Source organism: Fundulus heteroclitus, unplaced genomic scaffold (genome assembly GCF_011125445.2).
Source record: "Fundulus heteroclitus isolate FHET01 unplaced genomic scaffold, MU-UCD_Fhet_4.1 scaffold_44, whole genome shotgun sequence".
In the NCBI taxonomy this organism is placed as follows: Eukaryota; Metazoa; Chordata; class Actinopteri; order Cyprinodontiformes; family Fundulidae; genus Fundulus; species Fundulus heteroclitus.
Window position 1 is genome coordinate 1,626,649 of NW_023396857.1, and position 121,889 is coordinate 1,748,537.

The window sequence follows — 121,889 nt, forward strand, 5'->3', positions numbered from 1 at the left end:
TAAGGCAGCCTGGAGTACGTGCTAGCAATAATAAACCTAGTAAGTTAATTTAATATAAGTTTATTTTGGCCTTATGTTAGAAACAGGGCAGAGTAGTCCAGCTACTCTGACTGAGACGATAGAGAGCTGTGGACGTGGAGGAGAGATATTACACAGCTGGGAAGAATATTTAGAGCGCTTTATAATCTGGTGCTCATTATAAAGTTAAAGTGACACTGATTCTGATTGTACTGCATGTTTTAGGTGCTGCTGTTCCTCCCCGGTCACTCGAACAGCAGAACCTTAACAGCTACACTGTCAGAAAACAGCGGATGAGGAATCTTTGCCGGTTTTCTGAAGTAGGAGTGTCAGTTCCTTGTTTAAGATACAAAGTGAGGACCGTGCCTCGTCCATTTATTGTCAAGCCTTGCTACGGCCTAACCCCAGGGCCGGATTACCCATAAGGCTCAGTGGGCCAGTGCCCAGGGGCACCAACCATGGGGGGTTGGGGGGGGGGCACCACATGACACATGCTTTAAAAATATATTTTTCATAAATTGTTATATTATTTACTTGAAATTGTTGAAAGACCATGCATTATTCGTTTTGTGAACACTGATGTCACAATAATAGTAAATGATAAATAAATCAAGATTTTTTTCATTTCAACATTTTAAAATGAGATATTTAAATATTGCTCACTGCTCATATGCCTACATGTAGTTGTGTAAGTTAGTAAATAGTAAATTACATTACAGAAATGCCCTTGATTATGTCTGATGTTTTTGACCGGAGGACAGCACGGGTAAGGGGGGGAAGGGGGGGGTGCTTTGAGGTATAGTGTCTTAATACGGGCCTGCTAACCCTTACCGGTATAAACCTGACTCCAACCAAAACCTAACAGACACCTTAGTCCTGAACCCCAGCCTGGAAGAAAAGTCCTTACTTTACATCATAATCCTTACTTTACTAGTTTTTGCATCGTGTTCTTTGGTGGCTGAATGTATTCACAGCCTCCCCCCCCCCCCCACCACTTTAGAGGTCTGAGTGTTTGCAGATCTTCAGGTGTTTGCACTGAGCTCTCTCTCTCAGTGTTTGCTCTTCCTCTCTGTTCTTCATTAAATGTTAATAAGACGTCTTTCTATTCAAACAGGACAACCTGCTGCTGTTTCCACACAAACACTCCCAGCATGCCCAGCGCTGCTGCCGGTGCCGCTGCCACCAGTGCTGCTGCTGCTGCTCCTGCCGCTGCTGCCGGTGCTGCCGGTGCTGCCGGTGCTGCCGGTGCTGCTGGAGCTGCAGCAGCCGTCTCTGTTTAACCCTGATCTGTTTTTTTCAGATCTACAGTCAGTAATCTGAGTCAGTTTTTGTTCAGATCAAAGGAAGCGGAGCCACCAGACTGATTCATTTCTTTCTTTATTGGACAATTACAACAATTACTGGGGTAAGACGGCTGATTGGTCCATTCAGTCGCCCCTGCAGGTGATTGGTAGTTTGGTGCCAGGGAGATGAGGCCTCAGCTGGAACAGAAACGGGTTAGAAATATGCACCGTCAGGATGTTGGCGGGGATTTAACAGGAAGTCAGCTACCTGGTTCCTCCTCTAACAGGAAGTGAGGCCTTTCCAGTAGAAGTTCTTGCAGCCTTCTTTGCGTTCGCGGGCGGTGTTGTCGACGGACCGTTCCAGGTTCAGTCTCGAGCCTGTTACTCTGGAAACCCCTTCCGGCTGATCCTGCTGGGCATCGACATCCGCCCTCGACATCTGAGCCAGCATGTCCTCCACGGCCCGTTTGGACCACTCCTAAAGAACCAGAACCAAAAGAATTACAGCACAGAACCTTTATGGCAGAGATTAGAACCCGTCTGAGCAGACTGTTGTTTAAACGGTGCAGAAGATGGAAACCAGACCGGCACAGATTTAGTAACGAAGACGTTATGTCAGCTACAGTCACTCTTCCTTTCCTCCTCCATCACAGCATCTTTAGCATCTCGTTTCCATAAGAAACTAGATTAATGTTGGTTTCAAGGTCAGTGGGAGTCCAACCAACTGGACCAGAACATTACAGACATACATTTGATATGTTGCACCAAACGTTTTACTGATTGTATTACTGATGCTCATTTTATTTGAAGTTTTACTGAGCAGACATTGGGGAGGAGAACATCTGGATCCTGGAGATCATGCACCAGAAACAGAAATATTTGAAACATTAAAAAACATGCATCGGAAAAACAGCTAAAACCTAAATATATCAACTTATATAGATGACATGAGCATTTATGCATGTTGGATTGAAGAAGTATATCCTTAAAATGTAAAGAAATTTTATAATTTTCTACTTTATAATGTTTTATTATCTAATCTTAATAATATAGAGCAAATCTGTCTGCTTTGAGTAGGTTCAAATACCAGAAACGTAATTAAAGGAGTTCCTCAGGGTTCAGGTCTCGGTTCTGTAAAGTTTTCCTACTCATCAAAACAACGAACAAAGTCTAAATCTGAGTTAAACATTTCAAAATGAAGCGTTCTGACACAAATGCGTCCCTAGAGAATTCGCTGTGAGATGTCAGGACTAAAAGACAGGAAGCTCAGCTCAAACACAAACAGCCAATCAGGAGCTCCACAGGTCTCAGCGTTATCTGGTTTGTTTAATCTGATTGGTGGGAGGGCTGATGGTACAAACTGTCAGGCTTAAAGCAGCTGAAACCAGATACCAGACACCTTTCTCCAGTTTACAAATGGACTCTTTTTGTCCCACTTAACTCATAAAGTCGCCCCCTCTGGTCCTGCTCCCCGTCAGATTCCTTTAAAAACCGGAAGTTAAATGTGATGTCAGCAGTTTTACCTGTGAAAGGAGTCCGGCACTGCGGGCTCGCTGCAACAGCCGGTTGTGACGCAGCTCAAGGTCCAGGTCCTGGTTCTGGTACAGGTCCTGGTCTCTGTCAGCCTGAGAGGAAACCCCCAGACTGAACATGGCCAGCGTGGCGAGGACCAGGATAACGGGACAGCGTGCGTGATGCATACCTGCAGAGACGGGAGAATGAGCGGAGCAGCGACGGGACACGGAGGTAAGGCGGAGAAGCTCCTACCTGGTTCTGGTTCTGGTTCTGGTTCTGGCGTCTCCTGCTGGTCCTGGTGCTGGCTCTGGTTCTGAACTGCTGGTCCTGCGACTGCTGCTCTTATGAGGCCTAACTCTCCCCCTCCTGCGGGTCACATGACTGAACGGTTGATTGGCAGCTGGTGGGCTGCATGGTGATGAAGGAACTCTGAGCTCCAAGTTAAACAGAAGTCCATTAGTCCTCATTGACTTTAAATGGAGTCAGAACAATAAAACAATAAAGCTATCAGCGGCGGCAGCGCTCATCTCCGACAAAGACAACGGCACAATGTCGGCTGAAGAGGGGGGGAATTAACGGAGCGTTCAGAGGATTAGCAGACTTCATTAGCACTCACTGATATCTCCATTAAACAAAGCGGCAGCAGCAGAGAGGCGCCCACTCCACAGTTAGTCAGAACAAACACTTCAATAACATCCAAAATGACTTTATGCTGCTTTAAAACGTTCTGCTGCAGGGAAGCGCTGTGGATGTGACATCAGGGAATCCCGCCGACGCACCAGTGGAGCCACCATCCATCAGCCCAACCTGGGTGATTACTGCACAGCACATCCGCCCAGCCTAAAGAACATTTACTGAGCTTCTGATGGATGGATCAGGAAATACCCGTCTGCTTCGTTCCAAACGCATCACCAACCTGACAGATTCATCGTGGTTTTAGCAGAAAAGAAAATCAGCTGAAACCCATAAAACCTCCAGTCGACAGAATAAAAGCGTAAAGTTGTGAATTTTGGAGTCGGAGGACGTAAGATGGACTGCAGGCGGCGTAATGAAGGCCTCTTAGATCCAGAAAGGTCCTAAAGTTCAAAACCTGCAGACACTGAGTTTGTCTCGCTTTCTATTGAAGATGCAGTAACATTAGAGCTTCAAACTGGGTCTTCAGAATAAAAGCTGCTGGTGTTCAGAAAGGTTTTTCTACAGTTTGGTGTTCTCAGGATCTCCAGCAGAACATCAGAGTGGAACATGGATTCCAGTCCATGGCGTCCAGACTTCATCAGGCCTTCTGAAGGTCCACCAGAGTTCAGGCTTTCAGGCTCAGGAAACACATTTCTTCATTTTTCATCTCATCCCCAAAGGTTCATCATTCACCATTGAGACTCCAGTGATTCTGTCATGGAGACCACAGAGATGAGCTGGAAGGGAGAAAACTTTCATCACTATCAGCTTTGAGACGCTGTTGGCTGCCTTCAGTCCAACTTATTCCACTGTAATGTACTTTCCTCTGAGGGTTTTCTTTCCCCGTGTTGTGTTCATGTGCGGCTCAGACAAAGCTGCCTTGCCTTCAGAGGTGGACGGACAGATGGGATGGGTCAGAGGACGAGGAGCAGAGAGCAGCAGGAACTTGCCTTCAGGCAGGAGAACATCTCTGTGAAGACAGATGAGCAGGAGAAGCATGACTCAGGACGAGGCCATGAAGCAGCCAATTATCAATCTGTTGCCAGGAAACATCCATTACTCGGCACAGATCATCTCTAAAATAATGAGAAGCAGGACATAAGCAGAGGATTATAGGAAGAAATCCGTCATCAAACATTTTTATTGTGATTTCTATTTCCTGTCAGGTAAACCTGAGCGGCTGAGAGGAAACATGAACTCAGCTGGTGTTGATGTTAGCGACACGTACGAAAAGAGAAGTCTGGGTTTTCCTTCTGATCTCACATAAGCAGCTGAAGACAGATATTATAAGAGTTAGAACAGCTATAAATATACAGTCATCACACCAAGCAGCAGGCTTAGAGCCTCACCTTCACCTCTCCATCTGACCAGCAGACTCTTCTCCTGAAGGTGTCTGATGTCCGGCCTCATACCGATCGTTTCTGCCGCAGCTGGACCATGAAGGCTTCTGCTTCCGCTCCCCAGAATCCTGTGGAGCTCCTGATCCGGGTGCAGGAGGAGACCATGCTTACGCACACCTGGAGGTAATAAACACCTGGAATCCCCCTTCTGAGCAGATCCTGAGGAGATTCACAGAGTCTGGATCAGCCTGTGGTGACTGAACCCAGTCCTCAGTTCCTCCGTCCATTCGTTCTCAGGAAACCGGACCAAGACACCGTTTAAGACGTCCAGCTGGAGGATTTTGCTCCAGGAGACCTGGGATGTGATTTAGGCTTCAAAGCTGCGTCCATGACTCTAAACTTACCAGCCGGTTGGGTCTGAAGGAAACCAGAACGCAGGCAGAACATCACGCTTTCCAACAGCGCTGGTGTCTGAAGTGAGAGAACATCACTGGTTCCTCATGTTCCTCGTTTGTTCCCTTATCTCCTTCCTGAACCAGTTTAACACCATCCTCCGCCTACATCCTGCTGGCCTTTGGGTCTCCTTCCACTCACGACATTTAGCTGAACGCATCTATTAATTGGAGCTGGTTTTGTTTAACAATGATCTAAAATCTAATTAAATGTATATCTTGTAAGTTTAATGATTTCTGCCTGAAATGAGGCGTTTTAAATGAATCATTTTATTCACACAATTGTTGGAAACTGTTGTATTTCATATGTGCCAGCCCCAACTTTAGCCTTTATGGAAATTTACCAAGAAAAAAACCCAACAACTACTGAAGGAAAGCATTAAGATGCTTGTCTGCAGTTTGTGACAGGGTGGTCATGGAAGCATGTCACACGTTTTATTAAAAATGTTGACCCCAGAGAAAACAACGATGACCTATCTAGCGTCTTCCTGTGGTACCCGGCCTCATGCTAACCCACGTCTCACCCACCCAACACCATCAGTCCTGCTGACCTTCTCTGCTCTCATCGACTGTCAGGCGCTCTGGTTTCTGCCCGATTACAACAGCCCTCCACCACTGGTGCCCCCTGCTGGCTGGCATGAGCACAACCAGCACATTTTAGACTTAGACACACTGTCGTCATTTTGTATGCAGAGACTGCATACAAAATGACGACAGTGTAATGAGATTGCCACTGAAATAAAATAACATTACAATATAGAGTGCCGCAGTTAGTAATCTTTGGTTCTAGATGAAAGCGACATGTCATGTTTTAGCTTTTCTCCTGCAAAGTTCTGCCTTAGAAAAACACAGAACAAAGCTGGTGTTTGCGTTAATACACATAATTATACCTGAAGGTTTTAAATATATACCTGGATAAATTGGATTGACCCAGAGGGATATTTCAGCTGAGATTTATTCCATATTAAAAGGATTTATTACATTTATAAATTATTTTAAAAATTAGATAAACTTTCTGGTTCTGCAGGTTTTAGATTAACCTGGTCTCCAGATCCTGAAGGAGCTCCTTTAAAACAAAACCTGTTTTATTTAGTAAATGTCAGCGTTTTCTTTCTGGGTTCCTATGCAGAGAAAAACGGACGACTGCAGGATGTTTTTATTTTAAAACATGACAGATCTGATCCTTTATTGTATCGTCAGGGATGAAAAGCTCCTCCACATCCATGGTCGACGGGTTTGATGGCTTTCCTCAGCGGCTTTATGATCTCTGGCAGGAATCGGTTCAAACATTTCCATCTTCAGCGTCTTCATCATCAGCGCCACTAATAAACAGCACATTAACAGCAGGTGGTTGCTGTGGAGACACATTAGCAGCGAGCGCCGTCACTAAGGACACACACACACACACACACACACACACAGGGACTTGATGGGGGAGCGATGACATCACTCCTCCTCGCTGTGATGCATACAGTTGTTTTCTTGGCTCTGAGTCACTCGGTCTACTCTCCAACATGCAGATTATTATTATAAAAAAAAAACCCTCCTAAGTTTAATTTGCTTTAAATCGCCCACGTCAAGAAAGGAGAAGAACGACTCGTTGACATCCAGACGGTCACGAAGCTGTTTCTGTGCAGAGCAGAAACTTTGTTCTTTCTCTGAGGAGGATCAGAGAAATAGTCTGTCAGGTTTCTAAATGCTCTTTATTCCTACATCTATTCACCCTGAGACATCTTCCAAAACTACCAAAAAAGACCCTCAGTGTCACATTTGAGAAGGGAATATCGGCATAATTAGAAACATTCTGTCCAGGAGTGATGCTGAAAAACTAGTCCATGCATTTATTACTTCCAGACTAACCTTAATAATCAAGCTCCATCATATATCAGAGCTCTGATTACCCCGTATGTTCCTAACAGAGCACTTCGCTCTCAGACTGCAGGTCTGCTGGTGGTTCCTAGAGTCTCTAAAAGTAGAATGGGAGGCAGATCCTTTAGCTCTCAGGCTCCTCTCCTGTAGAACCAACTCCCAGTTTTGGTCCGTGAGGCAGACACCCCGTCTACTTTTAAGACTAATCTTAAAACTTTCCTTTGTGACAAAGCTTATAGTCAGAGTGGCTCATGTTACCCTGAGCTACCTCTATAGTTATGCTGCTATAGGCTTAGGCTGCTGGAGGACATTTGCTATCTTTACATGCAAATATTTTCACGATCGGATTAAAAATGAGAAAAGAGAACGTTTTTTTTTTTGCTGAAAGTCCAGAAAAACTGAAGAGCGACGACATTAACATTAAAGACCACCATGGGTCAAACTGAAATATAATTCTAGTATTTTACAAACTGCGAACCTGAAGGTAAAAAAGAGAACAGACACACCAGCTTTCTATATGCAGAAGTGCTGCTGATCTGGTTATTTATCAAGTCCTTTCATTTACACTGAAAACTGATAAGTTTTGCCTCTGAAGAGTGTCCATGTGTCCATCCATTCATCCATCCATCCATCCATCCATCCATCCATCATCCATCCATCATCCATCCATCCATCACCCATCATCCATCCATCCATCCATCATCCATCCATCCATCCATCCATCCATCCATCCATCCATCACCCATCATCCATCCATCCATCCATCATCCATCCATCCATCCATCCATCCATCCATCACCCATCATCCATCCATCCATCCATCCATCATCCATCCATCCATCATCCATCACCCATCATCCATCCATCATCCATCCATCATCCATCCATCCATCCATCCATCCATCATCCATCCATCATCCATCCATCCATCCATCCATCACCCATCATCCATCCATCCATCCATCATCCATCCATCCATCCATCACCCATCATCCATCCATCCATCCATCATCCATCCATCCATCATCCATCCATCCATCATCCATCCATCCATCCATCCATCCGTCCATCCATCCTCCATCCATCCATCCATCCGTCCATCCATCCATCCATCATCCATCCATCCATCCATCATCATCCATCCATCAATCCATCCATCATCCGTCCATCCATCCATCATCCATCCATCATCATCCATCCACCCATCCGTCCATCCATCCATCCATCATCCATCCATCATCAATCCATCCATCCATCCATCCATCCATCCATCCATCCATCCATCCATCCATCCATCCGTCCATCATGCATGCACAAGCTGGAACCCAGAACCTTCCTACTTCAAGGCAATAATGTAGTTTTCTCTCTGGGTTTGAGCTGTTTTTGTGTGGATGTATGAACGGTGATTAACTCAGACTTGTACATCGCTTTATCAAGTCTGACACCAAAGCGCTTTACTCCCACACAGTCACACCCTGACGGTGGTGAGCTACGTCAGTAGCCACAGCTGCCCTGGGCCAGACTGACAGAGGCGAGGCTGCCAGACATGGGACCCTCTGACCACCGCCAGCAGGTGAAGTGGATGAAGTGTCTTGCCCAAGGACACAACAACAGAGACGATCAGAGCGGGGGATTGAACCGCCAACTTGCCAGGACGACCTCTCTGACTCTTGCGCCACGGTCACCCAAAGCACACTGGGACTTCATGATTGTTTACGGGTGTTTGATGATGATGATGATGATGGTTTATGTGTTTCTGGAGGAAACTACTCCTACATCAGCGTACAGCGCCTCCATGGATCCATGCAGACCTGAGCAACACCTCAACCTGTGAGTATAACTAGGCTTTGACCCTCGCACACGCCGCTGGGTAGCTACGGCCTGACATGATGCTCATTCAGTCTTTCCCGCGTGTCTCTGTACGTCCAGCTTTTAGTTGTTTGGTGCTATATAAATATGTGGGGGGGGGGGGGGGGGGTGCGTCCGTCTCACCTAGGGTGTCAAAATGGAACCAAACGGCCCTGGAAACTAAGAAGGCTGGACGATCAAACACGTTCAGCAGAGGATGGACCGACATGGAGAACAAAACGCAGAGAAAATGTAAGAAAAGTAGAGGGACATAAACAGCACTGCAGCAAATTAGAGACAAAGAACAGGATTCATGACTCCTGAACGGGATCAGGAGGATAAGAGAGTAAAAAAAACAAGAACCAAACTAAAGAGAACTTTAGCAGAGACCTAAAGCAGAAGCTGAGCCGTCCATCCAGGCTTGTGGAGCATTCTGGACCTGCAGAGAACCATATGGTCAGGTCGCCAATGTTTAAAGAAGTTCTCACCTTCCTGTAGGGATTAGTGCTTTTAAAACATCGCAAGACAGATTTACAAAAAGGTCAACTTCGACTGGAAAAAAACAAAATGTCACATCTACTGTTTTTATGCTTAGGTAAGTTTATAAATATTTAAATGTGTGGTCTCCACGGGTCTGTTTCTGCTTAAAACACAAAATATGCAAATACAAAGAACAAAACAACCCTTTTGGTCTGAAAAGTTCTGGTTGAGATACATTTATGGGTATAATTTAGCATCAACAGTTTTGTTTTTTTGTTTCTTACAGTCACTATGACTGTTGTTATGATAGCGGCAAAATAATAAAGCAATAAAAAGTAAGCAAAGCTGATGAGTCCACGTGTCCCACAGCACAGTCCATGTTGTCCAACTGCAGACCACGTTTTTCAGGCTTCCTGTCCTCTCAGCCAATCAGATGTGAGCGTGACTACAGCACTTTGGTGAAACGGGTTTGCCAGTGAAAACTGTTGGTCATATCAGATGTTTTTCCAGCAAAAAGGGAAGTATTCACTGAATTATGTTGATGAATGTAATACTTCTCCATTTTATATGTGAGCAGATTTAGTCATGGCAGCCCATGACCTCAGCTAAGAGTTAGAGTGTTATCAGAATAAATCAGATGCTCTCCTCCTGTTAAATGCTCTATATCACACTTTTAAGCCTTCCAAAATCAACTATAGTCATAAAAATCTATCTATCGTAAAGGAGTATTATTTCTTATGACATATTAGATGTATTCTGGAACAATTTTTCCAGTTTTTACTGCTGTACCGCCTCTGCCCATGTGGGGGCGCCACAGAGCCACTGCAGCATGGTATTAAAACAGAGCAGCTGCTGTCGCTGTGCAGATCAGGAGCTAAAAGAGCCATTTGGTCTCAGATCTGAGCAGAAATGATGACATAGAGGACATAAGAGACTCGCTGGTGCTGTTTACTGGACAGGAGCTCTAGACCCGGTCATGGCCGCTCGTTCTCCAGGACTGGGAATGGCTGCTGCTCAGGATTACTCAGACATGCATGCAAAGCACCACTTTGGGTCTGATTTTGGTGAAAGAATACAGTCACAACAGTCAAACGCTCAAAAATTGATTTGATTTTGCGTGACATAGGCCCTTTAACGAGGATTTACCTCAGAATGAGACATACTTTAATAATCCCAGAGGGAAATTACTTTTGTTACCTGTGACTAAAACAGATTTCCAATAAGCTTCTAATAAGCTGAGTTCAGCTCTTTGTCCAGGCCTGATTAATCTCACACTCAGGAAGTCACTTAAATAGAACCTGTCAGACAACATGAAGTAGGCTAAAAGATCTCAAATACGCCACATTTGATCTAAAGAAGCTCAAGAACAGACGAGAAGCAAAGTCTCTGACATCCATCAGCCTGGAAAGGCTTACAAAGCTGTTTCTAAGGCTTTGAGGTTCTAGAGAACCATTATTTACAGCTGGAGAACAGGAGTTCATCAATGAAGAACCCAGAACAACATCTAAAGCTCAGTTATAGTCAGAGGTCATGATCCAATAATAAGGAGGAGAGGTGGACCATAAAGGCCGTCATGCTGGGATTAAAAGAGCTCAGCAAAGCAGAATGAGATGCTGAAGACTCCTGCTGCCCTCAGATGTTTCTGCTGGAACAACCAGGGCAGCTTCCTCTGATGGCGCCATGACGGCTGGGACGGCACCTCCCCCAAATAAATACAAGGATTCCATCAGAGCTTTTCTTTCATATTTGCTCAGGTTAATTTTGAGATTAGAATTTATTTCATAATGTGAAACATGGAAATGTGACAAAAACAAAAGGGGACAAACGCTTTAGCACGACGCCAGAGGCTTCTCCACAATACCTGCTGAATTTTTCACATAAAAACCAATAAGAAGGCGGCAGCCTGGAAGTGGCTGCAGGTCAGAACCAGCGGTCCAGATTCTGCTCTGTTCATTCCTGATTGTGTCAGAAGACTGAGGTCTGCAGGACTGAGGTCTGCTGTTAGATCTTCTAAGATTGTACGGCGCTTCCTCAGAGCCGATGTGAGCGCACCAAAGCAGAGTTAGCAGCTGCGGTTAGATCTCATCTACTCAGCGCCTTCATGCAGACCCGACAGCGACTGATCCTGTGCTGTGAGCTGTTCCCCGGCAGGTTCCAGCTTCTTGGTTTTCTGCAGAACAACAAAGACAGAGAGAGATTTCATCAGAACCAGGGCTGCTGCAGCAGAGAACGCTGCCATCTGCTGGTCACAGAGTGTCACTGCTGGTACATATTCATTTGGTCAACGATTCATTTTAAATTGACATAAACAAGGTTATTTAAAACTTCCCCAGAGTAACTAGAGTTTCTGCAACTTTCTGGGTCACATTTGCTTTGTTGTGTTTGAGCACGAAGCAGCTCAAAGGCTTTTAGCTGATCTACAGTCTTTATTATTTGTTTATTCCTAATTTCTCATTGTTTCAGGCTTTATATTGATTTAAAATAATTTGTATTACCTCCATTTATTTATAGGGTTTTATTGGTGTGATGACTGGATATTTATAGCTGTTCTAACTCCTATAATATCTGTCTTCAGCTGCTTATGCGAGATCAGAAGAAAAACCCAGACTTCTCTTTTCGTAGCGACTCTCTGCGGATCATCCTGGGAGACATGAACACATTCCCAGGTCAGACAGGATCTAAAATCCCTCTGTGGCCAATACTTTGTTTTCTTCAATCAACAATGGCTGCAATGCATTTTTTGTGTGGAAATTACAATTAAGTTTTATTATTAGGTGTAGAATATTAAAGAATAAAGAAAAATACATGAAAAACAGTCATAATAATGCTGCTTGTTGGGACTTTAATGCCATCAACTGGTTTCTTTACATAGGAAATCTTGACAAATCTGTATAATCTGATTGAATTTGACTTTGTAAAGTGACTTAAGATGACATGCTTAATGAATAGGTGCTATATAAATAAAATTTACTTGAATTAATAATATGAGAATAAGGAGTTAAGTCACAGATTGTTGCACAATTTCAAAGTCCTGATACCGATACTAAACTGATACTGATTTGCAAAAAAGATTTAGTATTCCCTTATTCATGAAACTGATACTAAAGTATAACTTTACAAGATGCTCAACATTCTTAATTTAAAACAGGAGAAGACCCCCTCCCCATCAAAAGGCTGAACAGTTTAGGAACCCCTGGTTTAACCTTTACAGCAAGTTTAGGGTGTTATGTAACCAAAGGTGGCACCAAGTTTCTGTTTTGTAAGTCGAAGTAAGTCTCAAGTCTTTATCCTCAAGTCCGAGTCAAGTCTCAAGTCTGAAGCTTATAATTTTAAGTTGTTTTGAGTCTTTAGCAATGTTGAAATTCATGTTAAATGTAAATAATAGAGCGTGTGTTCTTTTTAAATCAGTATTTATCTCAGAACGTGATTAAACTGACCTTACAAAACAGTAAAATGAAACCTGGCTTCTAGAACAGTCCTTTGAACTATATTCTTCCAGAATATTCAGTGAAAAATGCAGCAGCAGAACTTCATATTCAGACCCAATCAAAATTACTCATTTTATCCCTTAGCTTTGTTCTTTTCCTTTCTTTTAAAAATCTGGTTAATTTGACTGACTGTGCTGCAGCTCGTGCACACATACCCACAGAGCGAGGAAAGAGAGAGACTGAGTGAAATTAATTATTGGTGCGCACTTTTTAAATGACAGATGTCTGAAGCTTTAGATTTCGGCTAAAATATCAAACCTTTTCAAGCAAACAGGTTCAAGTCCAATTCAAGTCTCGAGTCATTGGTGTTAAGGTCCAAGTCACAAGTTTCTGAAAACTTTTTCAAGTCTAAAGTCACAAAATCAATGACCGAGTCCAAGTCATGTGACCCGAGTCCCCGTCTCTGTGTGTAACTCAAGCGATGCTAACCCTGACACCAGCGTGTGGATGATAAATATGATGACGATAACACGGTCTCACTACCTGAGAACACTGAGGACATGGTCTGCGGTGCACATCTGTACTGCACATCTGTACTGAACAGTGAGTGATGCAGAAGCTTGCAGGTTTTCTGCAGACTAATGAAGGTGTGTTCTTTACCCAAACATGTTGATCTTGTTGAGAGCAGCCAGCCAGTAGCTGTAGTGGCCGCTGTCATACTTGCAGGTTCCTGGGTTTCCGTTACACTCGATGAAGGGCATACTGTGGAAGTTTTCCAGACAGGATCCGGGTGAAACCAGAGGCTGACCCGAGCCCTCGGCCCCTAAACCCGTTTCCTGAGGACAGAAAGCATCCAGAGCAGAAGTCACATAAGGGCCTTCATGTCTGAGCAGGGGGCCTAACGCCAGTCCTTCACAGCTAATTTCCTACTTTCCTACAACTCCAGTCCTTAAAGGGCCGGCGTCCTGCCACTTTTAGACGCCTCTCTGCTTCAACACACCTGACTCCAACATGGGCTCATCAGCAGAGCTCTGTAGCGCCTGCCTGCATGTTAGGGAGCAGTTTAGCCATTTGATTCAGGCGTGTGGGGGAGGGGAGACATCTAAGAGTTGCAGGACACCGTCTGTCGAGGACTGGACCTCTGCTTTAGATGCATCGTGCTCCAGCGTTGATGCATCAGGTGTTCTGCAGAGCTGAACGACTTCTGATGAGGGAATTCAACCTTTTGATTCAGGTTGTTTGGTGAATGAATGCATCTAGTATCAGGATAGTAGCGCTTGAGGACTAGCCGTGGCAACCTCTGCTATAAACTGTTGTTCTGGCATAGAAAATAAAAAAACAGACCATAACGAAGGAATATCCTTTCCAGAGAGACTGCCAGCTGGCGGGGCAGGTAGGGATCTCCATGGTCTGACTGTGGACAGCGATCACGTTGGCTTGGGCCTCACACACAGAACACCTGAAACCCATAAACCACGTGGTAGATCTGGGTAGGTCCCAATATTTTTAGGCTGAATGACGATATACAATATTTATCTTAATGTGTTTTTCTTTCCTTAAAGTAATTATAAAAATTCATCTCTGAATCAAAGCTTTATACCAAATGCCTCACAGGCGCATAGTTTTACAAACAGCTGTGGATAAATATGATAAACATGAAAAAAAAAACTACTGGAATATGGAAAACAATACAGTCTCATCTTATATCTCTTGTTAAAAGAAAATCGCGATATTTTTAAAATCTCAATATATTGCCCAGCCCTAGATCTTGGCTTAAATCAGGAAATAATCATCATTTGGTGTTTACTTCATGACAGAGCTTGGTAAATGAAAAGATTTTCTGAAAAGGATAATTAGCTTAGATCTGAAGGCAGGTTGTGTGATGGAAACATCGAGCTCCTATATGATGAAGCTGTTATTTATGTGAAGAGGAAACAACTAGCGCTCTATTATAAGAACAAAGTCAATCACTAGGTTCCTGCTAAAGGCTGAAAGTGACTCTGAAAACTGATCCAGAACGGCACCGTGACAAAAACAACCGGACAGAAGCTCAGGTCCATGGATTACGTCTAACTGGCATTTTTGTAAATATTTTACGCCTTTTTTCTGTCTAAAACTGTTCAATGTTCCCTTTGGGTCATCTTGAAAATGTTTCTTATTTTATTTTTCTTCCATGATTCCTTTTTGCACAACCTTGTTATGGTGTCTGTGGGGTTTTTGCACATTTGCTTAATGAAGTTTTTAATAATTAGTCCTGAATAACTGAAGAAGTTGTTAAATGTTCAGCGTTTGTGTTTGTTACCTGCTGATTTTAGACCTGAGCGCCTCCTCATCTGCGATTGGCTGAGGGTCCATGACGCTGGAAAGCCAGTAGGAATAGTCGTTTCGTTCAGCGTACCTACATTCTTCCCCGGTCTCACAGATCAGGAAGGGTAAGGTGCTGAAACGTGGGAGACAGCTTCCTACGGTACCTGCAGGAAGACCGAGGAGACAATCTGGGCCTGAGAAATGTACCTGCCTTGATTAGAAATCTGTAACACTGGGATTTAGAGACAAATGAAGTGTCAGACTGGTTGGTAACTCAGTTTGCAGCAAACAGCTCTCAGTGTTGAACGTCTCGTTAAATGGAGCTAAAATAATCTTTCATTCCATAGTGAGTCTGATCCTGAGGCTGTTAAAATGAACTTTATTTAGATGATTGCATGAAGAATAATGCGTTACAGTAATCAGTCTGTGCTTTTTGTGATGCTAGTTAGACCCTGAAAACAGTGATCTCGTCGGCTCTCAGCTTTTCTGGTTCTCTTTCAGCCTCGGTGAGGAGGATTTCCCCCCATCACGTGTGTTCCTGCCTCTGATAACAAAGATAACGAAGGTAACGGCTGTGTGCTGGTCGGTGCTGAACCAGTGAGGTGTGATCAGAGATGGCGAGGGGGACTGATGGTAACTAATTTATTCATACTTTCTAGCTGTCATGCACAGACTAGTGAAGTTTATATGTTAGCTCAGGTTTGGAAGCAGAGCCAGACCTCTTCATACCCAGCAGTCTAGTTTTACTCAGTTCACCCAGGCTTCACAGTCTCGTTCTGTCATCTCCACCCTATCTCACCTCATCCCGACTTTCTATTCTCATGCATTCTCATTTTATACATCTCAATGTGATGTATAAAAAGGCCATTCATTATTTCCACCCTTGTTGCAATGAAGTACGGTTAAATGCATTGTGTAATATCTACTATAATACCTCCTTCACTGTGCAGCTATTTCTCCTCCTGTTCTAAATGAACTCACTGACTAACTGGGATCAGGCTAACCGCCGTTAGCTAACCAGGAAATCCTCTGTTTACGCTAAAATGTCGCCATTCCTGTTTGGGAAACCTCTGTTGACACTGTTAATTGTTTTTACCACCGACTGCTGCTCTACTTTAGAGTTCATATCTGCTGCGTTTTACCAACCAGGCATCTCATTTATGAAACGTTGCATAGGATCTATACTTAAAGTTTGCGTACGCCAAAATAATTCCAATTTTTAAAGCCATGCGCAAAAACACCTGCAAGCAATTTCCCTTCAAAAATCACTGCTGCCCCTGAACTTTTCTAGGAGTGTGAGGGAAGTATGAAAAGATGGAGTCCAAACAAACTTTCATCTTTTTCTTCCCCCCTAAGTGCAAGAACTGATTTCTCAGCTCTCGTGGAGTATTTAGCAACCTTTAGGCTCCATTTTCTGCATTTCCTAGGTTTTTAAATGAGAACCTGGGACTTGTTGAACATGACACAGTTGGATCGATACCAACTCTCCGTTGTCAAACCACAGACAAAGGTCATAAATATTTCACATAGCTAGCCGATCAGTTTGTTGTATGCTAGACGGAGATTTCCAGCTAGCTACTCTCTGCGCGCCCCAACAGAGTCAACCTGTAATAGATATTTGATTATGCAATAAGGAATGTTTTTTTCTTGGCATATATGATTTAATACCGCATAGTTGGGTGGTTCAACTCCAGAAAAGACGGATCACTAAGCAGAAAAAATGCTAACATGCTACATGTTGAGTAATTCAGTAAGTGGTGATGAGCTTCAAGTGGATCTCAGTTGTACCTGAAGCTGGTAGGAGTAACTGAATGCTTCTTATTCAATAAATACTGTGAACCATTAACTCAAAAAAGCAGAAAAGACCCCAATGATGTTTGGTTAAATGCTCCAACTTGTTTTCATTATTAGACAGTGAACCGTCTGTGATAAGGAAGGATAAAGCAGCGGCGCTGGCCTACCCAGGTCCTGCCCGTGAGCCCGGCTGTAGCCGTTGATGAAGAGCAGAGAGTATCCGTCAGAAATGAAGGAGGATCCGTCAGGACATGGAGGGATAAAGCGATTCTGGCTGTGCCTAGTAAACAGGAAGCCATTCATCCCAGATGACGGGTTGTACGCTCCTGGAGGACCAGGACGACCTTTAGCTCCTCTGTTGCCACGGTCTCCATCCTCACCTGAAAGCACAGAGATAGTTTCACGTCATCTTTTCCCCAAAATGCAGGAAACTCTGTTGAGCATCCAGAACCTTTTTAAATTCAATAACCCATCTATTAACTCTTTATTGGTGTCTCTAGGTAGACTTATAAATGACTTTATATTTTAGTGACATGCCAGAGTCCTGGAGTCAGATATTAGACCTAACCTGGTTTATGGTCCTACCTCTCTGGCCGATCGCTCCTTTGTCTCCATCTTCTCCTCTCAGTCCAGGATTACCAGGTTGTCCCATCTGACCTCTTTCTCCACGCCTGCCTTTCAAACCTGGAACCAGTGAAACACCAAACAGCATGAAACCTGTTCTTCAAGACACGATAACAGCCTCAGACATTTCCTGCAGTGACGCTGACGAACCCTCAGGTCCTCTTCTCCCGGTGGAACCTGGGGCTGCGGTTCTCCCCCTGTACCCCGGCTCTCCCATTCCACCTTGTTCTCCAGGAAAGAACACCACAGAAGGACGTCTGTCCATCCCCCGTTCTCCTGCAGGAACCAATGTTAAGTAAAACAGTAACAATCCAAAAACCCTCCATTCTCAAGCGTGGCTGATAAATCTGACCTTCCCTCCCAGGAAGTCCTCGACGTCCGATTGGTCCAGGGTAACCTGTCTGTCCTCTCTCCCCTTTCATACCTGAAACACACACAGGAACTCTGTTAAGGCCAACAATGTCTCACATTCAACCCGCGAGATTAGACGATGAAAACGGTTTAACTCAATGTCCTGCAAACATCTCGTTCTCCTGTCTCAGCAGAAGGTCTATCAGAGGAATCTAAAGACTGGGATGTGAGGACCAACAGCGGAGCTTAAGTGACTGGAGATCACATTTACAGTGGATTTGGTGATAAATACGTAGATGAACTGAATTTATTTGATTTGGAGTCTTTGCCACTTCTTTAAGGTTTTGTTGAACAGAAATCACAATGTCAACCCTCGTCCTACCAACTGGTCCTTTTTCTCCAATCGGTCCGTGGCAGCCTTTATCTCCAGGAGGTCCAGGCCTTCCACACGGACCCTGGAAGCACAAATTTATCAATAAATATCCAAATACCCAACATATCAATAAATTCACTGTGTGTGTTTCACTCACAACGTTCCCAGGAGGACCAGGGTGACCAAGTGGACCAGGTGGTCCTGGGGGACCGGGGACTCCTTTATGTCCTTTATGACCTTTGCAAGCAGGACCTGGAGGACCAGGAGGACCTTTACATCCAGGTGGGCCTACAGAACGAAAGATTAAACTGTTTTATTTTATTTTCTTCATCTGAGGTCTGCTAATGCTTGCTCTGTGGTTGAATTCAGTATAAATGAGGAGCTGGATTCTTATTTAAATTCATATTTAAGTCATAATTTAGTCAAACCTTCTTCAACCTTAACTCTGAGAAATCTGAATTTTTCCTTGCTTTTTTGCTCAAAGCTCTTGATATCTTCACACATCCGTACCTGACAGATCTATCTCACCCCCCCCACCAAAAAAATAAAAATACAAATAAAACTCTTTTTTTCACTTCATCCATCCTGGAGTGCAGAGCTTTATCTTACATGGTCCCCTATCTCATTAACTTTCTCTGTGATTCTGACTCTTTGTCCTCATTTAAAACCCATCTTTTTAAAATAATTTATTCTGTGAAAAACATCTCTGAGTTGCTGTCATCGTGCCAATTATTGTTTTACTTTTGTTGTTGTTTGCTCATATATTCTTTTATTGTTTATATCTAAACCGTGTTTTTGTTGTTGCGGCTTCCTTTCCAAACCAATAGCCACTGAGAATAAAGGTAAGGTCCAATGTTTTACAGATTTATGACACGCAGAGGATATGATGACAGATCCAAAAATGAGTTTTGGTGAATTTATTGCGACAACACACAGCTAATAAAACACAAAGGTTATAAAATGATGATACCAAACAGGTAAAACAGAGATCAAATTAATCATAAATATTTGGATAAACTGCGGGCAACAAAAATTCTGGTTACCTAACTCTACCTAATGCCAGTTCCACCACCGGTTCAACATTAACAACCTTCTTGAATCATTTCAACGAAGCTGCTGAACTTAATAGAAAGAAGTTATGCTAAACTGATCTTAAACTTAATTGCCTTTTTTTGTAAAGTTTGCAAACTTTGTCCAACTCTGCTTCACGTGCTTTTTGACTACATAACCTGTAAGATGTGGTTTAAGTTTCACTCCTTAGGGTTAAACTTCAGACTAAACTCCACTGATGTGTCTGGTCACCTTTGGGTCCCTTTGGTCCTGGACATCCATTTTCTCCCTTCAGTCCATCGATGCAGACTCCCTTTGGTCCAGGACAGCCAGGAGGACCAGAGGGGCCAGCAGGACCCGGGACGCCTGGGTTTCCTGCAGGGCCACATGGACCAGGAGGGCCACAGGGACCAGTTGGACCCGGCTCCCCTGGACATCCTAGAGGATGAAGAACGTGGATTTACAGCAACTTTCTGAAATCAAGGTGAACGACAAATCAAATTTAAAGCAACGCCTTACCAGGTGGACCTTGGCTTCCATGTGGTCCCTTGGATCCAGATGTGCATGCTGCAGATAAAGACGCAGGTGAGAACATAAACCAGGAACAGACCACCATGAGGTTCCCTGCTCCATGAAGACCTGCATGGTTCCTGTCTGACCCTACAGTAAACTAAAAGCTCACAGATCATCATACAGCATCAGTGAAAGCTCGTTATGACGGACCTGCTGCCGCGTTCTGGTTCTGTCTGTAAGCCTGACTGACCCAAGCCTCTCAGTCAGCACAATACTTTACTCAGATTTTATGTATTCCCGTCGGTTATTCATCCTCTTACATCCCATGGCTCCTTTTTCTCCATCAGGTCCAGGAATCCCATCCCTCCCCTGGTTTCCTTTGGGTCCGGGTGGACCAGGATTTCCAGGAGGACCCATGAATCCTGAAGAAGAGGAGAGACTGAAGAGTACAGCGACTCAAACCAAAGGCAGCAGTCTGTCAATAATCAGGTTATTAGTTTACACACCTGGGGTTCCAGGAGGCCCTGGAGGTCCACATCTCCCAGGAGGGCCATTATAGCCCTTCTCACCTGGATCCCCAGGAGGACCTGGGGTCAAAAGTAAAGTTTTTATTTAGACTGATGTTAAACTTTACATGGAAACTATGATGATATCTATCAGACCTTTGCATCCAGGTGGTCCTGGAGGTCCTGGAGGTCCACAGCAGCCTGTTGTACCTGGAAGACCAACATTTCCATATTCTCCTGGTGGTCCTTTTAGACCTGGATAACCTGGAGGCCCAGAATCCCCCTTCAGGAAAAACAAGAACGATAATTGGATCCAACGCTCAAAGATGAATATTAAACTGAATCCAGAGCTTAGAAGTTCTCCGTCACTATTTAATGACAAAGCTGGAACTGTGAATCCTCCATTATCCAGGATGTTGGCAGTAAATGTCATCCATCCCACTAAAGACCATGTTCTGCAAGAACAAAGAAATGGGGCTGCAGGAACACAATGGCGTCATTCTGTCAATTATAAATAACCTGGACAGGACATTTTTCATGCATGCTCTCCAACAAATATAAAGGTTTCAGGCTGCAGTAGAAGATGAAGCTATGAAGACTTCCTGAAATGTTCTGCGCTTTAGTTCTTCTGAAGTCTGAAAGTTTTTTTTTTTTTAGGAGGAACTGTGTTCGTGTTCACCATCATGTAAAAGAAGTGATTTCTCTGTTCTTGCAGACTATAAAGAGGCCTCAACTCTTACCAATAAAGATTTGATAACATCCTTTATAAAATATATATTTCTGTTCAGACAAACTAATCTGCTTCATTCCAAAGTGGGACCATTTCAAAAGGAACTCAGGAACTTCATCTGTCAGACAGCTTTTGTGCTGTTCAGCTTTGAGTTTTTAAAAAGGACATTTTATCTAAACCAGCTGAATGGTTTAAGGACGTTTTGTTATTTTGGGTTGTTTCAGATTTTAGAGATCATAGAAAATACTTGGAAGAACATTTCAAGAGTAAATTTCCTGTTCTGAGAAGATAGAAACGGTAGAAGGACCCAAAGTGCCAGGCTGGTTCAGTTGCTGGTTCTGGAGCAGACATGTTCTGCCAGTACAATGTGAGATCCATAAATATCTGTTAGATTAATTGGTCACTTTTAATTTCCTCCAGACGTGTGTGTGTGTGTGTGTGTGTGTGTGTGTGTGTGTGTGTGTGTGTGTGTGTGTGTGTGTGTGTGTGTGTGTGTGTGTGTGTGTGTGTGTGTGTGCCTGTCCTGTGTCTTTGTGCTGCCCTAACCCGGTCCATGGTTCACCCCACTTCATACCCAAAAATGTAAAAACATAACATGGATGGCAGGAATGAAAATCATAATTAACGAGCAGAAACATGATCCATTATTATAATGTATTGATGTCCTGGAAGCCATTCCTTGATGTCTCCAGGTGTAATCCATCAGAAACCTGGACACCCGCCATGTTTGCTACGGATGGAAGGAGGACTGAGCAGTATGTGTGTGCAGTACCATCTCTCCAGGAAAACCTTTAACTTCTGGTCCAGCTGGACTTGGTTCCCCCTTAATGCCTTTAGGTCCGCTATGTCCTGGTGCACCATCTGGACCAGGGTCACCACAAGCTCCTTTGGCACCTTTCTCACCCTGACAACCTGTGGAAAACATCAGGAGAGCTTACAGAGCTGAAACTGCAGGTTTAAAGGAGGAGGGTAATGTTGCTGCAGGATTTAGATGCAACAGTCATTCTGTCTAAATGTTGAATTAACAGATTAGCAGGATTGATGGTGGTGTAAAGGTTGCATTACCTGGTGGGCCAGTCAGTCCCTTGTCACCTGGGGGTCCAGTGCTACCAGGACAACCTTTCTGTCCATCTCTACCTGGATCTCCAGGAAGTCCTGATGCAAAGACACGCTTCATTTGATTGACTTAAATAAAAGCAGTGGCACCATCTATTGTTTTATGCCAGGGTTGGTAGTTAGCATAGTGCAGTCAATGGTTTACCTTGTGGCCCTTGGAATCCAGGTTCTCCATTAAAGCCGTCTGGCCCTTGAGGCCCTGGGAGGCCCCTTTCTCCTTTCTGACCAGCAGGACCTATGGGCCCTGATCAAAGGTTGGGAAACAAATGGAAAATTAAGAGTAATGAGCCCATGGAGATTAGTGAATGCACTGACCCAGACACCATGAATCCTTTAGTGCCTCAGATTTCTGATTCTTTGGGTACAACAAAGAACCGAACCCTAACCCACCCCCAAAGTTTTGCTGAGGACAGGATGGCTTTAGCAGTTTTCAGTCAGACATTCATGCAACATGTTGAGATCATTATTTATGGGCCGACACCACAAGTAATGAAGCCCTGAAAAAGACTCAGTGTTTGGGACCTTTTCTGGGCTCTTTAGAGATTATAGGTGATATTTCTGCAGATTCTCAAGTTTCTAGTGTGTTTATATGAAGGACAAGGTTAGTTAAAATCTCACTTCTGTTAGGGGAGTGGTTCTTAAGAGTAGGACCCAAATGGAAACAGTCTAACAGGAGTAACTTGGTCAGTAAAATAAATTATTAAAAAGTAAAAAGCAAAAACTTACTGATTACAGACGTGAAACAAAAAAACAGCTTTCACAGACACTGGAGGTATTTCTATGTTAAGCAAATTACTTTAATACATGCAGTCATGGTAAGCAACAAAAAGCAACACTAGAGACCCCAAAGTTGACCTCCGAGGAACTCCAAGGATTTCTGCAAAGATAATTAAAAACTCCTACTGATGCGAGACAGAACACGATACCTGGGACTCCAGGATCCCCCGGTTCTCCTGATCTCATGATGTTTGTTGAGACTCCTTTTGGTCCAGTCTCCCCTCTGTCCCCTGGGTCTCCTGAAGGCCCCTGAGAACCCGCTGGTCCATCTATACCCTTCTGACCTAAGAGACAGATCATGGCAGAGAAGGCTCAGAGAGAATCAATTACAAGATGCCATAAAAACAACGTCGACCCACTGTTAAATAAAACCTGTTGGTCCTGGACTCCCGGACTCTCCTGGTCTTCCATCTGCTCCTGGACTCCCAAAGGGTCCTGGGAGCCCGCTGTCCCCCCTTCTCCCTAAAACACAAACATCACCATTTCTCCTGAAGTAGTCATATTTTCCTGACCATCCACATCTGTTCTTCACATTTATTTGATCTTTCATAACTTTTGTTTTGCCACATCATCTTTATTTTAAGTCGTGGTTTACAATAAAAACCGGCACCCAGTTACGTTCTTAATAAAACAAACCCAGCAAAGACAAGAACGCCTGAGCAGAAGTCAAAATGTCGATGCTTGATACTTTGATCAAAGTATGTGACCATTGTTTTACCTGGACCTCCGGGCATCCCTGTGCTCCCTCTCTGGCCTTTCTGTCCCACCACTCCAACCATCCCTGCAGCACCATCAGCTCCTTGTTGCCCTTTGGGCCCCTTCAGTGCGCGGGCTCCTGAGGCTGGGATCCCACGGTCTCCCTTTGGACCGGCTGGTCCAGCGATCCCTTACAGAACGACAATGTAAACATGGTTTGTTCTTGTAGAGTCAGAATTTAGCTGACAGCTCTGTTTTTATCATATTTTTATACCTCGGAATCCAATGAAACCTGGTGGACCTTGCACTCCTCTGGGTCCTGGAGCTCCAGGGTGGCAGCATCCAGTCTGACCAACAGGACCAGGAACTCCATCCAGACCACGTTCACCTGGAATAGATTTCAGCTCAGGTAGGTTGTTCCTTCCTCAGACAAGCAGAATCCGGCTGGACTTCAGGTCTAAAGCGTTCTGGTTCTAGAACTTGTTCTGTTCTCCAAGTGTCTACACAGACGCCGACCATCACATGTAGGTCAGGAGCAAGGAACATAACATGGGTGTTAGCTAGCTACTGTTTCACTGACTGCAGAGCCTTTAAAACTTTATTTAGTAATTGGAGGTGGAACGTAAAGAGTTGCAGACCTGAGAACCTCCGTCCTCTGTGATGATAAACTGCTGACTGAAAGATTTGTGCTGCCGCTATAAGAGGCGCAGTAAAACCTTGGATTCCAGGTCTCAGTCACTACAAACTGGGAAGATGAGCCAAAGATTCAAAGTGGAGTCCTGCTACCTTTTGGTCCTGGACGACCATCTTGTCCTGAAGGTCCCTGAAATCCTTCTGGTCCCGGAGGTCCAGGGACTCCTGGTGGTCCCAGGGAGCCCTCCTCTCCCTGAGCGCCTTGTTGGCCCCTCTCACCAGGCGCAGACACGCCTCGGTCCCCCTTTGACCACAGAGACCACGAGAAGGGAAGTTAAGCCGTAGCAACAAAGATTAAACTCAAAGGTTTGTTACTCAAACTTTTCTCTCTAGTTCAATCTGTCTCAGTTTGGTTCAAAAGGGAAAAGTTCAGGCATCAGATCAGGTTTTGCTCATTTATGGGCTGATGGCCGGTTCTGTTCAGCCAGAGACGGTGGAAGGAGACACAAGCTCATCTCAGCTATGACGGTTTATGTCTCAGGATCCATCAGGTGTTACGCTACCTTTTGACCAGGGGTCCCTAGGGGGCCCTGGTGGCCCCTCTCGTCCCTTGAAGCCATAACTGGGAAGACCTGCCTCTCCTTTGGAACCCTTGTTTCCTGATGAAAGAACATTGTATTTAAGATTTCCATCTGGTTTCTGTAAAAACTGTCAGAATGTAGAAAGCCAAATCTGACCCTTCGGCCCTTTGCTGCCTGGCATCCCTTGGCGAGAAGAACCTGCTCTCCCCTCTTCGCCTTTCTGACCTCTAACTCCTGGAGGACCTGCAGGTCCTCTCACACCTGAGACCAAAGGAGGAAAGCAACAAGGCAGAACCACAAAGATCAAGATTTCTTTCCAGGACTGCCAATCATACGGTCAATCTTTACCGTACAATTAAGATATACAGGTGTGACAAAATACTGTTTTATGATGGCTTAATAATTCATTAGTGCAAAACATCCTTCAACCTCTGAAGAAAATATCTGCCTACTACAGAAAACCGACGCTTTAAAAGTTGTCATCCAGCCTCCTCAGTGTTTTAATAAAGCAGACAAATATTCTTGAGGTTGTCCTCTCAGTGAAGGTGAAGCTATGATTTTATTATCAGCTGCAGCAAGAGTTCTGATGAAAATCAACCAGAGGGATCATATTACTCCTGTTTTAGCTTCCCTTCATTGGCTTCCTGTTAAATCAAGAATAGAATTTAAAATTCTCCTTCTAACGTATAAAGCCCTTAATAATCAAGCTCCATCATATATCAGAGCTCTGATTACCCCGTATGTTCCTAACAGAGCACTTCGCTCTCAGACTGCAGGTCTGCTGGTGGTTCCTAGAGTCTCTAAAAGTAGAATGGGAGGCAGATCCTTTAGCTATCAGGCTCCTCTCCTGTGGAACCAACTCCCAGTTTTGGTCCGTGAGGCAGACACCCCGTCTACTTTTAAGACTAATCTTAAAACTTTCCTTTGTGACAAAGCTTCTAGTCAGAGTGGCTCATGTTACCCTGAGCTATCTCTATAGTTATGCTGCTATAGGCTTAGGCTGCTGGAGGACATCAGGATCTATTTCTCTCACTCTGCTGAGTTCTACTGTTCTTCAATTATGCATTATGTGTTGTCATTTCTGCTTTAACTTTCTGTTCTCTCTCTTTTATCTTCATAGAAGGTACACCTGGTCTGGTGTTCTGTTAGCTGTGACATCATCAGGGGAGGCAGATCATCCTCTATTACCATCTAACATAGAAAGTACTCCTGGGTCAATGTGAGCTTCTGTGCTTTCTGTGTCTCTGCTCTGTCTTCTCTAACATAGAAAGTACTCCTGGGTCAATGTGAGCTTCTGTGCTTTCTGTGTCTCTGCTCTGTCTTCTCTAACATAGAAAGTACTCCTGGGTCAATGTGAGCTTCTATGCTTTCTGTGTCTCTGCTCTGTCTTCTCTAACATAGAAAGTACTCCTGGGTCAATGTGAGCTTCTGAGCTTTCTGTGTCTCTGCTCTGTCTTCTCTAAGCCCCAGTGGGTGGAGGCAGATGAGCGTTCACACTGAGCCTGGTTCTGGTTCTGCTGGAGGTTCTCCTCCCTGTTAAAGGGGAGTTTTCCTCTCCACTGTCGCTTCATGCATGCTCAGTATGAGGGATTGCTGCAAAGCCATCAACAATGATGACGACTGTCCACTGTGGCTCTACGCTCTTTCAGGAGGAGTGAATGCTGCTTGGAGAGACTTGATGCAACCTGCTGGGTTTCCTTATATAGGAAATTTTTGACCAATCTGTATAATATGATTGAAATTGACTTTGTAAAGTGCCTTGAGATGACATGTTTCATGATTTGGTGCTATATAAATAAAATTGAATTGAATTGAAAGTCTATATCTCCATGATTTTATCCGTTTTTCACTGTGTCGCTGTGGAGAAGCAGCTTGATGCAGAGCATGGTGAGTTGGATGAAGGACGGATGAGCCACGGTTGGATGAAGGATGGATGAGCCGCGGTTGGATGAGCTGGATAAGCTCCAGCCTTCTGCACCGGGACACATTCAGGTGATTTCTTCCCACCACCGGCTGTTCTGGGAGTAAAAGCGGTAAATTAGGACTCTACGGAAGCAGAGTCCACAGCTCCTACCTTTGGCCCCGGCGCTCCCACATCGACCCGTCTTGCCTCTGGGGCCTGGATCTCCTGGAAAGGCGTTGGCTTCCCTTGGATCGCCTTTCTCCCCTGAAACAAACGGACCAGTCATTCTGTGCTGTGGGAACAGCTTCTGGTCGGCCCACATCTCCTTAAACCCACCTTGAGGTCCGGGTCTTCCGGGCTCTCCTGGTAATCCGTCAGCTCCTTTGGGCCCCGGAGGCCCCGGAGCCCCGACACCAAGTTGTCCTTTAGGCCCCATCTGCCCTGCCTGTCCTCTGAGACCCATGATGCCCGGAGGGCCCTGGTCCCCTTTCAGTCCTGGAGGACCCTGAAAGCAGCAAATAAACCTTACAGGAAGCAGGACTGTTACCCCAGAGGGTGAAACTGAAGGGTTTCTGACAACCATCAACTGGTTCTGCTGGTAATTGTGATGAAAACATTACAAAAAGTTTAAATATAGCAAACACTTGGTTGTAAAGGAAGACGTTAAGTATAAATATTGGGTTTCCTGCCTCTACATATTAAATAAACAGAACTCACCGGGTCTCCTTTCTGTCCTGGATCACCTTTAGCACCTGGTCTTCCTGGAGATCCATCCCTCCCTGCCCGTCCCAGGGGCCCAGGATCCCCCCTGTTCCCTTCATCCCCCTTCAGCCCGATCCTAGTAATAACACCCGGCTCACCTGGAGGTCCTGGGCGCCCCGGGACGCCGGGAAAGCCAAAGGAACCCTGGTCAACATAGTACAGTCAGTCATTGCTAAATTTTCTAAATCAATGCTGTTTTCTTTGACTGTGAGATACCTAAGCTATAAAAGCAGAACTCACCTGTGGTCCAGGTGGGCCTACAGCCCCTTTGGCACCTTTATCACCTGCAGGTCCTGAGAAACCAGGTGCACCTGGGACCAAGGTGAGAGAAAGTCAGGAGGTTCTGAGCAGCCCAGTCTCACAGAATAACAGCTCATAATGAGGCGTCTAGCATATTTCTCTACGGGAAGGAAGGAGTGTGTGAAGGTGGAGAGGTGGACGGATGTTTTGGTTTTACTCACGGTGTCTGTAGCGTGCCAGCAATAGCGGGTCTCTTTATAACTCGTTTATCATCATTTATTACAGACCCCAAATAAGTGACTTCACTTTTGGAAACAAGCCCAAAAAAAACCCTGCAACCCGTGACTTTAGAAAGAAGGAAGCCCAAAGTCGTTTATAATAAGCGGACTTAGTAACAGTTGCTGTAAATCTGTTCGTCTCACCGTGAGAACGAGAACAGAGCCACAAACCGCCTACATGTCTCATAAACACTTAGATTACCTTCACAGGGACTTAGCAGAGGATGTATTAAGGTAGAAATGTCACTTAGTGGGACTTTATGGGTGAGCAAGAGACAAAATGACCGGTTTGTGTTTACAAGGTAGTAACTTACTCTGAAATATAGAGTTGAACAGATTAGTCTCACTATTTGGCAAGAAACCGGCTAGTTTTCTCTTGCCTGTCCTTAATTAATGCATAATAAACTGTTATAAATGAGTTATGTGTTCACTTAGATACTTGCCAGATGATGCTGCACATGTTTACTTTTTCAGAACCTCAGATTGATATGCAACAGGGTGTATAATTGCACAATAAAGAAAATGCATTTCCTTCAAAGATCCTCTATAAAAACTGAGTTATGTACCTCCTGACACTTCGTGTTATGATGGTGTGTTGATTAATGTTCTTCATGACTTGTGGACAGACTGTTCTGTGTTTCATATAAAGTTCACTAAAAGTTTTGAAGGAAAAAAAATGCTTCCATTGAAACAGCTTTTTAAAAAAGGGTTGAAAAACTACCAAATAAAATGTCTACACGCCCAGAACAAGGAATTTTATGCAGACTTCTCGCTAGAAATGTCATCAAAATGCATCTTTGTGCAGATACTTTCTATAAATGTTGAGTTCATCCACACAGAACGAGGAACGGCAGCCATGTTCTTGATAGTCATGTGACCTAGTTTCAAGCCAACCTAAATAAACAAGCCAAACAACGTAGGATTGAAATGTATCACGGAGACATTACTACGTTTCCCCCTGTGGACCAACGAGGATATTACACGTTTTCAGTGAGACTGGGTTGTTCTAAGCTATCTGTACTTGGCTGAGCCTTCATGGTTAGACTTGTCCTGGAGAGAAGACTGGGGAGACATGCTACTTACCTGGCAACCCACATTGACCAGGCTCCCCTGGTGGTCCCTGTGGTCCTGGAGGGCCATAATCAACATTGCAGACTCTACAAATCTCCCCTTTTAGGCCTGAAGAAACAGAAAAATGACAAACATTTTAAACTTGAAACTAAAATGAGTGCAGGTTTTTGCCAGACGTGAAGTTCTGGGCCGGGTAAGACTAAAAGATCCTTACTCACCCTTCTGCCCACCCTCCCCTCTCAGTCCAGTAGAACCAGTCGGGCCCTTTGAGCCTTTATCTCCTGGAGGACCAGCTCCTCTCAACACATAATCTGAGGGCAAAGTGACACCAGGTTTAAGCTGCTGGGAGTTTTCTAAATAGAGCTGAGCCGTTACAGAGGTGTGCATCACTATCTGTTTTATCTGCTGTTAGGGTGATACATCTCTGATCAGACCAGCAGAAATATAGCCTTAAAGAACAAAGAGGAACATCAGTCTACTTGGTATTCCTGGATCTCCCTGCTCTCCTTCAGCTCCAGGAGCTCCGGGCAGTCCGTCATATCCTGGAGGTCCTTGAAAGACAGGCCCTGGTACTCCTGGTTCTCCTCGGGGACCAGATGAGCCCGGTGGTCCCCGGGAGCCTGGTGGTCCATTGGTGGCCACACCTGGAAGGAGACAATACATGCAGGCACAGGGATGTCAGGACACATAAAGGAGGGAGTGAGTTACGTTAATATGAGGGAAGTCAAATTTCTACATTTAGTCCACGTCAAAACCAGATTCAAGTCTTTAAATTGGTTCCATATAAAACTTTGGCCAGTTTATAAAATGTCAGTTCTGAATCTTGAATCGGTTCAATCAACACAAAACCAGACGTTGGCAGAACAGGAACACTGAATAATTGTTTACCTGATTCGCCCTTCAGTCCAGGAAAACCAATCAGTCCTGCAACAGATCACAGAAGTTTTCTGACGTCATCTATTCTGTGGCACATCAGTTCATATCATCCATTAGATAATAAAACACGGCACAGCAAACTGATGCAGTTCTATTTCATCCCTCCTGACCACCAGAGGGCAGCGCTGAGAGCACTGAATGTTAAATGTAAAAATACAAACAGAGTCACACCTGTGACCAACCAACACCTTAATTAGACGTTATTGTCCCGCCTTAGACAACATGTGCTAAAAAAGATTAGATAAAACTGCTACTATGAAAAGACAATAAACATCAAATACACATATTGAACTTTACACCAAAAGTAAATGCAGAAACAAAAACACGTATTGCTCAATACAAATCTCCAAACATAAATATACCGGAGCACACAGATTCCAATAACAACCAACAGAGCAAACCAAGTGATCAAAATCGCCTCCATACATCCACGTACCATATGCATACCTTATTTATTAATCTGACGGAGGTAGGGATGAATAAATATTTATATCTATTAAGTTTTTCTTCCAGAAGGTAGAAAAATCAGATTGTGAATATGGAATATTCACAATACCATTTTAAGTTTAGCCTTCATCTCGTCTCACTAAACAGCACAAAAATGTCTAGAAATAAGCTAAACCGTGCCTCTGTAATCTCAGCAGCTAAAGCTAAAATCTCTGCTAATGCTAACACAGTAGCTACCATAATTCCTGCGGTTTATAAGATAAGATAAGATAAGATAAGATAGTCTTTATTGATCTCACAATGGAGAAATTCACTCGTCACATCGGCTCATACAAGAAGGTGCAGAGTAGGGAAGGTGCATTCAGTTATATACAGTGAATCTTCATATATACAATGGATCAAAAAGAATACCAAAAAATACAAAAAAGGAAATAGGAATGGGCATATGATGTCTCATTTACATTCTTAGTGGTCTATATATATATATATATATATATATATAATATATATATATATATATATATATATATATATATATATATATAAACATATCTATATACTCAAATATATACATATATCTATGCGCCTACTTACATACGCACCTACGCGTATGTATGTGCATATACATTGTATACATTTGTACATACATACATACATGTGGGCTTATGACGGCGCTCGCTCTGTTTGTGGCATGCTGCCAGCGCTCAAACACACATTAATATTTATTGTTACTAAAATCTACATGCAGGACTTAGAGGGGTTGCTAAATAGAGCTAATTTCTTATTTGTTGTTATCAGAGTCGCTATATCTGGATGTGACGTCTCCACGCCTGCCACTGGCTAAATTGTGAGCGTATATCCGATTTAAGCCGCCATCATGGTAGTCTGTTACTTCCTGGGATGAAGAGTGGAAGGTTTGTTAATAACCTGAATCTGTCTGTAGGAATCTGACTTTATTTTAGTTTATTGTAAAGTGCCTTGAGAGAATGTGTTGTGAATTAATGGTTTATAAATAAACTGAATTCAGATAACTGAATTACAGATATAACTAACATTTATTCCCCTCCCACCCACCTAAAAACACAAAAACAAAAAGTAAAACAGATTTTCTATAAATCTAATAGTTAAATACCTGGAATCCCTGGGAATCCTGGGGGTCCAAAGGGTCCGGGGACACCCCGCTGTCCTTTTATATTTATGTGGTTATAGAAAACCTAATAAAACAAAATTAGATGTTTTTGGTCCAACAACAAACTAGCTGTTCAGTACAGCAGCAGCACTTCAGTCAGACAAAGGCTGCATCTTTATCCGTTAGTCCCAAAGACCAACAATCCTGTGTGTTAGTGTTCTCTTCTGTTAAACATAATGAAATGCTAAAATCTAAATATATTTTATCTCGTATTTGGCACACAGCTAAAGACTCACTTCTCCTGGGAGACCTGGAGGACCTCGATCGCCTTTTTCCCCCTAGAGAATAAAAGCAGCAGAAACACATGATTACAGCACGTTTCCAGCTCTTCCACGGCCTTCATGGTTCTGGTACCTAGAACTCACCGGCCAGCCATCAATGCCAGGAGGACCGACGGCGCCAGAATCTCCCGGTTCTCCCTGCACAGAAACAAATACGTCCTGACATTTTCTGCGCTTCAAATGTTTAAAAAGCTCTTTGGAACTGTTTCAGTTTAGAGATCTCCTACAGGAATGTTACACTTTTTTCTTTTTAAGAGGTTCTCCATCATTTCTGTTTTAATATAAGAACCAAACCTAGATGGACAGCTGTGGTTTATCTCAAATGTTGTTGAGTTTTTGTTAATTTTTACATAAAGTCAGTCAGAAAAGGCGACTCTGGCGTTTACCTGCTGTCCGCTCTCTCCTGATAATCCCTGCTTCCCCAGTTTACCCTGCAGCACAAACACAAACGGTCACATTTGCTGCTGGTGGTTAAAAGCGCTGAACTCGTCTGTTATTTCATGTTTTTAGTTCTCACCTCAGAGCCGGGTTCACCTCGATCGCCCTTTCCTCCTTTAATCCCGAGGTTCCCTGGTACACCCTGCAGGAAGTCAGCAGGTGAGTAAAAGGAATCAACGTCTGAATGTCAGGCTGGTTTTCTGATGGACGGTTTGACTCACAGGAAGTCCTCGGACACCTTTCTGTCCAATTTCACCCGGTTCTCCCTTAAAGACAAAAAAAACAGAACTTAGAAAACAACTGAGACATAAAAAGCACCGACATGTAAAAGGTGGAGTCAGGCGTACCTTCAGCTGTTTGGGTCCCTCAGCGTACAGCTTGATTCCTTGCTTTCCAGGGATTCCTGGAGGTCCTCGTTTACCCTGAAAACCCAACAGGTGGATCATTTAGGTGGAGGAAACAAAGATGGAGGACAACACGGTGGTCTCCAGGTGGACCCGCTGGTTCACCTTTAGTCCTTGTGGACCGGGGCTCGTTGGACTGGACCCTTCTTGACCCTGCAATGAAAACCAGGCGGTTTCAGGCTGATCATAGAGAAGATCCGTCTTTCAACAGCATCAGGTACGTTATCTACAAAATTCCCTTTATCTGCAATAAAGAACCCAGAAAATCTGGAAGCCAATTCCAATTTAATTACTCAGCATCATTCTTGAAAAACAACCGTTAATTAACAGTGTGGGCGTTTCTGCTGCAACAACCTGCTTGGTAAATTTCAGTCTGAGTTCATCACAGAACAGAAACGGGCAAATCTACCAGTAATAAACTAAATAAAAGTAAAAAAACAGCATCAGTAACAAACATATTTATATTTGTCCTGTTGGGTCTCAGTGCCGCAAACAAGATTACTAAATCTAATCAACATCAACTCATTCTAAACTGTAAGCACACAAACCTTTTCTCCTTCAATTCCTGGCAGTCCTGGTCTTCCCTGGAAAAAATAAAAATTAAAAATAAATATCTGATCACTATAAATTATCTACAATTAATAGTTCAGAAACAAAATAAATAAAGCGTACGGGACGTCCAAAGGGTCCCGGTGGTCCTGGTGAGCCCATTTCTCCTCTATCGCCACCATCGCCCTGAAACAAAAAGAAATCACCACCCAACCAGAGTATTATAATAATAATAATAATAATAATAATAATAATAATAATAATAATAATAATAATAATAATAATAATATAACAACAAGAACAATAATAATAATAATATAATGATAATAATAAAAATAATAAAAATAACAATATAATACTACTACTACTACTAATAATAAAAAAACAACAACAATACTATTAATAACAATAACGATAATGATAATAATAATAATAATAAAAAAAAAAATAATAACAATATACTACTACTACTACTAATAATAATAATAATAATGATATTAATAACAACAATAACGATGATAATAATAATAATAATAATAATAATAATAATAATATAATGATAATAATAAAAATAATAAAAATAACAATATAATACTACTACTTATAATAATATAACAACAACAGTAATAAAAATAACAATAATAATAAAAATAACAATAATAATAATAATAATAATAATAATATAACAACAACAACAACAATAATAATAACAATAATAATAATAATAATAATAATAATAATAATAATAATAATAATAATAATAATAATAATAATAATAATAATAATGGCTTTACTTTTCTGCCCTTTGGTCCTTGTGGTCCTCTCGCTCCCTTTATGACCGGCTGAGGGGTTGGGACTATCGTGTCTCCCTGAAATCGAACAGAGAGTCTGAAGCCGTGATTACCCAGCACACTGGTACAGATCAGACTTTACATCTTCAGGTTGTGACTGAGACTAACCTTCATCCCTCGTGGCCCCTGGGGTCCCTGAAACAAAATGCTCATTTTTAGCTTTATTCCCTTTTCTTTGAGTCTGACTCCAACTAAAAGGGACTCACCTGTGGTCCAGGAGGTCCTGCCCTCCCTGGATATCCTGGCCCGCCAGCCCTTCCCTGGTAGACAATAGCAGGAACATTTGATTGTTTTAGAGGACATATGCATGGGAACAGGAAGAAAACAGGATTGTTTGTCATTAAAAACTCTCAGGTGTATTTCACCAGCCTTGATTATGGTAAAAATGTGGTCTGAAAACACAAACATGACAGTAAAATAGAATGTGGTTCGGTTCTAAAGTGTAATAATTTCTATAGTGTGTGCGTCAGAAAAGCCACTTCATCAGGAAACCGTACCAGGTGTCCTTTCTCTATGCTGATGATATACTTACATGGCTTTATCTTTATAATATAATCAACTCCGCCCTTTCAGAAGCATCAACAGAACTTTGTGACAACTTTCTCCATTTCTTCTTGGACATATTGTTAATACTAGGACTTGTATTTCTCTTCCTTCCTGGTCCCCTGTCCTGCTGTATTTAATCATTTGGAGCCTATTTCCTAGATAAACTGGTTATCAGGATCAAATAATCAGGTTCCCCGCTTGATGTTGTTCCTCCACGCTTTCTTTAGGACGTATTTCCTGCTGTCTGTCGGGTCTTTAACAGCAGTTTGATGTCTAGTGTGGTACCTAACAATTTTAGACATTGCTGTGGCGCAACTATTGTTAAAAAAATCTGCCGTTGATCCATTTTCTTTGTCAAACTTTAGACCGATCTCCAAGCTACCTTTTATTTAAAGAAAAAATTTAAAAAATTGTTAATATCCAGTTCAAGGCCTTTGTGGATGAATTGGAAATTTTGGTCTTCCATTCTGGATTCAAAACCTACGGCAGCACTAAATCTGCTCTTTTAAGGGTTTTAATGATATATTTTTAGCACTGGATTCTGGAAACTTTTGTTTTATTTGTTCTTTTGGATTTTATAGCTGCTTTCAACACAATGAACTGAGACATTCTGAGCTCCAGATCAGAGCAGAGGATGGGCATCACTGGTTCAGCTCTGCAGTGGTTTAGGTCCTACATTTCTGTTTTAGTGTGATGATAGATGGTTTATCTTTTGCCATTAGGTTCTATTTTTCAGAAAGCATGGTGTGCAGGTTCATTTATATGCGGATGACTGTCAGGTCTACTTCCCTGTGGAACATAATGGTCTCTGTTGGACTGTCTCGACGGCATCAGGGGATGGATGGCACTTAATTTCCTCCATTTTAAGAAAAAAGACTCAGGTTGTTATTTTTAAACATGGTGGTTCTGGTAATATCCACAGATTTGATTGTACTTCTTTGGCCCCATACGAAAAGTCCACTATCACAAATTTAGGGGTGAAAATGCTGAGGCGCATGTCATAATCAAACCTTTCCTTTCTGGGCCTCACTAAGAGACAGAGATCCACGCTTTAATTAATTCATGTCTGCATTACTGCAACTCAGACCTCCCTCTGACGATTAAAGCTGGTGCAAAATTCTGCTGCACCATTTTTTACTGGTACAGGTAGACCAGAGCACATGATTCTGATTTTGGCGTCCCTTCATTGGCTTCCTATTCAGTTTCGAAACCATTTTAAAATTCATCGGTTTGTTTTTTTAAGTCTTTGAATGGTCTTAGCCCTTCTTATTTACCTGAACTGTTGCACCTTTAAAACTCGTTTAAAAACACATTATTTCTCATTGGCTTTCAACCCAGAGTGAGGTAATATCTGTGTCTTAATATTAAACTATTCTCCTTGTATTTGTTGTTTTTGATTTCTTTTGCAAATTTGTTTTACTGTTTTTATGTTTGTACAGCTGCTATGTTGTATTTTAAGTTCTTTAGAAATAAAAAAGGTATATCTTTGTGTCAAAGCGTCTACGTTCCGACCTTCACCTTCGGTCACGTAGATGAAGGTCGCTCCATCTCTCAGCCTGATGGAGCGAGGAGCTTTGTGGTGTCTGGCAGAGAGCTGATGATGAAGAAGGTTTCATTTTGAGGCCAAGCTTTTATTTTCTTTATGAAGGAACTAAATCTGTGGGATTGCTTGAAGAAGACTTTGGACAAGAGATATAAGATATCTGGGGAACTTATGGAAGCAGACTGAAAAGCACGAAAAGCCTTGAAAGCACGACTGACGACTGAAGCTGAAGGAAAAAGTTCATCGTCGTGGTATTAGTGCAAAGGTGTGCACACTTTTATTTTTAGGCTTCTCATGGGGATTTTATGTAATAAATGTGGAGTTGTGTTTTCATGTAAAGTTGTCTGTATCTGGAATCAGTATTTGTGGGGATTTGGTGTAAATTAGCTGCATTGAGTCGAAATGAGCAGCAATGAGAAATAATTTCCCCAAACAATTATTGTTACTTTTGTCCCGTTGCATCCTGGGAGTCCCGGTCTGCCGATTGCTCCTTCATTTCCAGGGATGCCCTGAAAAACAAACGTGAATTCTCATCCACAGATCATAAAACAGACCAGCTGCTTCTCTTCTGAAGTTTTTAATGTTAAAACATTTAAGACGAGCATCTGTGCTGATGAGTGGGAGTGGTGGCCTGGTGGAAAGGGGAGCTGGAAATTTGCATCTTGGAGAGGTTCCAAAGGTTGCCGGTTTGAAACTCAGTCATTCTGGGTCCATGAATTCAACACTTTAGATTTTTACAAGACAAGTTTAGTGTTTGAACGTTTTTTTTAGCACTTACTGGGATTCCTGGAGACCCCGGAAAGCCTGGTCTGCCTGGGAGACCCTGGAAACAAAGCACTGAAGCGTTAACAGGATCAGAAACATAGAAATTAGTTTCAGTTAGACCTAACTAAGAGTTTAATCAGGATGTGAACCTCCTGATTCATCATCAGTATCACCATCACACACATGATCACCACAATTATCAGCTCAATAAGATCATATTCGTCATCATTATTGTCAAACATTCCCACTTATATCAAACGCTCACCAGCCACTTTATTAGGTACAGCTAGATGGTACCGGGTTGGACCCCCACACCGCCTTAATCCTCCGTAACATAGATTCAACAAGGTTCTAGAAACGTTCCTCAGAGAGTTTGGTCCAGATTAACATGATAGCGTCACGCAGACGCTGCAGACGCTCTGTAGGACAGATCTGTGGATCAGTGAACTCATTGTTCAAGAACCCAGTCTGAGGTGATTCCTGCTTCATGACATGATGTGTTCCCCCCATCAGAAGATGTCAGCAATAATACTCAGGTAGGCTGTGTTCAGTTGGTACCAACGGGCCCAAAGTGTGCCAGGAAAATCCCCCCCCCCCCACCAGGCAGGATGGATCCTTGCTTTCATGTTGACGTCAGATTCTGACCCTACCATCCGTATCTTGCAGCAGAAATGGAGACTCATCAGACCAGAGAACGTTTTTCAATCTTCTACTGTCCAGTTCTGGTGATCCTGGGTGAATTATAGCCTCAGTTTCCTGTTCTTAGCTGACAGCAGTGGCAGCCGGTGTTATCTTCTTCTGCTGAAGCCCATCCACCTCAAGGTTTGATGTGTTGTACCTTCAGAGATGTTCTCCTGCAGACCTTGGTTGTAACGAGTGGTTAATTGAGTTACTGCTGCCTTCCTATCAGCTCTAACCAGTCTGACCGTTCTCCTCTGGCATCAACAAGGCGTTTAGCCGCTCTCTGGATATTCTCTCTGTCTCTGACCGTTCTCTGTAAACCCTGGAGATGGTTGTGGGGGAAAATCCCCGTAGATCAGCAGTTTCTGAGATACTCAGAGATACCAGCCCGCCTGGACCCAACAACCATGCCATCATCATCATCATCATCATCATCATCATCATCATCGTCATCATCATCATCATCATCATCGTCATCATCATCATCATCGTCATCATCCTCATCATCATCATCGTCATCATCATCATCATCATCATCATCATCATCATCATCATCATCGTCATCATCATCGTCATCATCGCCAGTCTTACCTGAGAGCCCTTCGTTCCTGGTAGGCCTGCTTTTCCCCGATCACCCTTCACAAAAGAAAGAGTAGATTAAAATTTATGGTAGGAGCTTCATTCATCCATCCATCATCCATCCATCATTTATCCATCCATCCATCCATCCATCCATCCATTCATCCATCCATCATCCATCCATCATTTATCCATCCATCCATCCATCCATCCATCCCTCTGTCCATCCATCCATCCATCCATCCATCCATCCATCCATCCATCCATCCATCCATCCATCCATCCATCCGTCCATCCCTCCGTCCATCCATCCATCCATCCATCCATCATCCATCCATCTATTCATCGTTTCACATCCATCAAATCAAAGCTTTCATGGTTTACAGACATTAATATGTCGTATTACGTTTGATGCGATGTGAAGGAACACATTTCAATTGTTCTACTTAGCTTTTTTAATTTTATGATTTTATTTTTTTTGTTGTTTTTTTTTTTGCCTTTTTCTGATCATAGGTTAGAACAATTTGACTTTTCTTCTTGGTTTTTATTTGTTATTTTGAATCACATTTTATTTGGAGACTGACTGATTGTCGGATTGCCCATTTGATTTTGATTTTATATACAATGTTGTGTGTGATGCAGTTTTATTACTATTAATGATCACACCTTACGTGAGAGGAGCTGCTAATTCCATTGTACTGTTTTACCTTACAGACGGTCATTGATTTATTCATACATTATATTGGGGCTGCACAGTAGAACAGTAGGAGGCACTCCCACAGCCAAACATCATGACTGTTTGGTAAGTAGTTCTCTCTAAAATTGCTCTTAGTTATAGAAATCTTTCTTATATGAACATGAAGGAGAAATAAATGTGATGAGTTAAAGCCACTTAGACACACGGTTTAGTTAGCAGCCCTGGAGCCACAAATAAAGATAAATTAAGTGTGCACAGTCTCCACTTTTTCACTACATGTGGTCCAAGTACAACCCAGGTAATAATAAAATTAAGAATGTACCTTTTCCCCAAGTGAGCCCTGATGACCTTCCTCTCCAGGAAATCCCATTACTCCTGGTAATCCGGTTTTTCCCGCGTACCCAGGTTCCCCCTGTGCGTGACACAAAAACGGACGTGAAGTTTAGATTCTGTCCACTGAGGGGCAGCAGAGCCCCTAAACCCAGTTAAAGCCAGTCATTTATCACATCTGGTGCATTCTTTCCCTGACACAACACAAGGACGTGTTTCATGTTCAGCCAAGAGGAACCAGACTTTTCTCTCTTTCTTTGGCCATAGAAATCATCAGAATTTACACCTGGGTGGTCCCAGGTGCCCTACCAGCGACCAATCAGGCCGCAGCATCAACAAACCTCTGCACAGGTCCCTGCAGATGAACTCAGACTTTTATTCTGTTGACATTTTACAGGAGAGTTGACAAAAGAAGTGGAACTTTGATAAGATGAAGCTCAGAGGGTAGAAAATGACTGAATGTCCGTCACACATTCATTAATAATCAGGACAAAAAATATAAATATTCAGCCCAATTTCCATGACATTTTTGCCCCAGTTAGACCTGACTGAACCTGGATGTTGTGTTAGGGTAAGATACAGGATGCATTATGAGATTATCGTGAAGACAAGTGGAGTTGGGCCCACAGAGACTCAACAAAGTCGGATTACAATCATGAACTCAACCAGACAGGTCAGGTCACATCAGATCAGATCAAAACGTTAAACCAGCACAGAGTAAAACATTATCTTATACTAAGAGATGTCTGATCTGTGCAGCAAAGCAATCAAGCACAATTTGTTCTCAGAGGTTGGGTTATATCAGCCAGGTTCCTCCCTGTAATGTTCTAGCACATCCCGGCTGTACGTCTACATCACAGCGTCTGTTTTACAGCGTCTAGACGCCAATGGACTGTTGGCGGTTATATTCTACGTTTTATGACCTCACACTAACTGACAGCACTTTTATATTTGGCCTGCAATTCATGTTCCTCTCAATAAATTGCAGTGAATAAATTCATGTATTTCAGTATTAATTCAACTGAAGGAAGGGAAAACTCACACTTTATATAGATTCATTACACCCAGAGCCATAAACTTCAAGCCTTTATCTAAGTTTAGGTTTTAGGATTAAGACTCACTGCTAACAAAGACCAAAAACTATAATTATAACATAATTTCATGATCACTTTACTACATAGACCAATAAGACTAAATTGAAATTTACGTCATTTCCTACACAATCACAACTCCCTCAACATGAAGGATAAGTATGGGGAATTATTTCTACAGTTTCAAAATCTTACTTTCACCATTTCATTCCTAAATGTCACAGTTCCAAACTAAATATTTAATTAGCAAACTAAAAAAATTTAGTTAGCAAGCTAATACTATGATTCAATTTAAATATTTATTTCTAAACTTCACATTTTATTTCCAAACAAAATATTTAATTTTCAAACTAAATATTTAGCTAGCAAGCTAAATATTTAGCTTCAAATTAAATATTTGTTTCCAAACTTAACATTTAATTTAAATATTAAGTTTGGAGCTAAATATTTAGCTTTCTAACTAAATATTTAGCAATTTCACATGCTGAAAAGCAGAAGTGGACTACCAAAATAAAAGCTGGCTATTGCTAACTGGTTTATATAGAGGATGGCTTTTGATTTGGTCCACTTCCACTTATCGGCAAGCGGCTTTGCATATTAGCTAAACATTTTGCTTGCCATCATCATCATCATCATCATCATCAGGTTTAATATTTAGTTAGCAAACTAAATACTTAATTTAAAGCTAAATATTTAGCTTCCAATTAAATATATAGTTTGGAACTGTGTCATTTTTCTCTTATATAACACCAAGAATAGTGCAGCTTATTAACTGCGTAACTGTAGCAGGACAGAACCGTGTGTGTGACTGAGACCCAAGTGGAGCCCAAAGTTTACAGGAAGCGGAGGTAAAGACGGCCGAGATGCGTCTGGCTGGGATGATGGCGAACAAGAGTTAGAAACCGAGATGAGAAGAAGGAGGAAAATTAGGTTTTACGACAGAAAACATCACTGCACGGTTTTCTACAGTGGCGATGGCCAAATGTCTGCTTCACCAGACCTGAGGTAACATGAATGCTTCAGGGTATGGGGACGTCTTTCCCTGACAGGAAAATGTAAATCAGAAAGTCTGTGAGGAGATCTGCTCACCTTTTGGCCTTTGACTCCATCACAGTGGCAGAGGGACTTCCCGGTGCAGTGGCAGGCCTGCAGGCAAGAACAACAACAGACACAATGCGTTACAACAAAGACACAATGCGTTAAACGGGATTTAAGGCCAACCATCACAAGTCCAGGATTCAGGTTCAGGTTCAGGATTTTACATTTTTGCATTAACAGCTCAGCAGCTGGAAACATCGTTTCACCCATAATCCTCTATGAGCTGGGCTAAAAAGGCTTTACATATAAAGCCTTACAGTTAAAACCAACATTAAATGACCTAAAGCAGCACTTTTAAACTGACTCAACGACACAGAATTAAAACATGAAACTGTTTCTGCTGTTAGGGCTTTAGTAGCAGCAGTCCGGTCCCAAAACCAGAACCTGAACCAGAACCAAGGTCGAGTTCCATACCTGCCGCCACCCCCATTATTGTTCTCTGTAAGTTTGTTGCACTGAGCCTCAGGATTTCCCTGAAGAGACATATTTCAGTCATCAGCGTTTGGTTCATAATGCGATCAACACTCTTGCTGCCCAGAAGTCTCACTAGATACATCCACATAATTTCCAGATCGGATTGAAATGTATTCAGATTAAAAAAAAGAATTGTATTGTACCGTCTATATGGCCACATTATCAATTATTCTGATCATAATACACGTGTATATGCACCTGGCTTTATTCAGAATTCAACCACTCTGACATGTGCAATTATCAAATTCCCCCACCAAAATAAAACCATAGAAGAAGAGCTTCAGTCTTTGCTGAACAGAAAAATAGTAAACAATGCCGTTTTATACGAGTTTGTTTGTCCTCTGAGCGCCCAGGCTGGACTTGCTCCAGTTTCTAATTACAGTTGACTTTACTAAATAAATATTAATTTTGAGCTCTTTTACTGTCGCAAACAGAAAGGTTGTATCACATGCACAGTCGGGCCAGTTTGCCGAATTTGGAGTAACTTGATCCTGACAAGAATGTAGAAGCACGTTGATCGGATTATCAATCGGCATAAACCAGTCCTCTAATTCGGATTACTATTTAATTATGATTGGTCTTAATTCAATCACAATATCACGATTGGCTTGTTTACATGATGCATTTTTATTCCGATTGGCCCTTTATTATGATTACATGTAAAGGTAGCCATTTATAAAATATTGCATAGAATCCACAGTAAAAGCGTATGTACGCCAAAACAAATTCAGATTTATAAATCCATGCGCATGCGCATAGATCACAGCTTATGTACGTGGTTCCTCCTCAGGTTCTGCCAAGATTCAACCATAAATGGTCGACGCAAAATGGGTCAGCTGATGATTTTCTTCATAGTGTAATAACAACCACAGAGAAAAAGCAAAGAAACTGAGAAAACATCCAGAGAAAATAGTTTATTAAATGTAAAATCAGAGGTAAATGCACACATGTTGTCTGCAAAGAACTTGTCAAAAAAGTGATGTTTTAAGTCGCAGGAAAGCCTCATGAAGCTGCTCTTGTTAAAAAGGAAACTTGATTGTTTGATTGCTGCTTTAGATATCGGATGGAGGAAAGCCTCATGGTTAGAAAGAAAAGCATTTTAGGAAGCCAACGGGACGCCGATGCGACGCTGCATGTGCAGCCGACCGCGATTAAAGCACCTGCTCTGCTCTCTGGAGTTTGGAGAGCTGGTTTGGACCTGGCTGGTTCTAGCCACTGTTCCCTGTAGGTCATAGCAGAACGCGATGCTCCGAGTCTAACGCGGCATTTTGGCCAAACACCACTTTGCCATCTGTAGCTGCGTTTTCATTACAAATGTGTGTAAAACATCGTTGATGTTCTGCTAATTTAGAGGAAACACATTTTCACAATTGCGGTGTTTCCATTAAATAAGAAATGCAATTAAAATCATACATTTATACACGCAAATTTTATGTTTTCCACCGCCGCCCCTCTTGCCGCGCTCTCTCTTCTCCGCCAGGTATTTCTGTTTCAGAGTTTTCCATTTTGAACATAATATTTGCCACGGCTTGTGGAACTCCCCTTTATTCAGGTTGTTGGTAAATGCTTGAATTTCTTTGCTGTTTTGACTCTACTATGTTGGTAAACCCCCCGTCACGAACTAAATGTAAAACCCGCCGTCTCCTGGTGAATCCACGCATGCTGCGCCATCATCCTGCTACTACTTCCTGTCGTCTTCTTTGTCTGTTTCACCAGTAATAACGTCCGGCTGTTGATCATGTGACTCATGTGATGCTAACAAAACTGCTTCCACTGCAGTTTTGCCAAATATACCAATTTCAATATGGCTGACAAACACCTCATCCTAGCACAAAAACCTTTTTATAAAAAAATAGGAGTATTTTTCAAAATTGCAGTGTTTCCACTAAACAAAGAAATTTTCATAATTACAATTTACGCCATTTTTTGGTCAGTGGAAACGCGATTATTGTCTCTTGGTCAGAGATGCTGTGAGGACCCCCTCGTTCCCCCTCATGTTTCTTTTTATAGATCCTGACTTCTGAGTGGAAAGTGACGCACGTTTCAGGTCCGTTTTGTGGGTTAGTTATAAAGGATCCAGATGTCCATGAATGTTTCACCAAGATGATGGGAAACCCCATATTTCACTCATCCTAACAACACCACATCATGTTTGTCAGCTGATGCTTTAATGTCTTTATTGGGTCTCAGTTTCCAGCAGCTGTAATACTGCTAACAGCAGCAAATTGCTCTTTGACATGTCTGGTTTACACCTTAGCGTGCTTTCTCATGGTGGCAGCTCTGCAGAGGTAGCGCTCTGGGGGCCAAACCCAAACACCTTGTGTATCCTGCAGGTGAACCTGTCTTCTTCCTGCGATAGCCATGGAGACAGACTGCTTATCTTCTGGTCGCCTGCAGCGTTGCCCCAACATGTCCCGCAACTTCCATGAAAACTATTGACTGCGCATTTTTCCCCTCAGCCTTCAGTCATCTCTGTGACTTGGAAGAGAATTTGTGATTTTTTAAAAGATGCTAATTTAGACGGAATTTAAACAAAGTTTTAAATAACATAATGAAAATGCTAGCATTTAGGAAAGTGAAACTTTAAATCATGCCTTTCTCTCTTATTCAAACTTTAACAAATTTATTGATATTTGAAAGGATTTTACAATGTCTTTTTATTTTTTAATCACAGGAGCACAATTCACAGAGGTGGTTTGCTGCAGGAGCGTGGGGGCCGTTGGGTTCGCTGCGTTTTGCCCGTTTTCGGACCGGTCTCTGGTCTCTTACCCCGTTTCAGGGTCTGAAGCTGTGGTTGTGGAGAGAAGGTGTCTGGTTTGAAGAGTTCAGGGTCTTATCTTTGTGGGGCTTTTTGAAGATGATGTGGTTCTGGTAGTTTATTCTGCATGACCTCCAGAGTGAATTGGATTGCTGAGATGCGACTCAGCCCCATTCATACCTCACATAAAAGTCGGATACGGATACGTGTGGAGTGTTTCATACGTTCTAACCGTCGATTTCGTCAGTACTTTGACACGAAAATTGGGAGCTTACGATTACGGACGAAATGGATCAATACGGAGCAATACTACCGGAAACGGTGGGGGCGCTATTGAGTTTGTAGTACAAAATGTCAACAAAATCACGAAGAAGGTTATAATTCTGGGCTTTAAACAATGGTGAGATTCGAGGAATGACTTGCGGAGCTTGTCCGCAACTACCCACACATATGATGTGTCGTGTCCGGGGCACAGGGACAAACAAAAAGTTTACTTATGGAGCAAATACAACAAAATCACGTCTTGGACCGTCGCCATGTTTGATCAGTGACGAATCATTGGCGCTCAGCACTGCCACCTAGAGGAAATATTGGTTATTGCGCACCTCAACGGACGGAGGTATGAAGGAGTCAACGGATAGAACGTACGGACAGAAATACGGACGTGTAGGCCAAATGTAGGGTATGAATGGGCCTTAAGGCTACGGTCCTCAGTCAGGACAAGGTGAAATACTCCCTCCAGGATCAAGGACTCTCCATCCGATGCAGAGGACTTCCAGTATTCTGGGGTCTTGTTCCTAAGTGAAGACGGGACAGGAGGACCAGAGCTTCACCTGCAGTGATGAAGACATTCCTCCATTCAGTGATGGTGAAGAGGGAGCCGAGCTAAAAGATGAAGCTCTGGATTCAGTGCTTCATCGTCGCCTGCCTCATCAGGTGCAACGTGAGGTGGAGTCCTGCAGACACCTGGCCGTCAGCTGTGGTTGCTCTAAGTACTTACCCTGTGTCTGCTGCCTCCAAGGCCTGCCTACATGGAGCCTACCTTGAGTTTCCCTCAGAGGATCTCTAAGCTGAAACCCAAACAGTAACAACCAGGACAGTCACTTCTCTGCCGGTTCTTATCACTCACCTGCTGGCAGGTTTGAGAAAGGGTGAAGGAAGCCATTTACGTAAAGCGAGAAAAAACAACTTTTAACAGAGGAGGAGGGCTCAGCTTTCAACTTTCAGAAACTTACAACACAGTGATTGATTCCTGCCAAGTTTCACCACCACTCACACCTCCATGCACGTGAGCACAACATTTCTGCTGGGAGCCTAACGACTCTCCATTGTTGGAGCGACCAGTTCCAGGTGAATGTAAGTTCAATCCTGCAGGTCCTTAAAGCTGGAGCTCCTCACCACTGCAGACATTTTAAACTGAGAAAGCTTCCTGGATGGAAGAGAAACGTCTTCAGCTTCAGAATAGAAGTCCAGCTGTTTTATTTTTAACCTTTTTTTGATTATTCACCATATCCAAACTTTTGGAGATGTACCTGTATATCATCTAAAAACAGCTACTGGTTGCCGGAGCACAAACATAACTTTGATATCAACATTATCTCTCATCCAGGTTTTTTTTTATTACAGCAGCACTCCTACTGTACATCAACATTTACCATAATTGTTTATTTCCATCTCATCTCGGAAACATGTTTTATTCTTTAAACGCCAACTCTTTAATTCAATCCACAAAATGTTTTTTTACACCCACTAACGTGATAAAAACAGAGGAAAACTGACTTAAAATGAGGCCGTTCTGTCAAACAGGACCACATGTTTAAATCAGATGGTAAATAAAATAAAGGGCTGCATCTGTCCCAATACAAACATTTACTGAGGTCATAAAACAGGATTGTAGTTTAATCTCTGTAAACTATCAGATGTGATGCTGCATACTGTGAAAAAACTGAGCGGCTCCGCTAACGAGCTACAGAGTACTGATGGTTTTCAGGGTTTTGAAGATGTGGCACAGAATAAAAATATTTATTGTTCACTTAATGATCAAGCAAACTGGCCAGAGAACCACTGCAGAGGCTGAAATCAGCATGAAACACACTGATCTGTAGGTACGTGTCTTCAGGGACTTGCAGCAGAGCAAGAACACTTTTTGCTCAGTTTATAAGTAAAGTGAGGACCAGAAGAAGGTCCTGGCTTTATTTCTGGGCTAAGGGTTATGTTTAGGACTAAAGGTGTCAGTTAGGTTTAGGCTGGGCCGTAGAACGGTTTGAACATGAATGGCAGTCCACACTTTGTTCTTAAACAAGCGTGTGTGTGTGTGTGTGTGTGTGTGTGTGTGTGTGGGGGGGGGGGGGGGGGGGGTCTGCCACAGAAAGCAGACGAGCTAAACCAAACAGAAAAGCTGTCTGGGTGAGAGGAGCTGAGAACCAGACGGACTTAAAGTTGGATTTTCTGGCTGCAGCTCAGATGGATTTTTAAACCTTTCTGTGAAGTGGAAGGAAAATGATGCATCGTTTGCAACATTTTCTTACAACAAAAAAATGTAAAACTGAGTCGACAGTTTTTAGCACCAGGTCTGCCTGAAGCAGCGGATCTTCTGAGGTTTCACTTCAGCGGCTTTGAACTTCTACAGAATGACACTTTTTTCTCAGTTCAACCTCAGTCAGATTTGATGGAGAGCGTCAATTTTTTATTCCTGCCACAGATACTTTGACTAGGCCTTTGATCCAAGCCAGCCCACGGTTTATATAACGTGTTGGTTTATATTTCACAGAACAGCCACCAGACATCTGAAGTTTATTTGTGGCTCAGGGTTTTATTTATCAGAATCAGATTTATTGGCCACCATTGGCAACACGAGCAACAACTTTGACTTAGGTTGAATACTCTTCTGATTTGATCCTGTTAATTTACGGTTCACTGCTATGCTTCATGGGGCCGTCCATCAGTTGTCTCACATTTGGCCAATATTGGGTCATGGAGGTAACAGAGTGACCCACAGGTGTTCCCAGAGAAACTGGATCTGAAGGTAGATGTGATGTGGAGGCCCCCCAGACCCTTCTGGGCCAGTCCTAGGCTCTCCTCCAGACATGTGATGATACTTTGGGCTTTAGTTCAGTTAGTCACTTTTTTTTTCTGCTAGTTCAGTATTTTTAGTGGAGTAACTCACCTATTCTCACTACCGACATCTCCATATAGAAAAGTCTGCACACGCTCTGTGGCACATTCCCATTGGTTCCCGCCATGGTTCCATGATCCAGTTCCATCCCGTCTTCTATCTTTTACATTATTGTCTGCAATGCTTTGCTCCAGGACTGATCTGTGGTTGGGGGGGTGGGGCACTGCTCCACAACCATCCAGCCAAAAGCCGGGCCAATGCAGCGGCCAAATAAACGCTGAGCATCAGAAGGGAATTAGTTCCAACCTTTTGCATTCCAGCTCCACACAGAGAAGCATCTGAAAATTTCTTTCGATAACGACTCTTTAGCCAAAGCAGAAGTGCATCAGCGGTCGCCTTATCAGTGCTGAATAAAGCAATCAGTGAAGAAGGAGGAAAAGGAGCCTGTATGCTTCCTCTCATAGTTCCTTCAGCACTGGAACACCACAACGCCCCTTACTGGCGCTAAGGACCCTCTGACTCCATCCTCCATGTTTCTGACTCCATCCTCCATGTTTCTGACTCCATCCTCCATGTCTCTGACTCCATCCTCCGTGTCTCTGACTCCATCCTCCGTGTCTCTGACTCCGTCCTCCGTGTCTCTGACTCCATCCTCCGTGTCTCTGACTCCATCCTCCATGTCTCTGACTCCGTCCTCCGTGTCTCTGACTCCATCCTCCATGTCTCTGACTCCATCCTCCGTGTCTCTGACTCCATCCTCCGTGTCTCTGACTCCATCCTCCGTGTCTCTGACTCCATCCTCCGTGTCTCTGACTCCATCCTCCACGTCTCTGACTCCATCCTCCATGTTTCTGACTCCATCCTCCATGTCTCTGACTCCATCCTCCATGTTTCTGACTCCATCCTCCATGTCTCTGACTCCATCCTCCACGTTTCTGACTCCATCCTCCGTGTCTCTGACTCCATCCTCCATGTCTCTGACTCCATCCTCCACGTTTCTGACTCCATCCTCCGTGTCTCTGACTCCATCCTCCGTGTCTCTGACTCCATCCTCCGTGTCTCTGACTCCATCCTCCGTGTCTCTGACTCCATCCTCCATGTCTCTGACTCCATCCTCCATGTCTCTGACTCCATCCTCCACGTCTCTGACTCCATCCTCCACGTCTCTGACTCCATCCTCCACGTTTCTGACTCCATCCTCCACGTTTCTGACTCCATCCTCCATGTCTCTGACTCCATCCTCCATGTTTCTGAGCAGGAGCTAGGAGCTGTTATTAAGGGTATTCTGATGGAGCCTGGAAGTAAAATCCCCTGGTTAAGTGAACAGGATGAAGGAAAATAAAAACCCTGCCTGGTTTTCCTTCTCCTGAAGCTGGATCCCTCGCCTCTTCAGAAAAACAATTCAGAAGTGCAGAAAAGTCTATAGTGTTGTTTGCAGAGCTGGACTGGGAGTTTGTTTTCAGGGTAGAAGAGTGGCTCCTGCCTCCAAAGGGAGTGAGTCCTGATGACTGAGCTCATTTCCACGGTTAAGTGCTACTCTACAGTCCTCACGCAAATCTCTTTGCCTTCTCTACATCCATCCTAGTGAACACAGCTGGTACTGTCAGCGCCGTCTCACCTGTGGTCCACACTCACCTGCGTGAGCTCCCAGAGCCTTCAAGCATCCAACCAGTTCTCCACATTCTACCGTTAAAGGTCAGGCTAACACCCTGCCTTGTCTCAATAAAGGTCAGGCAGAAGAGTTCTGGTTAGTGTCACATCCAGACTCTACAGCACCAAGATCCTGGTTTCAGCAGCAGCAACAGCTTCGATTGGCTGCGTCTCCTAATTAGGAGCATCAAGTATGGAGTAAATACAGGTTCAATTAAGAATCAAGAGTCTTTAATGTTAATATGTCGCCATAATGGCTTTTTGGTCAGACACACAATCAAAGATGGAAAAACAAAGAATGAGCATTCATAGAGGTGAAAATGGCTAAATTTGGGAGCTTCATTGGGTGATTTTATTGTAGGAATCACGCCTGTTTTAAGAAATATTCTCCATACTATCTAAAAGTTCACCTGCGACAGACTGGCGACCTGTCCAGGTGAACCCCGCCTCTCGCCCATTGACAGCTGGATTTAGGCTCCAGCACCCCTCATGACCCCAGCAAGGATAAGTGTGTTAGAAGATGGATCAAAGAGAGCAGATGCTGTCGCTGTGCAGATTAGGAGCTAAAAGAGACATTTCATCTCATCTTTGAGCAGAAATGATGGAGCTCTGCCTCACATCACCACTCGGTGTTTACTGGAATGGGGCGCGCCGTCCAGGTAGGAACCTCCTGGAGAGGGCAGGTAATGACCGCTCCACATGGACCTGGTCATGGCTGCTGCTTTTCCAGGACAGGGAGGGGACGCTGCTGGATTCAGATGATGGAATATATTCATTGATTTGAAGACAGATGCTTTTCTCTCCTCTCCCTTGTTTCCCTTCCTGCTTCTATCAATCTGTTTGGAGCCTCTTTTTACACATCCTGCAAACTACAAATCATGGATCTGGTCAGCTGGACTCTAAACACAATTGATCACATTTCCTCAAGGAGAAGAGAAGAAGAGCCTCTGTGCCTAATTATTATTATTATAATAATTATTATTATTATTACTATTACTGATGGGACACATGACGGGATGAGGATCGTGTGTCTGTCCAGGATGTTGAAAATCTGTTCAAACTTGGATTTATGTTAACAGGATTTCTGCTTTTTGGAGCTAACGGTTACCTGGAGCATCGAGAAAAACTGATAAAGGAAAGATTATAAATGTGTTATGCATACTTTTTTGCTGGAGATGTAATCAAAAATGCATAGAAACACAGTTGTGCTTAAATGTTTACGTTTCCAAGGCAACGGCAGCCATGTTGTTGTTTTTTTCATGTCATGTGACCTGGTTGCAAGCCAGTAAAAAGACCAAAAAAAACAAAAAACCGAACTGAAACTATTGAGGAGCTGCCTTTGCCCCTGTGGAGTCTGGGTTCTCCATCCATACATCCACCCACTGCTCCATCTGGGCATCGCTCAGGTTCTCCAAACCAGACATAAACTTCTCTGATGGAGGCAAACCAGCCCAGAGAAAGTGGTTCCTCTGTTCTCTGGCTGTTAGATGGTAGGAAGTTCTACATAATGTTCCTTTAAAGCTGCAACAGTTCGTGTGAATGGAAAATACTGAGAAACAACTATTTCAGGAATTACTGTTAGTTTCACAATAATCTTTCATACTACTACTGCTTTTATTATTATTATTATTAATTATTATTATTATTAAAATATGATCAAGGCACATAATTCTTTCTGTTTATCTTGAACAGGCATGTTCATTATTCAGCATTAAGTAAATAAAATGATGTTTTTAGGGAAATCTGACTCACACACTGATAAACAAGCAACATGAGAAATAAAGAAATAATCTACAAGTAATTAACATTAAAGTTCAATCCAAGAAACCAGCTGCTTCTGCTCATGCGTCTGAATTATGAAGCCAATAAAATGTTGGAGAAAAGGAGGAAACTGCTGATCCGCTCATTAAACATTGGACCCACTTCCCAGCACCGAGGTTCTGCAGAACCAGAGGTCCACTCACCAGTTCGGCGTGGCCCAGAGGCAGGAGGCAGAGAACCAGGAGGGGGGCGATGCTCCTCCTCAGCGCGTCTGGAGACTCCATCCTGGCGGCCACGGAGCGGCAGAGCTCCGCTGCTGAGAGCGCTGACTCGGTTCGGTTCGGCTCAGTCCACGGATGATCGTGGCGGGACGCGGACTCCGTCGGGAACTGAGAGCTTGGAGGGAAGCCCGACCTCCTACACACCCACCCATACGGCTCTGCAGCGCAGTTCAGCCAGTTTGACAAAAACTCCCAAAGGAAAAGTTAGACGGTAAAATTTAGAGACTTTGTTTTTAATCGAAGCCTTTTTACTGTGATCATTTGCGTTTTGGGTTAAAAAAAGTTAGTTCAAGACTTCAATAAAGTTGGCAATATATTCACAAATTCGGCTTTTCCGGATCAATAACTCATCAGCGGATGATTTATTCTACAAATCAGATTCCTCTCTGCAACCACAGCAAGGCAGACAGTCAGCTACAACCGCAGTTTCCTCAAAACGAGTCTCCCACCGCGCTGGGAGAATTACATTAGACCCAATGCAGAGCTCGCTGCTCCGCAGATGCTTAGGGACCGTCTGCAAGTTGCTACACCAGAAAATAATCAGAGAGAAATATTTATAGGCGTCACCAAGGAGAGGTGGATTAACATCAAATTAATTTCATATTTATCTGATCTCATGTATATTATACCACATTTATTGGATTGGAAAATGATAATTTTTTTGAGGAATTTCCCAAAGCCTAAATGGCAAATGGCACCTGTATTTTATTATTAGAATAATTATAATTATTATTTTTTTTTTTTTTTAGATTTTTTCATTGTTATTAGAAGCATATAATCACCAATAAGTACACTATAGATATTTGTAGTGCCACCAAATTTACGGCACACATATAACTTGAACATGTTGAATAACATGTAGCCTTTAAAACTATCCTAGATTCAATTGGTTTTGCTCAAAATGTGCATAAACCGACGCACTCTTGGCTCCATACTTTAGACCTTGTGCTGACATATGGCATTGATTGTGAAGAATTAACAGTATTTCCTCACAACCCTGTCCTATCTGATCATTTTTTAATAACATTTGAGTTTAATCTAACTGAGTTCTCCACCCCCAAAAGAGGGTTCCATTATAGTAGATCTTTATCGGATAATGCTGTATCAAAACTTAAAGAGTCTGTCCCCTTTTTAATATCCTCCGTATTGCAGAAATGCCCTGTAGATGGCAGCAATGTTGTTTCTTCCAATTCACAAATAGATGTCTTTGTAAACGGTATGACTTCCTCATTGCGTTCTGCATTAGACAATGTAGCTCCCTTGAAAAAGAAGGTGATTATTCACAGGAAGCTGGCTCCTTGGTTTAATTCAGAGCTGCGTTCCTTGAAGCACAATGTTAGGAAATTGGAGAGAAAATGGCGCTCTACACACCAAGAGGAATCCTACCTAATCTGGAGGGACTGTCTATTGTTGTATAACAAGACCCTTCGCAGAGTTAGAGCAGCATATTTTTCATCATTAATTGAGGAGAATAAGAATAATCCTAGATTTCTCTTCAGTACAGTTGCCAAACTTACCCAGAGCCACAGCTCTGTTGATCCATCCATTCCCTTAGCTCTTAGCAGTAATGATTTTATGGGATTCTTCATAAATAAAATGTATTCCATTAAAAATAAAATAATTGGCATCCTCCCAAACATGATTACCTCGTCCTCAGTAAGTGAGGCAGCATTGGAGGAATCCTTAGAACCTGCGCAGTGTTTGAACTGTTTAAAAGCAGTAGAGCTTTCTGAGCTATCTAAAATTTTAGCTTCATCTAAACCTTCTACCTGTATGTTAGAACCAATCCCAACCAAGTTGTTTAAGGACATATTCCCTTTGATCAGTGGTCCTATTTTAGACATGATTAATCTATCCTTGGTAAATGGATATGTACCACAGGCTTTTAAAGTAGCTGTTATTAAACCTTTACTTAAGAAACCATCTCTTGATCAAGATGAGTTAGTAAATTACAGACCTATATCTAATCTTCTTTTCTTATCTAAAATTCTTGAGAAAGTAGTTGCTAATCAACTATGTGAACATTTACAAAGTAATGACCTACTTGAGGAGTTTCAGTCAGGCTTTAGAGCTCATCATAGCACTGAAACAGCTCTGGTGAAGGTCACTAATGATATTCTCATGGCCTCAGATAATGGACTTGTGTCTGTACTTGTCCTGTTAGATCTTAGTGCTGCATTTGATACAGTTGATCACAATATTCTCCTACAAAGACTTGAACATACTGTAGGGATTAAGGGAAAAGCATTAGGCTGGTTTAAATCTTATCTGTCGGACAGATTCCAGTTTGTTCATGTTAATAATAAATCTTCCTCAAACTCTAGGGTCACTTGTGGAGTACCACAGGGTTCAGTCCTTGGACCAATTCTATTTACTATATATATGCTTCCGATTGGCAAAATTATCAGACAGCATGGGATTAATTTCCACTGTTATGCTGATGACACTCAGCTATATTTATCCATAAATCCTGATGAATCCAATCAATTACTTCGACTGCAGTCATGTAGACAGAAGTTGTAATCTTTGGGCCAGAGTCTTCAAAAAATAAAGTTCTTAATCAATCCCTTAATCTGGATGGCATTAACTTGGCCTCTGGTAATAAATTTAAAAATCTTGGTGTTGTTTTCGACCAAGACATGTCATTTAAATCCCATATTAAACAGGTTTCCAGAGTTTCCTTTTTTCACCTCCGGAATATCGCCAAAATTAGAAACATTCTGTCCAGGAGTGATGCTGAAAAACTAGTCCATGCATTTGTTACTTCAAGGCTGGACTATTGTAATTCTTTACTATCAGGAAGTCCACAAAATGCAGTTCGAAGTCTTCAGCTGATTCAAAATGCTGCAGCAAGAGTTCTGATGAAAATCAACAAGAGGGATCATATTTCTCCTATTTTAGCTTTCCTTCATTGGCTTCCTGTTAAATCAAGAATATTTAAAATTCTTCTTCTAACGTATAAAGCCCTTAATAATCAAGCTCCATCATATATCAGAGCTCTGATTACCCCGTATGTTCCTAACAGAGCACTTCTAATCTGGCATGTAAACATTTATCATTCATTACAATTATCAAAATGACAAGGAAAAGACAAATGGTTTGACTTACCGTGGAAATTCTGTTCATATTTCAACTTCCTCATAATCTCTTTTTCTGTTAAGATCTAAAAGATTATTGCTCTACTGACCTTAATTGATGGCTGATCATGATTGGCTGGGACTTCATTACACTAATCATCTGATTGGTCTGATTGTGTCTGGTGGTGTGGTTGCACGGAAGTGGCCATAAGGTAAAAACTCAATACCAGCACATTTAATCAGATAAATTTAATAACTAACCAAAGCTCAAACATCTTTGAAATAAAGGAAAAATCAATGACAACACATGAAAATGTCATGTTTTGAGACTCCATGTTGACTTTTAATTAATGTTTTACCTGTAAAGAAAAAAAATAAATGGTTGGCTTAGAGATCCCTGCAGTTCAAACTGAGTACTGCTAATAAAAACGATGGAGAAAGATTTGTATGATTTTTTATGTGAAATTATTCCTCAGAATTGAGAGTCAAAATTGACAAGCAAATTGTTGCTGTGTAAATAAATCTGATAAGGCGTAGATGTGATTTTTGTCACCCTACAACTTAGAAAAGTTACTTTGTGGATGATGGTAATACTTTATGCCCCTAATGTTACATGGAGAATATTAGAAATATCTGTGGCCCATCTTCCCAAAGTATGAGTTGTAGTATAAACCAGATGAAGTTATCTATGAGTATTATGAGTTTGGTGGCACTACAATGATCTACAGTGTAGTTATTGATAATCTTATACTTATTCTGATAATAATACTGTGAACGTGTAGGTATTTCTTATCTAAATGATTAAATCTGATTAAAATGAAAGCCCTCTACCCAAAGCTACTTGATTTATAGAGCAAACAGTTTTGTTTAATGGATTTCTTTACACCTAGCAAAAGGGACTTTTGCCATTTAGGCTTTGGGAAATTCCTTCCAAAAAAAATTATGTATCATTTTCCAATCCAATAAATGTAGTATGATATACATGAGATCAGATACATATTAAATGAATTTGATGTTAATCCACCTCTCCTTGGTGACGCTGTTGAATATTTCTCTCTGATCATTTTCTGGTGTAGCAACTTGCAGACGGTCCCTAAGCATCTGCGGAGCCGCGAGCTCTGCATTGGGTCTAATGTAATTCTCCCTGCGCGGTGGGAGACTCGTTTTGAGGAAACTACAGTTGTAGCTCACTGTCTGCCTTGCTGTGGTTGCAGAGAGGAGTCTGATTTGTAGAATAAATCATCCGCAGATGAGTTATTGATCCGGAAAATCTGCGAATATCTTTCTAACTTTAGCGAAGTTTCATCAAGATGAACTAGCGGGGGAGTAACCCTGGACGGGTTTTGTTGTGGGGAATGAACGGAAGTGCAGTCAGAGATCACCATCAGCAGCTGGAGGCCGGACAGCTTTCGCTTTCTCCGTCTGAGGAATGAAAAGTGCGTAAAGCTGCGGACCGAGCGCGCCTCGTCTCCCCTGCAGGTAAGAAAACTCACCTGAGCGGCGTGCTGCCGTCCGTGCGCGCCGGCACGCCTGGGACTAATTAGTGGCTGATTAAAGTCTAGTCAGGCGGTGACGTCAGAAGCTTAATTAGCGCGCTGCTGATGAAGAGGAGGAGATTTACTCAGCTGATGTGGGACAGCGACGGATGAGTTAAAGAGACAAAAGAATCCTCCTGAGCGGCAGAAAGTTTCAGACAAATTCATTAAAGTCTAGTGGTCTGGGTGTGAGAATGTGAGCGTAAAGGTTCTGAGTTTGGGACCAAAGCTGGACGCTTTGATCATTTCCCCTGATAACCACATGTTGACTCAGGGTTAAAGGAATCAGCTGACCGTGACACCTGCAAAGAGTCAGAGGAGCAGCAGGTTCATGTCCCACCATGAGGACGGACCGCCTGGTGTTTCCTCCTGTGGTCCAGACTCTTCAGGCTGTCTGAAGGTCTGCCACCGAGTTCTCTTTGGACTTTTTACTCCAGACATTTTCAGTCCAGTACAGGAACATTTTCAGATGCAGGTTTATCTGGCTGTTTGTAGGAGATCCTTGAAGAGATGTTCTTGGAAAACTTGACATAAAGAGATGTATCATCCTTTTAGAATGCTGGTAATCTTTTAGGTCGGACATGTCTCCTTCTGTCTGCTTGTCTCTACATTTCTAAGACCACTGCAAACTATGCTGACATACACCGAGAAGTCAGGAGACACCTCAGACAGGTAAAACAGCCAAAAATGGATATAAAGCACAAATTCTTTGCTTTTCTAGGATGGAGAGCACTTTAATTGGAGGTCAGGGGCATGGTTGTCTTACCTGTCAGGTTGCACACCTGCTGATGCCAAGGAGCTCAGGGCTGTAAATACCCACTGAAGCTAAGGTCCAAGTATCTATTACATTCACGTTTAAGGCAATTAAACCATAAATTAATTAATAAAGTGATTAATAGAAGGTTTCTCCCATGTGGTCTGATTTAGTACCTGCTGCATGTCTGCAGGTTTTCTTCAAGACCTTGTTGATGAGTTGATGAGATTAAAACGAGTCTATGTGGCTGGTTTGTGGATTCTGGTGACGGATGCTAGCTTGTTGTCGCGCTGTGTCGTCATGGTTTGTGTCGACAAATACACTCACTGCCTGAGAAAGTTCAGCAGTCACAGAAAGATTAGGATGATTTAGTTTTCAAGGAGCTGCCAGGTCTAGGTGAGCCACCGGAGCAGGGAGAGCGCCTTCAGGCAGTCACTGGAGCATCTGACAGTGGGAGCTGACACAGAGGGTGACCAATCAGGGAGCTTTAAACTCTGGCAGGTTGGTCCAGTGAAGCGCAGCTGAGCTCACAACGAGGAGATCAGTGTCTGAAAGCTGTGTGCTGATAAAAAACGGGTTAAAAACATCCAACAGAAGTAGTTCTGGTTCAGGAAATATACAGATTCTGTGGAAGGAGGCGGAGCCACAGGCCTGCACCACAATCCAAGAATCTCCCAGAATGGATAATGTATAGATGGATGGATAAATGATGGATGGATGGATGGTGATGTTGTCGGCTTAGAACTAAACCCCCTCCTCCATCCTTCTCTATTTTGGGTTAAAGCTCAGACCAGCTGGGGTTCTAAAGACCTCTGGATCTAACGGGTATTACCCTGCTTAGAGTTCCTGTCAGACCTTCTCAGCTAGATGAGTAGAACGCGACCGATCTACTAACCCCCTCCCTCCTAAGGGTGTTTAAGGGTGTTTCACCTGTCCACTGAAACACCCTGTTTCAGTGGACAGGTGAGACAACCTAGCCTGAGGCCACCTATTTCCTGACCACCGCCGTAGTTAACGGTGGCTCTTACTTTTATACAACGGCACTTGTTACTGGATCAGTAAATTTTTTAGAAACTCAAAAGTCCCTAAAGGTGTTGTTTAAAGTTTGGGCTACAGGCAACCTTTCAAGAACTCCTAAATAATTTTAGAAACATGCACCATGTCTGTTTTACAACCATTGAAGAACTCAATAACTGTTGACTCAATAATTCTATGTCCACAACTTCTAATAAAATGTTATATGCTTCTTTAATTAGTACGCTTTAGCAGGGAATTAGCAACAGCATTAAGCAATTTAACAAATTACAAATTAAATTCTAATCTACTTCCTATCTCTTATCTAAGGCTGCTTACTAATGCGTTCAGGAGAGGCTTTTAAATTTAGAGGAGCAAACTGACCCGGACCACAGATGTGGTTTGATTTCTGGATGAAGGAGTTGTTCAGCCAAAAAACGTCCCTCCTGTTGATGGAGACCCTGATGTCCCATTAATGTCCCGTTCACATGTCCGTCTCTGAGGTCCGTCTCTGAGGTCCGTCTCTTCAGCGTCAGAACTGACATCCCATGGGTGTGACTCTTATCTTTGGAAGATTCAGGTTCTTCTCATCAGCCAGGTCAAAACCAGAGAAGTTCTTTTTTACAGGATGTGCAGATTGTTGGCTCTGAATTGTGGAAAAACATGAAAAAGTGGATAACGGCTCAGTCTCAGTGGTTCTCAGAGACAGGTGTTCTTCCCCTCCGCTCGTTGATCTTCTTTCTTCTGCTCTGTGTTGTGTGTCTTCTTGAGACGACGTCTGAGCACTGAGCACCAAATGACCCTTCTTTTATGTGTTCAGAGAGCCGTTGGGCGGTTGCAAAATCTTTGAAACATCCCCTATGACCAAACAACAGGAAATAGTCCCTAATCACCTGATCACCTTCACCCCGGGCAGCAGGTCACTGAACCAAAGAATCTGGTTCCACTTCCTGTTTCTTCCTGACAGATTTCCTGTAGACAACATCTGCTGTTCTCTGGACAACTATGACTCCATATCCTCTCAACTGACCGTGTTCAAATCTATTTTCTCCTCAGACTGTCTGACACATCTACTGCACTACAATAATCATTATTTCACTCATTTAATACATGAATGCTTGATCCTTTTAAGAAAGAAAAACAATCAGTCAAAACGTACAATTCAATAAAGAGATCACAATAAATTTAAACACACAGTTACAGAATTCTATGTTATCTTTTTACGTTATACATTTAACGTCAAATTATCTCTTAATTTGTGAATAACAGGGAATATGATCGAGCACCACACCACCGATTCTAGAGGTATTTTGACAACGGATATGGATGGATGGATGAATGGATGGATGGATGGATGGATGGATGATGGATGGATGGATGATGGATGGATGATGGATGGATGGATGGATGGATGGATGATGGATGGATGGATGATGGATGGATGATGGATGGATGGATGATGGATGATGAATAGATGGATGGATGGATGAATTTATGATAAATGATGGATGGATGATGGATGGATGATGGATGATGGATGGATGATGGATGGATGGGTGATGGATGGATGGATGGATGCATTGATGGATGGATGGATGGATGGATGGATGATGGATGGATGATGTATCGATGAATTGATGATGAATGATGGATGGATGATGGATGGATGATGGATAGATGGAGGGATGATGGATGGATGGATGATGGATGGATGAATTTATGATGAATGATGGATGGATGATGGATGGATGGATGGATGGATGGATGATGATGGATGGATGGATGGATGGATGGATGGATTTATGATGGATGGATGGATGGATGGATGGATGGATGATGAATGGTGGATGGATGATGGATGGATGATGAACGATGGATGGATGATGGATGGATGATGGATGGATGGATGAATGAATGAATGAATGGATGGATGGATGAATGGATGAGTGGATGGATGAGTGAATGGATGGATGGATGGATGAGTGAATGGATGGATGGATGGATGGATGAATGAATGAATGAATGCATGAATGGATGGATGGATGAATGGATGAGTGGATGGATGAGTGAATGGATGGATGGATTTATGATGAATGATGGATGGATGGATGGATTTATGATGAATGATGGATGGATGGATGATGAATGGTAGATGGATGATGGATGGATGATGATGAATGGATGGATGGATGATGATGAATGGTAGATGGATGATGGATGGATGATGATGAATGGATGGATGGATGATGATGAATGGTAGATGGATGGATGGATGATGGATGGATGGATGATGGATGGATGATGAATGATGGATGGATGGATGATGGATGGATGATGAATGATGGATGGATGGATGATGGATGGATGGATGGATGATTTTATTTCTTCAGCGGTTCTTCGCCAAAGGAATGTGAATCTGAGTCAGAATCATAAACTGAATCAGAGTCACATTCTGGCAGCTGACTTGAGTCATTGAATTGTTTGTTTCTAACTACAGGAATTAAACTTTGAGCCTGACTTTGTCTAAGGTTTAAATTATATTTATTATTGTTTTATTCTCTCCTTTAGATAAGTTGTGCTCCAGTTGTGTGAAGAAACTAGAAACAGAATCGGTTTTGCTCGTCACTGGCTGTTCTGAAGCTTTGGCAGCTCCTAGATATCCAAACCGCTGCTTTAAAAGCTAAAGATCATAATCTGGTGGATTTAGAGTTTTATGGATCATTTTGGTTTCTGTTGTCACTCCTCCAGCTCAGCGCCTCAGTCTCCTGGTCGTTACCAGCAGTTCACGCTGCAGCCTCCAGTAGAAGCTCTCACTGTTACGCCGCTCTGTTGTCCACTGCCTGCTATGGCTGCTCCGTTCCAGGCTGCCAGGTTCTGCTAATTTAAATCATTCATCCTCAGATCCCCAGCAGCACCAGAACCCAACAGTGGATCCTGGAGCTGTTGGAGCTGCTCAACATCAGCAGAACCTTCAGGCAGAACTCCATGTGGACGCAGCTCTGGAGACCAGCTCTGGCTCATAGTAGGGCTGGACGATATAGAAAAAAAAGCATATTGATAAAATAAAAATCATATTGATCGATATCGATAATTATCAATAAATTCATTTTATGCTATTGCTTAATGACCTATTTTTAGATACAGAACACAAACACTGAATTCAACCCGTTATTAAACCAACTTTTTACCAAAACTGCAAGTTTTTAAAAAAGAATGCGTGCTCTCTGATCTCTCTGAAGGAGGCGGAGCTTGGCTCCTGGGTCTGCGTTGTGATTGGCTGGGAGGATGTAATGATGTAATATTAGCCTGAATGCTAGAATGCAAAAGGAAAGAAAACTGTTATTCTATCAAACTTTTTATTGACCCTTCGACATCGATATACGTCTATCAATCGATAAATATTGTTATTGAATTTCCGTCCAGCTTTAGTTCATAGAAAGGTTCTGGTCTGTTTTGCCGGGTCTGAACCCTCCATTAGGAGGATCAGCCACTTTTCCCGGAAACCTAAATTATGAATCTGACTGCATCGTTATCTTATAACTTAACTTTATTAAACATCGTCTGTTAAAAGCTTTAAAATGAGGACAAACTGGAGCGGAGGAGTGAGCCATCCCTTTATTTCCTGGTCTGCTGATGCTGAGCCTCTCTGTCGTTGCTTCTGTTTTCACTCGGTTGAATCTCGTCTTGTTCCCTTCTGACCTAATTTACAATGCAAACAGGAGCGGCTTGGCGCTGGGGACCCTGATCCGTTTGGGCCCGGGGCCGCTGCCCAGTGGGCTCACTCAGTAATCCCCCCCCCCCCCCCCCCCCCCCACAGCAAAGAGCATCACTCTCTGTTCACGGGACGCTGGACTCACTCCAGGAAACCAGTTTTTAGCAACGACTTTGTCTCCGGGGGTGGAATGGTGGCCCTGCAATCGGACGGTTGACAGTTCAATTTCACCTTCCCCCTGTCACATGCCTGAGCAAGGCACCCATCCCCACACTGATCTGTGTGATGATGAGTGTGATTGGGTGAGTGTGACTACGGTAAAAAGTGCGTTTTCTGGTCAGGATGACTGGAAAAGCTGCATAAATTCAGTCTATTCACCGTTTTATTGCTCCTGTCTCTGTGGAGCAGGCTGTTTGTAGGAACACAATGGTTCTCCATGATCAAGCTTTTTTACTAATTTTTTAACCAAAACCATATTGATGCCATCCTAGTCAGTAGAAAACCTGTTGCTACAATTTTTAAAAATTGATTTCACCTCCAATTTTACTGCAGAGAGAAGAATTGTGTGAGAATTATTCTTTATGTCTTTCACTAATGGCATCTCCTCCTCGGTCTGTAATCTTTGCTGCTTACTCTGCTCCCACAATCACAAAAAAATTTAATTAAATCATTAATACTATTAAGTACCTTATTACTTTAATAATTATCCACATAGTTATCAATAAAATATTCTGGATATATTTTTTTTAATCCCGCTTTTCCTTAGTTTGTTTAATATGTCCAGAACACATCTCATATCATTCTTATCTTCATATAACATTTTCCTATAGTATATATTTTTTGCTTGCTCTTATAATTTCTGTTCATTTTTTAATATGTTTTATATCTATTTTCTGATTCTTTGGTTCTTCATTTAATACATTTTTCTATTAAGATTATTTTTCTTTTTACAAGCATTTTGTAATCTCTTGGATAGCCATGGACTATTCTTATATTTATAACTTTAATTAATTATTTTAACTGGACAATTTGTATTATATAACAGTTTGAATATATCAGTGAATTTACAGCATGCCATATCCACATCCTCCGCTCTATAAATAGTAATTATTTAGTGCAGTAACTGTATTCTCTGTTCTTAATCTCTTATGAATAACTATAACAGCTTGTCTATGATTCTTGTTCTTAGTCATCTCTAATAACATTTATTATTATACCACTTACCATATTGTCCTCAATATTATTAGTAAATTTATTGTCTATTAGGGTTGCACAGTGTGTTTTTATTCTGGTGGGTTTTGGGTTTTTTGGGAACAGGGTCCTACTAGACCTCATATCTGTAAATTCTTCAGTTGGTTTATGATGATCGATAGTAAAGTCTCCACAGATAAAAATATCTTTTTGAACAGTTTTGATGTACATATTTTCTAAGTATTTCTTTAAACCTCTAAATCTGATCCACGTGCTCCATATAAACAACTTACTAATGCATTGCTTCTATCTTCCATTGTAATCTCAATAGTTAAACTTTGCATCACCTTTTCTGATGTTTTTGTCATACTTAATATCAGTTTGCTTCCTACGTCTTTACTCACAAAAAGTCTACCCGTCCTTCAATTTTATATTTTCTGTTTTGAATGCACATTTCATCTCCATATAAGTCAAATACTTTTTCTTTTCCATCACCAATCCATGTCTCTGATATGGCTATAACACTAAATGGGGACTTAAAATGATTCAAATTTTTTTAATACACTCAAAATTAGAAGAGAAACTCCTGCTGTTCATATGAATTATCAATAATGTCTGATCTGTATTCATAATTTCATTAAAATAGATATCAGGCACATTCATTGGTGACATGATTGAAGTAATTATTGTCTGGATCTATATCATCTAATATGTCTTGTTCAGTGTTTGGCGTAACGTGTTATCATTCTTGTCTTCAATAGTAGATAAAATATACTTATCTTAGATGTTAGTCATGAGGTGTTTTAAAAATTTTATGGCAAAATGAGAAAAGAAAAATAACAAAACCGGAGAAAACAAATCTCCTCAATAAGCTTATTGTTAAATCAGGACTATCGTTTTAATTTGTCCAACTCTTCACTATCTTTTATTTCTGTTGTACCAAGCATTATATTCATTTATATACACAGCTTCTGGTTTTGCTTTATTATCTTTTCTTGGCAACATGTGACACAACAATGTTTTTAGGAGTCCAAACAATGTAAGGCTTGTTGCTCAATAATTGCTGCCTCAGCAGCTTCTGCTGTCGCTCCGGCATGCAGTTCTTATGCTGGTCCTACTTTGGCTGGTTTTCTCAAGAAGCTTTATAATTAACTTTTTCTAAGGTAATAATCCCCAGAGTGAAAAACTGGCAGAGAATCAGGAACATAGCGTGTTCCTTTAACCTCTGAAGTTGGACCTTGGATCTCAGAATGACATCAAACTCATGTGAGTCCCTGCTCCAAATGGTAAAACCTGCCAGATATTATCAGGTTAGAGAGTTTTGTCCCGGAGGTTCTGGGTTCAATTCCCACACACTGCTCCTCCAGGTCTCCGAATGAGACCCTTATCTCCAGAATGAGTTAAGTGCAGAGGGCAAAAGCCATTGGGATGAATGTTGCAATGACAAATAAAGATTATTATGAAAAGGTTGATCTAAACCATCCCATAATATCTCTGGTTGTGTGTTTAGAGCGGTGAACCTCCACCCCAGCCTCAGGTCCTCTCATGGGGTTTCTTCCTTTCTTCAGCTCCATTCATCTTCCCATCAGCTTTCCTGTCCCACAGCATGATGCTGCCACCACCGTGTTTCACTGTGAGGACGGTGATGTTTTAGTTTTTGGATCTCATCTGAACTCACCTTCACGTTTAGGAAGCTCCTACATGGGACTTCTCAGGGCTTTCATCAAATGATTCCAAGATCTGGCTGTCTTCCATAAAGGTCAGGTTTATGGAGTGAGTGACTAATAATTGTCCTGTGGACAATGGACCTGAGCTGTGGGTCTCTGCAGCTCCTCCAGAGCCACCATGGTCCTCCTGCTTCTCTGATCAATGCTCTCCTGGTCCAGCCTGTCAGTTCAGGTGGACGTCCATGTCCTGGTAGGTCTGCAGGTGGTCCATCCTCTCTCCAGGTCCAGATGATGATCAGAACTCTGGGAGGTTCTGTAGAACCTGATCCTGCTGTAAACGACCAGAACCTTCTCTACAGGGACATAGCTGAACATTTTAAAAAGTACATAAGAAATGTATTCCATCCGTCCGTCCATCCAACAAACATTAGAGCTGAAATGAGCAGAAAAAGCAGAATAAAAGCTGAATGCACCAAGTATGCAAACATGGTTAAAGGCAATAATAATAATAATAATGATGATAAATAGGAACACGACGGTGTGAATGCTGAATTTGATGAATGCTTGTCTTTGCTTTACCTGCAGTTCCATTTTATTTTATTTTATTTTGATGAACCCTGATGTCTGTAACCTGATTTCTGCTCAGACGCTTGGTTCCTGCTGACGGTGGCGCCGCCACATCTTTTCTTGTCTTCCTGCAGGGCGACCACCTGGTGATTACCTGCTGGAGGCGGAGTTACACTGACAGGGTCATGTGGTAATCAGCGCTCTGAGGACAAGATGACGCTCACTTCCTGCTCCACCGCCCAACACCATATATGGATGTGGTGAGTAAAATGGCATTTCTGATACCTTCATAAGAGCCGATGTTTCTCTCTAATCTGTATGTAATGATTAATATTGGGAAGTTGAGACACTTTAATGGCGGCCAGGCTGCCTGATGGTTTTGCTTTACAGAAACCAGGTCCAGGATTATACTTTGTATTTCAAAAATGAAGCATATTTGTCCAATAATAAAAAAAAACAAACAAACAAAAATAAGTCTTTGTGGATGATACATTGTCCTATTTAGAACAGCTGGTTACTTTAATTTATTGTGCATAGAGGAGAAAACGTTGACCTATGTAAGTATTTATATGTGTACCCAGAGTAACACTCTTTTAAAAAAATATATATGTTGTTTTTTTTTAAATTGCCAGTGTCTGGCAATGTGGTAATAAGAATTGTTGTCTTAACGCCAAAAAGAGGCCAACAGATTTTACTTTCACAAGTGGAGTCGTACCGCTTTCACCATAGAGCTCCGCTTGATTTATCCATGTAAATAGCTTTATTATAATTTATGCAGGGAATATTTCATGTTATATGGACACTAAAACAAGAATATAGAAGAGAGAAAAAAAGGAGAAAAGGTGAAAAATAGAGTAGATAAAAGCGAAAGAATGATATAACATCCTCTGAGTCTGCTTCTCCACCTGCAGAGAGAGATATAAAGAACAGCAGAACCAGCAGATAAAGTATTACAGGAACAAACAACCAACACCTTGATACCATCACTGAAGAATATACAGGATTAATTAATACGACATGTAGAAAGTGACAGCTGGAGGTAATAACAGGGTTTTCTGTATAGAAGTGAGTCTGTAGCACCTGGATCCACCTGTAGGTGTTGGTGAGAGTGAACTTGTGTCTGTGAGGTTTATCCATGAGAGAAATGTTCAGTAGTGGCCGTGAGGAACACTGAGGCAGACGCCCTAAAATCATGAGCAAAGTAGAAACGCATAAAGAAATCTAAGAGTTTTGGTTCATTTTCTCTGACATCGTGCCAAAACCAGATGCTTGTGTTTACCTGTCCTTCATCTCGTCTCACCTGTCTCCTCCCCCCACAGGTATGTTCTGGTTCTGCTCACAGCTCCTCCAGCAGCTCCAGGGGTGAGTCCACCTTTCTGACACAAGGGTTCCATCTGTCCTTCCATCCTTCCATCCATCCATCCATCCATCCATCCATCCATCCATCCATCCATCCATCCATCCATCCATCCATCCCTCCTTCCATCATCTATCCCTCATTCTTCCATCCATCCATCCATCCATCCATCCATCCCTCCGTCCATCCATCCATCTATTTATCCCTCCATCCATCCATCCATCCATCCATCCATCCATCCATCCATCCATCCATCCATCCATCCATCTATTTATCCCTCTGTCCATCCATCCATCTGTCCATCCATCCATCCATCCATCCATTATTCATCATCCATCCATCCATCCATCATCCATCCATCATTCATCATCCATCCATCCATCCATCCATCCATCCATCCATCCATCCATCCATCCATCATCCATCCATCCATCCATCCATCCATCCCTCCGTCCATCCATCCATCCATCCATCCATCCATCCATCCATCCATCTATCCATCCATCCATCCATCCATCCATCCCTCCGTCCATCCATCCCTCCATCTATTTATCCATCCATCCATCCATCCATAAACATCTGTACAGCTGCTCAAGTCTACCAACTGCTCTGCAGACATTGTCCCTTCCAGGTAATGCACTCTCACAATCTGGAGACCCGCTAATTCAACTATCATAATGAGTAAATGTCTTAAAGAGTTTATTTGCAATAGGAGGAGAATAAGGTTAGTGGGCAGGAATAACTCACTGAGGGTGAAAATACACTGAATAAAAGCCACTAACGATCTCAGGTGCAGGGAGGTTGCACTGCATCATGCAGTTCTCATTTCTCCAACACTGTGTTGGCGTACGTGGCCCAATGCTTAAATGCTTTCCTCATATCTGAACTGTAAGTTTTAGGTTGGTCAGTGATAATCAGTGACTTCCCCTCTACAACAGCCCCCATTAGGCAAGGCAGGGCAAGGCAAGTTTATTTTTATAGCACATTTCAGTACAGAGACAATGCAAAGTGCTTTACATTATAGAAACTAAAAGCAAACATTAAAGACAGTTGGACTACAAAGTTGAACTAATGATGTTTCAGTAAAACAGTTTAACTAGAACAGTTAAAATTCTGAACAAATGTGTTTTTAATCTTGATATAAAGGAACTCAGGCTTTCAGCACTTTTACAGTTTTCTGGGAGTTTGTTCCAGATCAGTGGAGCATAGGAACTAAATGCTGCTTCTCCATGTCTGGTTCTGGTTCTGGTTCTGGTTAACAAGTCTTTAAGTGGGAAATCTTTACCGGTCAGAGATGTTACTCACTGAGCGCTGGAAAAGGCCTCAGTGCCTGCGAACACTAACAGTTAAGCAAGAACAGGATGTATATGGTTCATGGATGGGTGGGTGGATCTGCCATACCAGAGGCCCAATCAACCTGACTTATCGCCCCCTTTTGTATAGATTAGATTATTGTGGTGCTATCTCATCACCTTCTCCACCACAGACCGGCAGAATAACTCAGACACAATGTCTGCAGGAACACTCCTGCCACTCTGCAGTTCTGCAGCAAATGAGGCAGATGCAGAAAATGAAGGAGGTTTCGTGGCATGGTGAAGGAACAGTCCCATGAACTCTGCACATGTGGAAAACAACATGATAATGGGTTTCACGCATGCCCAGATGTTCTACATCAATCATGTATTGGTCCTCCATCTTTTAACAAGATTAACCCTAGAACTGGTGAGAAAATGTAAACAGTTTAATTGTGATGGCATTAGATTCAGTTTTCATGCAGCCAATTAGATGCATTGATTTCTGGTCAGCCAATCGCTGATAGGATGCCTCAGATGAAGGGAAGCTAGATGGTGGCTATTAGAGGTCTCTGGGCCATGGTTGGGGTGCAGTCAGGACATCGGAGCAGTGACGGAGGACAACTGGAGCTCAGTGGAGGGAGGATGGTGTTGGAGAATCTGAACAAAGTCATGACAGCAGATAAAGCGACAGTATTCCTGCCTGATAACCTCGTTTAGACAACTCTGCAGGAATGTGGCTGCTACCAAAACACTGCTGCATGTCTGCGTCTGGGGCCCACAGAGCCGAAAGAAAACACAGCCGGGACATCAACAGAGACACTGAGTGTGGGATATATGAGCAGGGACAGCCCAGATTAGCTCCTATCTGTCTGATGTTGTTTTATTATGGGCACGAGAAAGTCCTGTTTCAGGCGGCGTTTTAAAGGCCAAAAGTCAGGGACAATCTGATGTTCGGCTGGGGTAACAATTATCATGGGTTTATCATGTTTATAATGTTTATAATGTCTAAACATGTTGAAATGATGCATTCCTCAGGTTATACTACCCGCTGCATGGTGGTGCAGCTGGTAGCTCTGAGTTCGGTCCTAGACTCGGGTCTGCAGAGAGTTCTGCAGACCCAGAACCAGAACCAAACATGGAGGAGCAGCATTTAGTTCCTCTGCTCCATTTATCTGGAACAAACTGTTGTTGCGTTCATGTACAGCACTTTGAATCCACTTATTACTGAAAAGTGTTTAATAAATAAACTTGCCTTGCCTAGAGTTTGCATGTTCTCCCTTTGCACACACGGGTTCTCTCTGGGTACTCCTGCCTCCTCCAAAAGTACAAAAACACGACTGTTTAGTTAATTGCTTCCTCTTAATTGGCCTGAGTTATGTGTGTGTGTGTGTTTTTTTTTTTTTTTGTCTTGTGTGTCCATTTCTAACAATCAATAATCTCCACCTGTTTCTGGACATCCTTGGTTTAGAGGGGGTTGGTTTCATTGCTGTTGAGCATAGAATCTACAGGTTTAGTTCTGGTTCTGCGAACATCGTGTACACACGTTCCTTGATGGTTCCTATCCCCCCTGGATTTCCTCCATGCTCTGTCGTTTTAGACCCGTTGGTTTTTGTCAGGTCATTTCATTGGAGTTATATACATATTTATATACATATTTTTTTCAATTAAATTTTATTTCTATAGCTCCAATTCACAACACATGTCATCATCAAGGTTCTTTCCAAAGTCAGACTCCATCAGATCCTCCAGGTTGGTGAGAAAGTTTCCTCTCTAAGGAAACCCAGCAGGTTGCATCAAGTCTCTCCAAGCAGCATTCACTCCTCCTGAAAGAGCGTAGAGCCACAGTGGACAGTCGTCTGCATTGTTGATGGCTTTGCAGCAATCCCTCATAATTATTTGCTAAATAATTTTTGACATAGTGAACAATTACCTCACATGACGGACAGCTGTTCCTGGGGTCGATGTCTTCCCAGATATTCCCATAACACGCACATGTCATGATTTGTCTTAGGATGAACCCAGACACAGCACGCACACACAGAGCAAGTTCTTTAAAGTGAGTTTATTGAACATTGTGAATGATGATGATGAGAGGAACCAGAGTCTTTTAACTGACGGAGATGTAGGGTGCAGAAGCTGGCCAGCAGGAGTAGTGCGAAGAGACTGACCAGTGAGGAACACCGGAGCCGAGGACTTGAGATCAGGACGGAACAGTGTCTTGGGTTGAGGCTGGGCTGCCTACAAGCTGCATGCTGACAGCACAGAATTGCTTTTTTTCCCAACGTCTCCAGACAGCAAGAAACATCGGCAAAACTTGTTGACATGACAGAATAATTACAACTTGCCTGATAGCGACACATTCCTGAAAACCTCTCCTTTTTCAGATGCTATTTTGCAGCCTCTACTTCCTGTTTACTATAACCATGAGTAGCCTGGTTAATCCGCTCCTTTCTTTTTTGACGGCATGTCAAAAGTTTGCTCAAAATTCTCATAACAGTTTGATGGGAACATGGCTGCTGAGTCCATGACTCTAGTGGACAGCGGTCCTGTGGAGACAGAGACACAAACCTGGCTGTCTTCAGTTTATATGCAGGAACGTGAGCTAAGAGGAGGATTTAGACGATGAACAAAAGTGGCTCAAAGATGGAGCCTTGAGGATCTCCCCATTGATCTTTGCTCAGCATCAAATGATGCAAAATAGTTTGTTTCCATCAAATAAGAATTGAACAAATTTAGTGCCGTGTCAGAAAGTCCCAGACATGTTTATGGTGAATACATTTGAACTCACTTTCATTATCTCGTTATCGTCTTTTTTTACTGTTAACACAGACCTGATTGTAATAAATGATTACAGCTGCTAATTACTCAGTTCAGTTCATTTGTTTTTACATCGGTTTTAAACCACAGTAAAAACAATAATGAAGGTTATGAGAGAGGGACAAATTATGGGGAATACTTTTATTTCCAAATGTTTTTACTTCAGAGAGTTGGATAAACAGTTGATATTCACATAAAGTTCATTAAACTCATAAAGTGTATGATTCACAGTAACCTGTATGGTTTTTGCAACTAATGTGAAACTTTACATTTCATGAAGATGAAAAACAGAAAATGTTCAGTGAGATGCGTTCACTGTTTCACTCGTCTTGAATTTTTAGTTTAGTTTTAGTTTTAACGCTTGCTTTGATTCTCTTTGCTGTCATTTTGCTTTTCCAATCGATGCTTTATCATTTTTTATTTTAAGCTTTTGATTTATTTTATGTTAGTTTTTGTTTTGTCCTCGTCTTATCAAACCCAGTTCACCATCCAGAAGCAAACAGTCGTTACTGTTTTGTCTGTGAAAAGGCGCACGTGAGCTGCTGTTCTGTCTCAGACGGGTTGATTAGTATCAGAACATCGGTCGTCATTCACCATTTATAAAAGAGTTTGAAAAAACTGAGAGCGATCGTCAGATTAAAGTCAGTCTAACACACCATCAGCGGTCTGCTTCCTAACAAACTGAGAAATCTTTCTGCTGTTTACATTCTTTCACAACCGGAGCTTTAGGGAACAAGGCGACAAACACCCTTTGCTGAAATCTGGGCCTTAAGTTCTAATCTAGTCTCCCATCAGTTAAAAAAAAAAAAACCTGCAGCGTTACACAAAACACGAGCACAAACTCCTACATGCCCTGTTCTCCCTGAGCTCAACAGTCTGCATGTTCAGTCTGATTCAACCTCTTTAAAGTGTTTCACAAGAGAACAAACAAAACGCTGGAATTGCACAAAGTTGGTAGAAAGAGTTTTGGGGTTTTGTCCAATCTGGGGTTCCATTCACAGACTTTACCGTGCAGAACGGAGACCTTATGTTAACTTTGTCCAGAGACGCCACCTTCTGCACAACTGTGCATGGCAGAAAGAAGAAGATATGGTTGCTAAGCTGAAGGAAGTCCTGACATGTTCCCAAAGGAGACTCTTAAAGACGAGCCCATACTCTGAGATGTCTTATGACGTGTTGGCAAGAAGGATGGGACACAAATAATTATGATCATGGTGGTAATAATAATAATAATAATAATAATAATAATAATAATAATAATAATAATAATAATAATAATAATAAAAAGCGCTGTACAAGTACAAGCCATTTACCATAATTCAATTAAATTTTATTTATATAGCGCCAATTCATGAAACATGTCATCTCAAGTCTCTTTCCAAAGTCAGACTCCATCAGATCCTCCAGGTTGGTGAGAAAGTTTCCTCTCTAAGGAAACCCAGCAGGTTGCATCAAGTCTCTCCAAGCAGCATTCACTCCTCCTGAAAGAGCGTAGAGCCACAGTGGACAGTCGTCTGCATTGTTGATGGCTTTGCAGCAATCCCTCATACTGAGCATGCATGAAGCCACAGTGGACAGTCGTCTGCATTGTTGATGGCTTTGCAGCAATCCCTCATACTGAGCATGCATGAAGCGACAGTGGAGAGGAAAACTCCCCTTTAACAGGGAGGAGAACCTCCAGCAGAACCAGAACCAGGCTCAGTGTGAACGCTCATCTGCCTCCACCCACTGGGGCTTAGAGAAGACAGAGCAGAGACACAGAAAGCTCAGAAGCTCACATTGACCCAGGAGTACTTTCTATGTTAGAGAAGACAGAGCAGAGACACAGAAAGCTCAGAAGCTCACATTGACCCAGGAGTACTTTCTATGGTAGAGAAGACAGAGCAGAGACACAGAAAGCACAGAAGCTCACATTGACCCAGGAGTACTTTCTATGGTAGAGAAGACAGAGCAGAGACACAGAAAGCTCAGAAGCTCACATTGACCCAGGAGTACTTTCTATGTTAGAGAAGACAGAGCAGAGACACAGAAAGCTCAGAAGCTCACATTGACCCAGGAGTACTTTCTATGCTAGATGGTAATAGAGGATGATCTGCCTCCCCTGATGATGTCACAGTTAACAGAACATCAGACCAGGTGTACCTTCTATGAAGAGAAAAATGACAGAGAAGAAAAAGTTAAAAGCTGGAATAACAACAAACAATGCAGATTGGAGAGCAGTAGGAAAACTCAGCAGAGTGATGGTAAAGTTGGTAAATGAGGAGCAGGGTTCCTGGGACAGAGCCCTGAGGAACACCAGATCTGGCAGGAGAGGGGCAGGAACTGAAGGACTCAAACTGTTAATGACTTGGTTTTCTGAATGGGTTTGAAATGTTCTGTGAATGGACCGAGACCCGGAATAAAAACAGATTAAAAATTAAGCTTAACAAGATGGAGGACTTTGATGTTAAAGTGACAGACAGGAAGTAGACGGTGTGCTAGACTCATCAGTAGGCCAGCTGTGATTAGCATCAACATCCATGAGAGGATATTTGTTTTGAGCCAACATCGCATGAATAAATGATATTAAATTACTTTAAAGTCAGACCTGTTGATCAAGGGGGACCAAAGGACCAAATCTTAATTTCTAAATGAAATCCTGAAGCTGGACGAGCATCATAGCGACCTCACATTTTGTCCTGATTTCCAGGGTTACCCAGCGGAGCCGTGTGATGGGCGGGACTGCAGCACCTGCCAGTGTTTCCCAGCGAAAGGAGCGAGGGTGAGTCCTAAAACAGCAGTTCCTGTTCTGGTTATCAGAGCAGGGAGACATTTTTACCGGCAGCTTGTAAACCACAAACACAGACGGGCTCCACGGTCAGGAGCTGCGGACAGGGGAGTACCGGACAGGAATGTGATGGTTTTAAATTAGAGGATGTTTGCTTCGAGCTGAGTCAGCAGATTCCTCACATGCTCAGGTTCTCAACACATCAGAGGAATTTAAAAGATTAATTTACTTTAAAAACATGGAACCACAGGTTAGACCAGAAATGTTATCCAGATTGGGTGAGTCTCAGGGGCTGCATGGCGGCTCCATTAGAAGCCCTGTTGCCCTGCAGCAAGGCAGTCCTGGGTTCAAATCCCAGTTGAAGGGCTTTCTAGATGGAGTCTGGATGTCCTCCATGTGCAATCATGAATTATTTCTGGGTACTCCAGCTTCCTCCCGCTGTTCTGAATGGATCTTTTCCTGTTTCTGCTTTGGTCTCTCTCGCCCAATCACCGCTGAACATCCAAGTTAGAATATCTTAAAAGTGTTTACTATATTTTGTTACTCATATAGAGTGAAACTTCAAGTCTTCAAGATCCAAATTATTCCAAGCCGTCATTTTGTTGTTATTTGAATGATTATGCCTTAATAGTAATGACAATGAAAACCTAAAATGTAATGTCTCAGAGAATTAGAATATGCTGAAAACTTACTGTAAATCCATAGAAAGTTGAGTGGAAGGAAAAAGTGCACCAACGACAGGCTGCAGAGGATTGTCAGAAAAAAACTTATTCAAGCTTCATCAGGAGAAAAATAAGGTAGGATCAGCCTTATTCCACCAGTCAGTGATGATTCGGGGCGCCATGTCATCTGCTGGTTCTGGTTCTCTGGGTTTTTTGAGTCCAAAGTCGATGCAGCCATGTACCAGGACATTTTAAAGCCCTTCATGCCTCCTTCTGCTGACTAGCTTTAAGGAGATGCTGATCTCGTTCCTCAGCAGGACTTGGTAGCGACCCACACTGCCAAAGGTATCAAAAATGGTCCGATGACCATGGTGGTACTGTGCTTGACTGGCCATGATGCGGGTCTGACCAGAACCCTGTAGAGAATCTATGGAGTATTATGAGAGACACTAGAACCAACAAAGAAGACGGCCTGAAGGACGCTATCAAAGCAACCTGGGCTTCCCGAGCCCCTGAGCAGAACCTCAGGCTGATTTCCTGCACGCCACGCCGCATCGATGCAGTAATTCAGGCAAAAGGAGCCCAGACCCGGTACTGAACGGTGTCCCCCATGTGCTGCATGCAGATCTGCTTCACCTTCTCCTTGGTGCTTCAAACAACATGGTGGAGGAACAGCGGCTCTTAGTGAAATACAGTAAAATCAACTTATATCCAAGGACTCCGGCCATCGTCTAAAAACGTTTGGTCGTGTGTTTTCCCTAAATGTTCACTTTTCCACGGGCAGCCATGTTCTTTTTTTGCTGGTGGGGGGCTGATAGTCCTGTTGCTGGACTGCAAGCCGACGTAAATAAATCGTAGGACTGAGACGCGTTGAGGAGCTAAATTGTGACAAAACTACATTTCCCCCTGTGGACACTAAACGCTCTGGGTTTCCATTTGAGGTTTGAATCCGTATTGCTATTGGCTCAAAAGATTTTGTGACGCTGTAGCTCTGCCGCTGTGGGGTATTAAAGCGACTCTGTCTCCTAGGCCTCCGTAGCGAGTTGGAGTTGGAATCGTCATTTTCACGTTAGCGATTCATTAGCTTAGCATTCAGCTAGTTTATCCAGTGTTTATTGACGTTGTTCCAGGCCACGCCCAGAACCTCAACTCCACCGTTACCTGGTCACCGCCTTCAAATATTAGATATGGGTGGAGTCAGGCTCTGGTACGAGAGCGACTTACGCTTTAATAGTTTACCCTGGAGCCAATTAAAGAACAGACGGAGCGTCACATGACTCTCACACAGTCAGCTGACTGAGTAAACAACAACAACAACAACAACAGCAGCAGTGGCGCGTCTCTGTGCGGCGTAGACTGACCTGCCGTGTGTGTTGGTGCAGCTGGGGGCAGCAGACAGGCGGGGGCAGGGTGTGGGGGGGGGGGGGGGGGGGGCATCTGTCTCGGTGATTTCACAGGCCAACAGCTGCAGAGAAAAGAAAGGCGGACGGAGGACTAAACCAGATCAGAGCTGTCACATCCCATCACACACGCGCTCTGCTCAAAGCTCGTTCACACACACCTCCTGCCTGCAGGCCGCCCGGCCACAGCGAGCCGCCCGGGCCACAACCAGCCGCCCAGGCCACAACCAGCCGCTGGGCCACAACCAGCCGCTGGGCCACAACCAGCCGCCAGGCCACAACCAGCCGCTGGGCCACAACCAGCCGCCCAGGCCACAACCAGCCGCTGGGCCACAACCAGCCGCTGGGCCACAACCAGCCGCTGGGCCACAACCAGCCGCCAGGCCACAACCAGCCGCTGGGCCACAACCAGCCGCCCAGGCCACAACCAGCCGCCCAGGCCACAACCAGCCGCTGGGCCACAACCAGCAGCCTGGGCCACAACCAGCCGCTGGGCCACAACCAGCAGCCTGGGCCACAACCAGCCGCCCAGGCCACAACCAGCCGCTGGGCCACAACCAGCCGCCCAGGCCACAACCAGCAGCCTGGGCCACAACCAGCAGCCTGGGCCACAACCAGCCGCTGGGCCACAACCAGCCGCCTGGGCCACAACCAGCCGCCTGGGCCACAACCAGCCGCCCAGGCCACAACCAGCCGCTGGGCCACAACCAGCCGCTGGGCCACAACCAGCCGCCTGGGCCACAACCAGCCGCCCAGGCCACAACCAGCAGCCTGGGCCACAACCAGCCGCCCAGGCCACAACCAGCAGCCTGGGCCACAACCAGCCGCCCAGGCCACAACCAGCCGCTGGGCCACAACCAGCAGCCTGGGCCACAACCAGCCGCTGGGCCACAACCAGCCGCCCAGGCCACAACCAGCAGCCTGGGCCACAACCAGCCGCTGGGCCACAACCAGCCGCCGGGCCACAACCAGCCGCCGGGCCACAACCAGCAGCCTGGGCCACAACCACGACGGATGAAGGGGAGCCTTTCAAACCCAGCTGGTAAGCATGGTGGAGGCTCCAGTCCTCCCCGAGCCGTCCATCTGATCCTGGAGAGCTGCAGCTGGGTGGTAGCACCTTCTGGGAACTAGGGGTGTGCAAAATAATCGTCATGACGATGCATCGCGATTCTAATATTCGCGATCCAATGCATCCATTCTTGACGGCAAGAATCGATTATTAATTTAAAAAATGAATAAATAAAATTGCATGAATGGTTGGCGAACATCAGCCAAAAACAAGTGGAATACAACTTCCAGTCCAGTAGATGTCGCTGCAGATGTGTTGACGCCCGCTGGCTTGTGTCACCAGCATTTCCGGCCGTGGGATACTGTGACGAATCGTTCATAAACAAAACATGGAGGAGACTGAGAACATTCGCCCGGCTCCATCACATGTCAAGTCAGATGTTTGGACGCATTTTGCCTTAAAAAACAAAGAAGGTGAAGACAAAATTGATATGACGCAAGCAATTTGCAAACACTTACATCGTGATGAAATACTGTGGGAACACAACAAACTTAAAAGGCACACATGCAGAATCCAGAAAAACAAGAGCCGCGAGTGCCGCAAGCACTGATTAAACAAACACTCGATTGCCAGCTAGCCCCAATTTCTACACGCGCAAACATTTGAATGTTTTCATTTCATTGGTTTAAAGGACCACTGAGGCCATGTAAACGGCACTGATTATCCTTATTTTGTTATTTTAAGTTTTATAAATCCTAAGCACTTTTTGTCAGTGTCCACTCCAGTAATAGTAATATTTGTGTCCAGTTACAGTAATGTTTATTTTCACGGCAATACCTACAAAAATCATTTCCATAAATACAGCTATGTATGAATTCAGTTGCTTTCAGTTACAGTATGAATCAATTGAAGACACTATCCAGATCATACACAGCCAGTCAGCCACTGGTGTACAGTGTTCAGTGAAAATATCACAATGCACTGCGATGCATCGCAATAATTCAAGTATCGTGATAGAATCGCATTGTGGCATGTGAATCGTGATTCGAATCGAATCGTGACTTCTTTGGCAATACCCACCACTACTGGGAACCCACTGGGGGTCTCCTCCACACTGATTATGCCCACGCCACACTAGTTCCTCCTGATAACAGTGAGCAGGCTTCTGGAGCAGGAGGGGCAGGAAAATAAACTCCAGGTCCTGCTTTACTGAGTCGTCTGCTTTAGTGGCAGTCTGTGTGATAAAAGCGGACTTATCTGTCTAACACTGAGTCACATTAGAGATGTAAACCCGCCAGCGGCAGCTCAGGTCAACCATCACCTCCTGGCGCTCACCTGCTCAGGTGTCTGAACACGCTTATGGTGGTAGTTTTTGTTTTCTGCTAAAGGCCTCATTAGCTAGCAGCTATTCCTGAGCTTTATGCTCCTGAACTGCAGAGCTGCAGCCACAGAAAGTTCAGCTGAAGCTGCAGGGACCATGCTTCTACACGACTGTTATGTAACCTGTTTACATGCTCAGGATCTTTGGCCCTGCTTTCAGAAAGTGAAACTCTTCTCCAGGTTCATCACACATGGAGAGAAATAGTTCACGTCAATCAACAACATTTTTATTTAGTGTAATTATTTCTCTAGAAATAATTAAGATTTGAACTGGCAACTTAAGAATGTAGAGTGAGCGGATGATGAGCAGAAGTAATGCTGGGAGCAGGTGGCCGTTAAATCGACATTAATGAGAAAACCTTAAGTTATATTTGGTGTAATGATCAGAGACAGTTCACTGATGGTTCTGGATACAGAGAATAAAAACCCTGAAAATGAGTCTCAGGAAATGAGAATATCACGTCAGACCAATAAAAAGGATGTTTTACACAGAAATCTCAGGCTTGTGAGCAGTTCTATACCCGTGGTATAGAACTTCTGGAGAAAGAAATGAGCCTCTCCATGAAGCTTGTTCATGTTCTGGTAGATTGCCTGTGGACGTCAGAGAACCCAGTGGACCAGAACCAGCTGATGACACGGCGCCTGAGATCATCACTGTGGAAATTCCACTCTGGACCTCAAGCAACGTGGATTCTGGACCTCTCCACTCTTCCTCCAGACTCTGGACCTTGATCTCCAAATGAAATTCAGAATTTACTGTCATCTGGAACGAGGACTCTGGACCTCTGAGCAGCAGTCTGGTTCTGTTTGTCGTCAGCCCAGACGATGTGTAGCATCTGTACTCGGCGGCTCTAGAGGCGCAGATCCACCTGCTGCTCCTGTCTCCACCACACTTTCTCCTTCCACTCAATTTTCCAGGACAACAACTTCACTTTTTCACAATATTCTACTTTTCTGGGATCGGTGCTTCATTATCTGTGAGCAATAATTATCCAAATTACAAGAAATGAATGGTAGATTTCACACGGTGTGTCATGAATCTATCTAACAGATGAATTACTTTGCTGTTTCCTATTCTAATTTGTTTATTGCTGTAACATTATATGGTTCATGGTTTGATATTAAGGTGCAAAGAGCAGCAGAAGGTGGTAAAACTGAAGGCCAGGGAGCGTTTCAGCTTAGGACGGATCATACCTGCCATCTGCCCTGAAACGTTTGGTCCAGCTTGGTGGGAAGGAGGGTCTGACTGTCGACTCTCACGTTTTGGAACAGCACCAGGAATTTTGCTCTGGTTTTAGAGCAGAGGAGCAGATCTCTGTCCTCACAGACTTGCTGAGTCATGAGATCCTGTAGATCTGTAGATCAGTGGAAGCCTGATGAGTATGAGGCACTGGAGGCGGATTATGGGCTGTTAGTTTTATAATCAGAGGCAGGATCTGGATCTGCAATCCCCTGAGGGAAGACTGGACTCCTCTGGGGCTGTGACCCAACTCTGATCTTGTTTGTGGTCTTCAAGAAAAGAGGAAATGTGCCACCAGGTCTGGGCTTGGACTCTGGCTTAGACGAGCAGAGCGGTTCAGGTATCGTGTCTTGTTCCAGAGAGACGGCTCAGTCTGCAGCAGGCCATGATCATGAGATATGGATCATGACCGAAGGAAGCAGACTAAAGTTAGATTTCACCTCTGCTCCTCAACATGGAAATAAACCAACCCAGAGGGTCTGGGCTTCATGTCTTTCAGGAGGTTTTCTGGATCCTCAGGGAGAGAGACTCAGAAATCTGGTCCTGATGCAAGAGAATCTCGTTAGAAGGATGAGAGATCGATGCTCTGAAGATCTGAACTGTCCAAATGATGCTTAAATATCCTCCTGATCACAAACAGCCATCTTTTCCCCAGACAGGATGCACAGGCTGATAATGATGATGTTTTCAGTTATATTCATCAACCCAAAAGGAAGAGCTGTCGTGGCAAAACCTGAATGAACAACAAGGGAGAACTGGAGAACGTGACAACGTGGTTTTGTCTCCGTTTGTCTCTTCGGTGTGATTTTAAAAGCTTACGTCTCTTTAGGAAAATGGGGAATGCACAAAATATTTGGAAATAAAGATAAAAAAAGCTTTTAGATTGCATGTTTATGTGTTATCTGGTTGATCTTTTTTAAAATAACAAAATAAATATACTTTATATTATCTATGTGTCTTGTTAAAAGAACAAAAACATCAAAACTGTCTTAATTTATCTTTTTTATAATTTACCTAATGGAATACACCCTCAGGTCTGATTGTTCTTTTTAGTTTAATTTAGTTTCTGTTCAGCCAACAATAAGTTTTACGGGATAATAATAATGAACACCTTACGATCTAACTTGCTGAATTTTAACTTTAAAACTCAAAAACCTTTTATGGTTTCCTCTTTTTTACGTGTAGTACTTTGAGATCTTTTGATGGAAAGTGCAGTATAAATTAAATGTATTCATAATAATAATAATCTTATTAACATTAGAATATATTTAATTATATCTATGTTTTTTTCTTGTCATATTCTACTCTGATCTTAGAGCTGCTGGTTTAAATTAAGATTTTATCTGATTTATCATCTGAGCTGCAGTTTGCTGTTTGTGTCACACTGCCATCCTGTGGTCAGATGCTGTAATTACAGGTTCTGATTTATAATATTTTAAAATTTTATTTAATTAATTTTTTTTATTGAACTCACATTGGTGCGTTTTATGTCTCGGATGTTTGCAGTGCCCTTCATTACTGAGATGTTTCAGTGAACTCCGCCATCATGGACTCACTTCTGATGGTACTTGTTTGGTTCTGCTGGTTCTGTCTGTGCTGACAGAACCTGGTGGTCACATTACCAGATATAACTCTGGGCATAGTTGTGTGTTTAATGATCTAAAAGGTTTTTTTTCTCTTTCTACCAGTCTCTGTTGGGTTACTTTCACTCAATAACCCATTTACTGGCACCAGATTGAAATAGTTTCATTTTGGTTCTGTTACAGGTTCTGTGAGTGATTCTATGGTTAGATTAGATTTCCTCTTAGTGGAGTCCTTCATTGAATAATTTAAATTCAGGTCCTAACTGGACCTGGATGCGTTAAATTCTTTAAGAACATTTTTATTGTTTTTTTATAAACTGAAACCTTTTTTTAATTCAGTTTCTTCTCGCCGATTGGTGATTTATATAAAGTTAAACACTTGTTTCTTTCCAAGACTTCTGCTTTTCCTCACAATTGTTCTTACTAAACAAAAAGAGCACAGTCCTGGCATGTACATGGCATGTACTGGAAGATAGGACAACATTAGGACCGTAAAAATGGATCTGCTGGTGATTAAATACTGCCTCTCAGCTGAGGGAGGGAAAACTCAGGTTTTCAATCCTGAGAGGATGAATTCATTTATCTCCTGAATTATCCTGGGTTTGTCAGAGTTAATCTTCCTCAAGGAGGAATGTTTTAATTTCAATAGAAGAATGATGCCCAGGAACCTCAGAGTTTCCTCTCATCCTGTAGTTCTGTTCCACCATTGGGTCGGTTCTCTGCCTGAAGCGGACGGGTTTCAGTAACTCGGTGCCTTACTCACCAGTAGTGGTTACATCCTTTAGTCATTGGCTGTAATTCCTGTAAATGACCTCCAGGTGGAGCTATTATGACAGAAACAAATGTGCGCTGGTGTTTTTCTGTATAACTGTTAAGATGTTGCCAGATCTTTCCTCCCAGCAGCTAAACTTTACAACCATCACTGCTGTCCAAAAACTAAAGAAGTGTTTTCATCCCTGCTGCTTCTGCGATTTTTTCATCTCTCGTAAAAAAGTTTTATACATAAATGAATGGGCCTGTGCACAAATTGTAAATTTTTTAAATTCACACTACTTAGTTTCACACTTTTTCAGTCTGAATATGTTATTTTTAATAATTGCACAGGATTTTTTATTACTGTACGATCTCTTATTCTTAATTTTTAGACGTTTTGCTTCATTTTCATTCACTTTGCTGCTCAGAAACCTGAGTTTTCCCGCCGTGGGACAATAAAGGCTATTTCTGTTCATTTCTATTCCAAACATTGGGGTTAGTGTGATATTTAACCAGCACAAAGCTCTAATGTGTTGAACTTGCTGTTGGTTCTCGTCGTATTTCTCCAGGTTCTGTTCTCAGGGTTTGGTTCTGTGAGGTCCGTTTAAGTTACGGTGTGCAGTTTAGCCAGCATGCTTGGTTTTATCAGGGTTTAAGCTTCTAACGTTGTTTCATGTTCTGTAGGGTTCTCCAGGTCCTCTGGGTCCGCAGGGCCCTCAGGGGCCCCGGGGCTTCCCAGGCCTCCAGGGACTTCCAGGACAGAAGGGCCACAGAGGAGATGAGGGGCCGATGGGACCTGCCGGTGCAAACGGAGACAATGTGAGTAAACAGCCGTAAAGACGGGTTCTGTGCAGCGTTCCTGTGGTTCTACGTGGTTCCACGTGGTTCCACATGGTTCTATGTGGTTCCACATGGTTCTACGTGGTTCCACATGGTTCTACGTGGTTCCACGTGGTCTAAACCCATCAGGCTGATGTCTAAGATCCTCCAGGGCAGAGCAGCTTTCTACACGTCTGACCTCCACCGTCAGTGGAGCAAACAAGCATTACCAGCGGGTCCGTTAATCAAGAACACAAAAAGAACATCGTCACAGTCAAGAGATCGTTCTGTTTTTATCGGTTGGGTCATTTAAAGAACGAATATCTAGGGGAGTGTTGGACTAGTGTTTAGAGCAGCGTGCTTGCACTCAGAGAAGGATGCAAGTACCCGGTTCAATCCCCACTGCCTGCACTCTGGGTCCCTGAGCAAGACCCTTAACCCCAGAACACTCCCCGGACGCCGCACATGGCGGCCCACTGCTCCCCAAGGGGATGGGTTAAAAGCAGAGAACACATTTAGTTGTAATGTATGTTTAAAGATGATATTACTATTACTATTATTACATTTTATAGAAATCTTTGTTTTTCAGTTAGATTCCTGAAGGGAAGCTGAACACATCCCACTGGTTGATCAATAACCCACAGAGGGGTACGCACCTAAAAGTGTGTGTGTGTGTGTGTGTGTGTGTGGGGGGGGGGGGCAGATGACTCACATGTGAATGCACCGGGTGACTCCTGGACAGTAGGTGGCACCGCATAACACAAAGGGATGCAGTCCACCCAACTAGAGGAAGAACTTTACTGAACATAAAAGTAAGGCTCCTTCAGAATACCCTTAATTACAGCTCCTAGCTCCTGTTCCTCGCTCCTACCTCCTAACTCCTATCCCCTGCTCCTAGCTCCTAGTTCCAGCTCCTAGCTGCTAACTCAGAATCAGAATCAAATATATTTTATTAATACCAGAGGGAAATTGCTGTTTCAGTACAATCGCCATAACATAACTAACATCACAAAATTTACAGGGGGAGATGATTTACTGAGGCCTTGTTGCCAAGGACAACTGCCTTACACTGTACCCACAGGGTGCTGCCATTACTCACATCTGCCATTACTTGTGGCCTCTACCCAATAGAGGCCACAAAAAAAGGAAGGTGAGAGGGAAAAAAACCATAACTCATATTTTATCCTATAACAGGATACAGGTTGAGATATCAAAAACCTCTGGCACAAAAAGCACAAATAAGACGAGACACATAAAGCAGAAGGTAAACATTTAAGACTAGTCACGTGTAAGTTCATCAGTTTTATGAGCACCAGTTATGTGTGTCTGTTTGGTTGGAAGTGTTTATATTTCCATAAACGCACTCCCGAGGCCATTGTCCTTGATGTTATCAGCCGGCCAACAGTTAAGAAAGCATCCGCAGATGTCAGCGGGGGAGGAGGGAGCGGGGGAGAGTTCTGAGCTCTACGCCATAACAATCCAGGAGTGACTAGACTAGCTCCTGTTCCTAGCTCCTAGCTCCTATGTCCTGCTCCCTGACCTTTCCTGGGTCAACAGAACTCTACCAGGGAGGAAAGGAGCTTCAGCTGCTGAGCTGATTCCTGACTTTAACTCTGACGTCATTAGTGACGGAAACATGGAGGATGGAGTCAGAAACACGGAGGATGGAGTCAGAGACATGGAGGATGGAGTCAGAAACACGGAGGATGGAGTCAGAAACTTGGAGGACGGTGTCAGATCCTACAGCCTTCTGGACATGAGCTACAGAGAGACGCTCTCTGCTCTATGGAGGTTTTAGTTGGTTTCTGTGAGGTGGGCTGATACGTCATGTCATGATAAGGATTGTGGGATAGCTAAAGGGTTCCTAGCGCTGGTGAGAGACATTGCAGTTCCTAGGCTAAACTAGCCATGCGAGGAAGCATCCAGGCTCCTTTCCTGCCTCCTTCCTCACTGACTGCTCAGACAGAACTGATTATGGCCGCTGACCCTCTTCTGCTTCGGCTGAAGAGTCCTGATCCAGTAAGGGTGTTCAGATGGAGCCAAAGTCAGTGAGAAAGATCACTGATCAAAAACTGAAGAAAACGTGGCAGCAAGCTAAATTTATTAAGAGAATTTAAATATTTAGTAGGCTGTATACACACACTTAAAATACTAAACCATCACAAACCACACCCCAGACCAGATGGTGGCAGTAATTCTGTGGATCCCCCCTCAGAACGGTCTAGCTCCACCTCTAAAAGACGACTGAGGGACGTTCCTGTCCATCGTCCTCGTGAGGAACATTCTGTTTTTACTGTCCTACTGTCTCACACCGAAGGACAGGAACAGCTGCTGAGGTTCCAGGTAGCATCTAAAAACTGCTGCGTCAGCATTTCTCTCCAGCGCTCAGCTGATGTCGGACCAGACTTCTGTCAGTTTCTGTCTGACTCTCCTGTTTGTTCTCCTGGTTTCAGGGAGTCACCGGCATGCCTGGATTTCCCGGCCTAGAAGGAGTCCCGGTAAGACGCCTCTCCCCCGCCGCAGCCCCCTGACTCCGCCCACTGCTGGAGTGGAGAAGATCAAGTGCTGCTCTCTCAGCGTCTCTTTGCCTTTGGTTTCTCCAGGGACACCCAGGCCCAGCCGGAGGTCGCGGGCCTCCAGGTTTGGATGGATGTAACGGAACCAGAGGAAACCCCGGGTCCCCTGGGTTCCAAGGAGAACGGGGAATGGACGGAGAACAGGTAGAAACCTGCAGCTGATCACATCACAGTGTTCTCGTGGTGACCGATGAGGATCAGGATGTTCCTTCAGACGTTACATCAGGTTCTGCTCTGCAGGGCGTTCCAGGTCCGAAGGGATTTCCAGGAGAGACAGTGAACTACCTGATCCAGTTCCCCGGCGTTCCTGTAAGTACTCCTGCTCAGCAGCGCCAGCGTTCTGCTGCGTTCTGGACCTGATCTCTGTGTTTGGGTCTAACAGGGAGAGGCGGGGCCCGGTGGACAACCTGGCCTGCAGGTGAGTTAGCCGTCCAGAAACGGAGGAGATAACCAGGAGCAACGCCTGAAACTGTGAGGCGGCAGCTTCAGACGTCCTGCTTCAGTTTTCTGTCTCTGCCTGCAGGGCGAAGAGGGCATGCCCGGACCGGCCGGACCCGCTGGCCCCGCCGGGTCCGACGGAGACGACGTGAGTCCGGCCTGGTGCCGCTTCAGTTTAGTTCAATTACCGCTAAATTCAGCTAATTACCTTCTGTTAAAATGTAATTCAGTTTAGTTCAGTTTATTAAACCTTTTTGGTTCAGTTCAACCCACTTTAAACCAGTTTCATTCAGCTCAGGTAAATTTAATTGAGTTCAATTACATTCAGCTGAGATCACTTCAGTTAAAATAAATTTATTTAAAATCAGTATATTTTACTTTGCTTCACTTCAGTTTGATTCAGTTCAGTTCAGATCAATGCGTTTTAAACGACACTTCTTTGGTGAGGAAATTAAAGGTTTAAAGGTCCGATTTGACAAAATTTAACTAAAGCTTTTAGAAATTATTGTACATTTTTCTACATTTACACGATTATCTGCTGAGATGCTGACAATGAAAAGTTGTTCAAATAGAGTTTGGATCAAGTCAGTTGCTGAAACAAAAGTCTTCACTATTTTCTTAGTTAAAAGCATATTTCATTTTTCTATTCATCATAATAAAACTAGTAAACAATAATTACATTATTTCTACTTTCTGTGAAGAACTATTATTTTTACCATTATTGTTCATCTAAATCTTTTGTAGTTCTTTATTTTACAAATCAATTTCTGGTGTTAACTTATTATTATTCATGTTACAAACCGATTCTGTGAACATTTGGATAATCTTGTTTGTAGTTTCACTTCTTTACGTTTCTGTCTTTTCAGGGAATACCTGGTCCACCTGGTTTCAGGGGTCCACCTGTAAGTCACGGTCACAGCCGGATGGATTTTAATTAATCAATTATTGTAATTAATCATCCAGGGAGCAGTTTTACTTCTTTATTCATGTTATGGTTCTGAGTTTTCATTTTGGTGTTATTTAAAGCAGCAAAGCCATTAGTTATTGAGTTTGGATCGGTAAAGTTCTCGCGTCTTCAACAACAGTCTGATCTCTGCTGACGTTTTGTGTGTTTCAGGGAGAGAGAGGCCGATTAGTGCCGGGGCCGGAAGGAGACCAGGTAGAAATACAGTTTCTTTATTCCCAGCTCACTAACAGACCACCTGACAGCCCCCCCCCCCCCCCCCCCCCCCACACACACACACACAGCCAGTAAACGTTGGATCACTTTGACCACATCCCCACCAGTTTTACACTCTGACCCCACACACATAATTATTACAGAAATATTACATTCCTCTGATCTGATTATAGCATATTCCTCTGAGCACGCCCCAGAAATACTATATCCCTATAAGGTTCATAGTTATAGAAATACACCAGTAAATAAAATGTGGTGATGACACATACCATTATAATCTATCTGAACAAAGTTCCAATCTCTTTACAACATTTATTTTGAAACTGAAAAGAAACAATTTCAAACTGAAAAAACATGTCAAAACAGCTTTTCAGATTCATGTTTTTTATTTTTTATTTTTAAACCTTTGACGTGGGGGCCTCAGATAACGGCTGTGGACATATGACCGACAGCTCAACACGGGTCTGGACTAAACTAAACTATGTTGCATTCAGGGGGAAAAACAAGGCCAAAAGTTTGAAACTGGAATAAAAGAAATCTGAAAGTTTCACAAAAATGAATCTGAAAATTGTTTTGAATTCTTTTTCAGTTTCAGAAATGTTTTATTTTTTCAAACAAACATTATGACCCTGACTTAGCTCCATAAAAGACATTTGTTAGCGACATGACGGAGCCTTCGACTTGGAACAGCCTTAAAAAGCGTCATTCCAAGGATGCAGCCACTGTTGTTTTAGTCTGTCCCAGAGCTGCAGAGATGTCTTTATGTTCAGGTTGCAGTGCCTCCTTTAGATTTAAAGAGACGGCACCAAAACAAGTTTCTCTGGGACGTTCCTCAGAACGGCTAACAGAGGAGCTGTGCCCTTTAGCCCTTTAGACAGTCCACTATGTGAAAAGGAAGAACTGAAAAGCTGATATAATATTGCTTACCTCTGGCCGGATTTGAATAAATACCCCCCCCCCCCCCCCCCCCCCCCACCAGAAAAACAGCTGCATAACATGGAAATGGCCGATGACGTTTTGCTATATTCTGCTGGACTGAAATGCCACCTGTAGATCCACTGCTGAATAAAATCACTGAGAACTGTGTTGGTGCCGGTTCTGATCACAGGACCAGAACCCATCAGCTGAATCTTAAGAACTTTGTCTGACCCACAGGGAGAGCAGGGCGATCAGGGGCCTCCAGGGCCCTTTGAGTACGTGGAGCCTCCAGACGACCTCTACGTCAAAGGGGAGAAGGTTAGATGACCTTTCTTTCTTTCTTTCTTTCTTTCTTTCTTTCTTTCTTTCTTTCTTTCTTTCTTTCTTTCTTTCTTTCTTTCTTTCTTTCTTTCTTTCTTTGCTGGGTTCTGAGGTTCTGTTGGTTATAATAACTGCTAATGTTTTAAAGATGTTTTCTTATTGTTCTATGGATGGGTTCTGTAAGGTTCTCAGTTAAACTGGCATATGGTTCTAGAGTTCCTCCTCGCTAATGCTTGGAGTTTATTGGTTTCTTTGTTATGTCAGGTCCAATGGTGAAGTTCTTGGAAGTGGTGCTATTGTTGCTTTCTAATGCCTTATTTGTTATTTCTCTTTATCGTTGGGTCTGAGGGAAACTAAAGGTTGTAGCTATTCCTTATTCAGAGGCTGAAATGTTCTAGTTGGGTTTACCTGCTATTACTGGTGGGTGGTTTTGATTCTTTAACAGCCTCAGAATTACTATAAAAACAATACATGTTTGGCTTAAATTGTTTAACTTGAAATTAGTGAAATTATTTGTTGTGTGTATTTGGGCAGGAAATGTGAAATAAACACATCTTGTCCTAATTCACTAAAACAAATGTGTTTAGTCCAGTTTATGTCCAAATGTCGCCCAAAGACGCTGCAGACCTCCCAGCCACATGTGGACATCAACATTAAGACGTTTCCTTTACTTTGAAAAAAAGTCGCCTTTCAGCTTTCACTTGTCAACCACTTGTCAATGTTGCCTGCAGGAGGCTGAAGTTTTAAAACCAATTTATAAGATCTGGACGTGTTTTGCTAAATTCAGGGTTCTAATATGGGGTTTGGGTTGTTCTAAATCTCAGCTTCCATTTAAAATTTGGTTGTTTCTTTCAGGGATCTCCAGGGGAAAATGGCGAGGATGGCATTGAAGGGCTCCCGGTAAGTTGAAATACCTGATTAAACATGAGGACAGTGGGTTCTCCACCAGGTTCTCCACCGGGTTCTCCTGTGGGTTTGGTTCTCCTCTGAGTCGTGGTGCTTCTTTGTTTCATTTATTCATTTCATGTTAGAAGAGAAAGTCCCTCTTGCTAAAGTTTAATTAGGCTTAATAATACAAAAGAACTACATTTAAAGAATCCTTTAGATCACATGTGTCAAACTGAAGGCCCGCGGGCCGAATTCGGCCCATCAAGACAATTTATCCGGCCCTCAAGAGCCAAAAAAGGCACGTCATGTCATAAAGTAGAGGCATAAATCCTTTTAAAGTGTATAAAGTGACTAAAACTGAGCCTCCTGTAGTGAATGTTGATTTTTTAACTGTGTAGTAACAGCATCCTGCCACTAGGAGTCAGTTTTTCCACAACACATAAAAACAACCCAGAAATGTCCAGAAAGAGAAGAAGTGGTGCAGAATGATGAGTTTAAAGAGTAACTCACCATAATATCAACTTTTTTATGGAGATTAACTTTAGAAACTGGGCCTAAGGTGCTACTTTGATGTTACTGTGCATTTTTTATATTTCTATGTGAACTGAAATGAAAATATCAAATCAAAAGTATCATCTATACAGGAGCAAACGGCCCTTTTAATGACTCCATGACGTTAAAGTGGCCCCAGTATAGAAATGACTTTGACGCCCCTGCTCTAGATCAATGGCTGATGAGGATGATGATGAGGATAATGAGGAAGATGTGTTCTGATTTCAGGGTCTGGATGGACTGCCTGGCATCAAAGGAGAGAAGGGGATTGTTGGGTTTCCAGGATTCAGAGTACATTTTCTTTTATCTTCACATCATTTATCAGTTCTACAGAAGTTTATCCGACTACACAACATGAATGTCGTTGGTAAGTTTCCTTTTTATTTATTTATTAAGGGGTATACTGGTCGACCCGGTCCTTCTGGAGCAAAGGGCATTAAGGTGAGTAATGAGAGAAAGGTTCTGTTGGTTAATGTTGATCCAGTCTGTTGTAGTTTTTAGGATTCTGGGTTCTACCAGGTTCTTTAATTAAATCTTTTTCCCGGGTTTCTAGGGGATGATGGGAAGCCTGGGTCTTCCAGGACTGATCGGTCGAGAAGGTCTTAAGGTCAGTCTGGATTTGTCTGGTAGACTAAATAATCGGGTTGATGGTAACCCAGACCCGGATTCAAACGGTAATTCCAGAACCTTCTCGGTGGACTAGGAAGCAGAACTCTGGGTTTTTATTCCAGAGGAAACAACCCAGACATTTTTTCATCTGGGGTCTTTGTTTCCAGGGCGATGCTGGTGATCCGGGCCCTAAAGGCCGCAGTCAGTACAGTGACATCACTCACAGAGGTACAGATCCATGCGCCGATCAATGATCACTTTGTCTGGTTTGGGGAATTTTACCCCTACTGAGTTCATTCTCTGCGGGTTTCCTGTCTTCCAGGTGACGCCGGGGAGCCTGGGATACCCGGAGAGAGGGGTCTTCCTGGCGACATGGGCCCCACAGGATGGCGAGGCCCTCCAGGACTCCCAGGAAGATCAGAACCAGGTGAGCTCTCGCTGCCCCTGAGCAAGGCATCTCTCCCTGCCACTAATTAGCTAGTGGTTGGTCCAGTATGATGGGGTTCTGGTACGATCCGGGTCATTCTGAGCACAGTGGATAATTTAAGATGGCAGGACGGTGTTAGGAGTCAGAGTATCAGTTAGTATTTGTTCACATTTAAGATGTAATTAAGGCAGATAACAGCTTTAAGGTGGCATGGACTGTATATTTTTAGGTGTCAGGACATTCTTTGTGTTTTTTTCTTCAGGAGTCGTAGGTATCGATGGCCAGAAGGGCGAACCTGGATCCAAAGGGGACAGAGGAGAGCCAGGTCCGATTATAGAAGAATTTTCTCCTGGAGAACCTGGAAAACCAGGACCGCAGGGACAGCGGGGGCTTAAGGGACCGAGGGGCAGTCCAGGTACCACGTCAAATTCTCTTCACCTCAGGTGTCCCCGTCCTGACGTTAAATAGTTTCTAATGATCAGTCGTTCACATTTAGATTATTTTCTGACGTTAAATAGTTTCTAATGATCAGTCGTTCACATTTAGATTATTTTCTGACGTTAGATAGTTTCTAATGATCAGTCGTTCACATTTAGATCATTTTCTGACGTTAAATAGTTTCTAATGATCAGTCGTTCACATTTAGATTATTTTCTGACGTTAAATAGTTTCTAATGATCAGTCGTTCACATTTAGATTATTTTCTGACGTTAGATAGTTTCTAATGATCAGTCGTTCACATTTAGATTATTTTCTGACGTTAAATAGTTTCTAATGATCAGTCGTTCACATTTAGATTATTTTCTGACGTTTCACCAATGGGATCTTGTTCTGTGCAGGAAGTTATTGTGTTCCGGGGGTCCCAGGAATTAATGGAGACCCAGGTGACCAGGGCTTTCCAGGACCACCGGGTTTTACCGGGCCCAAAGGTCAGTGAGTGGACTTTTTAACACATAACAACCTCTGAAGATCCTAAAAACACACTGATGGTTGCCTCTGGTTTATTTAATGTTGTTGAATGCATCAAACAGAATAAACAACAGAATCTGGTTTCAGCTCTTTAACTTTTAAATCAGGCATAACCAAAAATGGTGTCCATTGAGGAGCTCCACCATCTAATGATTTGTTTCAGCAGCTCATCTAAAAAACACATAAATTAAATAGTGACCTAAGTGTATTTTTAATTCATTATATCTTTGTGCAGGGAGCTTTTATTTTTTTTAGATGATTTAAAAAAGATTAGACTTTTGTGATCTGGTTAAAATGTATCCTGATACACCAAATATCAAGGGAGTACAGGTCATAGAGCTTTTACTAAATAGTTTATTCATTAAATAGTCATTATAAAAGTTTATGAAAGCATAATATTTCATAACATTAGAGAAATAAGCGAGCCCAAAGTTAAAGCCCTAACATAATTCCTTGAGGAACCCCTAATTGGGACCTTACATTGATATCTCTTGTGTTTCAGGTGATCCTGGCTCGTGTTTGTGTGGCCCTCCAGTTGAACTGTGGGGGGCCCCTGGTCCTGTAGGGGAAGCAGGGAAACCAGGGCCACCAGGACCAGGAGGAGCCCCCAGCCCCAGAGGAGAGACAGGTCCACCTGGAGACAGAGGAGCGACGGGTGCAGCGGTGAGTTTCCAAACAGCCCAGAGGAGAAAATGCTCAGACTGAGTGAGAGCTCTGATGGTTTCTGCTGCAGGGCGTGGTCGGATTTCAAGGTGTGAAAGGCATTAAAGGACAGAAAGGAGTCTCCAGAGTGGTGGATGTTATAGGTGAGTTTTTGCCAGATGACAAATTCATTTTGATGTTTTATGGACTTTCTTTGGCTAAAGCTTATTTTAACAGCCTTTCGACCTTAAATCCTAAACACAATGTTGTTAATTTTGTACTGAGAGGACGGACATCACTGATGTCAGAAATACAACAGCAACACGTCCGGCTGCTGGGTTCTGACTTCATTATCCAGTATGGCCCATTAATTCAATTCAATTCAGTTCAATTCAGATCAGTTAAATTTAATTCAATTCAGATCAATTAAATTTAAATCAATTCAGTTTAGTTCAGTTCAGTTGAATTCAGTTGAATACATTTTTAATTCAATTCAACTTAGTTCACTTCAATTAATTTTAATTTAATTCAGTTCAATTTCATTAATTCAATTTAATTTAATTCAACTCAATTCAAATTAATTCAATTCAGTTCAGTTCAATTCAGATCAATTTAATTTCATTCAATTCAGATCAATTAAATTTAAATCAATTCAGTTTAGTTCAGTTCAGTTAATTTTAATTTAATTCAGTTCTATTTGATTAATTCAATTTAATTTAATTCAACTCAATTCAAATTAATTTAATTCAACTCAATTCAGCTCAGTTCACTTTAAGTTCAATTCAATTCATTTAATTAAACTTAATTCAGTTCAATTCAATCAATTTAATTTCATTCAACTCAATTCAGTTCAGTTTAATTCAGTTCAATTCAATTCACTTCAACTCAGTTCAGTTCAAGTCAATTGAATTAAATTAAATTCAGTTAATTTAATTCAGTTCAATTCAATTAATTTAATCTAGTTTAATTTAATTACATAGCACTGATTCATGACACGTCATTTCAAGGCACTTTACAAAGTCAGTTTGTATTATATATTGCCAGCCGTATCGGGTCATCTACTGAAATCATTGAATTCAGGTGTTCGTGTCACTTCCAGGGTCACAGGGGTATATATATATATATATATATATATATATATATATATATATATATATATATATATATATGGACAATTTCATGCTCCAAACCTTTTGTGAACTGTTTGGAGATGGCGTCTCCAATGGTGTGCATTAAAAAGTGTTATAGGACACCTATAAAAAGATTTAAATAGCCTGATTGTTCTAAATTATTACGCTGGCTGGTAACAACAGGACAGTTGACGCTGGTTACCTTGGCAAAAGCGTCACAACAAGAGATATCATATAGAGCTCTCATCCACTTCCTGTGAAAAACTTAAGATTTTAACAGTGAAAAAACATTGAAGTATTAATAATTGACTTAATATTTAATTTTGTCATGATTGACCATGGTATAAGCGGGATAATTCCCTTCGAGGCGCATTTTCAAAAATGAATGGACTTCATGGAAGCAACTGTCCTCTGCAAAGTGCATTACTTTCTCATAATGGACACCTGGAAGGGCATTATCCCTTAATTATAATTCAGGGATGACTTTATTTTAACTTGTCAAGCCTAACATGCTCATCCAGGTGGAGGGCTCTATCTTCAGCCGATGTTAAAACCAAATCTAAATTTTTAGTGGCTAACCACAGGAAATGGTGCGATCATTAAAACAATGGAGAGAAACAAAATAAAAGTCACATCATAATTGCAACAATGAGCAATTTCATGTTTTGCTCTGATTGCTGAACTTTGATTCTATCTTTCAGTTTCATCTTTGTCTGCTGATGTGAGAAAGACACCCAGTGAGTGAATGAGTCCTGTCGTTTTGGTCTTTTAAAGGTTCTGGTTTAAATTTTGTCTCCAGGTGAAAAGGGACAAAGGGGCGGATGGGGCCCCGAAGGCAAACCAGGATCCCCTGGCAGAGATGGACACTGTGGGGCTCCAGGAGCTCCTGGAAACCCCGGACCGGAGGTCAGTCATAGACGGGCCGAGTCCAGTCCGCTCAGCCGAGGAATATCTTCCATAACTCCACCTTCTTCTTCTCAGGGGGAAAGTTTCAGTGGTTGTACCGGAGAGAGAGGCCTTAGAGGATTCCAAGGACCAAAGGGACTTTTAGGTCCACCGGGTCCCCAGGGGAACAGCGTGGTTGGGGCCTATGGAGAGCCTGGGCTGCCAGGAAATCCAGGACTTCCAGGATTCCCTGGACCAAGAGGACAACCGGGGATTCCAGGTAAAGTTGTTGGTGAAGTCAGGAGCAGAATAAGTTCTGTGAACCCAGATCCAGCTGGGCAAATGGCTTTTCCTCCCAAATATTAAAGCAATGAGCCTGTAGTGAAATTAGTGGAATGTATTTTAGAATTTAGTTATTGGTGCATTTTGTGACTAAATGAAAAATTCTTTCTGACTTTCTGGAAGATGAGTTCAATTTGCTCCTCATTAGCTTCAGGTGCCAGGTAACCTCTCTCCAAACCGTTAGGCTCATGTAGGCGTATAACGGGATTTATTTCATCTTTGCTCTGTTGTTGTGGGTGCTGTTTGGGACAGAGAGGCTACACAGTAATTTGATATAGTTGACGGTATTATGATCTTAAAAATGATGGACAACCCCTGATGGATGGAAGATTATTACTGCAAACCTGCTTATAATCCTAATTTGGTAAGAAATTAAATGAGGCTCCAAGATGGCACCAAGATATTCTACCAGTGAGACTTTGATAATTTACCTATTTATCCTAGAAAGTTAGTCTTGGGGCCCTAGAGGAAATAACTTTTCACACAGTTTTATGTACACATAACTGGAAATATGATTTTCCTAAACTTTCCTGTAAAGGACTCCAGAAATAGACAGTGTTGTGTTGAAATAAAAGTAATATTCTCACCAGAAATAAAACAGCATCATCAGCAAACATTTCATCACGTCACCAAGTACGGAGGACCAATCCTGCCATAATTCAGAATACATACAGAAATAAATAAATGACTTAAAAAATAAATACAGTGCCAGAAAGTAGCTACAATATAAAACCGTGTGCCATTGAAGGCAACAAAATAATAAAATAATAATTAACCCCGCCTTCTTTTATCTGGCCCCTCCCCTTCTTGTAGGTGACCATCTTCGCTGTTTGACTACAACACCAGGTCCCCCTGGGGAGAAGGGAGACCCTGGAGCACCAGGTAAGCCTAGTCTTAAACACCTGTTCCTTCCCTTGTTTATTGCAACGTCCTGCTCACCTGTCTCGCTCTCCAGGTGTGCCAGGTCCTCCAGGTGCTGCTGGTTATCAAGGGAACCAAGGGCCGGATGGGCTAAAAGGAGACATGGGACCGAGAGGTCTACAGGGACCGCCTGGGAACGAAGGTGCCTCGGCATTCATGGTGAATGTGCGACACACCTGTCCTGTCCCTGAGCTTACAGTTTCATGTTTCTTCTTCTCCTCCTGCAGGGCCTCAAGGTCATGTTGGAGACCCCGGAGAGGACGGAAATGAGGGTTTTAGTTATGACGCAACTCCAGGTAAAAACCAACATCAGCTATGAAAAGACATGAGTTAAAAAAACAGTTATAGTTGAACCTTTTCTGGCATAAAGGAAGCACTCGTATCTACCAAAAGATGAACAGTTTCAAAATCATGGAGGAGATTTCAGGAGACATGCAGTTACTCTAGATCAGGGTCACCAACATGGGGCCCATGGGCACCATTGTAGCCCCCAGAACCACACGTGGGGCCCTCAATCCTGTTCAAAAAATAACACAACTCTCCAGTGAGCTGCATATAAAGTGTTATTTTATTCTCTTCCTTTTTAATCATACTTGTATTTACATAGATTAAAAAACAAAAGCATTAAAACCATGTTTATATTACATAAATTTAAGGTAATCTATAATTCTTCTAGTTTAAAGGACAGTACTTATAGCCCTTTGTATGACAGAGTACCAATAAAGTAGCTCAAAAAGGTTGGTGATTCCTGATCTAGAGAGTTGGACCAGGCCGTCAGAGGTCCTGAACCGATCAGCAGTACTGGTACCTGGTGCTTCCTCCAAGGAAGGGGAGTTCTGCCAGAACTCTACAAATGGACCTCCAGCGGGTCTCTGGCATGACTAGACCATTAGAAACGAACTTCATGAGGAGGTCTGAGGGCCCGTGGTTCTCTACCGGACCCTGTGCTCTCTGCCTTGTACCGTAGAACTGGACTGGCTTTAACCAGGGAACACCAGGACTGGCAGGCTCGGTACTGCCAGATGAGATCCTTAGACCCGTTGTTGGACCCTTCACTGGTCCTGGTTCCTCCTGGTGGATGATACTTGGCCTCATGTGGCAAGAAGCAGGGGGTTCCTGGAGGAGGGAGGAACTGATACCGTTGAGTGGCCTCCATGCTCTCCTGACCAAAACCCTACAGAACATCTCTGGGACGTCATGTTCAGGTCACTGTGACGCCACCAGGTTGCTCCTCAGTAATGTTCTGGTCAGGTTCTGGTAGGAGACGCCGCAGGACACCATCAGTCATGAGGAACCCAGATGTTGTCAGAATTGAACATTAGCACCTGGGGTCCAGACTACCTAGAGGACCATGAGGATGAGCAAAGTGGACCGGTCTGCAGCTTCAGTTCTTCAGTTCTCGGAGACTTCAGAGGAAGTCCTCTGTGGGTCCATCGTTTCATCAGATTTCCTGATCCGCAGCAGGATGGAGATCCAGCAGGATTTATCTTCCTATTGAGATCTGCTGGGTTTCCTGAGTGGTTCTTTATTTTGTGCTGCAGTGTAATAAAGGGGCAGTTTGACTCTATTACCCCAAAGATGGCCAAAACTCCACATGTCGGCCATTTTGGGTTTAGAAGTTGAATGGGAGAACCTGAATGACCAGCTGGGTCAGAGTAGCTCCATGGCTGCAGTTCAGTGGGAGGCTGTGGGTCTCTGGGGGTGTCCAGGGGTCTCCAGGGGTCTCCAGGGGTCAGGAATGACCCAGACTGGAGAACCAGATGACAGGTTTGGGGCCGGTTGGGGACCAGACCTACTGAGCTTAAAGTACAACAGCAGTGTTTTCTGATTGGTGAAATAAAGTCAACTAAAACCTAAACAAGTGTGTAGAGAAAAGCTTTAGCTTCACAGTATTTTCTGAATTTTGGGTTCAAGTCAAGTCCAAATTCATGGTGAGAACATCTGGAGGTATAGAAGCTCTGTAGAAATATGAATGTAATGTTTTTTCTTTACCGTATTCCTGATTCTGTGTGCTCCAGGCTGTCGAGGTCCCCCGGGCCCTTCTGGACTCCCCGGACCAAGGGGCCACGATAATTACGGCCCCCCAGGACCCGAAGGCCTGCCTGGACCACGGGGGTTTCTAGGACCAAAAGGGGTTCTTGGCCCTCCAGGCAATCAGGGAGCCCCAGGTGAGTTGTCTGAGATGTAGAGGTGTTTGTTTTCTCTCTTATTGCCATCAAACTTTATTTATAAAGCGCTTTGAAACAACCACAGCGGAACCAAAGTGCTGCTCATAACTATAACACACATTAAAAGAAGGACTCAGTAAATAAATATGACCAGGAGGAGCTCCTGTTGGGTCCACCTGGGGGCCGACCAGGTAAGTAGGGATGAAGACGATCGGTACAACATTTAGGACAATGATAACAAAAGTAGTAAATGCTGAAAGTTAAATTATGTTACTTCATACATAAAAACCTTTCTGGCCCTAAGATAAAGGGGGAAATAAACAATAAGTGATTATTTACTCACTTTACCAAGTTTGGAGTTTGGAGTAAAATCATCCACAAACATATTTATGAGAAAATGGTGGACAACGGTGGTGCAGACGTCAGGGAGTTCGTCCTGCAGTTGCCGGATCGATCCCCCACTCTGACTCCGTCGTTGTGTCCTTGGGCAACACATTCACCTGCATTGACTGCTGGCGGTGGTCAGAGGGCCCGGTGGCGCCAGTGCATGGCAGCCTCACCTCTGTCAGTCTGCCCCAGGGCAGCTGTGGCTACTAGCATAGCTCACCACCGTCAGGGTGTGAATGGGGGAATGTCTGAAACTGTAGTGTGTACAAGTATCAAAACATTTACCATTTACCAAAATATCACTTTTAGCTGCAGTTAAATAGTAGCTACATCACAATTATAAAGGAGATGAAGACCATAACATGTTCCAACAGGCGTCCTGGGCCCTCCTGGGGACCCTGGAAGAAAGGGGCAGAAAGGAGATGGAGGGGCCAACGGTGGAACAGGCCCCCCAGGGTCCACATCAGACCGATGTAATACAGGAACTCCTGGTGAAATGGGCGTCCAGGGACCTCCGGGACCTTCTGGCTATGCAGGTAACCCTTGTGTGTCAAAGACCCTTTTATTTATTATTTTAGGTTTTTCTGGCGCTGCAGTTACGTTGTTTGATCTTACTTTATTCACTTTTATTTTCCTCTTAGAACCATCAGCCTAATTAAAAGGTTTTTTTTCAGGTGTGCGAGGCCCAAAAGGTGAAACTGGGGACAGAGGTCTTTCAGCCACTGGTTGTAAAGGAGAAGTGGGAGATCCTGGATTTCCAGGTTTTCCTGGGACAAGGGGGCCACAGGGGCCAACAGGTCCTGTTGGAGACCCCGGCCCACCAGGGCCTTTTGGTCAAAAAGGTGAGCTCTTACCATAAACACGGCTATGGAAACGTTTCTCCGTCCGAAGTTCTTGACTGAAGTCCTGTTTTAGGTCTGCCTGGGCCCCAGGGCTTTGAAGGATGGCCTGGTTTTCCAGGGAGAAAAGGACTCACCGGAGGCCAAGGCAGACCCGGAGAGCCGGGCCCCAGGGGACAAGATGGAGCTCCAGGTTGTGTGGGCCCTAAGGGACAGAAAGGTACAAAGAGAATGATACTGTTGTTAAACTACAACAGAGTACCGCCTCAGCACCAGATGTTGTCCACAGATAGATTCTCTGTGTTGTTGGTTCTAAGTCAACGTTTTACTGCAGATTAAACAAAGATAGAATCATGTTCTTAATGCAGATTGCAGTATTTCAAGTACCTTTGCTCTGCTGCAACAGAAAATGGTGTTTCTACAGCCGTACTACACACAGCATGTTTCCTTCAGGTTGTAGAGGCAGTCCAGGTCCTCCAGGGGATTCCAGCTGCATTCCCGCGAAGGGCCCCAGAGGACTAATGGGACCCGCTGGCATCACCGGATTCCCTGGACCCCGAGGTCAGAACAACTTTACAGCAGAGACCAGACTGAGAGATCAGTGCTGTCGTCTCTGAAGGTCTCCCTTATATTTGTCAAACACTGGTAACATCTCAGGAGGACACTGTGGCTTCACCACCGCTGCTCCACCTCAGGTCTACTGGACTGAAACCAGCAGCAGGCTGAACATGGTGCTGATAGTTTCATGGGTTTTACTCTTCTCAGTGTTCAGGAACACAACCATTCAGATGGGAGACTACTCTCAGAACTGCTCATTGCCCTCTTATGTAATAATCCTGTAATTATTGGGCCATTGAGTAACTTGGTGCCATTTCCATGGAGCCTACAGGGCAAAGGTTTGATTTCCATCCATCAGTCTGATCGCTTCGGTATCAACTTTGTGTTCTCCATAGGAAATAAAGGAATGAGGGGTCCTCCAGGTAACCCAGGATCTCCAGGCTACCGTGGACCTCCAGGCATTCAGGGACCCCGGGGACCCCAAGGGCCACTGGGCAAACAAGGGCCACCCGGACCTCCTGGATCCAAAGGACATCAGGGATACATGGGCTTTCCTGGGCAGACTGGAGAACTGGTAATATAAGAGTTTTGTGTTGTTTGCAGCAACCAAAAGCATCTTTCAGAGAGAGGACAGTTGGGTTGGACTAATTGCTGAGGTCAATGTAGACATAGTCCATCAGTCTGATGCTGCATCCAGCAGATTTTATCTTAGTTTGACTAAGTTCAGCCAAGAAACTGTTTAAAGAATGCAGCCAATCTGGAGATAGAGTCAAAGATGTCCACTGGTACATCCATCCACCCACCCACCCGTCCACCTTTTATGAACAACTCAAGTCTGGTTTCCGTCCCGCTACAGCACTGAAACCACCCTGATAATAATAATAATAATAATAATAATAGTTGAACTTTATTGATCTCACAATGGAGAAATTCACTTCTGTACCTTAACCCATCCCCTTGGGGAGCAGTGGGCTGCCACTTAAGGGTTTTGCTCAGAGACCCAGAGTGCAGGCTGTGGGGATTGAACCGGGTACTTGCAACTTTCTCAGAGCGCAAGCACACTGCTCTAACCACTAGGCCCGCGGGCCGGTTCCGGAAAGTAGGAGAGGAAAGGAAGAACAAGAAGAAAAAAAGAAAAGGTGAAAGAAAGAGGAGATAAAAGGAAGAGAATGATAAAACAATTATTGAAAAAAACATGTACTTCGTTTAACTGAAAATCTGCAGTTCCTATATTGCTATATTGTCCACAAGGGGCGCTGTGTTTTAATCAGCAGATGGTAGCACTGAGCTTCAGATGCGAAAAATTTATTTTAAATCATTTCTTAATTTTTATCTGTTTGATGTATTTTGTCATGCAGGACAGTGTTTGTAAGTTCCAAAAAATGTGAATAAATGTTTTTCAACATTGTATAATCACTGTGATCAGTTCTTATGCATAATGCACAAGTAAATGTTTAACTGGGTAAAAGTATTGTTGAAATTGCACATACTTTTCTTAAAAACGCTGAGTTTATTTATAATATATTGTGTAAAAGTGAAATCCATTTAATATAAAAATCAACAACAAGTCCACTTTTATTAGTTCTATTTAATCTTGCAATGAGTTAACTCGTGTGGCCCTCTTTAGATCAGATTAAGCTGAATGCGGCCCCTAAACCAAAATGAGTTTGACACCCCTGGTCTAAGCAAAGTTCCACACGCCCACCCTCGTCCCACTTCTGTCTATCCAAAATAAAATCTTGGTTTACTTCCAACTTCCTTAAATTGAGCAGTGATAAAACTGAGCTCCTCCTTGGAGTCCAAATCTATGATTTCCAAATCTGACATTTTCTCCCTTTTTAATGTTTCAATAGTCATCCTCCATAGCTCTTCATCCATTTCTTCTCACATCACTAACATCTCCCGTTACTTTTTGTTAAGTACCTTTGAGAAGTTTTGTTATTAGTTATTTTGGTGACATAGTTTTGTAAAAAAAAATAAAAATAAAATTTGCATTTTGATATAAGCCTCTTAAACAGGCTTATATCAAAATGCAATTGATTTTATACATAGCTTTGTATGCGATTTTATACATAGCTTTGTATGCGATTTTATATATAGCTTTCATTTTTACTATATTCCTAATTTTCATGTGTGAATCTGTATGAATGTTTGCTTTATGGGACAACAGATGTAAATCAGCGTTTTGCTAAATCCGGTATATTTACAGCAACATTATACGTTCATTAATATGCACTGTTCAAATTAAAATCAGTCAATAAATACAAAGAAGAGCTCAGAGGAAATAATGAGCTATTGTTTGTGGTTACAGGGAGAGCCAGGATGTCCTGGAACACCTGGAAACCCTGGTAATTCAGGATGTCGTGGACCTAAAGGTACCTGGTGACTACATCATCTTAATTCAGTAAATGTTGTTTAATTTTAACTTACATTTTGTGATTTGTTCAACCTGCCAAATTACATAACATTTTAACTTAATGCAGGTTGTTGTTTAACTTTTGTCTGTTGTGCATTTTAGGGGATAAAGGAGACTCTGTTAATATCTGTAATCCACCTGGGGATAAAGGACGTCCTGGACCCAGGGGCATTAATGGTAACAATACAATACAACTTTATTTATAAAGCACTTTAAAAACGACACTGTTGACCAAAGTGCTGTACGCCAATAAAAACAAATAAAATACAGAAATATAAAACTAATAAAAATAGATCAAATAAAAAATATATTACACAAAATAAAAAAAAAAACTACTACTCAAACTGAGTTAAAAGCCAAGGAGAAATAATGTGAATTAAGGGAAGATTTAATAACAGCACTAGGGTCAGAATGTCTCATTTGAAGAGGCAGTTTATTCCACAGTTTGGGGGCAGTGACTGAAAACGCCGCTCACCTTCCTCTTTGGCTTTGACACTTAAAAACAAAAGAACTTTAAACTCTGTGCATCAAGTTTTAAAATCACTGTCCAGTCTCACACCCAGCTTTGTTACTGTCTGAGTCAAATAATCTGATAAAGACCCAGATCAGCATGGACTTTAAAAACATTACTGGGCTTAAACAACAAACCTGTTTGTTTTTTCATTAAAATGCAAAGAATACCACGACATCCATGCTTTGACGTCAGCAATACAATCCAGAAAGTGAATTATGGAGTACTGCTTTCCTTGTTTTAGTGACGTATAAATTGGACTGTCATCAGCATAAAAGTGGAAACCAACACCATATTTAGGGAGAATTGAGCCAAGAGGAAGTAAATAGAGCAAAAACAGTAAAGGGCCTAGAATGGAGCCTTGAGGCACTCCACATGTAAGGTTTACTGATGACTCGACATAACGTAACTGAACACAAAAACTCCCTGTTAAATATGATTTAAAGCAATACTATTAATGCCCACCTAGTTCTCCAAGCAAGTTAAAAGGATCTTGTATTTAAGTAACAATGTATTTTAAAGTGATTTTGGTTCTTTAGGAAAAGTGCCCAAACATATTTTCTTTTCCTTGCAGGCCCTCCTGGTCCTCAAGGAGATCTGGGACCGACAGGCTTTCAGGGGCCACCGGGACAGAAAGGATGCAAAGGACACATTGGCCCTCCTGGAGTTTCTGGTGAACCAGGTACAAAAACCTTCCTAAATAAATCTGTGATGGCCGCAGAGAACCAGGAGGAACTCAACTCATGGCATCCTTACCCAGAGATGTTGTGTCTCCTTCAGGTGGGGTCAGTCCCCCGGGCCCCACGGGTCGGTCAGGACCTCCAGGTCCTCGTGGTGAAACAGGAGCTGATGGTGTCCCTGGACTAAATGGCTACCCAGGACAAAAAGGTCAAAATCTTTCCAAAATAAAAGCATGAAACTAAGAAAATACATACACACTGTGATTTTTAATGGCCATAGTTTGCCCCCCCCCCCCTGCTCTTCCTGATAGGGTCATGAATGGCGGCTCCTGTGCCTGCTGCTAATGTGTACCTAAAGAATCGACTCCTAGATAAGGACAAAAGTTTAAACTACTGACGATAAATCATCCAGTCCTTCAGGGCCGTCATCGTGCACATCTTAGATTTGTTAGTTGTGTTGATCCAGGAAAACATTTATATCACGCAGGACATCGACCATCCAAGACTAGAATTAGACGCCAGAGCTGTACACATCAGACAGATATAAGTGATCCAGTTCTGTCTGTTTTCTGCTGGTGAAATAAAGATCTACTCATCTGCTGTTATACTGAAAATAAAAGAATGCTATTAAACAATGTGCCAGACGCCTATAGCAGTTAATGTTCACTCTGAAATATCTCACCACATGTACATTGGTGAGGTTTAAATATAAAGTGTGAAACATCTGCAAACATGTCAACCGAAGACGTTTTTTTCCATTTCATCACCTTTGAACAGTTTTCATTTGTTCCATGCACATAGCACATAAATGGGCGAATTTATAGACAATTACTGAGTAATTAAGTGTTTAGTTTAGTTACAGTCAATAATATGTATGCAGCAACAGTTTGCAGCAAAAGCCATTTGAAAGCAGTTTATAAGACAAAGGGTCTGAAATAGTTTATAAGCAGTGCTGTGAAATAGAGTTAGGGCCAAATTAACGTCAATCAGATTTAATTTAACTCAAACCAGTTAAATGGCAACAATAAAACTCTGATCACAGTCATTAAGCTGTTCAGATGTTTTGCAAACAACTTTGTTACCCTTTAACTCCAAGATTGAGTAACTACATTTTCAGTTGACTGAGACATTTTTATGATCCGTATAGGGCTGAAACAATTAATTATCGTGATTAATCTATTATTGAAACAATCGACAACCAATTTAGTAATCATATCGTTAACTGGAGGATGCAGACTTTTAAACAGGCCATTTGCTGAAAGAACAACCCGGTTCCACTGTTCTAGAGACAAAATGTCAACAGTGGGCCGCACACAGAGCCCTGAAGCCCACCGAGGTCAGATAAATGGGTAAAACTGATTGGTTTCCATTTAATTACTTTAATGGAGTAACTTTTCTCTTCAGGAGCTCCGGGGCCACCAGGACTTCATGGACTGGACGGACTAAGTGGACGGAAAGGAGCCATGGGCATCAAAGGTATGAGGAACACTGAACAGGTCGTTAGAAACATCCTGAGAAGGCAAAGCAGGGAAATACATGATTGTGGTTTACATGTATGGTTGCAGTGTCCTGGACAGCATAAGAACTTTGGCATTTAAACTTCTTTTTGAAAACAGATATGGTGTGTCAGGCTGAGAGAAGCTGAGTTTTCAGCTTTTAACAGCATCTTTCTAAAGAAATGAATGAGGGTTTATATAATTTTCTGCGGATATTGGTCGTCCTCAGGTCTGTGTGAGGTTGGCTGTCCAGGTGGAAGAGGTCCTCCAGGAGATAAAGGTCCCCATGGTCCTCAGGGTCCCCCTGGTATGTCCCAGTCAGGACCACCAGGACCCAAAGGCCCACCGGGACCCACAGGTCTGCTCCACTCGTATTATTAATAACTACCAGCTGAGTCCACATCTGGGCAGAAACGCATCAACTGTGGGGGTTTTGTTTCAGGGCCTCTTGGTGTTGAAGGGCCACCAGGTCCACCTGGAGACTTCTGTAAAAACCCAAATCCTGGGCCACCTGGGGATCCTGGTTATGAGGGCCCAGATGGAGATCCAGGTCATTCATAACATTATTTTTCAGGTTTAGTTGACGTTGAGAGACATTTCCTACGAAATCCATTCATCTGAGTCTAGGCCAACGCTCACCTGGAGTTAACCTTGTAGGTTGGCCTGGCGAAACCGGAGATCCAGGTCCAAACCCGTCTTTCTCTGGGGAGATGGGAGACGAGGGCGATCCAGGATTCCAGGGGCCAAAAGGCCCTCCGGGTTTTCAGGGGCCAACAGGACCAGGAGGACGTCCTGGAGACCAAGGAGCTAAAGGTGAGACCCGCTTATCATGTTTAGAGAATAATGGGAGAGTTTCAGTCAACATGAGTCCATTAGACCAGGGGCCCCCAATATGGTGGTCGGGACCCCTGGGGGTCGCAAGATGATTTGATGCTAATGTGCTAAAAACATTTAGCATTTCCTTGTTTGTGAAACTGATACTTCCCTCTGGCAGGATTCTGCGGTCCATCAGGACCAGAACCTCACGCCACAACAACAGTTTCATCCATCCACTACCGGCCTTATCAACAAGGCCCAGAGATTTTAGACATATTCTACTCATTAAAATGGAACGTTTATCTGAGATTATTCACTGATAAAATGATTAAACACCTATAATTAATTCAATTCAATTCAATTTTATTTATATAGCGCCAAATCATGAAACATGTCATCTCAAGGCACTTTACAAAGTCAAGTTCAATCATATTATACAGATTGGGTCAGATTATACAGATTGGTCAAAAATGTCCTATATAAGGAAACCAGTTGATTGCATCAAAGTCCCGACAAGCAGCTTTCACTCCTGGGGAACCGTAGAGCCACAGGAAGAGTCATCTGCATTGTACATGGCTTTGCTGCAATCCCTCATACTGAGCAAGCATGAAGCGACAGTGGGAAGAAAAACCACCCATTAACGGGAAAAAAAACCTCCGGCAGAACCGGGCTCAGTATGAACGGTCATCTGCCTCGACCGACTGGGGTTACAGAAGACAGAGCAGAGACACAACAAGAGAGACAAAAAAGCACAGAAGCACACATTGATCTAGTAATCTGTTCTACATTAGATGGTAGTAGCAGGTGAGCCGTCTTCTCTGGATGATGTCACAGTTAACAGAACGCCAGACCAGGTGTACCTACTATGAAGAGAAAAGAGAGAGAACAGAAAGTTAAAGCAGAAATGACAACACATAATGCATAATTGAAGAACAGTAGAACTCAATAGAGTGAGAAAATTAGATCCTGATATACTCCAGTAACCTAAGCCTATAGCAGTAAAACTAGCTGAGAGTAACATGAGTCACTAGTTATAATTTTTGTCAAAAAGAAAAGTTTTAAGCCTAGTCTTAAAAGTAGACAGGGTGTCTGCCTCACGGACCAAAACTGGGAGTTGGTTCCACAGGAGAGGAGCCTGATAGCTAAAGGATCTGCCTCCCATTCTACTTTTAGAGACTCTAGGAACCACCAGCAGACCTGCAGTCTGAGAGCGAAGTGCTCTGTTAGGAACATACGGGGTAATCAGAGCTCTGATATATGATGGAGCTTGATTATTAAGGGCTTTATACGTTAGAAGAAGAATTTTAAATTCTATTCTTGATTTAACAGGAAGCCAATGAAGGGAAGCTAAAATTGGAGAAATATGATCCCTCTTGTTGATTTTCATCAGAACTCTTGCTGCAGCATTTTGGATCAGCTGAAGGCTTTGAACTGCATTTTGTGGACTTCCTGATAGTAAAGAATTACAATAGTCCAGCCTTGAAGTAACAAATGCATGGACCAGTTTTTCAGCATCACTCCTGGACAGAATGTTTCTAATTTTGGCGATATTCCGGAGGTGAAAAAAGGAAACTCTGGAAACCTGTTTAATATGGGATTTAAATGACATGTCTTGGTCAAAAATAACACCAAGATTTTTTACTTTATTACCAGAGGCCAGGTTAATGCCATCCAGATTAAGTGATTGGTTAAGAAGTTTATTTTTTGAGGACTCTGGCCCAAAGATTAAAACTTCGGTCTTGTCAGAATTTAGATGCAGGAAATTTAAAGTCATCCAGCTTTTGATGTCATCAAGACATGACTGCAGTCGAAGTAATTGATTGGATTCATCAGGATTTATGGATAAATATAGCTGAGTATCATCAGCATAACAGTGGAAATTAATCCCATGCTGTCTGATAATTTTGCCTATCGGAAGCATATATATAGTAAAGAGAATTGGTCCAAGGACTGAACCCTGTGGTACTCCACAGGTGACCCTAGAGTTTGAGGAAGATTTATTATTAACATGAACAAACTGGAATCTGTCCGACAGATAAGATTTAAACCAGCCTAATGCTTTCCCCTTAATCCCTACAGTATGCTCAAGTCTTTGTAGGAGAATATTGTGATCAACTGTATCAAACGCAGCACTGAGATCTAACAGGACAAGTATAGACACAAGTCCATTATCTGAGGCCATGAGAATATCATTAGTGACCTTCACCAGAGCTGTTTCAGTGCTATGATGAGCTCTGAAGCCTGACTGAAACTCCTCAAGTAGGTCATTACTTTGTAAATGTTCACAAAGTTGATTAGCAACTACTTTCTCAAGAATTTTAGATAAGAAAAGAAGATTAGATATAGGTCTGTAATTTACTAACTCATCTTGATCAAGAGAAGGTTTCTTAAGTAAAGGTTTAATAACAGCTACTTTCAAAACCTGTGGTACATATCCATTTACTAAGGATAGATTAATCATGTCTAAAATAGTGCCACTGATCAAAGGGAATATGTCCTTAAACAACTTGGTTGGGATTGGGTCTAACATACAGGTAGAAGGTTTAGATGAAGCTAAAATTTTAGATAGCTCAGAAAGCTCTACTGCTTCTAAACAGTTCAAACACTGCGCAGATTCTAAAGATTCCTCCAATGCTGCCTCACTTACTGAGGACGAGGTAATCATGTTTGGGAGGATGCCAATTATTTTATTTTTAATGGCATCAATTTTATTTATGAAGAATCCCATAAAATCATTACTACTAAGAGCTAAGGGAATGGATGGATCAACAGAGCTGTGGCTCTGGGTAAGTTTGGCAACTGTACTAAAGAGAAATCTAGGATTATTTTTATTCTCTTCAATTAATGATGAAAAATATGCTACTCTAACTCTGCGGAGGGTCTTGTTATACAACAATAGTCTGTCCCTCCAGATTAAGTAGGATTCCTCTTGGTGTGTAGAGCGCCATTTTCTCTCCAATTTCCTAACATTGTGCTTCAAGGAACGCAGCTCTGAATTAAACCAAGGAGCCAGCTTCCTGTGAATAATCACCTTCTTTTTCAAGGGAGCTACATTGTCTAATGCAGAACGCAATGAGGAAGTCACATTGTTAGCAAAGGTATCGATTTGTGAATGGGAAGAAACAGCAATGCTGCCATCTACAGGGCATTTCTGCAATACTGAGGATATTAAGAAGGGGACAGACTCTTTAAGTTTTGATACAGCATTATCCGATAAAAATCTACTATAATGGAACCCTCTTTTGGGGGTGGAGAATTCAGTTAGATTAAACTGAAATGTTATTAAAAAGTGATCAGACAGGACAGGGTTGTGAGAGAATACTGTTAATTCTTCACAATCAATGCCATATGTCAGAACAAGGTCTAAAGTATGGAGCCGAGAGTGCGTCGGTTTATGCACATTTTGAACAAAACCAATTGAATCTAGGATAGTTTTAAAGGCTACACTAAGGTTATCACATTCAGTGTCAACATGGATGTTAAAATCACCCACTACAATAACCTTATCAGTATTTAACACCAAATCAGATAAGAAATCTGACAACTCATCCAAAAACTGAGTGTAAGGGCCTGGTGGACGATACAAAACAACAAACAGAAGAGGTTTTATTGCTTTGCAGTTTGGATGAGGGAAACTGAGGGTTAAATGTTCAAAAGAACTGTAATTATTAGTTGGCCTGGGACTAATTAATAAATCAGACTGAAAGATAGTTGCCACTCCTCCTCCTCTTCCCACAGATCTGGGAATCTGGAAATTTGAATAACTGGAGGGGGTTGACTCATTTATACTAACGTAGTCCTCTTGTAGCCAGGTTTCTGTGAGACAAAACAAATCAATCTGATTATCAGAAATCAATTCGTTAACTAACAAAGTCTTTGGAGGGAGAGACCTTATATTTAATAGACCACATTTTATAATTTTATTTTTAGGTTCAAGGTGAACCATATTGATTTTTATTAGGTTTTTATGATTTGTTCCTTTTAGATCAGTTTTTGATCTGTTAAGTTTTGGCCGTGGGAAAGACACCGTCTCAATAGGATAATGGGTGGGTAACAGTACAGAAGCTGCAGAGAGGTGTGTTAAACTACGGCTCTGCTTCCTGGTCTGGACCCTGGGTTGTCAGCATTTAGGAGAACTAATAAATCCGGCCAGATTCCTAGAAAGAAGAGCTGCACCATCCAAAGTAGGATGGATGCCGTCTCTCCGGATCAGACCAGGTTTTCCCCAGAAAGTTCTCCAGTTATCAATGTAGCCCACGTCGTTTTCTGGACACCACCTAGACAACCAGCGGTTGAATGATGACATGCGGCTAAACATGTCATCACTGGTCAGATCAGGCAGGGGACCAGAGAAAATTACAGAGTCCGACATAGTTTTAGCAAACTCACAAACCGAAGCAACACCAACTTTGGTGACCTCTGATCGGCGTGACCGGGTGTCATTACCGCCAGCGTGAATAACAATTTTGCGGTATTTACGCTTATCCTTAGCCAGTAGTTTTAGGTAGGATTCTATGTCGCCTGTTCTGGCCCCTGGTAGGCATTTAACTATGGTCCCTGGTTTCTTTAGTGCCACATTTCTCATTATGGAGCTGCCAATAATTAAGGTCGGCTCCTCGGCGAGACTGTCGCTCAGAGGGGAAAATTTATTAGAAACGCAGATGGGTTGGTGGTGATCTGGGGTCTGTAATCTAGAGCTATGCTTCCTACGAAATTTGTTTCTCCAAATTACATTTGGAGAAACAGATGCTGTTCCAATAGGAGAGCTGATGTAATCTTCAGAGGAGGGAGGTTTAAATTTGATCCATTTAGATCCAGAACTGTGCCGTCAAAGTAAAAAATAGACCAAAGTCTCTGGTAATTTCCCTCATAAGATTTTTAAAGTTATTAGTGAATCTCTAAATTCTAGATAAAACGTGGCTGATAGTCGTCACCATGCCGTGGGTTCATCCTCTGAATCCTTGAACCGCCTCGTGGGGTTGGGCTTTTTATCACAACTTCAGGCTTGTTCAGGGTTTTCAGTGAAGTTTTCTTTTTCTGATGATATTGTTTTAATGAAAGACTTCTTTAAATTAAACAGATTTGATCAAAATGCTAGTTTTCTCTTCGTTTGAACTGATATTCTGTACTTTTGCAGAGTTTCCTCCAGCGTTCAGCTCAGTTCAGCTCCTCGCATCTGATTGGCCGAGGCCGACTCATGTGTGTTTGTCTGTTCAGGTGTGAAAGGGGAGCAAGGTCTGCTGGGAGTTCCTGGAGAACAGGGTCCGAGGGGCCACCCTGGTTTCCACGGGGCCAAAGGACCGACGGGCCCCCCAGGACTAAGGGGTCCCAGGGGGGAGCAGGGGCGATTGTTGCCGGTTGACCCGGACCTGCCAGACGGGGGCCCTGAAGGACCACCCGGTCCCCCTGGAGCTAAGGGAGAACAGGGCCTGATGGGAGAAATCGGGCCCCCAGGGCTGAAGGGTGAGGAGCTGAGTTTGATCTGAAAAGCCGGTTTGATCCGGTTTGGGTGGCGCTGCATCTGATTGGACGGTATGACGGCTTTCAGGGGCAAATGGAGATCGCGGGGAAGACGGATCGATAGGAACCTGTGGGCCGCCAGGTGAGCCGGGAGCCACGGGAGAGCCAGGTCTGCCCGGGGAGAACGGCATGCTGGGAGAGAAAGGTGAGTGGTGCTCAGCTGCTGGGACCTGCTACGCTTCTGTTGGGTTCTCCTCCTGTTAACGCTCATTACCAAGAGACGTTCTACACCTGGCAACACGTAGAAAACACGAGTTCCACTAACGGTTCAAACGTTTCGTTTAGCAGGCTGCACAGCTAGTTGTGGGTTCAAATCCCGACCCGGGGTCTTTCTGCGTGGAGTTTCACGTTCTCTACTCCGGCTTCCTCCCACAGTCCAAAGACGCGACTGCTGGGTTAATTGGTTTCTCTAAATCGTCCACATGGTGTGTCTCTGATGGACCGACCTGTCCAGGGTGGACCGTGTCTCTCACCCAATGACAGCTGGACATTAAAGACCCCAAAGTCTTTAACGTCTTCAGTCTTAAAGGAGCAATAAGCAAAACTTCATCCTTTTAAATAGAAAGAACTAAAAACAAGTTTTGTGAAGAACTAAAGGTTTTTATTTTTAGATTGTCTGTGGTTAAACATCACACACCGTCTCTGTGTGTTATTCTCCACTCTCTTGTTTACACAGCCGGGCCGGCTGCTAATGCACGTACCAGGCACAAAATGTCGGACAGCAAGCCATTTACGTTCTAAGGGCCCAGAACTGTTGCTAACAGAGAAAATAAAACTATAAGCTAATAGCGGCACAGTTTTCTTTTTTTTCTTGTCCGATGAGTTCATTTTGCTTTAAGAAGTAACTTTAAATTAGCTTATTTTTTATTCAATTCCAGTGTAACTCTTGGGTATTATGTCTCTGTGTTTTTGTCATGGCCCAATTTCCCCTGTGTGGGACAATAAAGGTGTTTGTATTATATTTTAAAAATCCTCATGAGTTTTTCATGTGTCCACTAAACGCAGTCAGGGCCAGTTTCATCATCTACATCACGTGTCAAACACAAGCTCCACGGGCCGAAACCAGCCCATCAGGGCAATTTATCCGGGCCTGAAGAACCTAAAAAGGCAGATCATGTCATAAAGTAGAGGCATAAATCATTTTAAAGTTTATAAAGTGGCTAAAACTGAGCCTCCTGTAGAGAATGTGGATTATTTTAACAGTGTAGTAACAGCATCCTGCCACTAGATGTCAGTTTTCCCACAACACATTAAAACAACCCAGAAATGTCCAGAAAGAGAAGAAGTGATGCAGAATGACGAGTTTAAAGTGTAACTCACCACAATATTAACTTATTTATGCAGATTAACTATAAACTAGACCTAAGGTGCTGCTTTTATATTTTATATTTCTATTTGAATTACAGTGAAAGTATGAAATCAAAGTGGCCCTTTTAATGACTCCATGATGCCAAAGTGGCCCCGTATAGAAATGATTTGGAGCCCGCTGCTCTATTGTTGATGTAACCTCCTGCCATGCTCTCTCCAGGTGATCCAGGGCCCCGTGGTAACCCAGGTCCTCCAGGACCGGACCAAGCACCCAACCTGGGCTTCCTGCTGGTGAAGCACAGCCAGTCGGTCCAGATTCCCACATGTCCATCAAACATGCAGCAGCTTTGGACCGGATACAGTCTGCTGTACCTGGAGGGCCAGGAGAGGGCGTACGCCCAGGATCTGGGTACAGAAATTATTTCAATATTCACAAATTATTTCAATCTGTGGTGTAAAACAAAAAGGTTTTAGATTCTGATCCTCTGAAGTCGTCCTTATTCACAAAGTCTCACTCCAAACCAAGAGATTATGTCACATAAAGCCTCTGATCAGCTCCAGATAAACTTCTGTCCACATGCAGAGCTTCATCTCTGCTGTGGACTGGGTCACATCAGCAAAGATACACCCAGACTTTACTCTGTAGGCATCATAGCAGATGATATCAGGGGATCTGCTTAATGAGAAGGAGAGCGGGAAGCAGGATCAGGAATCTAGGTTCTTCAGAGAGCCGGAGGTTTGCTTTGGGAGACACGCCGAAGCTGGAAGTTCAAATTCAAGGTTCTCTTTAACCCCAACCTGAGGCTCATCTCAAATCCTGCTCTGGTGGACGTATCAGAACCTTTTGGACCTGGTTATGTACCAGATTACTGTGACTGGATCTGTTTTCAGAGATCTCTGCTGATTAGATTCTGCTGCGTGTCTCCAGGTCAGGCAGGATCCTGCGTCCGCGTCTTCTCCACTTTGCCCTTCTCCGTCTGCAACACCAGGAAATGCCGCTACGCTGCTCGAAACGACAAAGCCTATTGGCTGGCGACGATGGCCACGCCTCCAAAGAAACCCTTTAACGGAGCCGCCATCCAGAACTACATCAGCCGCTGTGTTGTGTGTGAAGCGCCCGCCCCTGCTGTGGCGATGCACGACCCCAACACCCCAGAACCGCCGCCGTGTCCCCCCGGGTGGAGCCACCTGTGGTATGGACACTCCTTCATTATGGTGAGTGCTGCCAGCCAGCGAGGCGCCGAATAAAACTCAAATATGGCTGAAAGGTAAAACATGTTCACAAAAAAACACATGAAATTAAAAGACCCATGGTTTCACGGGTTAGTGTGCAGCAGTCAGTATCTTCCCTGCAGCAGTCAGAGCTTAAAGAACCTGAGATCAAATCTGAAGGAGAACTAAAACTTTATTAAGGCGTAGTTCAATTCAGTTCAATTCAGTTTTATTTATATAGCGCCAATTCATGAAACACGTCATCTCAAATCACTTTACAAAGTCAAAATCAATCAGATTATACAGATTGGTCAAATTTTTTTTCCTCTCTAAGGAAACCCAGCAGGTTGCATCAAGTCTCTCCAAGCAGCATTCACTCCTCCTGAAAGAGCGTAGAGCCACAGTGGACAGTCGTCTGCATTGTTGATGGCTTTGCAGCAATCCCTCATACTGAGCATGCATGAAGCGACAGTGGAGAGGAAAACTCCCCTTTAACAGGGAGGAGAACCTCCAGCAGAACCAGAACCAGGCTCAGTGTGAACGCTCATCTGCCTCCACCCACTGGGGCTTAAAGAAGACAGAGCAGAGACACAGAAAGCACAGAAGCTCACATTGACCCAGGAGTACTTTCTATGGTAGAGAAGACAGAGCAGAGACACAGAAAGCTCAGAAGCTCACATTGACCCAGGAGTACTTTCTATGTTAGAGAAGACAGAGCAGAGACACAGAAAGCTCAGAAGCTCACATTGACCCAGGAGTACTTTCTATGTTAGATGGTAATAGAGGATGATCTGCCTCCCCTGATGATGTCACAGCTAACAGAACACCAGACCAGGGGTACCTTCTATGAAGAGAGAAATGACAGAGAACTAAAAGGTAAAAGCTGAAATAACAACAAACAATGCAGATTGGAGAGCAGTAGGAGAACTCAGCAGAGAGAGAGAAATAGACCCTGATGTCCTCCAGCAGCCTAAGCCTATAGCAGCATAACTATAGAGGTAGCTCAGGGTAACATGAGCCACTCTGACTAGAAGCTTTGTCACAAAGGAAATAGTTGAGTTGTAATTACGTCGTCACACAGAGCCAGGATGGTTTGTTCCTTTAGTAACAGAAAATCTGAAGACTGTATTTAGTTTTTTCTAGAATATGTCAGGAAAACACGGCAGCGTTGGTAGCAGGTCCAAACCGAGGTCCCGTGTGTGTTTGCAGTTCTCAGGTGGAGGTGATGAGGGCGGCGGCCTCTCCCTGATGTCACCAGGAAGCTGCCTGCCGCAGTTCAAAGCTCAGCCCTTCGTGGAGTGTCAGGGCGCCAGGGGAACCTGCCACTTCTTCGCCAACGTCTACAGCTTCTGGCTGACCACCCTCAACAGCACCGACAGCGTGCTGACCGACTCCAGGCAGCAGCAGGATCACGTGGCCAGGTGTAATGTCTGCATCAGGATGTGAGGGGGCAGGCAGGTGGCGCTCCTCCGCCTTCTTCATGGGAGACCCGAGGGACGCCGCGCCTCTGCGTTAACGAGGGAACCGGGGACACGCTAGACGGGCCGAGGCTTTTAGTCCGATGAGGAGAAACTGTGAAGGTAGAGATTACAGCTGCTGATCAGGAGAGCGGATCCACCGCCGGCCTTTCAAACGGGTTCGTCTCCGCTTCAGGGACGTTTGAGTCGTTAGAAGGTCGGCAGCAGTGACTCCAACTAGAAAAGGAAAAAACGTTTAGCTCAAATTTTTAAAAATGTCTCAATCTGTCTGGTTTCCCTCCGGCTTCAGCGTGGCAGAGTAACAAGAAGAAAAATGAAAAATGAAATAAAGGGCACCTCTGTAAAGGTCTCCTCTCTGGGTCGATCCAGTCTTAAAACCAGAAGCATGTGTTAAATGTAATATAGAAAATAAATATAGTAATCTGCTCACAGTAGTTATTATGAAACTGTTAGCACTGCAGCTCTACAAACCGTGCAATAAAGGAAAAGTTGGATTAAATAAAAGTTTAAAACATTTTATCAGCAGGAAACGGCGTGTTGGGGATCAGAGGAAACAAACTTCTCCCTTCCTTTAGTTTTCCTTCATCCGGCTTTAAACCTCTCCAGACGGACAACGCTCTGCTCTCAGACATCAGAACCAGAACTTTATGGATCTTTGCAGCTGCTGCCAGAAACGAACTCCGAGGTTCACTTTATCCCCAAAAACCCAGACAGAGGGTCGATAAACTGGACTCTGAGGAGAACGACCTGCTGGACCTTTTCCTTTCAAGCTTAAATGCTATTTTCTGTAGAGTCTCCATTTATATTCTGAAAACAACACTTAGAAATTGTAAGTTAGAAACTTTTAGAGCTTTGGAAAGCTCACATTGCTCTGACACTGGTTTAAAGCTTTGTGAATGCTGGTGATGAAAGTTTAATCTCTGACTGTTTTTGGCCTCATATTTTGTCAACATGCCTTATAACAAGTTAGCTGCTTCATCTTAACGTACGTTCATCTCCGTCACCTTGGAACCTGACGCCCCGCCCTCTGACAGCTGATTGGCCGCTGTGACCTTTCTCTCCTCCCCTCGGACACTTAGCCCCGCCCCCCGGTGCAGAGACCACCACTGATTGGTTGTCTGGGAGGCAGAAACGGTAAACTAGTCAGCGTTTTGTGTTTTTGTTAAGAACTGCGTGAAAAGCTGTGAATATTTTTTTTATATATTTTTGATCCACTTTAAAGTTTTGAGCGGGTTCTGTAGAAACGACCTCTGTGGTGTCGTTTGGATTCATGATTAAAACAAAATAATATGTTTGAACTTTGAAATTCAGAAGATTAAGGTCCATTGACATATAGTTAGTCCAGAATGGTCCTGAGATTATAAATCCAACACAGAACAGAACCAGAGCAACCCCAAATGAGAACGGCTCTAGAACCAGGAAGTGCTTCTGGTCCTGATCCTCACAGTTTCCTCTTTGTGTTTATCCTTTAGTCTGTAATCATGTTACTTTAAATCTGGGGTTGATGGTTTTCGTCTGCTTTGGTTTCAGTTCTTAGTCCTGGTTCAGTTTCTGGTCCCGGTTCTGGTGGTGGTTCTGGTGGATTCACTAGAGAACTGTAAATATGTTTGAACTCAACTGTTTTATAAGTTTTCTGTAAATTTCATCAGAGTATTTATTTAGTCTTGACAATAATGCTGGTGCTATTTCATGTTTGGTTTTGTTCTCATTCGTCTCTTATTCTGGTAAATCATGACAGGATGAAGCCCCGCCAAAATAAAGCACTTATCGGACAAATAATGGATTTTTAACATTTTGGAAAGTTAAGTTATATTAAACTGGATGATGTCCAAAGTGTTTTGGAGGACAAAATATGATAATTGTTGAATTTGGACTTAAAGGGAAAATCAAGAGACAGAAAGTTTACTTTTTTTCAAAAGAAAAAAGTAAACTTTCTGTTTCCGATTTTTAATTGTAGCTATTGTAAGACTACACTTCCCATGACGCCTTAGAGATGGAGGTGGAGCCTCTGTGTTTTTACATTTAAATCTGTTGACGATATTTTACTTTCTGTAGGAGGAAACTTCACACTAACAATCCTGGAACATTTTTACTTCCTTTGAATGGAAAACTCTTCAATAAACTGCATCAAAATGTCAATTTGACTTTCTGTTCTTGTTCCACAATCTGAAAAGAAGTAAAAAACAAAGAAATTGTTGCAGCTGCACTGTGAGGAGCTGACAGAAGAGGAGAGTTTTAAGGAAGAGTCTTTAACGGAGGCCTGTTGAATCTGAGACGGCGTTCTTGACTTGTTTGGTCATTTCTCTGAGCCACAGACCGATTTTGAGGAGATCCTGCACCGTAATCTAATCTAATCTAATCTAATCTAATCTAATCTAATCTAATCTAATCTAATCTAAAGAGGACACCGGCAGAGAGAAAACAGAAATGTTAGAGGTAAAACTACATCCAGCTAAGATACACCTGTATGCTGACGACACAATCATTTAAACACCAGCGCTGCCTTTTAGGCTCTTACCTGCAGACTTCTAGTTAGACTAGATCTCTGTAGAGCCGGTGTCTTGGGGCAGCTGCAGGGTACGTAGAGTCCATCTCATCCGTCCCTCAATGTGACTCCTACCACTGTCCATCAAGAGCTTTCACATCCTGTTCAATGTGTCCAAACTGTGTGTCTGCTGTGGCTCTTTTAAGGAGCTCTGAAATGCTCCGTTTTCTACATTTTGTGTATTTCTGTATAGTTCATATTTTTCCTCTTCTCTCTCTCTCTCTTTCTTGGACTTACATTCAACATTTTCTATATTGTGCTTTTGTCCAATGAACCAGTGAACCAACCGATGCTTAAATAGAGCAGGGTAGCGACATGATCTTTCCCTATACTCTGCAGAAGATCTCTAAGATTAATAGAAACTCAAATGCAGAAGCTGGCTGTAAAAATGGACATAAATAGATTCTGAGGAAAGATGCAACACTTACTGCTGCACTTAGCAGCCTGGTAGAAAATGTGGAGTTTCCACACCGCATGATTTGTGACCCTTCTGGCTAGCCGTACTTCTTCTGCGCCGGCACCATAGACCACATGGACGTTCTTCCCACACTTGTCTCAGTCAGCATGCTGGTGTCTAACTTCCTGTGTGTGAATATTAGCAACCGTTCCTGCATTGCTTTGGTGTGGAGAGCTTTAGATGGTATTTTTATAAATTAACATGGTGCAGTGAAACCACATGTGAGCGCCCTCTTCTGGATGAATAGTGTTAGATCCCGAATAATGTATTCTTTATCTTACTGCATGCACCAGACGTCTTTATCATTGCAGTTCAGTACAGAGATGCTGTCATTGGATTAATAGTTTAAAATCGGGATATACCAGATTATTGATTATTGCCGGTAAAAAAAAATTAATAACTCCAAACACAGTCCTTGAAGAGACAAATTTTAAATGTGGTCACCTTAAAATTAGTTTCAGTTCAATTCAGTTTATTTATGTAGAGCAATTCACAACATGTCATCTCAAAGCTCTTTACAAAGAAGATCTTATCGAATCGTTCAGAGATTACCTCTTCTGATGCAACAGGGATTCGAACCCAGGAGCCTAAATTAAAGTCATGGAGTAAATCAGATCCTCCAGGTTGGTGAGAAAGTTTCCTCTCTAAGGAAACCCAGCAGGTTGCATCAAGTCTCTCCAAGCAGCATTCACTCCTCCTGAAAGAGCGTAGAGCCACAGTGGACAGTCGTCTGCATTGTTGATGGCTTTGCAGCAATCCCTCATACTGAGCATGCATGAAGCGACAGTGGAGAGGAAAACTCCCCTTTATCCTTGTGTAACTTTCCCTCACAGTTCCTCCAGTTTCATATCGACCTCTCTTCTTGCTGTCTGCGATGGCGACAGCATCAGAGCGACGCTCTGAGTTCAGTCCGTTTTCTGACAGGCTGACATCTCCAGCGCCCTCCTCCTGCTTATGTTGGCAATTCAAATACTAATTATTTCTGTAAAAATAATTACATTAATTAAAAATCAAGTGTTCCCACAAAGGTTGTTGATTTTTTTTGTTGCAAATCATTCTTTAAAATGTTATTTTAACAAATAATGTTTAACTCAGGATTTGCATTGTGAATGGGTTGAAACACCAAATGTTGTTCTGAATTAGTAAAGCTAATTTAACCTCAATTCAACTTTCTGTAAGATGAACTTTGGTTCTTTAACTCAGATCTGCAGTGAACCAGGATTCACATTTTATTCTGGTGAAGATGATCAAACATTTTGTTCTTTGTCTTTTGTTTCTTTTGTGTGTACATAGTTCCTTAGCTTAGCTTCTTTTTATCTTAATGTTGCTTATTAGTTTTAGTTAAGCCTAGGAGAGAGGATTTGTTAATTGAAATATAGTGTTAATTCAGATAAACAGCATTCTATAGTGATTTTCTCTGGATTTTCATTTTATTTCTGTTAATAAATTCTTGAACTTGAAGAGAAATTGTCACTCCTTTATTCTATATATGTGCAGAGCTTGCTGTTAAAAGATCGTCAGTGATTGAATTATTCCTCTCAACTATTGTCCTGATATCAGCTGTTTGGGCTGATTAACCAGACAATATCGAACAGACCGAGAGTTATTAAACATTAAATAACTTTGAAGCATTTAACGGCACAGAGGTAACAGCACTGCATCAATTCCATAAATTAATTACATTAATTGCATAACAGAAAAAAACACAATGATTTAATCAGATTTTATTGTTTTGTTAATCTCTTTTCTGGATTTATCCCAAATCTCCACATTCAAAACAAATTTAACAGCAGAACAGAAATGTCGATGAAGCTGTTCAACCTTTCTTGATGCTCAGTTTCCAAAACACAAAACTTTGAATATAACCTTTGAGATCTGGAATGAAAACATGAAAATCTCCTAAATTATTTAAATATCAGATGTTAGATTTCCATTTATTGTCATTTCTCTGCATCTAAACTGAAGTTAGCAGCAGAAGATTTGCAGGAAAACTGAAATTATATCACCAATCAAACAGCTGAAAGAATAAAAGTATACATCATAAACTCATCGTCGCACCCAGAAGCTTCAACACCAGAACCGATGCTTTAAATACAGAAACTCAACGTCAAGTACCTTTGGTTCTATTCAACTTTTCATTTTCTTTCCTCGTGTGCTTCAGGAGAACTCCAATACCAAAAGTCTGGTATAATCAACCAAACTCTGTTTAACTCTGAAACTACGGCGCAGGGGAAGGGACAAAACTCAGGGCCACCAGCAGAGGAGCTAACATTAATTACATTTCATTATCAGTAAGAAATAATACTGAAGACGTCTGGATTATGATGTTATTTCGTAAATCAGGTTTTTTTTCCCAACAAATTAATTTTGTGAATATAAAAAGATGAAAAGGAGATAAAAACTAAGCCAAAAGCAGAATGGGATTAAATTTGCTGGATAGGATGTGGGGACAATGATAATGAGCTCAGTGATCTGTTTCTCTTCTCTGATTGGTTAGATTCTCTTCACTGATTGTATATGATGGACAAACGTCAGTGAAATGCGATCTGGAGGCTCATATCACATTGAGAGTAAAGTCATTTTTCAGCCTTTATTTGAACAAAAGAAAAAGTTGTTTTTCTATTTATTCTTTAGGAAAAGCCAACTGTGGGTATGATAATTAGACAAAAAGAGGGAGATGTTATGGTAATTACACACGGCCTCATTCAGTCATTCCTTATTGGCTTAATACTGGAGTATTTTGTGCCGCTGACGTTCTTTATTCGGAGTTATCTCAGAGGAAAGGGGCAAAACGTGTTTGGGGATACATGCAACAAAGGACTGAGGTCAGGAGCTGAACCTCGGACGGCTCGAAACATCATTAGTTCAACTTTGTAGTCCAACTGTTTTTAATGTTTGCTTTTAGTTTCTATTTTTCCATGTTTTATTTTGTTTCTACATTTTATTCCAACTTGCTTTAATTTTGTTTTATATTCCTATATTTTAATCATGTAAAGCACTTTGCGTTGTCTTTGTACTGAAATGTGCTTTAGAAATAAATTTGCCTTGCCTGTGTAAAGCACATATAGCGTCCATATATGGGCACGTTTCCTGCCGTTACAGCAAAGGTTGGAGCATTTACTTCCTGGTTCGTATTGACCCAGATTTCTAGCCCTCTGTAAAATGATGCCAGCTGATCTGACGTTGGCACGGCGTTGTTAGGGTCTGTTGTAGTCAGGTTTTATGGTAACTGGTCCTAAATATTCCCTGCAGGCTCACTGAGGATGAAATTAAGACCAGCGACTGGCAGTCATTGACCTGTGATGTAAAACAAAGTCTGAGACGACTCTACATGCAGCGCTGCTCACCTCATTTTCCTCAAATAAGCCTGAATTTCCTCTCCCTCGCCTTTCTTTCTCTTCTCTCTTGGTGGCCTGATTTGGGACGTTTTCCTCCCTGCTGCTCCTCTGGCTCTCAGATTTCCCTGTTTGGCAGTAAACTGAACCAACAGGCTGCAGCTGTAGATGAACCATCTAAACCTTTTTATATTAGATTATTAGTAAAAGCAACACGAAGAACCTTTCCCTGCGGGGTCTCGAGGGTCCATCCAACCCTTCGCCTTTTAACTCCAATTCTCCTCATTTTTCTCCATCATGTCAAAGAAAACCGTTTATTTATTCTGAATTGTTTTGTTAATATTTCCCTGTAGTGATGATGTAAAGATGAAAGCCTCAATCGAGCCGTTTTGGTCAGCTGGGCTGGAAGTGGAGCTAATTCTTTTGTTTTCCCTTTATCTTCGTTTCCAAGCCATAAGCAGGATTCAAGAGGTTCTGCCGAAATCACATCATTTAACTGGACCCAGATTGTTCTGGTAAAATCAACGTGAACGTTTCTTTAAGGTGATTCTGTCCGACGCCAGGTTCTGTGACATCGACCCGGTCAGTTTTACCGGAAGTACGGAAGCGAATCCTGACTCCGTGCATCAGAAACCCAGATTAGAGGTTCTAAGCCTCCGCTAGACATCCTGATCCGGGCAGAACCTTTAAATTCTGTTCTGGTGCCATGAGGGGCCCACAGAGGACGGTTCTCTGTTTTCTGATCCCAGATAAAGTGCTGCTTTTCAGTTTCAGTCCAGAGGTTCTGCTGGAAAACGGAGCCAATCTGAGCCCAGATCAGGGGCCTTGTTCTGGTTCACAGTTCAAACCAGAACCTCAAACCAGAACCGATAACTGGCTTCCAGTTTATACACAAACATGATCATCAGATTCGTCTTTTATCCTTAACCAGAACCAAGTCAGGTTCGGTCCGTCTGAGGTCTCGGTATGGTCACATGATTTGTCCACGTTCTTCATCCTTTCATCATCATCAATGAGGACTTTTCGACCCGGGTTCTGTCACCGCAGTGACTGTTGGGCCCGTAGAACTTCGGAGGAGTTTGGGAACGC

At 42.7% G+C, this 121,889-nt stretch overlaps 3 protein-coding genes across 3 annotated transcripts; 1 reads left to right on the top strand and 2 right to left on the bottom strand.

The window, feature by feature from the left end:
• Nucleotides 1-1,377: 1,377 nt before the first annotated feature.
• Nucleotides 1,378-3,145, bottom strand: LOC105915677 (somatostatin-2). The gene is made up of 4 exons (XM_012849862.3): nt 3,069-3,145; nt 2,825-3,003; nt 1,570-1,779; nt 1,378-1,499 (listed from the first exon to the last, which is right to left on the bottom strand). Exons 2-3 carry the CDS (start codon nt 2,999-3,001, stop codon nt 1,582-1,584), a joined length of 375 nt encoding a protein of 124 aa, XP_012705316.1. The 5' UTR covers nt 3,002-3,003; nt 3,069-3,145; the 3' UTR covers nt 1,378-1,499; nt 1,570-1,581.
• An 8,068-nt stretch (nt 3,146-11,213) lies between these two features.
• col4a3 (collagen, type IV, alpha 3) lies at nt 11,214-52,086 on the bottom strand. The gene is given in 53 exon segments (XM_036131523.1): nt 11,214-11,650; nt 13,569-13,744; nt 14,253-14,367; nt 15,211-15,379; nt 17,177-17,389; nt 17,595-17,693; nt 17,784-17,909; nt 17,986-18,057; nt 18,367-18,439; nt 18,515-18,645; nt 19,660-19,845; nt 19,927-19,974; nt 20,241-20,342; nt 20,427-20,507; nt 20,583-20,709; nt 21,929-22,068; nt 22,222-22,311; nt 22,418-22,516; nt 23,199-23,333; nt 23,422-23,511; nt 23,768-23,935; nt 24,020-24,133; nt 24,532-24,671; nt 24,673-24,682; nt 24,942-25,037; nt 25,116-25,220; nt 27,034-27,126; nt 27,199-27,367; nt 27,580-27,768; nt 27,865-27,935; nt 29,226-29,321; nt 29,432-29,524; nt 29,693-29,857; nt 30,102-30,137; nt 31,729-31,810; nt 32,022-32,063; nt 32,151-32,204; nt 32,453-32,497; nt 32,584-32,646; nt 32,726-32,770; nt 32,852-32,926; nt 33,014-33,061; nt 33,457-33,492; nt 33,581-33,643; nt 34,252-34,326; nt 34,417-34,443; nt 34,515-34,568; nt 36,844-36,906; nt 37,176-37,220; nt 38,435-38,479; nt 39,442-39,531; nt 41,630-41,686; nt 51,600-52,086. Coding segments are annotated over 53 exon segments (4,995 nt in total). The 5' UTR covers nt 51,681-52,086; the 3' UTR covers nt 11,214-11,562.
• Nucleotides 52,087-55,975: 3,889 nt separating this feature from the next.
• On the top strand, nt 55,976-116,602 carry col4a4 (collagen, type IV, alpha 4). Its single transcript, XM_021309174.2, has 47 exons — nt 55,976-56,233; nt 65,329-65,454; nt 66,514-66,556; nt 73,353-73,424; nt 82,142-82,276; nt 84,730-84,774; nt 84,880-84,996; nt 85,093-85,161; nt 85,235-85,270; nt 85,376-85,438; nt 86,157-86,192; nt 86,408-86,449; nt 87,626-87,706; nt 88,565-88,609; nt 89,378-89,440; nt 89,546-89,590; nt 89,703-89,756; nt 89,926-89,986; nt 90,081-90,185; nt 90,448-90,600; nt 91,025-91,114; nt 91,657-91,817; nt 91,888-91,960; nt 93,726-93,832; nt 93,908-94,091; nt 94,967-95,035; nt 95,109-95,216; nt 95,302-95,370; nt 97,093-97,242; nt 98,004-98,165; nt 98,304-98,471; nt 98,545-98,688; nt 98,922-99,029; nt 99,422-99,600; nt 101,338-101,401; nt 101,545-101,619; nt 102,528-102,635; nt 102,734-102,841; nt 104,038-104,109; nt 104,359-104,487; nt 104,572-104,679; nt 104,787-104,942; nt 110,163-110,408; nt 110,494-110,610; nt 111,994-112,182; nt 112,702-112,988; nt 114,195-116,602. Exons 2-47 carry the CDS (start codon nt 65,408-65,410, stop codon nt 114,429-114,431), a joined length of 4,980 nt encoding a protein of 1,659 aa, XP_021164849.2. The 5' UTR covers nt 55,976-56,233; nt 65,329-65,407; the 3' UTR covers nt 114,432-116,602.
• Nucleotides 116,603-121,889: the final 5,287 nt, after the last annotated feature.

What these genes read in the sequence shown, in the direction of transcription:
- LOC105915677 (XM_012849862.3), bottom strand. Translation starts at nt 3,001, where the DNA reads ATGCATCACGCACGCTGTCCCGTTATCCTGGTCCTCGCCACGCTGGCC. An exon ending in GTGCCGGACTCCTTTCACAG is followed by an intron (nt 1,780 to 2,824) that starts GTAAAACTGCTG and finishes CTGGTTCTTTAG; the next exon opens with GAGTGGTCCAAACGGGCCGT.
- col4a4 (XM_021309174.2), top strand. Translation starts at nt 65,408, where the DNA reads ATGACGCTCACTTCCTGCTCCACCGCCCAACACCATATATGGATGTG. An exon ending in GGGACCTTCTGGCTATGCAG is followed by an intron (nt 98,166 to 98,303) that starts GTAACCCTTGTG and finishes GTTTTTTTTCAG; the next exon opens with GTGTGCGAGGCCCAAAAGGT. An exon ending in GGGCCCAGATGGAGATCCAG is followed by an intron (nt 104,680 to 104,786) that starts GTCATTCATAAC and finishes TTAACCTTGTAG; the next exon opens with GTTGGCCTGGCGAAACCGGA.